Source organism: Pongo pygmaeus, chromosome 4 (genome assembly GCF_028885625.2).
Source record: "Pongo pygmaeus isolate AG05252 chromosome 4, NHGRI_mPonPyg2-v2.0_pri, whole genome shotgun sequence".
Taxonomy (NCBI): domain Eukaryota; kingdom Metazoa; phylum Chordata; class Mammalia; order Primates; family Hominidae; genus Pongo; species Pongo pygmaeus.
Window position 1 is genome coordinate 183,544,517 of NC_072377.2, and position 121,896 is coordinate 183,666,412.

Consider the following 121,896-nt stretch of genomic DNA (forward strand, 5'->3'; position numbering starts at 1 on the left):
AGCCTCCCATGGCTCAAAGGAGCACGGCAAGGGTGAGCAGAATGCCACTGAGGCTGCAGCACGGGAGCAAGCAGAAGGACAAAGCAGGTGTTCAGAGAAACACACCTGCTGAAATGAGCACAGAGATACACTTAGATGAGAGGATTGCATTCCAGTGTTCTATTGCATAGCAGGGTTCATAGGTTCACAATATCCTAGAATAATCTTTAAAATAGTAGGTAGAGAAGACTGAATTTTTTCTCCACAAATAATAACTATACTAGGTAATAGGAATGTTAAATCCCGCTATTTGTTCATTACAATGTGTACACCTATGTCAAAATGTCCCTTGCATCCTCTAGTTGTATACATATACTATACAGCAATTACAACAAAGTTTGAATAAACACTACCAAAATTCCCATGGAATCATAAAATGCCCTGGGTTTCCAAAGCCATCTTTACAAATCCCAACTATGTTGGATGCATCATAGACCTCATTCCTATTTACATCTCAAAGCTATAGTGATGCAACCGATATGTTACAGGTATGCCCACAGAAACACAGGGCAATGGGCAAAATGAGGGAGCCAAATAATAAACCCAAATTCATCTACAGTAAACACATTTAAAAATAATGCCAGGAAACACAATGGGGAAGGGAGAGTCTGTTCAATATATGGTATTGAAAACTGGATATCCATATGCAAAAGAATGAGAGAGGACACCTGTGGTACAAAATACACCATAAACAATTTGAAACGGATGGCAGAATATACGCAAAACTTGAAATCATTAAGCTATTAAAAGAAAACCTGGCCAGGCGCAGTGGCTCATGCCTGTAATCCCAGCACTTTGGGAGGCTGAGGTGGGCGAGTCACCTGAAGTCAGGAGTTTGAGCCCAGCCTGGCCAACATGGTGAAACCCGCTCTCTACTAAAAATACAAAAATTAGCCAGACGCAGTGGCATGCCACCTGTAATCTCAGCTAATCGGGAGGCTGAGGCTGGAGAATCACTTGAATCCAGGAGGTGGAGGTTGAGGTTAGCTGAGATCGCGCCACTGCACTCCATTCTGGCAGTCGAGGTGACGACAAAGCCAGACTCCTTCTAAAAAAAAACAACAACAACAACAACAAAAAAAAAAATGAAAAGAATACCTAACATGTGTGTATACTTAGAACAATGCATATGGATGTTTTGAGTTTGACAACAGAAAACCACAAAAATATGGGAGAAAAATCATTGACAAAAGATTGCCTTAGTAGTGAGTATGTTTTGTCTTGATTAATCACCAACATCACAGGCAACCAGGGAATTATACACATGTGGGACTATATCAAAATGAAGACCTTGTACTCACAAAAGGAAATAAAGAAAACAAAGAGCATGCTGAAGATGAGAAGAAAGGTTTGGGGAAACACACAGCTGATAAGGGGTTGTTTTGGAAAAGGTACAAGGTATAGTACTGACACCACTAACTAGCAAAGAACAAAACAAAAAAACAGAGAAACTGATAACCAAACCATTGCAAATGGGCCAAGAACCTGAATAAACTTTTCTTCAAAGAACACATAAAATTGAAAAGAAGTTTACAAACACTTGGTTAACACCACTAGTTATGAAAAAAATGGAAATCCGAAAAACACTCAGATACCATGTCACTCTAATTGAAATAAAATATTACCAAAAAGCGAACATATATATAAAAGACAAATGCTGGTGTGGGTTTCCAGAGAGGGTAAATCTTATCCACAGCTGGTAGGAATATTTTGGTATACACACTACAGGAATCAGTTGGAGGTTCCTCAAAACATTGAAAAAAAGAACTACCGTTTCATTTAGCCATGCTACTGCTGGGTATACATTCAAAGCAAAAGAAATCAATCCATGGAAAAGGTATCTGCCTTCCCAGGCAGACTGTGGCACTATTCACAAGAGCTAAGATGAGAAATCAACCTACCTATCCATCCACAGATGATGGGATACAGAAACCATAGTGTCCATTCCCAATGGAACACTCTTCAGCCAGACACAGATACTGAAATCATGTCATCGGTAGCCACATGGTTGAACCTGGAGGAAATGATAGTAAATGAAATGAGCTACACTGAGAAAGACAAACATTGCATCACGTCACTCATGAGGCATCTAAAAATCTTTATCTCATAGACGTAGAAAGCACCCTAGTGCTTACCAGGGTTTGAGGGGAAGGTGGGCCCTGGGCAGGGAATCAAAATGGGTACAAAGTTCCACATTTTATGAGAAGAATAAAACCTGCAGTTCTATTCCTCAGCAGGGTGACTAGGGATAATATTATCAGAGGGTAATTTTCAGGACAGCTAACAAGGAGGATTCTGAATGTCCTCCCCTCAAAGAAATAACTCTATGAGGCAAAAGAAATGCTAAGTATCCCGATTCCATCATGACACAATGCATGCATGGACCAAAACGTCCCACTCTACACTCCAGTTGTGCACCTTTACTACGGAGCAAGTTTGTTTTATTTTTTTGTTTTTTGAGATGGAGTCTTACTCTGTCGCCCAGGCTGGAGTGCCGTGGAGTGATCTCTGCTCATTGCAAGCTCCGCCTCCCGGGTTCAGGCCATTCTCCTGCCTCAGCCTCCCGAGTAGCTGGGACTACAGGCACCCGCCACCACACTCAGCTAATTTTTTTTTTGCCTTTTTAGTAGAGACGGCATTTCACTGTGTTAGCCAGGATGGTTTCGATCTCCTGACCTCGTGATCCACCCACCTCGGCCTCCCAAAGTGCTGGGATTACAGGCGTGAGACACCACGCCTGGTTGAAAGTTTGTTTTTAAAGAAATGTAAAGAAACAATGTGAAAATTCTCTTGCAACCACGAAATGCCCTGAAATTCCAAAGCCAGGATGAGAAATCCAAACTATGTCAGATGCAGCACATTCCCCACTTTCCAATTTCATCCCAAAGCTACAGACCCACTTCCACCTAGACAGAGCAGAGAACCCAGAAGTAACCCTGTGCAACGACAATCATCTGGCTTTCAACAAAATCCACAAAAATAAGCAATGGACGAAGGACTCGCTATGCAATGAATGGTGCAAGGATGAGTGGCTATCAGAAGAGTAACACTGGAGCCCTACCTCTCACCATATGCAAAACCTAACTCAAGGTGAATGAAAGATTTCAGAAGAAGACCTTAAACTATGAAAGTCCTATAAGAAAACCTAGGAAATACCTTTCTCAACACAGGCTTTGGTAAACCATTTATACAGCTTAGTCCACAAAAGCAATGGCAAGAAAAACCAAAATGAACTAGTCGGGCCTAAGAAACAAAACCGTCTGCCGCACAGCAAAAGAAATCACCATCACGGTGAATACACAGGCTACAGGATCGATTAATTGTTCCCAAACTATTTCTGATCAAGGTCTACCATGGTCAGACCTTAGTAGCCAGAATCTACCATGACCTTAAATCAAAAAGCAGAAAAGCAAATAATCCAATTTAAAAAATGGGCAAAAAACAGAAACACACACTTGTCAAGGCAGGACAGACAAGTGACTGACAGGCATGAAAAAATGCTCAACATCACTAATCATCAGAGAAACGCAACTCACAAGCACAATGAGATACTATCTGACGCCACTCATAATGGCCCTTCGTCCAAGTCAAAACATAACATGCTGGTGAGGTAGCAGAGGACAAAGAAGGCTGCTATACTCTCAGTGTGAATGCAAACTAGCTCTCACAATGTGGGAAGTGGGCTGGAGATTACTCAGAGTATTTACAAAAGAACTACCCTCTGACCCAGCAATCCCACCACTGGGTATCTACCCAAAGGAAAACAAATGCTTCTAACAAAAGGACACATGCACTCCTACGTTCTCAGAAGTGCTATTCACAAGAACTAAATGCTGAGATGGACCTATGTGCAAATCAACAGAGGATTATTATTATTTTTTTTAAGTTTGGCACATAGACACTGCAAAATTCTACGTAGATTTAAAAAGAAATCATGTACTCAGCAGCAACAAGGATGGACCTGGAGACCACTATGCTAAGCAAGCTAAAACAAGGACAGAAAACCAAATACATCATGTTCTCACTTACAGGTGGAAGCTAGACACTGAACACACCCAAACATAAAGATGAAAAAAAAAAACAGACACTAGGCCAACCAGACAGAAGGAGGAGGAAGACAGGGAGACTTGGCAGTAGAACCACTCGACTGCTGCTGCGCTCACTGCCTGCGTGATGCGGTTCACTGGGAACCCAAGCTTCAGCTCCCTGCTATACACCCACGTGCCCCACCTGCAAACTGCACCGTTTACTCACAATACAAGTAGGTGTCACTTTGAAAATAAATTCTTAAAAAAGGAAAAGAGGAAACCTGTAGTGATCCAAACAATTCGTTACTGGCATAAACAGAGAAAGACACTGAAGGGACAAAACTGGGGAGCCAAATAATCAACCTAAAATTTTACATAGTGAAAACATAGTCTGCAAAAGCTCACCAAAGGCATAACTGTTGAGAAAGCTGGGTATTCATGTGCCAAAGATTGAAACAGTTCCCTTATGTTGCGCAATACATAATCAATGCGGCCGGGCACGGTGGCCCACGCCTGTAATCCCAGGGCTTCGGGAGGCCGAGGCGGGCCAATCACGAGGTCAGGAGATTGAGACCACGGTGAAACCCCGTCTGTACTAAAAATACAAAAAAAAAAAAAAAAAAAAATTAGCCGGGCGTGGTGGCGGGTGCCTGTAGTCCCAGCTATTCAGGAGGCTGAGGCAGGAGAATGGCATGAACCCGGGAGGCGGAGCTTGCAGTGAGCCAAGACTGCGCCACTGCACTCCAGCCTGGGCAACAGAGCAAAACTCTGTCTCAAAAAAAAAAAAAACAATGCAAAACCAATTCAACACCCAAATTCAATCCTGAAACCAAAAAACTCGAAGGGGAAAACACAGGATCAGTGTTTCTTTGTGGGAGAACTTGAATCTGTGTACCCATAGACAATACCATGGCTTCACCATCCCCCTTCTCTCCCCCTCAACAGGACACAGAAATCACTGCTAACAAAAGCAAATATCAGCATTTGAGACTAAAAAACACTTTAGACCTCTCTACATGGGAGAGAAAACAACGAAGCCAAAGAGAAGGCATCCTACCTTGGGGGAAAAGATGACTGGGGAAAATTATGGAAAATCATAAATTTCAAACCTATTCAAGAAAATAAAACTACTAAGTGGGGGGAAAGGATAAAAACAAATACACAAGCGACAAATGTGCAAAGGACTTGCGGTAGCCACTTCTGCAAAGAAAACATGAAATTGACTCACAGCTAAAAGAAGAGTGGCACACCATCACTCCCATTGCCAAACATACACTAAGATACTGTCAAACTCCGCTGAGAATGAGCATTACTCAAAGGACCAATAGAAGTTTTGGAAGGCAGGGGCCTATGTAGATTCATGCAAAGGGAAACTCTTATACGCTATTGGTGGCATTGAAAATTAGTCTATATACTGTGAAAAAAAGTTGGAGCTTCCTCAAAAAATTAAAATTACCACTTCCAGTTCATCTAGTCATTCCCACACTCGGTTCTTCATTTACAGCAAAGGAAACCTGTCCCTTAAGGAGTTACCTGCCTTCCTGTGTTTAATGAAGCACAATTCACCATACCCAACATAGAGAGCCAATCTACCTGGCCATCCACAGGCGAAGGGATGAGGAAACTGTGGGATATCCGCACAACACAATACTCCTCAGCCACATGCAAATCATGTCCTTCTCATTTGGAACAACATGGATGAACCTAGAAAATATTATGTTAAGTAAAATAAGCCAGGCATAGAAAGACAAGCACAGCATCATCTCACTTATATGGAATCCAAAATCTTTACCTTCAAGAAGTAGAAGTACAGTCGTGGTTTGCTGAGCAGGGGGAATGAGGGGTATGTGAAAGATTGATTTTGGAAACACAGTTGCAGTTAGATGACAAAAATACATTCTGGTGTTCTATACCACAGCTGGGTGACTGGTTAACAAAATATTGTGTTGTATTTTTCAAAAAAGCTAGAAGGGAACAATTTGTTCTCTCAACAGAGAAATAATACCTGATCTTTGGAAACAGATATGCTAAGTACCTTGGTTTGATCATTACTCAAAACACACATATATCAATATATCTCAGAGAAACAAAATGTCTCAGTATGCCCTCTAATAATGTACTTTACTATACACAAAATATTTAAGAAATCTGAATACATAATGCTAATATTCACATGAAATCACAAACGGCCCTGAATATCTGAGGTATCCTGAGAAATACAAACTAAGTTGGAGGGCTTACAATCCTTGATATCGAATTACATCCCAAAACTGTAAGTATCCAAAATACGTGTTCGTGTGAGGTGCCACTGGGCTCCAGCCTGGGTGGCAGAGTCATACTCTGTCTCAAAAACAAAAGTGTTTGAAAATTTGAGTGCATTATGAGTGACAACTGGATGTTATCAAACATGTATAAAGAAAACAAAATTCTAAGTATAAAAATACATATCTAAACTAATACTGGGCAAAAAAATCTGAATACACATCTCGGCAAAGATGACATGAAACTGGCCAACAGGTGAGAGAAAAGGTCCTCAGCATCGCTATTCATCAGGAAAAATGTACTTCAAAACCATTGAGATGCCATTTCACTCTTATTGAAATGAATGTTACTAAAAAGATTTAAAACAAAATTTTTTGAGACAGGGACACACTCTGTCCCCAAGGCTGGAGTGCAGCAGCAAGATCTCCGCTCACTGAGCCTTGATGTCCCAGGCTCAAGTGATCCTCCCACCTCAGCCTCCGAAGTAGCTGGGACTACCGGCATGCACCACCACACCTGGCTAGTGTTGTTTTTTTTTTGTAGAAATGGGGTTTTGCCATGTTGCCTAGGCTACTCTCAAATTCCTGGACTTCAGTGATCTGTCTACCTCAGCATCCCAAGGTACTGGTGTAACAGGTGTGACCCACTGTGCCTGGCCATAAAAAAAAAATTTAAAAAGAAGAATGCTAGTATAGATATAGAGAAAACGGAACTCTTACACACTGTTGGTGGGAAAATAAATTAGTATATAAACTATGCTAAAGAGTTGGAGATCTCTCAAAAAACTGAAAACACAACTAGTAGGAGGCCAATGTGGGCATATCACTTGAGCTCAGGAGTTTGAGACCAGCCTTGGCAACATGGCAAAATCTCATCTCTTACAAAAAAAAAAAAAAATTAGCCAGGCATGGTGGGATACGCCTGTAGTCCCAGTTACTGGAGAAGGTGAGGTGAGAACATCACTTGATCCTGGGAGGTCGAGGCTGCAGTGTGCCATTTCACTCTTATTGGAATGAATGTTACTCCAGCCTAGGCAACACAGCAAGACTGTCTCAAAAAAAAGAAAGAAAATGTAACTACCATATGATCAGCAATCCCACTACTGGGTAGACACCTCCATAGCAAATGGAATGAGCATCAGGGATCAGAAAGACACAATGGGGATAAGAGATGTTCTTCATTAAATGGTTTTGAGAAAACCAATATCCTTATTGCAAAAGAATGAAATAGAACCCTCTGTTACACAATGCAAAAAATCAACTCCAAGTGGACCTCAACACAAGACCTGAAACCATGAAAATAATAAAATTCCTGTAAGCAAAGATAGGGGAGGTTACTTTCAGGGCAACTTGAATCCATGTCCACAGGTTGGAAAGAGTTTTTAAAAAGAAAAGAAAATGAAGGCTGGGCGCAGTGGCTCATGCCTGTAATCCCAGCACTTTGGGAGGCCAAGACGGGTGGATCACCTGAGGTTGGGAGTTTGAGACCAGCCTGACCATCATGGAGAAGACTGTCTCTACTAAAAATACAAAATTAGCCCGGCGTGGTGGCGCCTGCCTGTAATCCCAGCTACTAGGGATGCTGAGGCAGGAGAATCGCTTGAACCTGGGAAGTGGAGGTTGTGGTGAGCCAAGATCACGCCACTGCACTCCAGCCTGGGCAATAAGAGCGAAAACCCCGTCTCAAAAAAAAAAAAAAAAAAGAAAAGGAAAAGAAAAAAGGAACACGTAAGAGTAAAATTTCATTGAGAATGGAAATTATATGTGAATGATTTTTTTTTTTTTACTTAGGCACTAAAATCACAAGCAACAAAAGCAAACACAGATATGCAAGAGGCTACGCAGACTGAAAAGCTGCTGCTCGGCAAAGCAAACAACAAACTCAATGAGAAAAGTTTGAAAGAGGGTTTGGGGGACTCACGTAACTGCTAAGGGCTTGTTACGGAAAATACAGAACAGAACATATACACGGTACTCAGAAGCAACAACAACGAGAAAAAAGAACACAAGATCCACCGAAACTTGGGCGGGGACCCTGAAATATATTTCTGCAAAGACAACATTAAACTGCAGTGAAGCTCCCTACCGCCGTCACGTGGCCATGACAGGACGTACAGGAGGCGACACTTGCTGCCGGCGGATGGAGAAACGCGGCCCCTGTGTCCTGACGGCTGGAACGCACGTTTTCAAACCTATGGAAGCCCGGAGGCAGTTAGGATCTTTTTTCCTCCTTCTGAGGCTTGGACGCCTGCATCCAAACCTGGGCCTGGCCCCTTCCCTCAGCCTGGGCTGGGTTTCCCCTTATTCCAGCAGCTGCAGCTTCCCTGTCTATCAACATGGGTGAGTTTCCCTGAGAAAAAATCCTGAACCCCTAAAAATACCACAGCCTGGTACTTTGCCACCCTCAAAAGCCCTTGGTGGGAAAACGAAAAACACTGAAAAATAAAGACTAAAATACTACCAGAGAAAGAACAAAACAACTGAGAACCTGACAAGAAGAAACAGAACACAGAAGAAAATGAAACCCTCTATACTCACCTTGAAGGAAAAAAGCTGGAGCAGTCGCGCTGTGGAGAAGCCCGCACAGAGGGAAGCTCCCTCCTCAGCAGTCAGCACCGGGGACGGGAGCTGTTTCTTCCCCAGGACAGGGGCCCAAGTCATCCGGAAGCTGCCAGCGGCACCCAGTGGGGTCCTGAGGGAACTGGAGCGCCTCTCTTCTCCTCACTGTGGATGCCATGCCAGGTCACACATGCCATGCTGCCTCCATGGCGGGGGTGGGGAGAGAGGGGAACACACATGCGCACCACGTGAGGGCAGAACAGGTGGTCTGGCCCTGCCTGCTGCTCACAGTGCACATCACAGGCAGGCTGATCCCATCTCCAGTATCCATCAGCCCAGGCCATGGCCCCAAGGCTCTGGAACTCCTGCACCTGCTCAGCCTGGGCTGCCACAGCTGCCTCTGCTTTTCTGCAACCGCCAATGCTTCCAGTCTTCTTGGAACTCTAGTGCTGGCAATTTGGGAAGACACAAACAGTCTATAGCAAGGGGGTGGAGGAGTAAGTTTCTCACAAAGTTGAAACTTCAACTACCAGTTCATCTAGCCACCTTTTTTTCTTATAAATTTGTTTAAGTTCAGTTCCTTATAGATGATGGATATTAGACCTTTGTTGGATGCAAGGTTTGCAAAAATATTCTCCTATTCTATAGGTTGCCTCTTTACTGTGCTGATAGTTTCTTCTGCTGTGCAGAAGCTCTTTAGTTTAATTAGATCCCATTTGTCAAATCTGGCTTTTGTTGCAGTTGCTTTTGGTGTCTTTGTCATGAAATCTTTGCCCACGCCTATGTCCTGAATGGTATTGCCTATGCTGCTGTCAGGGGTTTTTATAGTTTTGGGTCTTACATTTAAGTCTGGATAAAGACTATGTGGTAATATACACTGTGGAATACTATGCAGCCATAAAATACAATGAGATCATGTCCTTTGCACGGACATGATGGAGCTGGAGACTCTTATCCTTAGCAAACTAACACAGAAAGAGAAAAACAAATATGGGATATTCCCACTTATAAATGAGAGTCAAATGATGAGAACACATGAACACACAGAGGAGAAAAACACACCTGGGGCCTATCAGAGGACGGAGGGTAGGAGGAGGGAGAGGATCCGGAAAAATAACTAGCGAGTACTAGACAGATTACACAAGTTGGAATCGGCTTTACCACTTACTCTCAAGCAGCACTCAGCCTCTTTAGACCACAGTGTTCTTATCTTCCAAATGGGAATTATACTGATATCTTTCTATGGCAGACTGCTGTTCTGCCCTAGTTACCACTCTCACTTCCAAAGTGACAGAACCCCATTTTTGGACTAGGCATATGGCTCCCCAGGATGGAGATTGCATAACTTAGCCCCTCTGTTAGTTAGATATGGCCCTGTCTCTACCTTCCAGCTGATGATTTGTGAGCAAAGCATCATTTAGCAGTTCCCAAGAGCCTTAAGAGGCATATTGATCATGCTCTTTTTTCTTCTTGACTTTCTCTTCCTCCAGCCTCTGGAAGCTGATGCTATAATCTTGGACCACTAAGATCAAGGCTCAGAATACAATAGCTACAAAATAAAATACAGTCCCTAAAGTGGAGGCTACAAGTCACAGAACCTTAGCTTGTGACACAGGATTAGCTGAAGTGGTCAAGTACTAGGTAGGAATATGCAGATATTGCAGGCTAATGAAAAAGAACAAGATCATGTCCTTTGCACGGACATGGATGGAGCTGGAGACCATTATCCTTAGCAAACTAACACAAAACAGAAAACCAAATACCACATAATCTCATTTATAAATGGGAGATAAATAAGAACACATGGACACAGAGAGGGAAAACAACACACATCTCCCCGCTGGAGATGTTTCCCACCTTCTTTGTATTATTGACTGTGCTCCTCACATTTTAGTTTATTATTTTACATCTCATTTCATTTTTTGAGGGTCTCACTCTGTTGCCCAGGCTGGAATACAGTGGCGTGATCACAGCTCACTGCAGCCTCAAGCTCCTAAGCTCAAGTGATCTGTGTGCCTCAGCCTCCTGAGTAGCTGAAAATGCAGGCATGCACCACCACACTGGGCGCATATATATATACATATTTTGGTAGAGATGGGTCTACGTTGCTCAGGCGGGCCTTGATCTCCTGGGCTCAAGCCATCCTCCCGCCTCACTCCCCAGTGTGTTGGGAGGCACCGTGCCCAGCCTGTTAGGGTTTTTATCATGAGGGGATGTTGCATTTTATCAAAAGTTTTTTCTGCATCTATACAGATGATCATATGGTTTTGACTTTTAATCTGTTCATGTAGTGAATCACATTTGTTACTGCAAATGTTGAACCAACCTTGCATCCCCAGAATAAAGCCTACTTGATCATGGTGAATTAACATTTTCGTGTGCTGCTGGATTCAGCTTGCTAGCATTTTGTTGAAGATTTTTGCTTCTATGTTCATCACAAATACTGGTCTGAGGTTTTCTTTCGTTGTCGCGTTGTCATGTCCCTGCCAGATTTTAGTATTAGGCTGAGGCTGGCTTCAGAGAATGAATTATGGAGGAGCCTCTCTTCTTTGGTTATTTAAAATAGTTTCAGTAGGCGCCGGGCACGGTGGCTCACACCTGTAATCCCAGCACTTTGGGAGGCCGAGGCAGGAGGATCACAAGGTCAGGAGATTGAGACCATCTTGGCTAACACAGTGAAACCCCGCCTCTAGTAAAAATATGAAAAAAAATTAGCTGGGCGTGGTGGCAGGTGCCTGTAGTCCCAGCTACTCGGGAGGCTAAGGCAGGAGAATGGTGTGAACCCGGGAGGTAGAACTTGCAGTGAACCGAGATCGCACCATTGCACTCCAGCCTGGGCAACAGACCAAGACTTTGTCTCCAAAAAAAAAAAAAAAAGTTTCAATAGGATTGCTGCCAATTCATCTTTATGCATCTGGTAGAATTTGGCTGTGAACCCATCTGGTGCAGGGCCTTTTCTTTGAGGTTGTATATTACTGATTCAATCTGAGCTCAATATTGTTCTGTTCAAGGTTTCAAGCTTTTCCTGATTTAATCACGGGAGATTGTGTGTTTCCCAAATGTATCCATTTCCTCTAGATTTTCTAACTTGTGCACGCGTGCAAAGCACTGTTCATAGTATTCTCTGAGGGTTCTTTGTATTTCTGTGGGATCAGCTGTGATACCATCTTTGTCATTTCCAATTATATTTATTTGGATCTTCTTTTTTTTCCTTTAGCTAACAGTCTATCAATCTTGTTTAACTATTTCACAGAAGCTACTCTTGATTTTATTAATCTTTTGTATAGATTTTTGCATCTCAATTTCATTAAGTTCTTCTCCAATTTAAGTTATTTGTTTCTGCAAGCTTTGAGGTTGGTTGTGCTGGTTGGTTTTCTAGTTCCTTTACATACCAAATTAATTGTTAACTTGAGATCTGACTTTTTGATGAATGCGTTTAAGTGATGTACACTTTTTCTTCTTGACACTGTTTCAGCTGCATCCCAGGAATCTTTGGTAAGCTATGTCCCTATTTTCATAAATTTGAAAGATTTTTTAAATTTTCATAAATTTGAAAGATCTTTTAAATTTTCATAAATTCGAAAGATCTTTTAAATTTCTGCCTTCTTTTTTTTTTTTTTTAAGATGGAGTCTTGCTCTTGTCTCCCAGGCTGGAGTACAATGGCACAATCTCGGCTCACTGCAACCTCCAACCTCCACGTCCTGGGTTCAAGCGATTCTCCTGCCTCAGCCTCCCAAGCAGCCTGGATTACAAATGCCTGCCACCATGTCCAGCTAATTTTTTGTATTTTTAGTAGAGACGGGATTTAGCCATGTTGGCCAGGCTGGTCTCAAACTCCTGACCTCGTGATCCGCCCGCCTTGGCCTCCCCAAAGTGTTGGGATTACAGGTGTGAGCCACTGGGCCCGTCCAGGTTTTTTTTTAAATTTATTAAGGCTTGCTTCATGACTGAGCATGTGATTGATCTTAGAGAGTCTTACCTGTGCAGATGAGAAAAAAGTATATTCTGTGGTTGTTGAGTGGAGTGTTCTGTAGAAAACTATTAGAGGTCTAACTGGTCAGGTGTTGAGTTTAAGTCCAGCTTCCTTGTTAATTTTCTGTGTTAATGATCTGTCTAATGCTGTCAGTGGGGAGTTGAAGTCTCCCACTAGTACTGTGTGGTTGTCTAAGTCATGTTGTAGGCCAAGAACTTGTGTTATGAATCTGGTTGTTCCAATGTTGGCTGAATATATATTTAAGGTAGTTAAGTCTTGTTGGATTGTATCCTTTATCATTATGTAACGGCCTTCATTCTCCTACTTAATTTTTATTGCCGTAAAGTTTGTTTTATCTGATATAAGAATAGCAATGCCTGGGCTGGACGCGGTGGCTCATGCTTGTAATCCCAGCACTTTGGAACGCTGAAGCAAGTGGATTGTTTGAGCACAGGAGTTGGAGATCAGCCTGGGCAACATGGCAAAACCCCATCTCTACCACAAAATACAAAAATTAGCCAAGTGTGGTAGTGCATGCCTGTAGTCTCAGCTACTCAGGAGGCTGAGGTGGGAGGATCACTTGAGACTGGGAGGTTAGTGCAGCCAGCCATAAAATCACACCACTGCACTCCAGCTTCAGTGACAGAGCCCATCTCAAAAAAAAGAATAGTAATTTTTGCATGGTAGATATTTCTCCATCCCTTTACTTTGAGCCTGTGGATGTTGTCACACATGAGATGAGTCTCTTGAAGAATGTTGGTCTTGCCACTGGATCAGAGATTTAAGTGTAAGGCCTCAAACCATAAGAACTCTAGAATAAAACCTAGGAAATACCATTTGGGACATCAGCCTTGGGAAAGAATCTATGACTAGGTCCTCAAAAGCAATTGCAACACCAACAAAAGTTGACAAGTGGGACCTAGTTAAATGAAAGCTTCTTCACAGCAAAAGACACTATTAACAGAGTAATATACAACCTATGAAATGAGAGAAAATATTCTTCAACTATGCATCTGACAAAGGTCTAATATCTAGCATCTATAAGGAACTTAAATCAATATGCAAAATATAAATAACCCTATTAAAAAGTGGGCAAAAGATATAAATGGACGTTTCTCAAAAGAAGATATACAAGCAGACACACATGAAAAATTGTTCAGCATCACTAATCATCAGACAAATACAAATCAAAACCACAATGAGATATCACCTTCCTCTTGCAAAAATGGCCATAATTAAAAAGTCAAAAAAACAGTAGATGTTGGCAGGAATGTGGTGAAAAGGGAATATTTTTACTCTTCTAGTGGGGAATGTAAGTTAGCATAACCACTGCGGAAAACAGTATGGAGAGTCCTTAAAGAAATAAAAGTAGAACTACCATTCAATCCAGCAGCCCCACTACTGGGTATCTACACAAAGGAACAGAAGTCATCATGTGAAAAAGGCACATGCATATGCATGTTTGCACAATTCACAATTGCAAAGACGTGGAAGCAACTTAAGTGCCCATCGACCAACAAGCAAACAAAACGTGGTATATATACACCATGGAATACCACTCAGCCATAAAAAAGAACAAATGCCTTTTACAGCAACTTGGAGGGAGCCGGAGGCCATTATTCTAAGTGAAGTAATTCGGAAATGAAAAACCAAATATATGTTCTCACTTAAAAGTGAGAGCTAAGCTACGTGGATAAAAAAGCCTAAGAATGATATAATTGACTTTGGGGACTCGGAAAGGATGGGAGGGGGATGAGGGATAAAAAACTACATATTAGGTACAGCGTATACTGCTAAGGTGATGGGTTCACTAGAATCTCAGAACACATCCATGTAACCGAAAACCACTTTACCCAAAAACTATTGAAATAAAAATAAAATTAAAAAGTAATTACTCCTGGGGATCTGTTTAAAATGCACTCTGTTAACATTCCATGACCCAAGTATTTTAAATTTCCATTCAAAACCCTGCAAATACTCAGAAACAGATTTAAAATCTCAAACCACTGCCAAAATTACAACTTGATTTCTGCAGACAAAGTTGAGATCAATTTCCAAAAACGTAAGTAAGTTCTTAGGTGTCACACATGGTGGCTCATGCCTATAATCCCAACCCTGGGAGGCTGACGGCCAGAGGATTGCTTGAGGACAAGAGTTTGAAACCAGCCTCTGCCACACAGCAAGACCCTCTGTCTCATTAAAAAAAAAGACATGGGCTGGGTGCGGTGGCTCATACTTGTAATCCCAGCACTTTGGGAAGCCGAGGCGGGTGGATCACAAGGTCGGGAGACCGAGACCATCCTGGCTAACATGGTGAAACCTCGTCTCTACTAAAAATACAAAAAAATTAGACAGGTGTGGTGGCAGGCGCCTGTAGTCCCAGCTACTGGGGAGGCTGAGGCAGGAGAATGGCGAGACCCCAGGAGGTGGAGCTTGCAGTGAGCCGAGATCGTGCCACTGTACTCCAGCCTGGGCGACAGAGTGAGACTCCGTCTCAAAAAAAAAGACATGAACCCTTTTAGGAGTTTTCAAAGAGGGTTTTGTTACGGTTCATTTAGAGGCTCACATGAATATTTCTGTTATTGGAGAGCATCCCATGAAGAACTGGCTTCCAGAATCCCTTCTCCTTCCTACTGAGCTGACCTACCTGTGGCTCTGGCCCTCAGGATCTTTGCAGGACACAAGGCTCAGCCTTCTCCATCCTCCATCTCTTATCAGATTCTCCAGCAGAGGCCAGGAAGTCCTCTCGGGTTCCTCCCCAAATACTACTCAGACTCTAGCAAGCAGCAGGGCCCCAAGATCCCAGCCACTTCTCTGGATCCAAAGATGCCTCAACCAATGCAGGGATTCTACACATTTCTGGGCTGCAGCCTGAGGACAGGGCTATTATTATTGTAAAAGGCACAGCAGCTCAAAAATTTACAGGGTGCTCAAGACCCATGGGGAAGTGAGATGCTAATCTACTCTCTACTCTCCTGGCCTAGTGCAGTCACCCCTGGTGGTGACTCTGATCAAGTGTAGCTCAGGGGGTGACTTCGCTTGTCCGATCTTCAACCAGCAACTGATTGTCCTCAGGCAAATAGATTTCACAATGCAATATCACTGTCTTCAGTTTAACTTTTACATTAATTTACTTCTCATTTCTTCTCACTGGGTTCACATTTTTGCAGGCAGAAGTTTCTGGCTTGAAAATAAAAATCTTTAAGTAGTTACAGAAAATCAAACAAATGCTTGGCTGCTTTTTAATTAGGCAGATGAAGTACTTTAATATTGATAAAATAGCTCTAATATTTAAGTGGCACATTTATAACTCTAAAGATGAAAACTTTATCAATAACTCTGCCAGTCTGACAACAAAGCAACAACAATACAACCAGTTTGTGGCTTCCTAGCCAACAAACACAGATAGCCCCACTGAGGACAGGGGGAATGAAAAGAAGAAAAAGCATTGCAGCATTTCCATTAAGCATTTTAATTGTCAAAATGTCACAGACAACAATATTGAAAATCACATCACCGGAAATGATTCAAAGCTGAATGCCACTTTCATAATGGCAAGCAAGATGCGAAAAAATAGAAAAAAAAAATCCCTTCTTTTGCTCTGAATTACGTAAGAATGGTGACCAATCTTATTTAAATTTACAAAATTTATCTACATTACTATGGATTTCTAATATGCCTCCTTAGCTTTCTCTGCAAATATAACAAAGGAGAGAGTCATCCAGGATGATGGGGCAGCACAGAGTCGAGTGCAGGCCTGAGCACCATCCGGAACAATGACAAGCTCTTACTTGCTCAGTTCTTCATTCAAATGGTAAACCACACATTCCAATACTCAGATTCAAACAGAACAGAGCTGTCCATATTCACATGTGGCTCCAGCTTCCTCATCCACAAGAAAAAAGGCTTAGATTCAATCTTAAAAACCTTTCTGGCTCTAACAGCTTTTGATTTTTAGAAATAAAGTTGAAGTCTGTTTCATCTAGAAACACTGATTACAAAAAAAAGTATTATATTCTAGGGCATTTTAAAACTTTTTCTTTATAGGACCTAAATGTTAACAGTTAATGTGTAGAAAATAATATTTGAAATCCCCTACTACATAGCTATTAAAATGTCAAAATTTTGCACCAACTTTTGTTAACCCTGGTGGCATTTACTCTTATATCCATGTTAGGGACATTTACTTGGATTAACAGAAATGTGTTGAGTGCCCTTAATCTACATTTCCACACAATATGTCATTATAATCTTGTGAAACAGTCTGTATTTTCTTCTAAAGAATCTTTTCAGTCAAATGTTTAATCCATTTAGGAACTTGGGTTGAACTAAAGTAATTCAGTCAAAACTACCAATTAACTAGCTGCAAGCAAATACTAGTAAAGTGTGTTTCTGATAATTCACCTCTTAATGATTGGTAAATAAGGAGATGAAAAGCAAAATGGGGATTCTGAGCAATAAAATGTTACCATTGTTCCTTCCACTTTGCCTACTCAACAGAGCAAGATTAATGTCTTATCATTTATTTATCCAAGCCAATCGCTTGTCATTAAACTTCACTAGATCAATGTTAATGCCTTAGTAAGTCAGTTGCACTACTGGAGTGGCCTTGAGTATCTAGTTGCACTTGTATATATTTCTCTTTTGTATACACATTCTCATATAAAAGCTAGTATAATGCAAAACATCCCAGTTTTACCAGAGTAAGTCGATAATTCAAAGGCACAGTAAATTGCAAGAAATGGCAGCACATATACATGTTGGCTTATTCCAGTGTCTGCCATCAATGCAAAAAATGTGACCTGTCTGTGCCTGACACAAGGGATCTCTAGTCCCGGCTCATACCATTGCATAAGAACAGGTTATTACATTTTCAGGAATTTCTGAGAGTTTATTCTTAAATAAAGTCATCATTAAAATGCATTCTATAAACTTCCAACTAAATTATATTACAACAATAATACTTAAGACTCCTCATATTCTAGTTATTTCAGTATATTTTATTATCTATGTTCATGGTGCATCTACTCAATCTGTATGGTAGAATTATCCTAGGATGGTATGCTAGCATCCATCTCATCCCAACTCATCATTCAGTGACATCAGCTTGGTAGCTTAAATCTGGCCATGATATCCCTACCTACAACATAGAAATGTGCAAATACTACAAGCCAAGTTTTGTGTTTTTCAGCGAGTCAGTTGTTAAGCATTTACCAGCACACCACTGGATCTGGACAACCCAGACACATTCCCTGCTCTCTTGTAGTCACCAAAAATGCAAGATGCTATGGAACTAGTTAACAAGACTATGCGATCCGGAAAGAACTACCGGAGAATATGTTACTTAAGTAGAGTCCCAAGGAATGAGTCAAGGTTAAACAGGTGGGCAATGAGGATAAAGAAGTTGTTTTATCAAGCAAGGGGAAAACAGACTGCAGGATGAAGCCTCATCCCAGAAATTCAAAGTCCAGGGTGCTAGTTACGGTGTAGAAAGAGATAAGGCTGAAAATACGCAAGACAAATCTTATATATTTTAAGAAAAGGCACTCAGCCGGGCACGGTGGCTCACGCCTGTAATCCCAGGACTTTGGGAGGTCGAGGCGGGTGGATCACGAGGTCAGGAGATCGAGACCATCCTGGCTAACACGGTGAAACCCTGTCTCTACTAAAAATACAAAAAATCAACCAGGCGTGGTGGCGGGTGCCTGTAGTCCAGCTACGGGAGGCTGAGGCAAGAGAATGGTATGAACCCGGGAGGTGGAGCTTGCAGTGAGCCGAGATGCACTCCAGCCTGAGCAACAGAGTGAGACTGTGTCTCAAAAAAAAAAAAAAAAAAAAAGACAAGACACTCATATTTCATGACTCTATTAAAAACACTGAGAAGCTACTGAAGATTTTTAATCATGCGGTTAGAAGGAAGAGAGATGAGAACTCTCTTGACACTTGACTGAACTGGAAAAGGAACCAAAAGATTGTCCAAGACACGACACAGAGAAAAATGACCACCAAGCTTCCCTGGTAACATAGCTAAAAGCAAAATCTTTCTGAGCATGCAGCCATATTGTACTTTTAATGATCACTTAAATGCTCAAATCCACTAATATAAACATTATTAAACATATACAAAAAATAGGGAATTTTAAAAAGTTAGATAAAATACACTTATGTAAAGTTCTGATCTCTATTTCCACACTTCGATGATTCTGCAGCCAACTTCACAGGCCACTGATGAAGCCAGCTTTGGAAGATGAAACAGGATGCACAGGCAACACGACTTGGTGAGGACTGCATGGAGCTGGGGCCAGATGCCACTGTCAGGGAAGATCTAGCTCATGCTAAGAAACCCAAACTAGCATAAACCTCTTCAGAACTTGACACCATGGCTGTGACCAAACTCCCCCCAGCTTGCCTACTGACGGCATCACAATGGTGGGGAAGTATTTCCTGGCACTCAGTTTCACCCGGGGCAAACAGAAAATGTTAAACAGGAAATGCTAATGTGTGTGAGCGTGTGTGTGCCTGCCTGTATGGGTGTGCATGTACATGTGAGTGTGTATGTGCGCACACGCGTGTGCATGTGAGTACGTGTCTGTGTGCATGTGAATGTATGCGTATCTTGAGTATATGAGCATGTTAGTATCTGTGTGTGCACATGACTGTACACGTGTATGTAAGTGTGTGCATGTGTGTTTGCACTCACCAGTCTGGGTGCCGGTTTGTGAGAGTGGGGCGAGGAGGAGCTGCTGGTGTCACACAAGGCTTGCGATAACAGAGAACATTTTTTCTTCCCAGTAAAAACAAATCCCATCCTTCTAGCGGTGACTCGCACCCTCTGAATCTCTCTCTCCACCTGCTCCTTGTTTCCCCATCTGCCCCTCCTTCTCTCTCCTTCAGAATGTTTTCTGCAGTGCTTTTTCTCATCTTAGTTTGCTCTCTCCTTCGTTCAGCCTTCTAATCATCTTGTCCATTCTTCCTGTTTCTCACTCCTATTTCTGTCCCGTCATCACTCTCCTCTCCTTGGGATTTTTGCTAAACGGCAGAGGAAGGCTAACAGTGTTTAACACAGAAATTCTTTATTCCTCCTGCACGTCCTCATTACAGAAGCATCTACAATAATGTCCACTTGCACACACAGCCCCTAACCCTCCGACTCTCCACGGGGGGCTGGTGTTGGGGATGGGGTGTGGAGTCAGCAGAGGGACATTGAGAAAGGTCCATGGATCCAGGCTCAGCTCAGAGGCTGAGTTCAAAACCTGGCACCATGGCTGTGACCAAACTTCCCCGCGTCTGCCTACTGATGGCATCACAATGGTGGGGCAGTATCATCTGGCACTCGTTTCACCAGGGGCAAACAGAAAACGTTAAACAGGAAATGTTAATGCGTATATGTGAGTGTGTGTGCCTGTATGGGTGTGCATGTATATGTATGTGTGTGCACACACAAGTGTGCAATGTGTGTACACGTGTGAATGTCTATCTTGAGTATATGAGCATGTATCTATATGCGCACATGAACATGTGTGCACATGAATGTAATGTGTGTATATGTGTGCATGTGTGTTTGGACTCACCAGTCTGGGTGCTGTGGTTTGTGAGAGTGGGGCGAAGAGGAGCTGCTGGTGTCACACAAGGCTTGTGATGACAAAGAACCTATTTTCTTCCCAGTAAAAACAAATCCCAGCCTTCCAGAGGTGACTCGCACCCTCTCAATCTCTCTCCCCACCGGCTCCAAAGTTAAGGGGCTGATTATTTTAAAAATACAACACAGTGACGAGTAGTTTCTAACTCAGTTTTTGTTTGTTAAGGCCATTCCTTGGGATAAAGAAACAAAAGGATGATGAGAAACAAGCATAAAAACAAGAAATAGAAGCTGCAGCGTAACAAAATGAAGACGAACATGATGATGATGATGATAAGATTAGACTGGAAGAAAGGAAAAAGAACAGATGCAAGAATTAGAAGGCTCGTTATGATACCTTTTTTCCCCTCCCCGATTCATGAAATTAAAAAAATCCAAGACTATCGGAACAAAAAACAAGCAAAAAAATACACAAATAGTCAACCCCTAAATTTTGTTAAGAATGAGGCAATGCTGCCACACTCACAGCTGGCTCAGGTGCCAGCAGGAGGAGGGCACCCTCCAGAGACTGCAGGAGAAAAGAGAGGACTCCTCCTTGCCCTGGCTATGCCGCCACCTGTCACCGAGGGCTGCGGTACAGAACCGGCAGCTTCCTACCTATACCAGGCCGGGCTAGGCCCCAAAGCGCTCCTACTCCCCACTCCCCCTTCCCAGGCCCTAGATTTGTTGCTGCCGCCACCATTAGTGCCGACGCCAACACAACCAGCGCTGCGCTGTCACCTTCCATCCACCGGCCCACCCTACAAGGCTCCTACCACCTAGCCAACACGGGCGCCCTTCTACCGCTCCTGTCGAGCTGCAGTCTCCATTGCCGTCGCCACCACAACCGCAGAAGGCGAGCCGCAGAACTGTGCCATCTGCAAACTCGTCTCCGGTTCACCATAGATAACCTTCTCCTCCACCTCCTTCTCCAGCCTGGCTCGGAGCGCCTGGGTGGACAAAGCCAAATAACTCTAAAACAGGATGCAGAAAGTGGCAGTGTTAGAGCCTCACCTTGTCATGCTGGCCACTGGGTGGCAAGGGCTGGTTTCAGCGAAGGCACTCACACCCACCCTCTAAGTCCAACCTCCCCTCCTGGCCCAAGCTGGCCTCCTGACCTGGGATGGGGACTGGAGACACCACAGTGCCCGGCGCTCTTTGGGGAGTAGGAACAGCAGAAACTCCGACCCAGCCAGTCCTCCCCACCCAAGTACCGGTTCTCACTGTGACTCCGCCACCCACAGGGCCCTGAGCCCCTGTGGTGCCCACTATTCCATGCTCGGGGGTCCCGGATGGTCTCCGCAACACGAACAAGAGGAAGAGGGCCGGGGAACCACGATGGGTGTGGGGGCCCTGCTGTGCTCAGAGAATTGCCACGAAAACTCTGTGCACCCGCCACGCTCCAACACGAGCAGGAGAAGTTCACCCTCTGGAGCCTTGACTCTAGGAAGAGAAAGACCCCTTCCTCGGAGGCCACTGCTGTACCGGCCACCTCCACAACTTGCTGCCGGCGGCAGAAATGCAGCCCCTCCAATACCACCCCAACCTGGCCCCTAGTGCCAGCAATGTAGCCCTCGGTCTGCGCCCACACCCAGAGCCAGCTGCGGGCAGTGTAACCCTGATAGCACCCCCAAACCACCCCTCTGCCGCTGGCAGTGTAGCACCCGATAGTGTCCACAACCCATCCCCGCCACGGGCATTGCAGCACCGGATAGCGCCCCCAACCTGCTCTTCTCCTGCTCTGGCCATCCTACTGCCGCTCTGGCCACCCTCCTACCTCTCTCTGGCCGCCCTCCTACACTCCGACACGCGCTACATTCTCCCTCGCCACCACCAATGCTGCAGCGAGGCGAGGCGAGCCGCGGTGCTGCAAGGCTCCAGCCTCCAGCGTGCAACAGGCGGCTGAGCTCCCTTCTCCGGGTCCTCCAAGGCAGAAACAAAGCAGGTCCGCAAGCTGATACAGAAGAGCCTAAAATCACAGGAGGCCTCCGCAGCATGCACATGGGCTCACGGCAGGTTTCTAGACTACATGTTCTGATTGGATGAGAGAAATCTCTAGGCCTTCTCTGATTGGACTTTATTTTCACACTCTGATTGGTTGTCCTGAGACTTGCTCTCATTCAATCAGAACATGATAGTAAAGTCCAATCAGAGTAGGCCTCTGGTTTTTCTCATATCCAATCAGAACATGTAGTCTAGGAACCTCATATGCATAACCTCTGTGTATAAATAATGCTGAAGGGGAGTCAGGCCTTTCCAGGCTGTGTATGCTCCTCGAGCTTCTCCGTGCCCAGCTTAGAGGACCAGGACCAGGGATAGCCACCACCGCATGCTTGAGGCTTATAGCTTTCGGCACCGCGGCTCCCCTCGCTGCGGTTGGTGGTGGCAGAGACTGCAGTGAGGGTGGAGCGGTAGGAAGGGGAAAATAGTTTTGGGGTAGATGGAGGGGTAGAGAGAGTGCTTAGTGCCAAAGGGAAAAGAGGATGGCGAGCAGGAGAAGGCACTGCAAAAAGATGGTGAGGAAAAATGGTGGGAAAAAAAATTGGGGGGGTACATGGAGGGGGGAAAAACGGGTAGTGAACAGGAGGGAGAGAAGGTTTTGCGGAAAGACTGGGGAAAACATTTTCGGGTAGATGGAAAAAGAGAGTGGATGAGAGAGGAACGGGGGTGAGCGGGAGGGAGAGAAGGTTTGCAAAAATACGGTTTTTCTCAAATGCTTTATTTTTGTTGAGATGCTCATATATTTGTCTTTTATTCTATTAATGTGGTGTTTGCATCCATTGATTTTTGAAATACTAAATCAATGGTGCATTCCTGGGGTAAAACACATTTGCACGTAGTGCATTATCTATTTTATATGTTGCTGGAGTTCGTTTGGCGGTGTTTTGTTGAATATGTTTGATTTTATAAAACAATGAAAGACACTGGTCTATATTGTTTTGTGATAATTGTTTTGGTGTCAGAGTAATCCTGGCTTTATAAAATGAATTGGGAGGTGTTCTCTCCCCTTTTATTTTCTGCAACAGTTGGTGAACAATTGATATTAATTTCTCAGAGTGTTTGGTAGAATTCACCTGGGAAGCTCCCTGAGATGGGATTTTTATTATAAGTTTTTAAAATTACTATCTGATCTTTTAACCTTCTGTAGATCTATTTATATTTTCTATTTCTCTTTTACTCTAGTTTGTCTCTTTCTAGGACTTCATCCATTATATTTAGGCCATCTTAATTTTTTTGGCATAAGATTTTCATTGCATTCTCTTTTAATCATTTTTGTTTTGTAATACTGGCAGTGATGGTGTTCTCTTTTATTGATGATTTTAGTAATTTGATTCTCTTCTCTTTTTTTTTTCTTCTTTAGCCTAAATAAACGTTTGCCAATTTTGTTATCTTTCCAAACATTTAATTTTGGTTTATTGATGTTCTTTGTTGTTTCATATTCCCTATCTTTCTGTTGGCTTAACTCTTGTGAAGTGTTTCTCTTTGTCTTTAGGAAGATTGAATTTGATTAGTAAAATTTAAGTTGATTTTGGAGTATCAACTTTTATGTGAAAGTAGAAGCATGAATTGGGAAATAATGGGTTCTCAAGTTTTTTTTTGGTGGTGGCGGGGGTGGGTGGGGGAACAAAATGAGTATCCGTGTAGTCCTTGGTTCCCCAAATCATTGAGCTAACTTGGTCAAAATAAGTAGCCTCTCATTCCTTATCTCAAGAGGTTGGTCTTGCCTTTATAGTGAATTTACTTGATGTAGTTTCTTTTAATCATATCAATTTACTTCATGTCCCATTTTCTTTTTTTTTTTTTTTTTTTTTTTTTTGAGACAGAGTCTCTCGCTCTGTTGCCCAGGCTAGAGTGCAGTAGCCCTCTGCCCACTGCAATCTCTGCCTCCTGGGTTCAAGCGATTCTCCTGCCTCAGCCTCCCGAGTAGCTGGATTACAGGCACCCACCACCACGCCCGTCTAATTTTTGTAGTTTTAGTAGAGACAGGATTTCACCATCTTGGCCAGGCTGGTCTTGAACTCCTGACCTCATGATCCACCCACTTCAGCCTCCCAAAGTGCTGGGATTACAGGCGTGACCCACAGTGCCCAGCCCATGTCCAGTTTTCAACCAGTTATTGTACCTGGAATGATTGCTAGAATCACATTCCATCTCTCACAGGTAAATAAGTAAATTCTGTCATTTAATATCTGAACTATATATATTTATTTATATATACGTATATTTTATTTGTAATTCAATGAAGGTAAAGCTGTGTATGCTCTGTGTAAAATATGCTGTCTATATTCTCATGATAGTAAAGAATAAATTGAGTAATTGAATGTATTTGAATTTTACATATATCCTCCATTTAGTAAGAGAAATAAAATCTTAGTACTTGATTTAGTAAATTCCTACATTAAATTCTAATTTAAATTAAGATGTTTCTTAGCAGAAACAAAGTTTATCTTAATGGGATGATAATTCACTAGTTTACCTCTGACGAGCATCAGCTAGTATTTAATCTATTATGAAATTACACAGCAACAAAATAAAATAGAATACAATTATTTAAAACACAAAAAATATTTTATTGATTAGTTTAGACATCAGATGTTTACATTATAAAATCAAAGCATTTTGTGGGTTTTGTTTTTGTTTTTAAGATATTAGCAAATATTAACAAACGTGAACCATAGTAAAAGTTGTACAGTAACACTTGAACATTCCGTTTTCAAATAAACTGAATTTATGTGTCAGATTGAAAAGCTTTTAGATGAGCGATTTATTTTTCTGTCTGTGTCCAAATATTTGTGTATCATGTAGACAGCCCAAGAAAATATGCAGATATGTAAGCTATTGAATAGAATGATAAAGAACACATTGTTAAAAGAAAGAAGAGAGTAAGCATCCAAACCATTTTGCATTCTCACTAGCAATGTAAAAGGATTTCAGTTTCTCCACATATTTATCACTTGTTATTTTACATTTATTTTGATTGTATCCTAGTAGGTGTGAAATAATACCTCGTTGTTTGATTTGTATTTCCGTAATGACTAGTAATGCTGTATACTACGTATGTATATATATATAAAATATATATTTATATATAGTTATGCATATATACATACATAGCTTGTATACCTTGTTTGGAGAAATATCTATTCAAATTATTTGCCCATTTTTAAATTTGTTGTTTGCCTTTTAGTTTTTGAGTCATACGTATTCTTTGTATATTCTGGATACTAGATTATCGTCAGATATATGACTTGACAAATATTTTTTCTCATGCTGTAGGTGGTTGTTTTAGTCTGTCTGGACTACTATAATAAAACCCATAGATTGGGTGGTTTATAAACGACAGGAATTTATTTCTCACAGTTCTAGAGGTTGGGAAGTCCAAGATCAAAGCACTTGCAGATTCAGTGTCTGGTGAGGGTCTGCTCCGTCATAGATGGCTGTGTTCTCATTGTAACCTTGCATGGCAGAAGGGGCAAAGAAGCTCTTTGGGTCCTCTTCTATAAGGGAACTAATCTCATTCATAAGTGCAGAGCCATCATGACTTAATCTCCTTCCCAAAACTCCACCTCTGAATACTATCACATTGGGGGTGAAGATTTCAACAATTTTGGAGAAACATAACCCTTCAGACCATAGTACTTGTCTTTTAACTTTCTTGATAATGTCCTTTGATGCAAAAAAGTTTTTAATTTTGATGAAGTCCAACTTATTTTTTCTTGTGTTACTCTTGCTTTGGATGTGGTATCTAAGAAGACATTGCAAAATGCAAGGTCATGAAGAGTTATATATATACGTGTGTGTGTGTATATATATGTATATTTACACATATGTGTGTGTATATGTATATTCACACGTGTGTGTGTGTATATATATATATACACACACACACACACTTTTTTTTTTTTTTCCTGAGAAGGAGTCTCTCTCACCCAGGCTGGAATGCGGTGGTGCAATCTCGGCACCACTCCCAAGTGGCTAAGATTACGGATTACAGGCGTGCACCACCACACCTGGCTAATGTTTCCTTCCTCTTTTTATTCAGTAAAGACTGAGCTCACATCCTACTGGATACTTTACCACCTACAGAAGTTTGTTATAATTGCAAAAAAAAAGATTAGTAATGACCATATATAGTAAAACAAACAGAAACTACAAAAACAGGACTAGCAAAAGATATGGAAGATGTGGAAAGAATAGAACCAGTCAGGAGCAGTTTACATTTCTGACCGAACTGCATTTTACAGTGGCCAGTGAGAAGTAAGGCCGCCAGCTACCCAGGAGGCTGAGGCAGGAGAATCGCTTGAACCCGGGAGGCGGAGGTTGCAGTGAGCTGAGATTGCGCCACTGAACTCCAGCCTGGGCGACAGAGTCAATTGCTGGGCCGGGCAAAGTGGCTCACACCTGTTGTCCCAGCACTCTGGGAGGCTGAGGTGGGCAGATCACTTGAGGTCAGAAGTTTGACACCAGCCTGGGCAACATGGTGAAACCCCATCTCTACTAAAAATACAAAAAGTTGGCTAGGCATGGTGGCTCATGCCTGTAATCCCAGCACTTTGGGAGGCCGAGGCAGGTGGATCACCTGAGGTCTGGAGTTCAAAACCAGCCTGGCAAACATGGTGAAACCTCATCTCTACTAAAAATACAAAAATTAGCCCCGTGTGGTGGTGAACACCTATAATCCCAGCTACTCAGGAGGCTAGGGAAGGAGAATCACTTGAACCTGGGAGGTGGAGGTTGCAGTTAGCCGAGATCATGCCTTTGCACTCTAGCTGGGTGACAAAAGTGAAACTCTGTCTAAAAATATATATTAAACACACACACACACACACACACATATATATATATATATAAAGTTAGCTGGCCATGGTGGTGGGTACCTGTAATCCCAGCTACTCAGGAGGCTGAGGCTTGAGAATCACTTGAATCACTCCAAACATGACATCCTGGAAAAGGCAAAACTAGGCAGCATGAAGAATTTTTAGGGTAGTGAAACATCCTGTATGACTGTAATCATGGATACACGTCATCATGCATCTGTCAAAATCCATGAAACGTACAACCCAAGGAGTAAACCCTAACATAAAAGATGGACTTTGGTGAATGATAATGTACTGATATTGGCTCAGTAATTTGAATATGTACCATACTGAGAAAGACGTTCATAAAGAGAAAACTGTGAGGGGAGGGGTATGTGGAAACTGTACTTTCAGCTCAGTTTTTCTATAAAATTAAAACTGCTCAAAAAAGGCATATTAATTTTTTTAATATCCTAATAGAGGATCAGAGGATGGGCAAACAAAGCCTGGGCAAAACACGGCAGAAAAAGCACAAAATACAACAACAACAAAAATCTTTTTCCAATAAGTTGTTGCTGCTCTAAGTAACTGGTACAGTGATTCTAGTTGGTGACTGAGATTTACAGGTTGAAGGGGGGGGGGTGTCAGGGGAAGCTGGAGGATGGTCTGAAAGAGGGAGAGGGGTGTTGTTCAGGGAGAAGTGGGTTGGATCCTGACTCTACCACTCATTATGCCACTTGTCAAAGAGAAACAAAATCCGGCTCCAATTACAGGGGTAAGGGAAGATTTTCATCAGTACCAACTGTTGCACTAGGGAAGAGTCCAGCCTGAGCTGGACTGAACTTGGATTTGTAGAGGTGACTGAGTTTCAAAGGGAGAATGAGGGAATAAAGAAGGGGTTGGGGGGGGGCGCTCAGTAGAGTCAGGAAAGTGACAATTGCAAAGGGTTGGTTGAGTGCTGTTGGCCCCGGTGCTGCTCCCCATCTGGAAACTGTCATCCTCCCAGAGGGACGGGAGACAGAGGTCTTGTCACAGCTGCCAGAACAAACAGTACATCCTTTTGGCAGCATCCAGTTTTCTCAGGCAGGCAATTAAGGGGCGCTCGTGTTATCTGAGGGGTGTGGCCTCCAGTGCTGGTAACTGCTAGTGTTTGTTCAAGTCTCCACAGGCCAAGGCTGAGGCCTGATGAGAACGGGGCTCAGAGGGGCCTGGCTGGAGTCCGGTCCAGGAGGTTCTTTGTCAATAGAGCGAGTTAACTGGGCCCTGGGAGCCTCCATTTTCCCTTATGTATCTGTGAGGAGCAAGAGATGACGTGATCCAGGAGCTCCACATCCCACAGATCCTGGCTCCACATCCCACAGATGCCCTTTCTGATAAAGGAGCCGGGCGGGCACCCCGACTGCGCCCACTGGAGGCCCTGAAGTAGCAAGGCTCCTGGAGCGCGTCCTGTGCTGGAGTCCTGGAGGATGCCACAGATCTGGAGGGAGTGGTGGGGTCCTGTCCCAGACTCGCCTTAAACTCTGCGAGGACAATGACCCCCCCAGCCCGCCTCTACCCCCCAGCCTGCCTCAGGCAGGAGGCGCAGTAGTCCCCTCTGCAAGCTGCAGATTCCCCACCCTGGCTCCAACTGACCATAGTTGAAATTGAGCTGGAGGCGACAACAACATCCTAGAAACCTGAGTCTCCGCCTCAGGGTATTGATGCCCTTTACTGATTGAAAAGCTGGTGTGGAACTTTGCAGCCTTGGCTCAGAAACGCAGCTGAGTGTCCTGGAGCAGGTGCGACCAGAGGACATTGGCAGGGGAGCAGTGCCTCCTGGTGGTCAATGCATGCTGGCCTCAGTGACGGGAGAACCTTAAGGCTGGTGACATTCAGTACCCAAGCAGGCAAATCACAGAGGTGGCTGGGGGTGTGCAGGGCTAATGGGCAAACTAGAGCAATGGTGGAATAATGTCTTTCCTCTCAGACAGGGAAATGTTTTAAAAATAGATAATGCTCAGGGCTGGCGGGGGCACACGGAAACTGGCACTGCCATAAACTGCCAGAGGAGAAAGGAAAGTGGGTGCTGGCCTTGGGAGAGGTTTCTTGGTTTGTTTTGTTTTGTTTTTGGGGTTTTTTTTGTTTTTTTGCAGAGGCAGGGTCTCACTATGTTGCTTAGGTTGGTCTCAAACTCCTATCCTCAAGTAATCCTCATGCCTTGAGTTCCCAAAGGGCTGGGTTACAGGCGTGAGCCACCAGGCCCGGTCCCTGAGAGCCTTTGGGAACTAGGAATCAAAAGTCTTTCTCTGGGGTGGGGCGGGGGGTGCGGTGTGCGTGTGCAGGGGTTTGGAAACTTTGTGGCTTGGCCGTGGGTCTCATGGCGTGAGAGCCTCCTCAGTTTCGTGGGCGAGATTGGCCCTTGTGGAGTTCGAGTCCAACCCAGAAGAAACAAGGAAGCCTGGGTCTCCTCCAGGTGTGCAGCAACCCAGCCTGGGGTCCCCCCAAAGGTAGCCAGGGACAAGCCCAGGATCACCCAGTCTGCAGCAGGGTGCAAAGGTTTGGGGTCCCCCACAAAGGCAGCCAGAGCCAAGCCCAGGGTCCCCTGAGCATCAGCAAGATCTATACCTGGAGTCACCTCAAAGACAGCTAGAGTCTAGCTCTGAATCCCCACAATGTCAGCGAAAGCCAAGTGAGGAGGCACCATGGTGTTCTCAGAGCCAGGGAGAACCAGCCTCCGAGTGGGCCCAGAGTCCAGAGGAGCTGACCCCGGGGGTGGGGTGGCATGAGCACCTATACCCAGGCCCAGGATCACCAGAGCCTTACCCCAGTCAGCAAGTGCCGAGTTCAGAGCCATCACGGCCAGTACGGGAGCTGACACCCAAGGCACCTGGCTCCCTGCTGGGATCAGCAGGAGCCAAGCAAGCTGCCTCTGGCTGGGGAGAGGTAACAGGTGGCCATGGGTCAAAGAAGGAAAAAGGTTCTTCAGCCCAGGCTCCAGTATCCAAGAAGTTGAAGGAGGAGGAGGAGTTTCCTGTAATCCAGAAGGGGAGGCCCAAATTGGGGTGGGTGTGGAAGGACCACTGCAAGAAAAAGTTATCCCAGATGGTTCAGGGCAAGCCCCTGCACACATCCTGGCAGTGGAAGATGAAGGAACAGCAGGAAAGGAAGCTTGCCAAGGATTCTGCCCCTAACCTGGAGAAGGAGAAGGAAAGGCACTGCCAGGAGAAGAAACAGCGCTGGGCCAAGAACCTGAAACATCACCTGTAGAACGAGTGGAAGGCGGAGATTGTCCAAGTGATCCAAAGCCCCACCAAGCTTAAGCTGGCGAGGACACAGCAGCTGTGCTCCATGAGAAGCGGGACACCCTGCCCCTGCTGCAGAACCGGCCGTCCCAGCAGCCAGCAGCCAAGGTCTGAGCTCAGGACAGCCCCGAGGCCCTCTATGGCCAGCAACTGTGTCAGACACAGCACCTCAAGCCACTGGCCAGATGCCTCTGCTGGAGGCAGCACTCCAAACCTATGGCTGCAAAATGGTGACCCCCACCCTGGGCAGGGCTCTTGGGCCTTTGATGTCTTTTAGGCAGGTCTGTGTGGGACAGAGGCCCAGAGGGGGTCTGGAATCTGGCAGAGATGGGAGTGAGAAGAGATTCAGCCCCCTCCTTTCTTCCTCTCCTTCTCCAAGTGCCTTCAGACGAAGAACAGTATATTCTTCGGTTCCTCAGTGAGCTGGCGACTAGCAGGTGACTCCCACAGATGTTGTATGTCCTGTCTCGGGGTCCTAGGTCCAACCCAGGCCCAAAGGCTGGCAGTCAGGAATCCAGCTTCCCCTACACTTTTCCAAAGGCTGCTCTGGGCACCTCTGTGCTCCACTGGCTCTGTCACTGAGCAAACTGAATCCAGCTGCTCCCCACTTTTCAACACTGAAAGATGAAAATGGGGAGATTGCAGGGAGCAGTTTCTCCCTAGCACCCTGTTTTCCAAACCAGACTCCTCAGAAGCATCAAAGATCTAACTCATGTCTACCCAGTCTACAACAAAAATATTTATTGAGTGTCTGTTGCATACAAGTATAATTCGAGTCACCAGGGAATACAGACGATAGACAAAAGTCCCTCCCCTCAATGAGCTTTCATTCTGATGGAGAGAAAACATAGTAAACAAGCAAAATGTGTCATGTGTCAAAAAAAAAAGTCTTTCTCCAAATGTATACACTTTGATCTAGCTATTCCACTTGTAAGAATTTATTTGTAAGACTGTATAAAGTATATACAGAGTCTTATAGTATAAGGTGTAGATCTTGCTGATACTCGGGGGACCCTGGGCTTGGCTCTGGCTGCCTTTGTGGGGGACCCCCAAACCTTTGCACCCTGCTGCAGACTGGGTGATCCTGGGCTTGTCTCTGGCTGCCTTTTGGGGGACCCCAGGCCAGCTTGCTGCAACACTTAGAGGAGACCCAGGCTTCCTTGTTTCTTCTGGGTTGGACTCGAACTCCATAAGGGCCAATCTTGCCTGTGGAACAGGAGGCTCTTGGGCCACGAGATCCACGGCCAAGCCACAAAGTTTCCAAACCCCTGCACACGTACACCGCACCCCCTGCCAACCCTGCACACGTACACCACACCCCCCCAACCCCAGAAAAAGACTTGTGATTCTGTATAAAGTGTAAAAAGGAGTAGTAAGTTAAAGAATTAAACAGAAACATTCGTTATCGTAGCAAAATTAAGAAAATACGCAACTGTTGAAACACATTAAGATCCTTATTCAAGTAGTAAAACGACTATTTTGTCATTGAAATGGCTTTACAAAATATTGGTAAATTAAGTAAAATGAGGGTTTGAAACAATATGTGCGTTCTGTGTCACAGGCCAGGTGATCCAGAGCAGGCAGTGGAGGGCCTGAGGCATACAAGGGACCCTACTAGGGATAAACCTATGAAAAAAGCAAGCAGAAACAGGCTTGGACAGAAGTCAAAACGGGTTGCAGGCTCAGCAAAACCTCAGCCAGCCAGCCAGCCAGCCAGGACGCCAGAACAAGCATCGCCCCCTCAGAGTTGGCTGGACCAAGAAGAGGTGGCCAAATCTTTATACCCAGGCCTCAGGCACCTGAGGAGGCTCCCCAGGGAAGGCCCTGAACACTGGGGGTGCCCTCTTTGGCTCAGGCATACCGTGAAGCAGCCAGCCAGGCGCTAAACAAACTCCCACAACTGGACAGCAAGTCCTCCCCAAGGAGGGTCCAGGCAGTACATCTCTGCATCCACCACCTTCTGCTGGTGCTAGTAGTGGTTATTTTCAGAAAATAAATTGCGTCTATCTATACAATAATAAATAAGCATATGGAATCCGTAGGCGTAAATATTTATAAGATAATTAGAAATGTAAGAAAATGGTTGGAGTAAGTAAATACTTAAATTCCTGGGATAGGCTGGGCGCAGTGGCTCACGCCTGTAATCCCAGCACTTTGGGAGGCCAAAGTGAGCAGATCACGAGGTCAGGAGTTTGAGAACAGCCTGGCCAACATAGTGAAACTCCTTCTCTCCTAAAAAAAAAATACAAAAAAATAGCCAGGCATGGTGGCAGGAGCCCGTAATCCCACCTACTCGGGAGGCTGAGGCAGGAGAATCACTTGAATCCGGGAGGCGGAGGTTAACAATTGGTTGAGTTTGTCTAAAGACCTAGGATCTAACAGAAGGAAATGTCTGGGTTAAGATGAGAGGTTGTGGAGACCAAAGTTTTACCATGCAGATGAAGCTTTCAGCCAGCAGGCTTCAGAGAGAAGAGGTTGCAAAATATTTCTTACCAGACTTAATGTCTGTGTTGATGTCAGTGCTGGAGAGGTGTAGAGGCATGTCTTTGACCCCCACTCCCCAAGATGGCCTGAACCAGTCTCTCAGGTTACGTTTTAAGAGCTCTGGCCGAGGGGTCTTAACGATGGTTGAGGGGCCTTAGAATTTTGTTTTTGGTTTATAAGTGGTTCCAAAATGCTGGTACATAAAACCATCTGTGGGACGTGTAAAAAAGCAGGTTTCCGAGTCTTCAGTGACCTCGTTTTTCTAGCCTACTCTATGATACTGTCGCAGCAACTGTCTCCTCTCTTCTGCACCATTGCTCTTTCCCTTCCCACTGATTCTTTCACCTCATTATACAAACATATTAACTCCCATCTTTTTAAAAACAGCCTCAGTTTACCCACTTTTCTCATCAACTACCACCCAATATCTTTTTTTCTTTTACAAAAATCTCAGTGTGTATCCAGCATCCTTCCACCACCTGACTGTTGAACACACTCAAATCAAACTTCTGATCCTTATCCCCAAGAGTTTTAATCTAAAACACCAGTTGCTCCCATGTTGCTAAATCCAATGGTGAATTCTCAGTCCTCATCTGAGTTGATCCTTCCATATCATGTGGCACAGATGATCCCTCCCTCCCTTTGAAACACTCCTGCACTTGCCTTCCAGGACACCACACCCTCCTGATTCCTCTTCTGCCTCACTGGTCACTCTTTCTCCCCTAGATTGTGACTTCCTAATGCTAGAGTTCTCAAAGTCTTGACATTTAAACTGTTAATTTTGTCCTTTGGTTTCTCCTCCTCACTGTCAGCTTCATAGTGACTTCACCCTGTGTCATGGCTTTACTTATTGTTTGTACACTTAGTACTCCCTACTCTGCAGCCCAGCCTTTTACACAGAACCCCAGACTCATAGCTAAATGTCTCCTTGATAGCAATGATCTTCATCTCAAAAGATTCAAACTGAGCTCATTATCTTCCCTGTCAGTCAGTCACATCCTTCCCAGTGCTCAAACACCATGGAGACATCCCTGAATCCTTCTTTCACACATATACATTCAATCCATCATATCCTGTCAACCCGATCTTCAAACATATTCAGAGAAGGAAATTAGGACTCTACCTAATAGTGCATACAACAATTAACTCAAAGTAGATCAGTTATCTAAATATAAGTGATTTAAAACTGTGTAACTCTTAGAATAAAATATAGGGTCAGGAGTTCAAGACCAGCCTGGCCAACATGGTGAAACCCCATCTCTACTAAAGATACAAAAAATTAGCTGGGCGTGGTGTCCCTCCCCTCTATACCAAGAAGGACAAAGGTTGGTCACTGGAGATGACTGTAGACCCTTACCAGCCTGGAGACTGAACCAGAGGAATTTGCATAACACGTTTGACTAACCAGCCTCTATATTCCACTAGGGCCCCATAACTTGCCTCCTTCACACCCTTTTTTCTTTGTTTTAGTTGAAGAATCTAGGCCTAGCACAGTGGCTCATGCCTGTAATCCCAGCACTTTAGGAGGCCAGGGCGGGAGGATCAATTGAGGCCAGGAGTTCAAGATCAGCCTGGGCAACAGAGGAAGGTCCTGTCTCAAAAAAAAAAACAAAAAAACTATATACTGTGCATGGTGGCTCATGGCTATAATCCCAGCACTTCGGGAGGCTGAGGCGGGCAGATCACTTGAGGCCAGGATTTTGAAACCAGCCTGGACAACATGATGAAACACCCTCTCTACTGAAAATATAAAAATTAGCCAGGTGTGGTGGCTCATGCCTGTAATCCCATCTACTTGGGGGGCTGAGGCAGGAGAATCACTTGAGCCAGGTGACAGAGAGACTTTATCTGAAAAAAAAAAAAAAGAAAAGAATAGAAAAAGAAGAATCTACATAAATAAGCTGGGGTCCTAGACCACCTCTTTTGAGAATTACTCATTCCCTGGATATCCCGTGTATATAAGAGGTATACATGTTAGAAAACTTCTGTTTGTTTTTTCTTGTTAATTTGTCTTTTGTTTACAGGGATCCTAGCTAGGAACTAGAAGGTAAAGGGAGAATTATTGTTTACTCCCCTGTACATACAAACCCAATCAAAAAGTTAATGTCACTGTATTTACTTCCGACAAATTAGACTTCAGAACAAGGAAAATAATCAGAGATAAAGAGAGCCATTACAAGTGAAAAGGTGATCAATTCTCCAAAAAGACTTAATAATCCTAAATGTGTACACACCTTCATACACAGAGCTTCAAAATACTTGAGGCAAAACCTTAAAGAACTGAGAAGAAAAATAGACAAATCCACAATCATAGCTGGCATGTTAACATTCTTCTCTCACTAACTGAACGAGAGACTAGCCAGAATTCAGCAAAAATAAAGGCAGCCTGAACAGAGCTTGGCAACCAACTTAACTGGTATTTTTAGAACACTCCACCCAAAAACAGCAGACACACATTATTTTCAAATGTACATGGGGTCAGGCATGGCAGCTCGTGCCTGTAATCCCAGCACTTTGGGAGGCCGAGGTGGTGGATCACCTGAGATCAGGAGTTTGAGACCAACCTGGCCAACATGGTGAAACCTCGTCTGTACTAAAATACAAAAAAAATTAGCCAGGTGTGGTGGTGGTGCACTTCTGTAGTCCCAGCTACTCAGGAGGCTGAGGCAGAAGAATCGCTTGAATCCAGGAGGTGGAGGTTGCAGTGAGCCAAGATTGTGCCACTGCACTCCAGCCTGAGTGACAGAGTGAGACTCCATCTCAAAGAAAAAAAAATGTACATGGAACATTGATCTGGACAGATCATATTCTAAGAAATAATACAAACCTTAGGATTGTCGAATAGTCTATAAACTTAAGCAAAGCAGTAATTACATTCAATCAAGCAATTTTTTTTCTTTAACTTGGAATTAGTACTGTTATAACTGTGAAAAATCTCAAAGACTCTACAAAAAGAAAAAAATTTCTGGAATTGTAATGAATAAGTTTAGCAACCATACATAGTCAATATACCTAAATAAATAATATTCCTTTATACCAGGAATAGGCAACCTTTTTTCTTTTTCTTTTCTTTTTTTTTTTTTGAGATGGAGTTTTGCTCTTGTTGCCCAGGCTGGAATGCAATGGCGTGATCTCAGCTCACTGCAATCTCCACCTTCCAGGTTCAAGTGATTCTCCTGCCTCAGCCTCCCAAGTATCTGGGATTACAGGCGCACACCACCACTCCCAGCTAATTTTTGTATTTTTTGTAGAGATAGTGTTTCACCATGTTGGCCAGGATGGTCTTGATTTCCTGACCTCGTGATCTGCCCGCCTTGGCCTCCCAAAGTGTTGGGATTACAGGCGTGAGCCACTGCACCCAGCTGGCAACTTTTTTTTCTGAAGAGCAAAATAGTAAATATTTTATTTTTGTAAACCATGTGATCCCTGTTGCAACTAACTCTGCTCTTGTAATGGGAAGCACCCATAGACAACACATAAATGATAAGGGAACATGGCTGTGTTCTAGCAACATTTTATTTATGGCCACTAAGATCTGAATTTCATACAGTTTTCTTGGGTCACAAAAATGCTAGTCTTTTGAATTTTTCAACTGTTTAATAATGTGAAAAATGATTCTTAGCCAAAGAAAAGTAGCAGGTGGGGAATCAGATTTGCTTCATGGGTCATTATTTGCAGACCTTTGTTATATAACAACTGGAATTTATTTATTTATGTTTTTTGAGACGGAGTCTCGCTGTGTCGCCCAGGCTGGAGTGCAGTGGCGTGATCTTGGCTCACTGCAAGCTCCGCCTCCCGGGTTCATGCCATTTTCCGGCCTCAGCCTCCTGAGTAGCTGGGACTACAGGCGCCCGCCACCACACCCAGCTAATTTTTTTGTATTTTCAGTAGAGACGGGGTTTCACTGTGTTGGCCAGGTTGGTCTCGATCTCCTGACCTCATGATCTGCCCACCTCGGCCTCCCAAAGTGCTGGGATTACAGGTGTGAGCCACTGCACCCGGCCACAACTGGAATTTTAAATTATAAAAATACCATTTACAATAGCCAAAAAAAAAAAAGACCAAATGAAGTACACAGGTATAAATTTAACAAAATATGGGCAGAATCCATATGCTGAAAACTACAAAACTGATGGAGATCAAATAATACTTAAGCCAACAGCTTTTTATGGATCAGAAGGTTGATATTGCTAAGAATGTCAGTTTCCCCCAACTTGCTCTATAAATGCAAGGCAATCCCAATAAAAATGCCGGCAGGAATTTGTGCAGATATTGAAAAGCTGACATAAAACGTGTAAACCAACACTTTGGTACACTGGCCCTAGGAAAGTAAGGATTGATTGATTGAAGCACAAATTTTACTTTTTTTCAATACCCTTTAGTGAGTTTTTTGCACACTCAGTGAGTACTCCGCAACCACAGAGGGACCTGGGGCGGAGCAGCCCCGCCACCACGCCCAGTTAATTTTTTTTGTATTTTTAGTAGAGACGGGGTTTCACCATGTTGGCCAGGCTGGTCTTGAACTCCTGATCTCAGGTGATCCACCTGCCTTGGCATCCCAAAGTGCTGAGATTACAGGTGTGAGCCACCATGCCTGGCCGTCTAATGCTTCTTGGACAAAGTGGCATAGCGGTGTTAAAAACAGCCTTATTTTGTACCGATGGTTTGGGAGTGGCTCTAGTGTTTGAATGTCAACTGTTTGGGGACTGTTGCTTTGATTTGAATCCCTGTTTGACATGAAATGTTATCCTAGTCTTACTAGTGATGTGTGTAAACTATATACATGAGCATTTATACTTCATGTGGGGAAATGGGTGAGACTTCACCTGTGACTTCCTTTTCTCATTTCACTATGAGAAATACACTGAAGTGCTTGATGTGCGATTGCTTTAGAATTCCTGGTTTTAATGGGATAGTGTGGTTATTTGATTTTTTTTTTCAGTCACTGTATTTTGCAGTTCTCTTCTGGTCCTTTTTATATTCATCAATGATCTTACACTCCTGCTTCCTCTACACGCTTGACCATAGGCAGTCTTAATTGTAATAGCTGTTTTTTCTGGTTGTTTTTTTTTTTTTTTTTTTTTTTTGTGATGGAATCTCGCTCTGTCTCCCAGGCTGGAGTGCAGTGGCGCCATTTCGGCTCACTGCAAGCTCTGCCTGCCAGGTTCACGCCATTCTCCTGCCTCAGCCTCCCAAGTAGCTGGGACTACAGGCGCCCGCCACCACGCCTGGCCAATTTTTTGTATTTTGTTTAGTAGAGACGGGGTTTCACCGTGTTAGCCAGGATGGTCTCGATCTCCTGACCTCGTGATCCACCCTCCTCGTCCTCCCAAAGTGCTGGGACTACAGGTGTGAGCCACCGCACCCGGCCGTAATAGCTGTTTTAAAGCTTTTCTTCACTAATTCCACCATCTGCATCAATCTGAGTCTTTTTTATTCTCTCTGCTAGAGGTGAATTCTAGCTGTTTTGTTGCATGCCTGGTAATTTTAGGTAGAAGACCAGTGTAGGGCCAGAAAGGGGGTTATCCCTTTCCTCACCATTGTAAAGGATCACAGCTGACACAAAACTGGTTAACAAGAGAAAAGCATGGTAAATTTGTTACATGCACACGTGCCCATGGGATCCACACAAAATGTGAACTCAAAGAGGGGCAGATGGTTGAGACTCAAATGTCCACATCATAGGGGAAGGAGAAACGGGAATGAATAGGTCCAGTGCTCATACAATGGTTCACAGGAACGTTGGTTCACAATTGTTGTGACATTGGTTCACACACCAAAGACTGTCATACTATGCAGATAAAGTTTCTTAGGTAACCTCTTGGAGCTGCCCTAAGAAGAATAGAGGAAAAGTCTGTCTGAGTGTGGTGATGACTCCCCATCTTCTCTCTGGTGGTTAATCTTTCTGGTTTTTGAGATCCCTACGGAGGGAGTCTAAAGACCATTGCATTTCTTTTGGAAAGGAGCTTTCTAAATTCTAGCGTCCCTCCCTGCTCTTGGAAGGGGAACAAAATAAGATTAGAAGGGCCTTGATTCTGAGGCTGCTTCTAAGAATTTTCAGCATGTCACAGAACCAGTATTTGAGGTTTCAACTTCTGAGTCCCAATGTCAGTGTTAAAACATTTCCCAATACAGATGAAGTGGACTTTCTGTGGTTAAAATGAGACACACACCCAAAACAGAATCTCATGGCTGGGAGGATGAGTTAGGCACATATTTCTGCGTTAATTGCCATAAGGTTCTTTCCTGTAATTAAGCAGAAACCACTGCTGCTGAAAAGCATTGCCGAAACAACTACAGCTGGAGAATTTCCCAGCTGACCCCAGGAAACTGCCTGACCCCAGGTGACTGAGCCTCCCTTGACGGTCCCAACACAACTCCAACTGGACAGAGGACCGGCCAAAAAAGCATTGTTTACCAGTAAATAGCCCCTAACCTCAGGCCAGTTTCGGCCATTATAGAGACTGTGCACTGTCTCTGTGCACTACAGTTCACTACTTTTTTTTTTTTTTTTTTTTAAACAGAGTCTTGCTCTGTCACACAGGCTGCAGTGCAGTGGCACGATCTCGGCTCACTGCAACCTCTGCCTCCCGGGCTCAAGTGATTCTCCTGCCTCAGCCTCCTGAGTAGCTGGGATTGCAGATGCCTGCCACCATGCCCAGCTAATTTGTGTATTTTTAGTAGAGATGGGGTTTGGCCATGTTGGTCAGGCTGGTCTCAAACTTGTGGCCTCAAGTGATCTGCCCACTTTGGCCTGCTAAAGAGCTGGGATTATAGGCGTGAGCCACCGCACCTGGTTACAGTTCACCTTCTGGCATAAAGAGACAAAGTCCACATAATTTTGATGCTAAAACCCCATCCCAAAGTAAACATGGAATGTTACATATGTTTACCCACTGCACATGCCCCTGGCTTCCCTCATGAATATTCATAGATTTCTCCAACCCTGCTCAATCTGTATGTAAGGTTAACCCTAGAAGACCTAGATACCAACTTCCCCCTCCCTCTGCCAAGCATACCCTTTCAGGTTTCCCTGGAAGCCGTGTTCCCCAATCTGAGAATTGCTTCTTCCTCTGAAGAGAAAGTTTTCTTTCCTTCTTCCATGGATCTCATGTTCTTCGGCTAACACCAGTATTGTGCATTTTATATTTTGGGGGTCTGGGTATTATGTGTTCCTTTAACAAAGGATGGGTTTTGCTCTTTGCTGTTAAGTTACTTGGAAACATTCTTGCTTTAGGGGATTGATTTTGGGGGGCCAAGGTGGGCGGATCACCAGAGGTCAGGAATTCGAGACCAGCCTGACCAATATGGTGAAACCCCATCTCTACTAAAACTACAAAAATTAGCCAGGCATGGTGGTGTGCGCCTGTAATCTCAGCCTGTAATGTCACCATGTTGGCCAGGGTGGTTATGAACTCCTGACCTCAAGTGATCTGCCTGCCTTGGCCTCCCAAAGTGCTGGGATTACAGGCGTGAGCCACTGCGCCCGGCCAGGATGATCTTAAAGTGGAAAGCACGGAGCCCATTTAGGGGGCTTCCTGGCCATATGGGATGTCAACCTAAATAAGAAACAGAGAGAGGCTCTCTAAAGGAAGTGTTTTTTAGGGAATAGGACATTGCAACAGGAAATATTGTAGTTAAAGTACGTCCATATTCAGGGAGGTAAAGGAAGACAAAGGATTTGAAGGGAAAAGTGGGGAGATTACATAATTGTTTTTGAAATAATTATCCGGCCGGGTGTGGTGGCTCACATCTGTAATTCCAGCACTTTGGGATGCCGAGGTGGGCGAATCAGAAGGTCAAGAGGTCAAGACCATCCTGGCCAACATGGTGAAACCCCATCTCTACTAAAAATACAAAAATTAGCTGGGCATGGTGGCACCTGCCTGTAGTCCCAGGTACTTGGGAGGCTGAGGCAGAAGAATCGCTTGAACCCGGGAGGCGGAGGTTGCAGTGAGCTGAGATCGCACCACTGCACTCCATCCTGGCGGCAGAGTGAGACTGCATCTCACAAAACAAAACAAACAAAAAATTATCCTTTGCTACAAAGATCAATAATAAGGGTGATACCAGGCTGTGTTTGGACAGGCAGTTGCTGGGCAGATGTACTTGCAGAAGTGTTTTTTTGTGTAAGGTTGTGATGGCCTTTGTGCAATGTTGTGGTTTTTGTAGAGTCTTTTTCATTCTCAGGCATAAAAGTGTGAGAACCTTCTCTTCATGGCCTTCCTTGGCTTTATTTGTCAGGATTTTCTTAACCTCAGTGACTCCATTTTGATTATGACAATTTTCAAGGGTATTGGGAAGGCGGCCTGAAATTTGACTATGGAAATGAAGAGAATGTGATTTTTTTAGGTGACATGAAAAGAATCAAGGATTGCCAGGTGCGGTGGCTCATGCCTGTAATCCCAGCACTTCGGCAGGCCAAGGTGGGAGGATCACTTGAGGTCAGGAGTTCGAGACCAGCCTGGCCACCATAATGAAACCCCTTCTCTACTAAAAATACAAAAATGAGCTGGGTGTGGTGGCAGGCACCTGTAATCCCAGCTACTCAGGAGGCTGAGGCAGGAGAATTGCTTGAACCTGGGAGGCGGAGGTTGCAGTGAACTGAGATTGTACCATTGCACTCCAGCCTGGGTGACAGAGTGAGATTCCATCTCAAAAAAAAAAAAAAAAAAGAAAGAAAATCAAGGATTACACTTGGGCCAATGACATTCAGTTTAAAGTGACTTAAGGCACACAGTCCCTCGCTGTCTGCTCACTGGTACTCCCCCTTGACATGAAGGTATGATTCTGAAGGATTGAGTGGTATGCAGTGAACGGTGCCTGAGATACCAGTTTCATTCTGAGTGGGGCCATGAGGGCACCCAGGCCTGTATCTGAGATTCTGAAGCCAGAAAACAATCTCAGCAGCATAGTCCCAGCATTCTTGACCACCCTGTGTACAGCCCTGTTCTGCTTTTTCCCACCATCGGTTCTTACATCTATTAACCCAGCACTTTGGGAGGCTGAGGCAGGCGGATCACTTGAGGTTAGGAGTTTGAGGCCAGCCTGGGCAACATAGTGAAACCCTGTCTCTACTAAAAATACAAAAATTAGCTAGTCGTGGTGGTGGGCACCTGTACTCCCAGCTACTTGGGTGGCTGGTAAAGGAAAATCACTTGAACCCAGGAGGCAGAGGTTGGGCAGAGGTTGCAGTGAGCCAAGATCACACCACTGCACTCCAGCCTGGGCAACAGAGCGAGACTCCATCTCAAACAAAAAACAAATGTAATCAGAACACTGATTCAGACAGTCTGACTACATTACATCCAAGGCTTTTGATAGCAGCAGGACTCTTGTGAGCTTCCGAGACTGCCAGAAGAAAAGAGGAGCAAATACATTTCCACACTCAGGAACCCCTTGACTGCATTCCAGCAGCTCAGACTGAGTTCCTGCAGACTCCTCTTCTATTTTCTAAAAGGTATTGTGTTAATTTTGGAGTAAATTTTGCTTTAAACACTTGATAGAATTCTCCACTGAATGCATCCGGCCTAAAAATTTTTTTTTAGTCTTAAAATTATGATTTCAATTTCTTTTCTTTTTGTTTGGAGACAGCGTCTCACTCTGTCACCCAGGCTGGAGTGCAGTGGTGCAATCTCGACTCACTGCAACCTCTGCCTCCCAGGTTCAAGCAATTCTCCTGCCTCAGCCTCCCGAGTAGCTGGGATTACAGGCGCCTGCCACCACGCCTGACTAATTTTTGTATTTTTAGTAGAGACGGGGTTTTGTCATGTTGTCCAGGCTGGTCTTGAATTCTTGACTGGTGATCCACTTGCCTCAGCCTCCAAAACTGCTGGGATTACAGGCATGAGCCACCACTTCTGGCTGATTTCAATTTAATAGTATAGGACTATTCAAATTATTTATTTCATATAGGTGATTTGTGGCAGTCTGGGGTTTTTTTTTTGTTTGTTTCTGAGGAACTGGTATATTTCATTGAAGTTGTCAAATTTTATGTTTATAGAGTATTCTCTTATCTTTTTGATGTCTGCAGGATTTGATTTGTGTAATAGCCCTTGTTTCATTACTGATACTGACAAGTTATGTCATGTTCCTTTTTTCCCCCAAGTCTTGCTTCTCAGCAAGAAGTCCTGTTGGGTTGATTCTCAGCCCTGCTTTAGAGCTGTTCCCCACACATTTCGATATGTTGTATTTTCATCTTCATTCCTTCCGTGCATTTTGATTTCCCTTAAGACTTCCTACAGACCCATGGATTATGTAGAAGTGTGTTATTGATTTTCCAAGTATAAAAGTTTTTTTTATGTTGTCTTTCTGTTATTGTTTCCAGCTTGATTCCATCATGGTCAGAGAACACATTCTGTATGATAAAATTCTTCTAAATGTGTTGAAGTTTGTTTTATGCTCTGGAAATTGGTCTATTGGGTGTATGTTCTCTGGGCACTTGAAAGGAATGTATGCTGTTGTTGGTTGAAGTGTTTGACAGATGTCTGTTAGACCTGTTGGTGGTGTTGAATATCATTCTATTTCCTTGCAGATATCCTGCCTAGTTGTGTCCTGATGTTGAGGGAGGGATGTTGAAACCTCCAACTACAATTGTGCACTTGTCTAATTGTCTGTTTCTCTATTCGTTTTCTTCCACATTTTGTTTCACATATTTTTATAGCTCTGTTTCTTAGTGCATACACATTTAGGATTGCTATGCCTTCTTGGTGGATTAAACTTTTTATCATTATGCCATTTCCTTCTCTGTTTTTTTTTTTCTTTTTCTTTTGTTTTCTTTCTTTTTTTTTTTTTTTTTTTTTTTTGAGGTGGAGTTTTGCTCTTGTTGCCCAGGCTGGAGTGCAATGGCATGATCTTGGCTCGCTGCAACCTCCACATTCTGGGTTCAAGTGATTCTCCTGCCTCAGCCTCCTGAGTAGCTGGGATTACAGGCATGGGCCACCATGCCCGGCTAATTGGGTATTTTTAGTAGAGACGAATCACAGTGGTTTTAAACTCCCTGTCTGATAATTCCAATGTCCCTGCTCTCTGAGTCTGGTTCTGATTTGTGTTCTCTCTCTCTTTAAACTGTTTTTTGCCTTTGAGTATGTCTTGTTATTTTGTTTCTTGAAAATGGGGCATGATATGGCTGGGCAGGGAACTGCAGTGGACAAGCCTTTAGTGATGTGGCGATAAGGTGTGGGGGCAGGCAAGCATGCAACAGCCCTTTGATTAGGTCTCAGTCTTGTAGTGAGCCTGTGCCCCTAGACTGAACTTCGCAATGCTGCTCAGGTTGTTCCCCTCCACCCCACCCAAGTCCTTAGGTGGGAGAGGATGGGATGGCTGCAGGGAACTGAAGGTGGGTGGGTATTTTCCTTCCCTGAAGGCATTAGGCTCTGAAGGGTTAAATTGTTTCTTTTTGCCCAGGTCAGTTAGGCTCTGAGGAAACCTCATTAGGTTAGTCTCTGGTTAAACTGTTTATTTTGGTCAGGGAAGGCTGGGTCTCCCTCTGTTGCCCAGTCTGGAGTGCAGTGGTGCCATCACAGCTTACTGCAGCCTTCAACTCCCAGGCTCAAGCCATCCTCCTACCTCAGCACCCCCAAGTAGCTGGGACTACAGGCATGCAGCACCACACCTGGCTAACTAAAAAAAAAAGTTTTTTGTAGAGATGAGATCTCACTTTGTTGCCCAGGGTGGTCCCGAACTTCTGACCTTAAGCAGTCCTGCCACCTTGGCCTCCCAAAGTGCTGGGATTCTGGCATGAGCCTAACAGTTGCTTCTTGGGGAAGATCTTAAGAGCAGAATGCTTATATTTATTTCAAAATGGCATATTTCAAAATGTTTATTTCTCTTCTCCCTCCCAGACACACAAAAATCTGGGATTTTTTCTCAGATATTTACTGTGAGAACCTGGCTGAACTTCAGCAGGTAAAATTCACGAAAGCGTAGGGAGCCCCCCAGTACTTGGGTCTTCCTGGAGTTTTCATCTCAGACTTGTCCACACTGAGTCTCTGGCAGGTCGTCAATTACAGTTCTGGTTTCCCTGCCTGGCACAGGTTCCCCACGTTTCAGCTCCTAAGTTTCTGTTCCAGTAAATTGTGGCTGTCTGTATTCACCCGTCCTCTCTTCACTTCGGAGAGGGCAGAGAGTGGTCCTGTATCCTCACATCTCTTACAGATCTTTTTCAGAAGAGTTGTTGATCTTAATCTCTCTTTCAGGAGTGGAGATTTCTTTATTTAAAAAAATTATTTTTTGGAGATGGAGTCTCGCTCTGTCACCCGGGATGGAGTGCAGTGGTGCGATCTTGGCTCACTGTGACTTCCGCCTCTCTGGTTCAAGTGATTCTCCTGCCTCAGCCTCCCAAGTAGCTGGGACTACAGGCGCCCGCTGCCATGCCCAGCTAGTTTTTTGTATTTTAGTAGAGACGGGGTTTCACCATGTTTCCCAGGCTAGTCCCGAATTCCTGAGCTCAGGCAATCCACCCACCTGGGCCTCCCAAAGTACTAGGATTACAGGCGTGAGCCACCATACCCGGCCAGGAGTGGAGATTTCTAAGCTTCTTCCATGCCAGACTAGAACCAGAACCCAGAGTGGTATTTCTTATTTTTATTTTTTTCTAGAAAGTCAGTCTCGCTGGGATGCCCAGGCTGGAGTGCAATGGCATGACCTCAGCTTACTGCAACCTCCACCTCCCAGGTTCAAGTGATTCTCCTGCCTCAGACTCCCGAGTAGCTGGTATTACAGGCATACACCACCACACCTGGCTAATTTTTGTATTTTTAGTAGAGACAAGGTTTTACCATGTTGGTCAGTCTGGTCTCAAACTCCTGACCTCAAGTGATCCGCCCACCTCGCCCTCCCAAAGTGCTGGGATTACAGACGTGAGCCACTGCACCCAGCCCCTCTATATGTATTTAGACCCATAGGACAATTATAATTTTTGCCTCCACTATCAAACACAATTTAGAAAACTCACGAGGAGAAGGGAAGCCTATTGCATTTGCCGTCCTTTCTTCCTGGCAAAGATGAAAGTCTAGGCCCTTCTTCCATTTCTGTTGGCATGGTGGGGGTGTGGACATGGTTTTTCTGCAGTTCTGGCTGGAGTAAAGCAGTCACTGTGTACTGTCGTGATAGGCTGTCCCTTTCCTGGTCTTTTGGCTAGAGAGAGGAGACTTTCCGGGGGTGCTTTTTGTGTGCCCATTTGCATTTCGGAGTTGCCAGCTTCCTTGCTTCCAAGACTAGGATATATGAAGTAAACAGAGACCCAGAGAACTCATCACCATGTTGTCACTTGAGTCTGACTGAGTGCCATTGCCAGTGGCTTGCTTCTCTCTACTTTTCAGAGTTTTCTTATGTTTTAGATACAATATTGAAGATTTGTAGTGTGTTTAGTGAAAAGAGTTAGGGAAATACATGTCTGTTTTCCGCAGAGCAGAAGTACAAATTTGGTTTTTTGTTTTTTGTTTTTTCTTTTTGAGACAGGGTCTCACTCTGTTGTCTAGTCTAAAGTGCAATGGCATGATCATGGTTCACTGCAGCCTCAACCTCCTGGGCTCAGGCGATCCTCCCACCTCAGCCTCCCGAGTAGTTCGGCTACAGGCGTGTGCCACCACGCCCAGCTAATTTTGTATTTTTAGTAGAGACGGGTTTTCTCCATATTGGTCAGGCTGGTCTCGAACTCCTGACCTCAAGTAATCCGCCCACCTCAGCCTCCCAAAATGTTGGCATTACCGGCGTGAGCCACTACGCCCGGTTGAGTTTTTAATTTTTTACATCATTGTTGGCTGTTGGCTTTTGAGGGTTGGTGTACATATATATGTATGTGTGTATATATATATATGTATTTGTATGAGACAGATCTGGTCTTGCTCTATTGCCCAGGCGGCTGGAGTGCAGTGGCGCAATCTCAGCTCACTGCAATCTCCTCCTCCCAGGCTCAAGCAACCCTCCTGTCTCAGCCTCCCAAGTAGCTGGGACCACAGGAGTGTGCCATCATGCCCAGCTAATTTTCATATATATATGTGTATATATATACGTATATATACACGTATATACGTATATACGTGTATATATGTATATATGGATATATGTATATATGTGTATATATGGATATATGGATATATGTGTATATATGTATATGTGTATATATATGTATATATGTGTATATATGTGTGTGTGTGTGTGTATATATATATATATTTTTTTTTTTTTTTTTAGAGACAGGATCTCACTATGTTGTCCAAGCTGGTCTCAAACTCCTGGGCTCAAGCAGTTGTCCCACCTCAGCCTCCCAAAGTGCTGGGATTATAGGCATGTGCCACCACGCCTGGCTAATTTTGTATTTTTAGTAGAGATGGGGTTTCACTATGTTGGTCAGCCTGGTCTGACCTCAGGTCAGTCATCCGCCCACTTCGGCCTCCCAAAGTGCTGGGATTACAGGCGTGAGCCACTGTGCCCAGTTGAGAAAGGATTTATTTATTTATTTATTTATTTATTTGAGACAGAGTCTTGCTCTGTTGCCCGGGCTGGAATGCAGTGGCACGATCTCAGCTCACTGAAACCTCTGCCCTCCTGGGTTCAAGAGATTCTCCTGCCTCAGTCTCCCGAGTAGCTGGGATTACAGGTGTGCACCACCACGCCTGGCTAGTTTTTGTATTTTTTGTAGAGACGGGGTTTCACCATGTTGGCCAGGCTGGTCTCAAACCCCTGGCCTCAAGTGATGCACTTGCCTCAGCTTCTCAAAGTGCTGGGATTACAGGTGTGAGCCACCACACCCGACCAGAGGAAGGACTTTTATGAAAGACAGCAACACATTTGGCTTTGTTCTGAGAAGCAGAGTGTAGAAGAAAAACAGTAGATACCGGAAAAGGAGTCAAAAGCCATATGATTTAGGGCCCACAACAAGGATTCTGGCTTTCACTCTAATTGCAAACAGAAGACAATAAAACATCTCATTTTTGTTAAAAAATCTTTTTTGCGCCAGGCGTAGTGGCTCACACCTGTAATCCCAGCACTTTGGGAGGCTGAGGTGGGAGGATCACTTGAGCCTAGGCGTTTGAGACCAGCCTGGGCAACATAGTGAGACCCCGTGTCTCAAAAACAAAAACAAAAAACAACAACAACAAGAAAAACAGAAGCAGCAGCTTGTGAAAGTGTAGAGTAGTGTAGAGAGAGATAACAGGGCCTTGCACTGGGCGAGCAACCATGGAAGGGCACCTGCAGTTCATGGCAACAGGGTGGGCGTGGCTCTACAAGTAAGGGAATGACTCCTTGTGCATCCAGGTGGACAGTTGTGCCATATGGAATTACCTATATGGGAAGATTGGTATTTAACACACAGGGAAATCACCATGCTACGTTCTTCTATGATTTTGACTATTTTAGATTCTACATGTAAATGAAATCATGCAGTATTTGTATTTCTGTGCCTTCTTTATTTCACTTAACATAATGTGTCCTCCAGGTTCATCCATATTGTCACATATGTCAGGATTTCTTTATTTTTTTAAGGCAGAATAATATTCCATTGTGTATATAAACACATTGTGGCCGGGCTCGGTGGCTCACGCCTGTAATCCCAGCACTTTGGGAGGCCGAGGAGGGTGGATCACGAGGTCAGGAGTTCAAGACCAGCCTGGCGAAGATGGTGAAACCCCATCTCTATTAAAACTACAAAAATTAGCCTGGCGTGGTCGCAGGTGCCTGTGTAATCCCAGCTACTCAGGAGGCTGAGGCAGAGAACTGCTTGAACCCGGAAGGTGGAGGTGGCAGTGAGCCAAGATTGTGCCATTGCACTCCAGCCTGGGTGACAGAGCAAGACACTGTCTCAAAGAAAACAAACAAGAAAACATTTCCTTTATCTATTCATCCATGAACGGATACTTAGTTGTTTCCATATCTTGGCCATGGTGAATAATGTTGCAACTCACCTGGGAGTGCAGGTATCTCATGGAGTTTCACTTCCTCTGGATCTATAGCCAGAAGTGGGATTGGTGGATCCTAATGTAGCTCTAGTTATAATTTTTTGAGGAACCTCTATACCGTTTTCTGTAATGATTGTACCAATTTACATCCTTTTGATAGTGGCCATCCTAATCTCCATTAGGATGATTTCTCATTGAGTTTGGGTTTATATTTCTCTTATGCCTAGAGATGTTTACCATCTTTTTATATGCTTGTTGCTCATTGCTCATTTGTATATCTTCATTGGAGAATTGCCTATTCAAGTCCTTTGTCCATTTTAAAATCAGGTTATTTGGTTTTGTTATTGTTGTTGAGTTGGTAAAAGTTCCATATAAATCCAGGATATATTGCAAATCAGATATATGATATGTAAGCATTTTCGTCTATTCTGTAGATTGCCTTTGTTTCGTTTGATTAGCCAAAGTTTTTAAGTTTGATGTAGTCCCATGTCTATTTTTGCTGTTATCTGTGCTTCTGATGTCATATTCAAGAAATCACTGCCATCTCCAACATCCTCAAGTTTTTTCCCTTTTTACTTTAGTAATTTATAAAACAATTTGGTCTCACATTTAGGTGTTTAATCAATTTTGAGTTAATTTTTATGTATGGTGTACGGTCAGGGTACAGGCTCATCTTTCGCATGTGGAAATCCAGCTTTGTCAACATCTTTTGCAGGGGATTATCCTTTCCCGATTGTGTAGTAGTTGTTTTCGTGCCGCCCACGCCATGCTGAAATTCACACACAGAGTTGCAAGTTACTGCCCTCCGGGAACCTCCCCTTCTCTTCCGAAGAACCAGGAACCAGGGGCTCTACAGCTCACTCGGGCCCCCTCATACGTCTGGGCGCCTAACAGCTCAGCCGCGACCCCGCCTCAAACGCGTGGAACTACACTTCCCAGAAAGCCAGCGTCCTCCCGTGGACTCCATTTCCTAGAGGCCTTAGCGGCCGCCCTGCTCCTCTAGGTCCCAGGCGCTCTGCGGAGCTTTCGCTGCCCGGTGAGCGGCGCGGGGCTTGAGGTCGCCCAGACCTCGGAGGAGCCGGGTCACGAGGCTGGAGCCTCCTGCTTGCAGAGTGCGGCGGGGAGGCGCGGCCCGGGAACGCGGGATTCTGTGGAGGTGAGCGGCATGGCTGGCTGCGCCGGGAAGAGGCGGCGCTTGGCGCCAGGACGGCCTGAGGTCGCGGGTGGGCACCCCCGCGTCTGTCACCGGCCCCCGCGCCAGGACTTGGACTCTCGTCCCTCACGGGCCGCTCTGGTGCCGCTTCCGATGTCCCTGCCTCTGGCCCGCGCCGCCCGCCGTGAACGCGGGGCCAGGCGTGTCCTCCCGGGCGCACCCTGCCCGCGCCGTGTGGGCCTCGCGGACTCGGGGCGCCGGGACCCCGAGCGCAGGGCAGAGGCAGCCGGGCCCGGTTTCTGAGTCCGTCCCCAGGACGGCCACCCCTCCTGCCTCGGGACACCCAGCGCTTTCCCCTTCAAAGACGTTTTCTGTGGAGTCAGGAGATGATTCGTTCTCGGGAGGGAGCGGAACCGGCTGGGAAAGGCTTGAGGCGGAGGGAAGTCGTCCCGGGGCCGTCGTGGTGGGAGTCCCGGGCCGCCTCGCAGGGGCGTGAACGGGGCAGGTGCCCCGGCGCTGCCTCAGTTTCCTGAGCGGTGCAGTGGGTGCTGGCAGTGCCAGCCGGCGCCGAGGAACTCGGCGGCGTGGGGCGAGCCTGGCCCTGGTGGGCTCGGCGGGTCGCTGCTGCCACTGCGGGTCCAGTGTCCTCTCTGTAAGCCCCAAGCCTGTGAGGCCTGGGCCTGGCCGGGCGGCCCAGCGCTGCTCTGGTCCGCGGGCTCCTGGCTCCTCCCGAATCCCTCTGAGGGCGCGCGGGGTCCTTCTCAGCGGGAGTCGGGGTTTCAGAGCTGCGGATTCCAGGGCTGGAAAGCAGAAGGGGTTCTTCCTGGCTCCCTTTCTCTTCTCAGATCTGCCTTCTGGAGACTGCACCGTCCTCACGGGAGAGCCAGAAAGAGGACATGGCTGCTGGGCAGCGGGAAGCGAGGCCCCAGGTGAGCTCATTGCCCTCCCAGATCCTAGTGGATGGATTTTCCCCACTAACTGGAGTTCTTCACCCGGGACCATCTTCAGCCAGGATGGAGCCAAGTCCTTTTCCCTTGGAGGAGCTGGTCCGCCCTCATGAGTTGTGGATTCTGTAGGGAGGATCACCACCCTCCCCATCCGTGTCTAGTGGTTCTTTTTCAATTAACACAGGTTGTTCACTAATCTTAATCCATTGTGTGACTAGTTTGACAAGTAAGATACCACGAGTCTATCACTAGGGACAGAACAAACGTACACACCTGGGAAAAATCCCTGCCTCCTTCACTCACTCATGTCTCCCTTCCTATCCTTTGCAGGAATACTTTTTTTCACTCCTGAGAATCCTCATAACACCAACCCTTCCCCAGGCTTCTCCAACACATAGTTTTTATTTTTTTCTGCTTCTTAATTTTGTGAATCATATTCTTTGCTTGTATTACTCTCTTGAAAACTAGTGTAGACCGTTTTCATTTTTGTGTAGTGGGAATGAGGAGGCCACCCTTTCTAGGTGCGACAAGAGTGAACAGAGTTGGAGAGGTCGTTTGACTCGCAGGACACAGAGAGAAGACCCCTCAGGTAGCCGCAGGAAGGGTTTCATGGGATATCAGTAGTGCAGAGGCAGCGTAGGTGGTAGTTAGGAAGTAGGGCTGTCAAGCCAGATGGCAGCGTTTTAACCCATCTCCTCTGTTGCTGTTTGTGGGCCTTGGGCTTCACCTCTCTGTGCCTCAGTTTTCTCACCTGTAAAATGGGAGTAACAACCGTGCCCACCTCCCAGCGTAGATGAGGGGATCACATGAGTTAGTGTGTGGAAAGTGTTTGGATCAGGGCTGGGCACTGAGTAGTTATTGCTCCGTATATGGTGGTTGTGGTTGCTGAGTGACATAATTGTATTAATATATTAATGTTGTTAGATAGAAACTGCTGTACAATGTGTTTAGGACCCAGAAGATGTTATCCTTTATTCATTTTTTGGTCTAACAATAATAATGTCCACTGAGTGTCTAGCATACCAGGGAATGGGCTGAGGGCTTTACATTTGTTCTCTCACTCTCACAGTAGCACAACAATTACAATTCTTGTTTTACACGTGAGGAAACTGAGGCTCAGAAAAGTTAAGTAACCTGAGTACAGTCCAAGTATGTCTGGCTCTGAGTTCCCTCGGACCACCCAGTCCTTCCTGTGGTGCGTCTTTCAGAGTATGGGCAGATCCAGCCAAGTGATACCAGAGTGCTTCTGCAGCGTGGCAGTATCCTTTTTTTTTTTTTTTTTTTTTGAGATGGAGTCTTGCTCTGTCATCCAGGCTGGAGTGCAGTGGCGCGATCTCAGCTCACTGCAACCTCCGTATCCCCGGTTCAAGCAATTCCACTGCCTCAGCCTCCTGAGTAGCTAGGACTACAGGCATGTGCCACCACACCTGGCTAATTTTTTTTTGTATTTTAGTAGAGACGGGGTTTCACCATGTTGGCCGGGATGGCCTCAATCTCCTGACCTGGTGATCCACCAGCCACAGCCTCCCAGAGTGCTGGGATTAAAGGTGTGAGCAACCACGCCTGGCAGCATTATCTTTTAGACCAGCCAACACAGTGGAGTGGGACCTGAGGGTGTGGCCAGAACAGGCTATTGTGCATTTGAGCTGGTATTTGTCCTTCAAGGCATTCCTATTCCATTCCCACAGAGCCAAGCTGCTCTCCTGACTAGAACCTTCTCCATCCGTGTGTGAGTGAGTCTCCGTGGCATCCTTCCTGTCTGTTCTTGCTGCCCATGCATCAGTGATGTGTAGACCTGTGTGTAAAATTCAGTGAAGGGAATTTTAAGATCAGAGAGAGAGTGCAGAGTTCACAATTAGAAAATTGGAGTTAGGATCCTGCTGCTACCTCTAGCAAAGCACATGACCTGGGATCTTGGCTGCCCTGGACCTTGTGTTCTTGTCTCAGGGCCCTGTGCAGATACACAGTTGTTCAAATTATTTCATGCATTTTCTAGTCCGCTAGTCAGATTATACATTCTTTGAGAACAAAGATCATTTCTTGTACTCTTCCCCAATATGCAAATAATTTGATGCTCTTTCACCATAAAAATATTGCAGGGTCATGGTGTAAATTTTAGAGAATAAAACATTTATATACATATGTATATGTGCATATATATGTATGTTTATGGATACATGTGTATATATACATGCATACGTATGTATGTTTCTATAGTTCTGCGTTGCGTAATGACATTTTGGTCAATAAAAGACCATAAATGTGACAATGGTCCCATAAGATTAAAATACAGCTGAAAGAGTCCTGTCTCCTCATGCCTAAGTAGCCATTGTAACATTCTAGTGCAAGGCTTTGCTCGTGTTTTGTGGCGATGCTGGTTTAAACAGACATACCGTGCAGCCTGCCAGTCCTATAAAAGTATACAGCATATGCGATTGTACAGGTAATAGTTGATAATATCTGACTGTGATGCTGGGTTATATATTTATTATAGTATTCTTGGTATTTTACAGTGTCTTCCTTTTGCTTGTTTTTTAAAAAAACTGTAACAGCCTCAGGCAGGTTCTTTGAGAGGTAATCAGAAGAAAGCTTTGTTCTCATAGGAGATGACAGCTGCATGTGTGTCATTGCCCCTGAAGACCTTCCAGTGGGACGGGATGTAGAGGTGGAAGACAGTGGTGTTGATGTTGCTGACCCTGTGTAGGCCTAGACTAATGTGCGTATTTATGTCCTAGTTTTTAACAAAAAATTTTTTAAAGTAAAAATAGAATTAAAAGCTTTTAAAATAGGAGAAAGCTTATAGAATAAGGATATAAAAAAAGAAAATATTTTTGTACAGCTAGACAATGTGTTTTAGATAAGTGTCACTACAAAAGAGTCAAAGTTTGAAAAAATTAAAAAGTTTAGAAAGTAAAAGTTACAGTAAGCTAAGGACAATTTGTTAAAGAAAACTTAAAAAAAATAAATGTAGTGTAGCCTAAGTGTACAGTGTTTAAAATGTCTACAGTCATGCACAGCAGTGTCCTAAGTTTCACATTGACTCACCGCTCACTCAGCCAGGCAACTTCCAGTCCTGCAAGCTCCATTCATGGCAAGAGCCCTGTACAGGCGTACCATTTCTTCTGTTTTATACTGTAGTTTATCATGCCTTTTCTATGTTTAAATATATTTACGTACACAGATACTTAGCATTGTCTTACAGTTCCCTACAGTATTCAGTACGGTAACATGCTGTACAGGTTTGTAGCCTAGGAGTAATAGGCTGTACCATATAGCCCGGGTGTGTGGGAGGCCATACCATCCAGGTTTCTCTCTTATATTCCCATAATGATGAAATGGCTTAACAATGCATTTCTCAGAATGTACCTCCATCGTTAATGCGACACATGAACTGTATACTCTATATATTTCATATATACAACAGAAAATAAAATCACCCTTAAGCCCACCATCTGGAGATAATCACTGTCATTCAGTTTATTGTATGTCTCAATAATTTTTTATGTATGTAGAAATTTTTTTTTTTTTTTTTTTGGAGAGGGAGTCTCACTTTGTCACCCAGGCTGGAGTGCCGTGGTGCAGTCTCGGCTCACTGCAAGTTCCGCCTCCCGGGTTCAAGCAATTCTCCTGCCTCAACCTCCCGAGAAGCTGGGATTACAGGCACATGCCACCATGCCCGGCTAATTTTTTGTATTTTTGTAGAGACAGGGTTTCACCGTGTTGCCCAGGCTGGTCTCGAACTCCTGAGCTCAGGCAGTCCACCTGCCCCAGCCTCGCAAAGTGCTAGGATTACAGGCATGAGCCACCACACCTGGCCAGAAACATTTTTTTGAATGGGGACAAACTCGAAACAGTGATATATAACCTGCTTTGTACTTAACATTTTCATGGAATTTTTTTATGTCAACAAATAGCAATTTATACCATCAGCTCTAATGATTGCCTAGTATTTGTTTGTATTAATGTGATAATAGCTAACATTGGAACCTTTAATGTGAGCCCGATATGGTTTTAAGTGTATTGTGCAGATTAACTTATTTATTTATTAAGTATGTGGTAGATTTTGAGAGGCAGTTTTAGAGTACTTTTGAATGGAGCCCAGGACAGCTGTCTGGATTGGAATCCCAGCTGTACCACTGAACAGCTGTGTGACTTTAGACAAATTTTTTTTTTCCTTTTTTGAGATGGGGTCTCATTCTGTTTCCAGGCTGGAGTGCAGTGGCATGATCTCGGCTCAGTGTAACCTCTGCCTCCCGGGTTCAAGCGATTCTCCTGCCTCAGCCTCCTGAGTAGCTGGGACTACAGGTGCACACCACCATGCCTGGTTAATTTTTGTTATTTTTGGTAGAGATGGGGTTTCACCGTGTTGGCCAGGATGGTCTCGATCTCTTGACCTTGTGATCCACCCACCTCGGCCTCCCAAAGTGCTGGGATTACAGGCGTGAGTCACCACACCCAGCCAACTTTAAACAAATTTCTTAGCCTCTCAGTGACTTTTGCTTTCTGTGATGTAAAATGGAAACAATAACTATTTTCTTCATAAGGTAATTATGAAAGTTAGATAAAGTATATACTAATGATTAATACAAAGCTCTAAATACAGTGTCTGGCCCATGTAAAGCATTCAGTAGAAGAGAGGTGTTCTGATTTTCATCATTATTATTCTCAAGCTCGAATCAGCACACAGGTAGTGCCGTAAGTTATTTAACCCAGCCTCTATCAGTGAGTATTTAGGTTGTTTCCTGGTTTTTTTTTTTGCTACTAACACCATGATAAGTATCCTTGTGCTTATATTTTTGTGCACTGTTTCTTACAGTAACTGGTGAGTTAAAGATTATACACAGTTCTAAGTTTTTATGTATTATAAAATTGCCAACGAAAGATTATTCTAATTAAGGCTCCCACTAATGGCCGTAATTCCTCTACTCATCTCTTACAGTGGCTGCACAAGGCCTGAATCTCACTGTGTGCTGCTCAGTATACATTTGTTACTGGCCAATTGTTCATTAAAGGAATGACCTGGAACCTTCAGAAGCTTGAATAGTATCAGAAGTGTTTCACGGGCAGCCTGTCTTCCCCACTGCCGCCCCCTCCACTCTGTGAGGGTGGTCCTGGGTGAGCTGGAACGACTTGTCCTTACAGGTGTCACTGACGTTCGAGGACGTGGCTGTGCTCTTTACCTGGGATGAGTGGAGAAAGCTGGCTCCTTCTCAGAGGAACTTGTACCGGGATGTGATGCTGGAGAACTATAGGAACCTGGTCTCACTGGGTAAGGAAATTTCCCCTCTAGAAACAGAATTCAAAAATCGGGATATCTCAGCACCTCCTTCCCTGAATAAAAGCAGTTGATCACTGAAAAATTTGAGCTGAGTTTGAGGATTGTACAAATCAGATCTCTATAAATAAATATTGAAAACTTACTTTCTCCTAATAAGTATGGAATTGCCCTATGTCTTGGCGGGTGGGTATTGATAATTATCCCCTTCCTGCTGCACAGTTTCACATTAGAAATTCTCTCGTAGTTCAGGCAGCATTTTCCTGCTTTGGTTGTTCTGTGGTTTGTTTGCTCATCTCTCATCAGAGGGCTTACCTCATTCTTCTTCATCGACCTACCATTGCGTTTCCCACTTCTCCTTTCCAGCCAGATGAATCTTGTAAAATCCATCTTCAAAAGGGAATCATATGATGTTTTCTCATTTTAAAAAAAGTTACTTGATAGATAATTCTATAGATGCCAGTTTATAAGTTTTAATTACATCACACATGCAACGTTCCTTCTGTGGAAAAGCCACCTAGGTACGTAGGGTACCTATTATGTAGGTACCCTAATAATCAAGGGATACTTTGTTGTGTCAAAACGAAGACCGAGACTTTTTTTGTTGTTTATGTGCAGGACTCTCGTTTACCAAACCAAAAGTCATCTCCCTGTTGCAGCAAGGAGAAGATCCCTGGAAGGTGGAGAAAGACAGTTCTGGCAACTCCTCTTTGGGTAAGTGGGTGGCCCGGTTCTAAGAGGTGGAAACTGTCCCATGGAGCACTGGAAATAATTGAAGGATTTGGGCAGGGAATCATATGCTCCTTGGTATCTTAGAAAAGTTGGTCTGAATCAGAAACAGTTGAGTCTCCATCCGTGTAAGAACAGCTAAGGGACCTGTGGCATGTCCTTACTCTGGTGAGCATCACCACCCTGAAAACGAGTCCAGGGACGTGGACAGAGCTCCCAAAAAGTTACAGAGCATTGTTAGGACGCCACCATTTATGTCTAATGAAAATTATGTGTATGTGTAATGTGCATGCACGTAAGCAGAGAGAAAGGTTAGGAGGACACAGCTTAGCTGGTGACATTAGTTACACTTGGAATGGGATTAAGAATGGGTCCATGGAAGGGGATGTTATTTACATGTAACGTTTTAGTTTTTCACAAAGAGAATATATTCATGACGTTGCTATGTGATTCAAATTTAATACAGATGGTCACTTTGGGAGTATTGTGATTGAAAGTGAGGCAGAACTAGAGGCGGGAAGCCTTGCAGAGCGATTGCAGTCATGGAGGGAGGCAGGAGGTGGAAGGGCCTGGATGAAGGCACTTGCCGTGAGTTCGTGAGGGAGGAGGCGGCGCCCGCGTGATCAGGGCACAGGAGCAGTTGGGTGTGGGGTGGATTTCACTTGAGATGTGAGTGAAGTAGTCAGGTGGAGAACCCTGGTGGACAGGTGCGTAAGTGACAGGGCCGAGATTCAAGGGAGGTCAGGGAGCCCGTCAGCATGACGGGCATTAGAAGCTTGGAGCTGGCCGGGTGAGGGGGCCGAGTGGAGGCCCGAATTTCAGGAACAGCATTTGCGAGGTGCTTAAGCAGGAGGAATCTGACAGAGCCCGAGAAGTAATCAGAGGAGAGAAACGGGGAGGGGCCGTCGTGGCAGTGGAGGACTGAGAGCGGTTGAACTGGGGGGGCTCTGGCTCCGGGGGATCCAGGTTGAACCCTCGTCCACAGCTTTTTATAGCATTGGGCAGAAAGGGACGCAGGTCTCGTGCTTCTGGAGTGCACAGTCTAGTGGGGGACAAGGTGAACACACTCATTGCACACAGGGCACAGAAGGACACGTTCCAGTGAGGACCACGTGGGAAAGACACTCGGTGCTGTGAGAGTACAGAGCAGGCAGGTGGCGTCAGCAAAGGCTTCCCTGTGGAAGGGCCTGGGATCAAAGGACTGAAGAATTGCTCAGGCCTAAAGAATGGTGTTTGTGGCCGGGTACAGTGGCTCACGCCTGTAATCCCAGCACTTTGGGAGGCTGAGGCGGTTGGATCACGCGGTCAGGAGATAGAGACCATCCTGGCTAACGCGGTGAAACCCCGTCTCTACTAAAAATACAAAAAGTTAGCCGGACGTAGTGGTGGGCGCCTGTAGTCCCAGCTACTCGGGAGGCTGAGGCAGGAGAATGGCGTGAACCCGGGAGGCAGAGCTTGCAGTGAGCCAAGATCGCACCACTGCACTTCAGCCTGGGCAACAGAGCAAGACGCCGTCTCAAAAAAAAAAAAAGAAACCCTGTCTCTACTAAAAATAGAAAAAAATTAGACGAGCGTGGTGGCGGGCGCCTGTAGTCCCAGCTACTCATGAGGCTGACGCAGGAGAATGGCGTGAACCTGGGAGGTGGAACTTGCACCAAGCCGAGATCATGCCACTGCACTCCAGCCTTAGTGACAGAGCAAGACTCCACCTCAAAAAAAAAAAAAAAGAAGAAGAATGGTGTTCTTGAAGGTCCAAAGAAGTAAAGCCAATGAGGAGAAAGTAGAGCCAGGCACCAAAGAGAGCCGCAGGCCCTGTCACAGAGTTTGGTTGATGCTTGAGAGCTAAGCACAGGCTCTGAGGAGCCATAAGTAGCCCAGGGCAGGCCCAGGCTTCATTCTGCAGGTGCCAGCGCATGTGAGGAATCTGACCGCCACAGTGCAGGGCTTGTCAAGTCCAGAGGGCTCAGTGATGGCCCCTCATGCCATGGGCCCAGCGAGGAGCTGCAGGGCAGGCAGCCTTGGTCCCCATAGTTCCTGTGCTGGGGAGAGCTTTCTCGTGATGATAGCTTGAACTTTTTTTTTTTTTTTAATAGGGGAACCACACTTGTGTTTTTAATCTCCTTTGGTAGAAATGCACTAATTTTATATTAAATTAAAATTTAATGAACTGCCAGAGACCACCACAAAGTAAGCCGAATGCAAGCAGCAGGGAAGCAGGTGAGATTTAAGAGGGGTGTCAGTCTGGCCATTATGTGTGGGCTGAATCTGATGTGGAAGATCAGGAAGAAAGAAAGAATTGTTCCCTTTCCCTTTAACTGGGGAGCATCTGATGACTGAATAAGTTTCCCCTCTAGAGAGAAATATTAACAGGCTGAAAATATGACTGGAGTGCGGAGCTGTCCAGAGGGATGCCGGGCACCTGATAGTGTTGTCAGTCAGTCCCTTTTCAGATTCGGGAGGATGGCCCTGCAGGAAAACCGTGAGCAGCTTATTGAGTAAGGAAGGACGTCAGAGCTGTTTCCTGCCCGATTCCTCTTGGTGGGATGACCTTCCTCCTCCTCTTGTCAGATGGAAGTCAGATGGCATTCCTAGGGTGCTGATGTGCTTGCCTCTCTGCTGCATCCCTGGTGGGGCTCCTGTCTACCTGGACTAAGATTGCCCCAGGACAGCTTCCTTTTCCCATGAGCGCTCACTTCATTGAGAGCGTGGTTGAAGGACTGGGATGTTCCTGGAATTTTCTCAGATTATTAACTCTAGCTCGAACCAAAAACTCAACCTGTAGGCTGGGTGAGGTGAGTCACGGCTGTAATTCCAGCACTTGGGGAGGCCAAGGTGGGAGGATCACTTGAGCCCAGGAGTTTGAGACCAACCTCGGTAACATAGACCCCGTCTGTGTTTATATAACTTTAAAAAAGAAAAAAAATATTTTAGACAAAAACCTACCCTTTGAACAGCCAGTGATAGAAAAACTTATGCTCCCCATGATAGGACTCTCTCGAACCTCCAGTAGCCTCAAAATGTACTTGTACAAAGTTATTTTCTTTTGAGATGGACTCTTGCTCTGTCGCCCAGGCTGGAGTGCATTGGCGTGATTCTCAGCTCACTGCAGTGCCCTCCTCCCAGGTTCAAGCGATTCTTGTGCTTCAGCCTCTCGAGTAGCTGGGATTACAGGCACACGCCACCATGCCGAGCTAATTTTTGGCATTTTTTTAGTAGAGACCGGGTTTTGCCATGTTGGCCAGGCTGGTCTCGAACTTCTGACCTCAAATGATCTGTCCCCCTCAGCCTCCCAGAAGGCTGGGATTACAGGCGTGAGCCACCGCGCCCGGCCTGCTTCGTTTTCTTACTGCAAGAAGCCATCTTGGGTAGGCTGAATTGTGTAGGGTGGTGAGCGGAGGGGTTGTTCAGCAAGGTTTGCTGAAGCTGCGACTGCACACAGGGAGGATTGTCTTTTCCTGATTTGCACAAAATGCTGTGGGGCTTAGCAGCAGCCCTTATGACATGACCTGGAATGGTTTTAAAATGTGACTGCTTACAAGATGGACGTGTGGCCACAATGCTCTGTAGCCCTGTTTCATTTTACTTGTTTTTGTAGAGATGGAGGTCTTGCTATGCTGCCCAGGCTGTTTTTGAACTCTTGACCTCAAGCAGTCCTCCCATGTCAGCCTCCCAAACTGCTGGGATTATAGGCCTGAACCACCACACCTACCCAGTATAGTCCGGTTTAATTTGTATGAGTTAGTCTTTTTCTTGTTTGCCAGCAAAGAGTGCCCTGCCCCTCCCCTCCTACCAACAACATCTCTTCTCTTCATAACTTCCAGAATTATCTATTTAAAGAGTAAATCAACCATATTGCTTCTGTGCTCAAAATCTCCATTGGTTTCCATCCCATACAATATAGCCCAAAGTCCCCATCATGGCCTTCAGAGACCTATGTGGTCTGGCCCTGGCTACCTCTTCACCCTCATCTCCTTCCACTCTGCCCTTCATTCAAGGCCTCTGATCACCCTTGGCTGCCCTGAGGTTTGTCAGGGGGGCCGAGCAGACCCCGCTCAGGGCCTCTGCCCTGCTTTTTTCTGTCTGGAACTGTTCTTCGTGGCGGTCACGTGTCCATGTGCTGCACAGGCTTCGGCTCACGCAGGCACAGAGCATCTGACACGCAGCCCTGCAGCCCCCACGCTATCTCCTCAGCGTGCTTTATTTTCCCTCCCCGTGCTTAGCGCTGTGTAATAGACCTGTTTCTTCATCATCTGTCTCTGCCTCTGCATTGTAAGCTGCTGTAGGAGGGGTTGCCTGTTTCATTCACTCCTGTTTTCCAAGAACCTAAAACAGTCCCTGGCCAGGGTAGGCGTCCAGTTGTATAATGAATGCACGAGTGACTTGGACTAGGTTAGTGGTGTTGGAGACAGAAAGAAGTGAACCAGTCCCAGAGATGTCCAGGAGATACAGCCAGCAGGACTTGGATTCGATGTGGAAGATAAACGAGATAGGGTTATCAGGGATGCTTGTTTTGTTTCTGGTTTGTTCTGGGATGGCCCGTGTCATTCAATGAGATAACTACCACTGGAAGGAGATTAGATTTGGAGGATGGTATGAGTTTGATATTTTTACTTTTCAGGGGAATTTTACTTTTTTTAGAAAATTTTTTATTTTAAGATAATAGTAGATTTATATGCAATTGTGAGAAGTAGTATAGAAAGATTCTATGTCCCTTATACTCATTTCCAAAACCATAGTATAATATCACAACCAAGATACTGACATTGATACAGTGAAGATACAGAAAAATCCCTTCAGTCAGCACAGAGATCCCTCCTGGTATCCCTTTTTACACACACCCGTTTCCCTCTTGTTCACTGCCCCGTTCCCTGCCTCTTTTCCTGAAGTCATGATAATCACTAATGTGTTCTCCATTCTATAATTTTATCATTTCAAGAATGTCATATACATAGAATAATAAAATGTATACAATGTTATGGGATTTTTTTTTTTGACCCACTTAACATAAATCTCTGGAAATTCATCTGTATAGTTGTATACATCAGTACTGCATTTCTTTTAATTGCTGAGTAGTGTTCCATAGAGTATATATCATAGTTTGTATAGCCATTCCCTTGTTGGATATCTGGATTATTTACAGTTTTTGGCATTTAAGTATAATGCTGTTATAAACATTCATGTGCAGGTTTTTGTGCAAAAATTAGTTTTTATTTCTGTGTGATAAATGCCCAAGAGTGGAATTGCTGAGTCATGGGGTAGTTGTATGTTTAGTTTTTGAAGACATAGCCAAGTTGTTTTCCAGAGTAGCTGTGCCATTTTACATTTCACCAGTAGCATGTGAATGATCCAGTGTTGTTGCATCCTTGCCAATATTTTGCCTTGGTACTCCTATTTATTTTAACCATTCTGGTAGGTATATGGTGAAATACATTGTGATTTTAATTTGTGTTCCTAACATCTGTTGATGTTTAACATAGTTCATGTGCTTATTTGCCATTTATATTTCCTTTTTTTTATTTTTTATTTTTTGGAGACAGTCTTGCTCTGTCATCCAGGCTGGAGTACAGTGGTGTGATCTCAGCTCACTGCAATGTCTGACTCCTGGGTTCAAGTGATTCTCATACCTCAGCCTCCCGAGTAGCTGGGATTATAGGTGCATGCCACCACACCCGGCTAATTTTTGGCATTTTTAGTAGAGACAGGGTTTCACCTTATTGGCCAGGCTGGTCTCAAACTCCTGACCTCAAGTGATTCGCCTACCTCGGCCTCCCAGAGTGCTGGGTTACAGGTGTGAGTCACCACACCTGGCCTGTGTTTCTTATTTAATAAAATGTCTGGGTATTTTGTTCATTTTCTAGTTGAGTTACTTTGGAGTTTTTTACTGTTGAGTTTTGAAAGATCTTTATATATGCCGGATAGTAGTTGCCGGATATGTGGTTCACAAATGCTTTTTCTTACTCTGTAGTTTGTCTTTTTATCCTTTTTACTGGTTCTTTTGCAGAACAAAATTTTTAATTTTACTCTGAGGTCCAGTTGATCAGTGTTTCCTTTTATGGATTGTGCTTTTGGTGTCAAATGTAAGAATTTTGCCTGTACTTAGATCATGAAGACTTTCTGCCATGTTCTTCTAGAAGTGCTACAGTTTTACATTTTACATTTATATTCATGACTCTTTTTGAGTTAATTTTTGTGTTAGATGCGAGGTTCATTTTTTTGCATGTGAATGTTTAGTTGCTCCATCATTATTTGTTGAAGCCATCTTTCCTCTACTGAGTTCTTTGGTGCCTTTGTCAAAAGTCACTTGGGCGTGTTTGTTGGGTTGTTTCTGGGTTTTCTTTTCCATTCCATTGTTCTGTGTTTCTGTTCCTCTGCCAATACCACACAGTGTTGATTGCTGTATATATACAGGCTTTAATGTTGGGTAGAGTGATTACTTCTTGTTTTTTAGGAAGTTTTATCTACTGTAGTTCTTTTCTTTGTATGAATTTTAGAATAATCATCAATCTCTACAAAAAGAATCTTGCTGAGATTTTGATAGGAATTGCAGTAAACCTGTATATCAATTTTCTGTGTTTAGTCTTTCAGTCTGTGAACATGGTATGTCGTTCTATTTATTGAGGTCTTTTTTATTTTCTTCCATCAGTGTTTGTAGTTTTCATCATGTGAGTCCTCTATTTTTTTTCTTTTTTTTTTTTTTGAGTTGGAGTCTCACACACTGCTGTCCAGCAGGCTGGAGTGCAGTGGCACAATCTCTGCTCGCTGCAACCTCCACTTCCTGGGCTCAAGCAATTCTCCTGCCTCAGCCTCCTGAGTAGCTGAGATTACAGGTGTGCACCACTATGCCCAGCTGATTTTTGTATTTTTAGCAGAAACAGTATTTCACCATTTTGGCCAGGCTGGTCTCGAACTCCTGGCCTCAAGTGATCCGCCTGCCTCAACCTTTCAAATTGCTGGGATTACAGGCAGGAGCCACCATGCCTGGCCCATTTCCTGCATTTGAATATTGGCCTCTCGAGCAAGGTTGGAGAAGTTTTCATGGACAATAGTATCCTGAAATGTGCTTTCCAAGTTACTTGCCTTCTCCCACTTCTTTCATGGATGCCAGTGAGTTGTAGATTTTGTCTCTTTACATAATCCTGTATTTCTCAGGTTTTGTTCATTGGTTTTTATTCTTTTTTCTTTATTTTTATCTGAGTTCAGAGAGCCAGTCTTTGAGCTCTGAGATTTTTTCCTCAGCTTGGTCTGTTCTGCATTTCAATTGCATTATGAAATTCTTGTAGTGTGTTTTTGAGCTCTATTAGATCAGTTTGGTTCTTTCTTATAATGGCCATTTTGTCTATCACCTCCTCTATTATTTTACTGTAATCCTTACATTCCTTGGATTGGGTTTCAATTTTCTCTTGAATCTTTATGATCTTTGTTCATATCCATGTTCTGAGTTCTATTTCTGTCATTTCAGCCTGCTTAGGAGCCCTTGCTGGGAAACTAGTGCAGTCTTTTGGAGGAAAGAAGACACCCTGGGTTTTTGATTTGCCAGAGTTCTCATGATGGTTCTTTTTCATCTGTGTGAGCTCATGTTTCATTAACTGTGATGTAATTTGAGTATAGTCAGTTGACTTCTTTTTGAATGTTTTCAGAGGGCCAATGTTTTATGCAAGGTGTTTATTTGTAGCTGAATTCTTGTCCTAGTTTCACAGAGGGGTATATTAGCAAAGTAATTTTGGTGTTGAAGTTTGGGCTGTGGTCTGGTAGATGGCGCATTAAGTGTAATGGCCAGTAGGTAGGCTCTTACTCAGCTGTGTGACTCCTTTGTATTTCCTCAAGATTGCAGCCATGCCCCTCAGTGCTCTGAAAATGTGGGCTCCTCTCCCACTCGAGTGCTGGCTGCACATCTCAGCTTGGCACTGCCAGGCTGCCCACCACAGCTCTGGGGTGATCCTGGTTTATGTTCCCTCCCTAGCTTGGAGGCAACAGGGGAAGGGACTTTGGTTGGTGGTGGTTGTGGCAGAGAGCCTTTCACTTGTCTATGGGCCTCTACCCTAAAGAGATGCAGAACCACTATCAATCAGTGCAGTCGGCCCAGGGTGGGTGACTGCCGTGTGCCCAAGATGGGGAAGGAGGCCCTGCCTGGTGAGGAGCAGGAGGAGCTGGCAGGGGAAGGGAGGTCACCAGCGAGACAGACAGACTGCTGCTTATGGCAACTGCAGCTTCCTGGAGGTACAGCTGAAGTGCTCAGGTTTTTTGTTCCTTCCTTTGTCCAAGGGTAGCAAGGGCAATATCACTGCAGTGGCAGCGACAGAGGGACTTTGGATTGCCTCTGTCAGCTCTACCTCAGAAACATGGAGCCACTGCTACTGGGAATCTTCAGCTGAGGGGCGAGGTGGCTACACTGCTGGCCTGAGGTGGGGGATCTTGGTGAAGAGTCAGGGATTGGTTCTCACAGGGAGAAGAGACTGGGCTCCTGTCCATATGGTGACTGTGGCATGCTAGAAGCGCAGATGAAGGCTTCACTGTTTCTTCCGCAGACTGAGGGCAGCAGTGCAGGACTGCTGCTGTGGCAGTGGCATAGGGGCTATCAGTTGCCTCTGGGAGTCCTTCCTCGGGGAAGACAGAGCCACTACCAGTGGGAATGCTCAGCCAGGGGAGGGACGGCTGTTCTGCTGTCCAAAGCCAGGGTCCCTGCCTGGTGAGGAGTTGGGTATGGGAGCTCACGAGGGAGAGAGACTGGGCTCATCTCCATATGGTGGCTGTAGTGTACTAGAGCTACCAGTGTAGCGGCCGGGCCTTGTGTTCCTTCCCAACCCAAGGGTGGATAGTGTGGTACCATTTTAGCTACAGTGGTGGAGGGGCTATGGGTTCTCTCTCAGATTTCCTTCTCAGAGAAATGCAGAGCCACCTCCAACTGAAGCATTCAGGTAGGCTTGATGGTTGTGCTGGAGTCCCAGGTCGGGAGGCCCTGTCCAGTGAGGAGACGTGGAAATGGGGACCCGTGTGGGAAACAGTCTGGCCGCGTTTTTTGGGGCGGCTGTGTACTTCCTGGAGTTCTGTTCCAGTCCCTAATCACTGTGCCCCCTCCAGAGTCTGAGGGCAACAGCAGTGAGGGCTGTGGCACAGCAAAAATAGCAGCCTGCCTCTCCCTTCAGGAGCTCTGACCTAGGGAAGTACAGAGCTGCTACTGGCCCGAGAGCCTAGGCAGGGCTGGTGTGACCATGTGAGGGTCCCAGGACGATGCATATTTAGGCCTGCTTGATGGCATCCTACATGGCCCTTAAGTTCTGTTCACTTTTTAAATATTTTCTTCTTTTTCTTCCTTAGACTCAAGGAATTTTAATTTTCCTATCTTAAAGTTTGTTGATTTTTCCTATGGCCCACTTAAACCTTTTGAATTTCCCTAGTGAAATTTTCATTTCAGTTATTATGCTTTCAACTCCTAGAATTTCCTCTTGGTTTCTTTTTGTTTTCTTTTTATTGCTACTTCGATTTGTTCATTTATTTTCATGAGTCATTCATATTTCCCTCTAGCTCTGAGCATCTTTATGATAGTTGTCTTTGTGTAGCATGCCACCATGTGGTCTTCTCCACAGATGTTTTCTATTTATTTTTTTCCATTGACTGAACCATACTTTTCTATTTTTTATGCCTTGTTTTTTTTTTTTTTGTCATACAGTGTTGCAACTCAGGATCAGGTTTTCCCACTTCCGTAAGATTTGCCGGGTTTTGTTTTGTTTTGGTTTTTGTTTTCTTATTGCTGTAGGGTGGCACTAGTCCAGGAATTAGCCTGAAGTGTAACCTGTAGGTCTTCTCACATTTTTTTCTGAGCCCACGTCTTTCCCTGGCCTTGTGCAGTGACTTTCTAAATTCCCCATGTGTGCAGTTGTTCTTTGTTTTGTTTTGTTTTGTTTGAGATGGAGTCTTATTCTGTCACCCAGGCTGGAGTGCAGGGGTGTGATCTCGGCTCACTGCAACCTCCACCTTTTGGGTTTAAGCGATTCTTCTGCCTCAGCCTCCTGAGTAGCTGGGATTACAGGCACCCACCACCACACCTGGCTAATTTTTATGTTTTTAGTAGAGACAGTTTCCCCATTGGCCAGGCTGGTCTCGGAACTCCTGACCTCAAGTGATCTGCCCACCTCAGCCTTCCAAAGTGCTGGGATTACAGGTGTAAGCCACCATGCCAAATGTCCTTATCCTTACAGTCTGATTCCCCAAAGCAGAAAAAGAGGGGAACAGAAGGGGAAAAAAGTAGGCACTGTTCCTTAAATCCTCTGGAAGCCACATCAGGTCAGTGGGGATTGCAAAAATGGCAGCCTGCATTTGTGTTTGCACCTCCGTGATTCAAAGCAGTAATTTGCAGTCAGAACCCAGATCCCCATTATTTGGAGAACAAGGTCTTTATTGCCACTTTGGCCACCAAAGGCCACTCTAGAGATGCTAGTACGGCTTCAAGCCATGAGATTAGGAGATTGGAGATGGGTAGCTGCTGCCAACTAAAATTAATTTCACGTGACTGGCCAGGCCTTCCCCTAGAAGCTACAAGCCTTCATATAGTTTCCAGAGTTTCAAAATAGTTGTATCAGACAGATTCTGACACCTCAGTTGTCTAGGTGGATAGATAGAACCTTGGTGCTTCCTACTCTACCATCTTCCCTGACATCTACTTTTTCTTTTACCTTACATTTATTTTGCACTTTTGGCATTTTCTGTCTTTAAGTATGTAAGTAGTATGCCACCATCTGGAGTTCTGATGGGGAGGTTCTACTGATGTCTATTGGGTAGTATGCTGAGGGTGAGGTCTTGCATAAAAGTCACAGTTAGGTTGGGCGCGGTGGCTCACGCCTGTAATCCCAGCACTTTGGGAGGCCGAGGCGGGCGGATCATGAGGTCAGGAGATCAAGACCATCCTGGCTAAAACGGTGAAACCCCGTCTCTACTAAAAATACAAAAAATTAGCTGGGTGTGGTGGCGGGCACCTGTAATCCCAGCTACTCGGGAGGCTGAGGCAGGAGAATGACATGAACCCGGGAGGCGGAGCTTGCAGTGAGCCAAGATTGCGCCACTGCACTCCACCCTGGGCGACAGAGCAAGACTCCGTCTCAAAAAAAAAAAAAAAGTCACAGTTATGAAGTTAATTGTTATCATTTGGGGAAGAGATTTTGATAGGTTGCTTGCCACACATCCATCATTATCTTCAGCTACCCAGAAGGCTTTGTTTGATATTTACTCTTTAAATGTACATTTTATGGCACTTAACCTCGGTGCCCATTTAGGTCTCTTCCAAGTATACTTTCCTTTCTTTCCTGTTCTAAAGCCTTTTAAAATAAACTTCCACTCTTGCTCTGAAAAGAAATATATAAACGTACATTTTGTCATTTGATAAATATTTAAATTTTCTACTTGGAAGTTTTTTTGTTTGTTTTGTTTTGTTTTGTTTTTTTGAGATGGAGTTTTGCTCTTGTTACCCAGGCTGGAGTGCAGTGGCACAGTCTCGGCTCACTGCAACCTCTGCCTCTTGGGTTCAAGTGGTTCTCCTGCCTTAGCCTCCCAAGTAGCTGGGATTACAGGCATGCACCACCACACCCGGCTAATTTTGTATTTTTAGTAGAGACGGGGTTTCACCATATTGGTCAGGCTGGTCTCGAACTCCTGACTTCAAATGATGCACCTGCCTTGGCCTCCCAAAGTGCTGGGATTACATATGTTTTTAAAGTATATATTTTTTAGGACCTTGTTTTCTGTGTGTGCTGCTTTTTCTTTTGAGCTGGAGTCTCGCTCTGTTGCCCAGGCTGGAGTGCAGTGGTGCCATCTTTGCTCACTTCAGCCTCTGCCTCCCAGGTTCAAGCGATTCTCCTGCCTCAGCCTCCCGAATAGCTGGGATTACAGGCATGTGCCACCACACCCAGCTAATTTTTGTGTTTAGTAGAGATGGGGTTTCACCATGTTGGCTAGGCTGGTCTCAAACTCCTGACCTTAAGAGATCTCCCTGCCTCGGCCTCCCAAAGTGCTAGGATTACAGACGGGAGCCACTGTGCCCAGCCTGTGTGCTGATTTCTTTGCAGAAACCAGAGTTGTTTTTGTTTTTGTTTTTTGAGATGGAGTCTTGCTCAGCTGCCCAGGCTGGACTGCAGAGGCCCAATCTTGGCTCACTGCAATCAACGTTTCCCGGATTCAAGCCATTCTCCCGTCTCAGCCTCCTGAGTAGCTGGGATTACAGGCACCGGTCATCATGCCCAACTAATTTTTGTATTTTAGAAGAGACGGGGTTTCACCATGTTGATCGAGATGGTCTTGAACTCCTGATCTCCCGTGATCTGCCCGTCTCAGCCTCCCAAAGTGCTAGGATTACAGGCGTGAGCCACCGTGCCTGGCCCAGAAACCAGAGTTTTTAAATTGCAACTTTCTTAGTAGGTATGGGCTATAAAAGGAAAAAGATTAACCCACTCACTTCTGTTACAAGGAAGGACAGAAAGTGGAAGAAAACTTCATTTTTAGTTTTGTTGTGGAAAAGTTCGAGTGTATATAAAAGTAGAGAGAATAGGCTGGGTGCGGTGGCTCACGCCTGTAATCCCAGCACTTTGGGAGGCCAAGGTGGGTGGGTCACGAGGTCAGGAGATTGAGACCATCCTGGCTAACACGGTGAAACCCCGTCTCTACTAAAAATAAAAAATTAGCTGGGTGTGATGGCGGGTGCCTGTAGTCCCAGCTACTTGGGAGGCTGAGGAAGGAGAATGGTGTGAACCCAGGAGGTGGAGATTGCAGTGAGCTGAGATCACATCACTGCACTCCAGCCTGGGCGACAGAGTGAGACTCCGTCTCAAAGTAAATACACAAAAAAGTAGAATAATATAATGACTTCCCATGTATTTGTCATCCAATTTCTTTTTTTCCTTTTCTTTCTTTTTTTTTTTTAGACGGGGTCTCACTCTGTTGCCAGGCTTGAGTGCAGTGGCACGATCTTGGCTCACTGCAACCTCTGCCTCTTGGGTTCAAGTGATTCTCCTGCCTCAGCCTCTTGAATAGCTGGGACTGTAGGGGCACGCCACCACACCCAGCTAACTTTTGTATTTTTAGTAGAGATGGGGTTTCACTATGTTGGCCAGGGTGGTCTTGATCTCCTGACCTTGTGATCTGCCCGCCTTGGCCTCCCAAAGTTTTGGGATTACAGGTGTGAGCCACCGCACCTGGCCTCTTTTTTTTTTTTTTTTAAAAAGACAGGGTCTCTTACTTTGTCACCCAGGTTGGAGTGGAATTACATAATCATGGCTTATTGTAGCCTCCTGGGCTCAAGTGATCCTCCTGCCTCAGCCTTTTATGTAGCTAGGACTGCAGACGAGTGCCACTATGCCCAGCTAATTTATTTTGTTTGTTTATTTTAGAGATGGGATCTTACTGTATTGCCCAGGCTGATCTCGAACTCCTAGGCTCAAGGGATCCTCTTGTCTTGGCCTCCCAAATTGCTGGGATTACGGGGAGGAGCCACTGTACCTAGCCCATCACCCAATTTCAGTAGTTGTCAACTCATGGTAATTTTTTTTTTTTTTTTTTTTTTTTTTTTGAGATGGAGTTTCACTCTTGTTGCCCAGGCTGGACTGCAGTGGGGCCGTGATCTTGGCTCACTGCAGCCTCTGCCCCCGGGGTTCAAGTGATTCTCTTGCCTCAGCCTCCCTAGTCGCTAGCATTACAGGCGCCCGCCACCAAGTCCAGCTAATTTTTGTTATTTTTAATAGAGACGGGGTTTCGCCATGTTGGCCAGGCTGGTCTCAAACTCCTGACCTCAGGTGATCGACCTGCCTCGGCCTCCCAAAGTGCTGGGGTTACAGGCGTGAGCCAGCACGCTCGGCCAATTCATGATCATTTTTGTTTCACCTGTTCCAATGATTATCTACCAGGACTGATTTTGTCATTTGTCAATGTCTTGAAAGATTTTTGCTTGTCTCAAGCCTGGAGGGAGGAATTGTGAGGGGCAGGTGCTACTCATGTCTGTTGGGTGGAGACCAAGTATGCTGCTAAACATTCCACAGTGCACAGGACAGCCCACACTATCCACACAACTGAAAAATCAGCCCAAAATGTCATCTGAGGTTGAGAAATCCTTATCTATATCTTGTCTTAATGCACTGACATTTTTATAATGTTATTACATCCAAGAATAGAAGAGGTGATTATTTGTTCAGATATACTTTAATGTCATTCATCAGATATACTTTAATGTCATTCAAGACTGGTATAAAATTTTCCTTGTATAGGTTTTTCATATTACCTGTAAATTTACTGTGATTCTTAGTATAAATGAAGGCTATTGATTTTAATGTGTCAATTTTATATCCAGCTACTTCACTGAGTGAGTTTTATCATTCATTCTCTGGACTGTTTTTTTGAGATGGAGTCTCGCTCTGTCACCCAGGCATGATCTCAGCTCACTGCAGCCTCCACCTCCCAGGTTCAAGCAATTCTCCTGCCTCCGCCTCCCAAGTAGCTAGGATTACAGGCATGTGCCACAATGCCCAGCTAATTTTTGTATTTTTAGTAGAGACGGGGTTTCACTGTGTTGGCCAGGATGGTCTCAATCCATTCTCTGGACTTTTCAATATTATCTGCAAATAGAGGTAGTTTTACTTTCTCTTTACTCGTATCTAATTGATTTATATTGCCTGATTGCATTGGTTAATATATCTAGTACAGTGTTAAATTGTAGGGAAAATAATGGGTGTCTTTGCCTTGTTCTTGAGCATAGCAGAAATACCTCTAGTGTATTTAATAGATACTAGCTTTAGGACAAAGGTCTATGTATTTTATCATGTTGAGGAAGTATCCCTCAGTTCATTTTTGCTTGAGTGTGTTTATTGTCTGTGGTGCTGAATTTCATTGAACATTTTGTCAGCATCTCTAGATGTGTATTATTCCTTACTTAAATGCATTTAATGTACTATAATAAGTGCTATAATAAGGGGAGTGAGTTGTTGGAACTCAAAGTTAGGAAAAGGTACACAGAGGAGTTAACATTTGAACTGAATCTGAAGGATACAAAGGAGTTTGGAATGTAGGAAAAGGAGGGAAGACATTCAGGAGTATAAATAATTATAGGAATGGGGTAATTTATGAGTCCATCATAGGCTTTGGGTACCAGATTATATTTCCTAAATTCATATGCCGCCTCCTCCTCTGATCCCTCTGCTCCGTTCTCTTGGTCACTCTTACACACTCACCCGCCTTAACTGAGTTTGTTTTATTCATTTGTTCACTTATCAGTTCAGCTGTCATCCATTATTTTATATAGTGTTTTTTAAAATTGTGTCCTCTTTTAGTCATATAGCAAACCCTTATTGAGATACCATTAATCCCTTCTACACATTTAGTCTCAGCCAATCACATGAATCATGGGCTGTTGCTTTCTTTTTTTCTTTTTTCAGGATGTAAGAGCACGCCTAAAATGACAAAGTCAACTCGAACTCAGGATTCATTTCAGGAGCAGATGAGGAAAAGATTGAAAAGGGATGAACCCTGGAACTTTATATCAGAAAGATCCTGCATATATGAAGAGAAATTAAAGAAACAGCAGGACAAAAATGAAAATTTACAAATAATTTCAGTTGCCCATACAAAAATCCTTACTGTAGATATAAGCCATAAAAATGTTGAATTTGGCCAAAACTTCTACCTGAAATCAGTCCTCATTAAGCAACAGAGATTTGCTAAAGAAAAAACTCCATCAAAATGTGAAATACAAAGAAATAGTTTCAAGCAGAATTCAAATTTACTTAACCAATCAAAAATCAAAACAGCAGAGAAACGCTATAAATGCAGTGCATGTGAAAAAGCCTTCATTCACAATTCATCCCTTCGTAAACATGAGAAAAACCACACTGGAGAAAAATTATTTAAATGTAAAGAATGTTCAAAAGCTTTCAGCCAAAGTTCTGCTCTTATTCAACATCAAAGAACTCATACAGGAGAGAAACCCTATATATGTAAAGAATGTGGAAAAGCCTTCAGCCATAGTGCATCCCTTTGTAAGCATTTAAGAACCCATACTGTGGAGAAATGCTATAGATGTAAAGAATGTGGTAAATCCTTCAGTCAAAGGTCTGGGCTTTTTATACATCAAAAAATCCATGCTCAAGAAAATCCCCATAAATATAATCCAGGTAGGAAGGCATCCAGTTACAGCACATGCCTTTCTGGAAGTCAGAAAATTCATCTCAGAAAGAAGTCCTACTTATGTAATGAATGTGGCAACACCTTTAAGTCTAGCTCATCCCTTCGTTATCATCAGAGAATTCACACTGGAGAGAAACCTTTTAAATGTAGTGAATGTGGGAGAGCCTTCAGCCAGAGTGCATCTCTTATTCAACATGAAAGAATTCACACTGGAGAAAAGCCCTATAGATGCAATGAATGTGGGAAAGGCTTTACATCTATTTCACGACTTAATAGACACCGAATGATTCATACTGGAGAAAAATTGTATAATTGTAATGAATGTGGTAAAGCCTTAAGCTCCCACTCAACACTTATTATTCATGAGCGAATTCATACTGGAGAAAAACCATGTAAATGTAAAGTATGTGGAAAAGCCTTCAGACAGAGTTCAGCTCTCATTCAACATCAGAGAATGCATACTGGAGAAAGACCCTATAAGTGTAACGAATGTGACAAAACATTCAGATGTAACTCATCGCTTAGTAATCACCAGAGAATTCATACTGGAGAGAAACCATATCGATGTTTAGAATGTGGGATGTCTTTTGGCCAAAGTGCAGCTCTTATACAACATCAGAGGATTCACACAGGAGAAAAACCCTTTAAATGTAATACATGTGGAAAAACTTTTAGACAAAGCTCATCACTTATTGCACATCAAAGAATTCATACTGGAGAGAAACCCTATGAATGTAATGCATGTGGGAAACTCTTTAGCCAGAGGTCATCCCTTACTAATCATTATAAAATTCACATTGAAGAGGACTCCTTAAAAGCCGATTTGCATGTGTGAAAGCCTTAAACCAAAACTCATCAGAGAATACATGCTTGAGAGTGATTTATTAAATATAATGAATATGAGAAAACTCTTAGTTCTTATCAGATACTAAGTTTTAAGAATAAACTTTAGCTGTGTAATAACTATGGGGAAAGCTTTTATAGTTGTCACTCACTTTTTAAAATACCTGAGACAGTTCACTGTTGCAGACATTGAAATTGGCCATTTGTAAGATAAAAGGTATGTTTATAAAATCTCTCTTTATATAATATATGCTATCTATGACATGCAAAAAAGAAAAATCTGGGTGCTGAGGTGCTGAATTTTTCATTAGAAAAACATTTGTATAAGCTACTATTATATAAATATAAGCATATTTATTACAGCAAACATTTTAATAGCAAACAAAATGATCTTAAAAATATATGCAATATATACTTACCTGGCAGGGGAGATTACCATGATCACGAAGGTGGTTTTCCCAGGGCAAGCCTTATCCATTGCACTCCAGATGTGCTGACCCCTTCGGTTTCCCAAAATGTGGAAAACTCGACTGCATCATTTATGGTAGTGGGGGACTACATTCGCGCTTTCTCCTAAAATATATATATATATATATGCAGTATTAGAGCAAAGGACCAAATAAGAGAGAAAAACTAACTGAACTACCTCTTAGTGTCTGGAATTTACCTTTTCCTGACTTATTGTTAAACTTCGTGCATGGCTTTTATTAAAAAAGAAAAAATCTGTTCTCTCCTTTGTTCCAGTCATTCCCAAACAACATCTAATAGTCTCCCATATTTTCTACACATTTCCTAGTTTTGTTTTCAGAATTTTTTCTTTATTGTCTTGAAGTCATATTTATTATGAAAACATACTTGCTATGCTCTGAACAGTAATGTTAGATAGTTTAGGTTGAAGCATTGTGTTTGTTTAGGCAATCACTTCAAGGTTAAAGCTATTAATATTTTTTTAGTTGGCTGCAGATGAAATCCTAATTGTTTAAAGAGCCTATCACTTGTGACAGTCTTCAGAAGGAATCAGTTTATGAAATAAAAGTTTGTTTTCCTCGTGGGGTTTTAAAAGTTTTAGACTGCAAAGGAAATTCTTTAAAAATAATTGTAAATTTCAAAACTGATTTACTTAGAAATGTTTGTTTAAGCCTGAGTTTGGGCCAGATATTATCCTGAGCTCTAGAAATTGTATAGAAGAAAGAAACAGAACTTAAAGAAGTCAAGAATTGAGTGGGTGGAGAAGAGGAGGTTAAAGGGAGTAAGCAAATCATAATGTGTTGGGGTTTTCACAGATAAATAGTTAAGCTGTGATGCTGTGTTGCAGAATACAAATGGAGAGATTTGCATGGGATGCAGAAATATGGAAGACTAACCAAGCAAACCAGGAGAGACCAGCAATAGTGTCCCAGAGACCATGATGTCTGAGCCCAGTTTTGGAAGAATAGTAGGTATTCTTCAAAAGTGAGATTCTAAATAGAGGGAGCCACATAAGCAGAGGTGTAGGGTGGGTGGGTGACAGCATATTACATTTGCAGAGAATCTATAGGAAGTAATGAAAAAGATAAGCTTGAGAAGAAGGCAGTGGCTAGGTAACAAAAGGTCTTACTTGCCAAACTAAGGAATTTAAATTTTATTCTGAAATTTAGGGTACTAAGTAACTATTTTAAGTGATGGAAACTGTATTGCATGAATGCGTAGAGGATGAATTTAGGAGATTGAAGACTGCTGAACAGACTGAAGCCTAGAATTCAGCCTCCAGTGATGGGTGAAGGAGGCTCTAAGCTCAAGCAAGGATAGTCAGTGAAGAATATGTTGCATATGCTAATGTAGTAAGAATAGATAAGGCATAGTTTTTGCAGTCAAATAATTGGGGAAGGTGATTGACACACAGGGTAGATTAACTGCTGGGTTTCTGCCTTAGTTACCTGGATGGATGGTGGTGTGATATGCCTTGTAGGCAATATAGGGGTAAACAGTTTGATTTTATACATGTTAAATGAGTCATCCAAACCCAAAAGGTCAATTTGAGCTGGATGGCTTGAGTTAGGAGTAATTAAGATATAGTTAGTGAAAAGCTTGGCACATGTAAATTGGCCATGAGAATGTATAGATTAGAATGAGAAAGGGATCATGGATACAACCCAGGAAAACATCAATATACAAGAAGTAGATGAAGGAATTGTGCAAAGATGAAAAGGAATGGCCCTTTATGTAGGAGAAAAGGCAGAAGAGTGATGTCACTGAGCCCAAGGGATAAATGAATCTCAGATGGGCAGTAGTGTCAGGTGCTATAAATGAAGTAATAAGGAGAGTAAATTCGTAAATGAGATAATTGTAGACTTTGGCAAGAGAAATTTCACTGAGGGAGGGTGAACAAGTAGGCTGTTGAAGACTGTATTTCAAATATAATTGAAGGGAAGAATGACTTAGGGACCATTTCTAGTTTAATAATGTATACACTTGTTGAGGGTGGATTAAAGAAGACATTGCTGGGAGGAACAACTTTTCTGAAATAAATTCGAGTCATAGCATAGGTGGAGGAATTAACCTTAACTTCAGGGAGGAAAAAGCCCACATAAAGAAGGGAATACAGATAAGTGATTTGGAGGTGAAGGAATTTTCTGCTTGCTGACTCATTTTCTCTAAGATAGGAGAAAGACTTCATTTTTTTAAGAGTCTCAATTTGGATATTTGGGTGCTTAATGATATTAAATTAATGAGTTTCAATCCTTGCCCTGGGTGCTTAATGATATTAAATTAATGAGTTTCAATCCTTGCCCTGGAGGTTTTTTGGGAAGTCAAGGCTCTTGAGTTTTATTTCCTACCCTTGTTTCAATAAGAAAGCTCCATGTTTGTCAGTTTCATGTATTTGATAGTTGTTATTTTTAATTATAAGGAAAAAATTTGCTGGTGAATTAAAGTTTGAAAACTACTCAGGGAGGGAGAGAAAATGCTTTTTAAAAAGTGGTAAATCTGAAGAGACTGGAAAGAAATGTTAGAGTTCAATGTCCACAGGCATGTGGAGGTAGATGGAAAGGCATTCCAAATTGGGGAAAAAAGCTTATGCAATGACAAGGAGGCATGAAGTGTTCATGGTATTATTGCAAATTGTATTTTAAAACTTCATTCCTGTTTGTTCCTAGTATATAGAAATATAATTGGTTTTTGTATATTGACCTTGTATCCAGCAACCTAGCTAAATTCACTTATTTCTAATAGCTTCCTTGTAGGTTTTTTTGGATATTTTGCACATAACGATCATCTAAATAATTTCCATTCTGTTTCTCTTTTCCAATCATAATGTATTTTATTTATTTTTCTTACCTTATAGCACTAGTACAGGCCAGTACATTGTTGAATAAAAATGATAAGTATATTTCTCTATTTAATATTATGTTAGCTTTCTTTCCAGGCTGGGCATGGTGGCTCACACCTGTAATCCCAGCACTTTGGGAGGCCAAGACAAGAGGATTGCTTGAGCCCAGGAGTTCGAGACCAGCCTGAGCAACAACAACAACAACAAAATTAGCCAGGCATAGTGGTGCACATCTGTAGTCCCAGCTACTTGGGAGGCTGAGGTAAGAGAATTGCTTCAGCTCAGGAGGTTGAGGCTGCAGTGAGCTGTGATCCCACCACTGCACTCCAGCTTGGGGAGAGAGCAAGACTCTGCCTCCTCCACATGCGCCCCCCACCCCTGCCCCTGCCAAAAAATTGTTTGTGGATCCCTGTTATCAGAATAAGGACATTCCCTCATATTCCTAGTGTGATGTGAGTTTTTATCATAAAAGGGAGTAGTATTTTGTCATGTCCATTTTCTGCATTGGTTGAAATGATCATTTTGTTTTTCTCTTCATTCTTTTAATAGATAATTGTTTGAATTTTGGTGTTAACCAGTGTTTCATTCCTGAAGTAAATTCTACTTGGTCATGACATATCATCATGTATGTGTACTAGTGCCCAGTGTTGTGTTCTAAGAACTTAGATCAAAAAGAAATTATCCAAGTATCAAGGAAAGATGTAATAATACATGGAAATGAGGTACTCTTGGAAGGCAAGGCCAAGAGTAAGGCCAGGAGCAAAAGGCTCAGAGGAAGAGTAAATCTAGCATTTGTAGGGACCTGTAGGGAGACTGGCTTTGCTGGTGTAGAGGGCTCCTGGTAGGATAAAATAAAAATATTTGAAATGAAAGCTACAGTTATCCTGTCAGAGACTTTGAATGCTGTCTAAGACTGTAGGAGTTTGGATATGATGATGGACATATTAATTTACTATATTTCTGAGGAGCAAATGACCAACTTGAGACTATTTTAGGAAGAATTATCTGATAGAATAGATGATGCAAAGATGATTTGATCATTTCTGATTATGATCAAATGATTCAAAGATTATTTGATCATTGAGAAACTGAAGGACTGATTGTTGGGAGTAGGTCTTTGAGAGAGTCTGTGAGAAGAGTTCTTAATGAGAACTAAAAAGGTTATTTCTGTTCTTGGTGTCCGAAACTGTTCTGGTATTTTGCCAAATACTACAGATGGTAAAATTCTTAATTAAAGCTGACATGGTTATATTTTTAAAAATTTAGGTGCAATTAGTCTTTCAAGATCAGAAGATATTTAGTTAGTATCATAGTTCAGTCTGTTCCAAGCTGTAAAGTCAGTTATTTCAGTAATGTAATTTCTAAGATCTATAAAAAATGAAAATATTTTATTTTCTTATATAACTTTCTGTGAGAGCATTGAACAGTCAAGAAACTTGTATGTTTTCCAGCCCCCATTCTGCTTCAAGTTACATGGTGTCTAGCCTTTTCAGCTCTAGAAATTCCACATTATTATGTAATATCCTGCTTTATGGTTCTTAGTGGTGTATGGTATAGATCAACTCAAAATTTTAAATTTTCATCATATGAATTTTTGTGTAGAGATTTCAAGATGAGTTGATCTGAGAACAAAAAGAACTACAAAGAAATCTTACTATTTTCCTGTTGGTATATATTGTTCAATAAAACACTATATTGGTATATATTGTTTAATAAAACACTATATTGGTATATATTGTTCAATAAAATAATTATGTATTACGAATTAAATTTTCAACCTAAAAATCAGATTGTTCCAGGAAGATGGAATAGACAGATGTACCTTTCCTTATTTATCCCATACATCTGAAACCTCGTATATTATAAACAAACATAAGACTCTGGTGATTCTTTTTTTTTTTTTTCCTTCAAGACGGTCTTGTTCTGTTCCCAGGCTGGAATGCAATGATGTGATCACGGCTCACTGCAGTCTTGACCTCCCAGGCCCAAGTGATCCTCCCACTCCAGCCTCCAAAATAGCTGGGACCACAGTCCTGTACCATGCACCACTGTGCCTGGCTATTTTTTTTTGTAGGGGTGGGTTTCCCTATGTTTCCCAGGCTCCAACTCCTAGGCTCAAGTGATCCTTCTGCCTTGGCCTCCCAAAGTGCTGGGATACAGGTGTGAGCTACCATGCCTGGCCAGTGGTGATTCTTTTGGCCTCATATATCCCAGACTTGGAGCTGAAGAAGATGGAAAACCCAGAAATACAAACAGAGACCCACCAAAAAAGGAAGCTCTAAGAAAAGTCTACTATCTCTACCCAAAGGACCAGGAATTGGGCAGTCTAGCAAGACAGAAAACTTTAGACAGCCACTCTACTTTAGTCACACAACCAGATAAAGCTGCTCCCATGACTATACACACCAGCAAAAGCCAAGTGGGAAGTCTAAACTTCTACCCTTGTAAGGATGAAAAGAAGGCTCATAAAACCCCTGCTGGGTGGTGTCAGAGAGTGCGAAGAGCTAGGTTATTCATCCACACTGGCTGGTAATGAGCACCTGCCCCATGCTAGCAATAATAGTGGGGGCCATGTGCAGAAAGGGCTTCTATCCCCACCCAGTAGGAAGAAGGCATCATTCCCCTTTTCTGGTCGCTTGGTGTAAGTGGAGGCCTAGTGCAGAGTAAGACCATTTACCCCTGCCCAGCAGTAATCAGACCACATTCCAACCCCACAGTGTCATTGGAGGCTACATAGGGAACAGGAATAAGTCACACTTAATACCTCCCAACCATGGTTATATCAGTGTAGGCCTAGTGAGCTCCCAGAAATTTCACCTACAGAAAGAAGTAAAATGGAGACCCTTATGTGGTATCTAGAGATGTCAAATGAGGAACATGAGCTTCTAGTCCCCCTGGTCAAATAAGATTCTGAGTTTCATAACATAATACTAAAAATATTCAAGTTTCAACAACAAATCATGTCAAGAGCCAGGAAGACCACTTGAATGAAAAATGACACTCTCTAGACACTAACAAGTTAGTGATAGACATGTTAGAATTATCTGACAAAGATTTTTAAGTAGCCATCATAAACATGTTTCAATGAGCAATTATGAAAATGTTTGAAATAAAAAGACTCAGCAAAGAAGTGAGAAAGAAAAAATGGAAATTTTAGGCTGGGCGTGGTGGATCACGCTTGTAATCCCAGCACTTTGGGAAGCTGAGGCAGGCAGACCATGGGGTCAGGAGTTCGAGACCAGCCTGGCCAATATGGTGAAACTCCGTCTCTACTAAAAATACAAAAATTAGCTGGGCGTGGTGGTGCGCGCCTGTAGTCCCAGCTACTCAGGAGGCTGATGCAGAAGAATTGCTTGAACTCAGGAGGCAGAGGTTGCAGTGAGCCAAGATCGTGCCACTGCACTCCAGCCTGGGCAACAGAGCCAGACTGTCTCAAAAAAAAAAAAAAAAAGGAAAAAAAATGGAAATTTTAGAACTAAAATACGGTAACCAAAAATTTAAAAATTCACTGCATAGGCACAGCAGCAGAACTGAGAGGACAGAGGAAAGTATCAGTGGATTTAAAGATACAATAGAATTTACTCAGTCTTAAATACAGAGAGAAAACAGACTGGAAGAAAAGCAGAGACTCAGGAATCTGTAGAACTGTAATAAAAGATCTAACAATATAATCAGAGTTCAGGAGAGAGAGAAGAAAAAGTGGGCCTGGAAAATCTTTGAAGTATTAATGACTGGAAATTCCCAAGTTTAGAAATAGGTATGAACCTATGCATTCAAGAAGCTGAGCAAACCCCCAAAAGCATGAAACCAAGGAATCCACACCAAAACACATCGCAGTTCAACTTCAGAAAACTAAAAGAAAATCTGGAGGCTAGGCCGGGCTTGGTGGCTCACGCCTGTAATCCCAGCACTTTGGGAGGCCGAGGCGGGTGGATTAACGAGGTCAGGAGATCGAGACCATCCTGGCTAACACGGTGAAACCCTGTCTACTAAAAATACAAAAAATTAGCCGGGCGTGGTAGTGGGCGCCTGTAGTCCCAGCTACTTGGGAGGCTGAGGCAGGAGAATGGCATGAACCCGGGAGGTGGAGCTTGCAGTGGGCCGAGATTGCACCACTGCACTCCAGCCTGGGGGACAGAGTGAGACTCCATCTCAAAAAAAAAAAAAAAAAAAAAAAATCTGGAGGCTAGAGAGAAAAATCACGGTTTACCTATAGAGATAAAAATCAAATGAAAACAGATTTTTCACTAGAAACCACAGAGGCACAACATTTTTCAAGTACTGAAATAAAATAATTTTTAACCCAGAGAAATGACATCGGCAGAATAGGAAGCCCTACTCCCTTGTTCTCCCACAGAGACGTCAACTAAACATCCAACTACAAATTGCTTTTGTGAGAATTCCAGACACTAAGAGGTTGTAGCATGCCAGGTAAGTGCAAAGACAAGAAGAGACACATCAAAATGGTAGAAAATTTTTGACATTTTACCCACCCTAGCCACTCCCACTGCCTAGCATGGCAAGGTGTGATCAGGAAAAAACACTCAGCTGTCAGTTTTTCCCTCAGGAGGGAAGAGTGGGCTGTGCATCCAGTGTTTTAGCTTTTCATGGCGCTTTCCAAGGGCATGGTTTCTGTCTCATGAGACTCAGAGTACTGACTGGAATTAGTAGTTTGGATGCTAGATTGGGGGCTGCTGAGAACAAAGGTGAGCACTGGAGCTTGTTACATACCAGAGAGACTGTAATACTTCAAACAGCAAGGGGAACAAGAGGTTACAATCTCTAAAGAAGAAGCAGGCAAAAACCTCATTCTATGCACAAGCCCAGAGAAGTAGCATCCCCTGAAGAAGTTTGAGACAATCCCAGAATCTCTAGTTGTGCTAAATGATCACAAGGCTATAAAGAAAGAGTGAAACACATCCCAATAAAAAGAAACTAACCTCCAGAAACCAACCCTAAAGAAATGGAAATCTGGCCGGGTGAGGTGGCTCATGCCTATAATCCCAGCACTTTGGAAGGCTGAGGCGGGGGGATCACTTGAGGTCAGCAGTTTGAGACCAGCCTGGCCAACATGGTGAAACCCCGTCTCTACTAAAAATATATAAATTATCCACGTGTAGTGGTGGGCGTCTGTAATCCCAGCTAGGTGGGAGGCTGAGGCACAAGAATCCCTTGAACCTGGGAAGTGGAGGTTGCAGTGAGGTAAGATCACAGCACCGCACTGTAGCCTGGGTGACAGAGACTTGTCTCAAAAAGATGCTAAAGGCAATTCTTTAAATTGAAAGGTAATAACAACATGAAACTATGAAAATACAAAGAGCTCTGGTAAAGGTAAATACATAGACACAGAATCCCTTACTTAGTATTGTAATGTTGGAACATAAACCATTTTTAAGCCTGCTGTAGAATTTGAAAGAAAAAAGCAAAGCTAGGCCAGGCGCAGTGGCTCACGCCTGTAATCCCAACACTTTGGGAAGCTGAGGCAAGGGGATCACTTGAGGTCAGGAGTTCGAGACCAGCCTGACCAACATGGTGAAACCCCGTCTCTACTAAAAATACAAAAATTATCTGAGCATAGTGGCTGGTGCCTGTAATCCCAGCTACTCAGGTGAGGTAGGAGAATCGCTTGAACTTGGGAGGCGGAGGTTGCAGTGAGCCGAGATTGTGTCCAGCCTGGACAACAAAGCAAGAGACTGTCTCAAAAAAAAAAAACAAACCAAAAAAACAAAGCTGGGCATGGTGGCATGTGCCTGTAATCCCAGCACTTTCGGAGGCTGAGGTGGGAGGATCACTTGAGGCCAGGAGTTCGATACCAGTCTGGGCAACATAGGTAGATCCTGTCTCTACAAAACATTTAAAAAAATTAAAAACTGATTGCTATAAATTTTGGTAGATTAATTTTCCTCTCTGTCTCAATTTTCTTTGTCTACAAAGTCCACATTATCTGATATTAATACAGTAGACCACTTCAGTGCCTTTGACATTGAACTCATGGGATTCTGGGTGACCAGGGTCATTGTCCAATATCAAAAGAACATTCAAGGGCAGTCCCTTACTGGCAAGATACTTCGTGATTTCATGGACAAAAGCATTAGTGGAACCAGTCCAGAAAAAGTTTCTCATTGTCCAGGCCTTTTGGTTGTGTGCCCAAGAACGGAAAGTTCATACTTAACCTTTTCCCTCCAAGGCTTGGAGGTTAGCAGCATTATACATAACAGCAGTTCTGATCATAAACCCGACTACGTTTGCACAAAACAGTAGAGATACTCCATTCCTTCCTGCCTTTATTTTTTGTAAAGACAGCATCTCGCCATGTTGCCCAGGCTGTCCTGGAAATTGCGGTCTCGAGTGATCCCCCGACTTCGGCCTCCCAGGGTGCTGGGATTACAGGCATGAGCCACTGTACCCAGCCTGGCCTTTACCTTTCTTACAGCTCTCTGGGATTTGGCATTATTTCAGGTTTGCCAACAAAATAACATCCATCTGTTTACAAGATTTAAAATGTGGCTGGTGTGTCCTTACTTGTTCCTCCTGACCTTGTGAATTAACAAGTTTTCAAACAATCTTTACATTTGCTTTTAGTGGTACAAAGGAGGCAAAATACATTTTTCTTGCACATCCTATGTGGCTGAGGCCCCTAAGACAAAAGACAAATTAACGAGCAAAACATACAAGTTTCTTTAATACAAGTTTTACATGACACAGCAGCCTACACATAAGGAAATGAAGTCCCAAAGAAACAGTTTGTGTATTTTTATGCTAAATTTGATGAAGAGTCACAGAGAAATATAAATGGACAAAGAGGATATGATCTAATGGTAATACACTGGGGGCAACTTAGCAAGGCCTGTTTGTTCAAGAGTTTTCTCTGTGACCATGTGTTTTTAGCAATAAAGATGTTACTTTCCTCCACGTTTAGGGAGGGCAAATCTCACATGAGAATCTTATGACCTGCTTCAGGGGACGTTAGGAAATTCTTCCTAGGTTTTACAACCTGCTTCGGGGGAGACGTGTGGAAAAGTCCTTCCTGTTTCTTCTGTTTTCTCAAATGATGAGGTGCCATATTTTGGCAGTGTGTGTGTCCTGAACTACATCAGTACGTATTAGGAGGGAACAAAATTAGATGTGTTCTACCCAATCTGCCTTCTTTTCTTCTTTACTGTATGCTTTGAAGGCTGCAAAATTTCCTCTAAATATTCCCTTTACCTAAATCTTTTCTAAAAAGTTTCTAGTCTTTTAAAAAATGTTTAGCTTAATTACATTGTCAAAGAATATGGTCTTGTATGATACTAATTGCTTGAAATGTGTTGAGGCTACTTTACAGACTAGTATGAGATCATTTCTTAAATAAATATATGCTTTTCCATGTGTTTTCTTCAGTTTTGGGATGGAGTAGTCTACATGTCTATTCATTAATATAAAACTAATTTTGCTTTTCATATATTTCATATCTATAGTGACCTTTTTGTCAGCTTTTCTATTAGTTACTGAGAAGGTAGGTTAAAAACTCTTGAGGCCAGGGTGGTGGCTGATGCCTATAATCCCAGCATTTTGGGAGGCCAAGGCAAGAGCATTGCTTGAGCCCAGAAGTTTGAGACCAGCCTGGGCAACAGAGTAAGATCCCATCTGTACAAAAAAGAACACAAAACTAAAAATGGGTTCTGCCCATGTTTGCTTTATGTATTTTGTCTCTTATGTTATTAAATACATAAAAGTTTAAAATATTTTATTTCCTGGTAAATTAATGCCTTTTTTTTTTTTTTTTTTTTTTAAGACAGAGTCTCGCTCTTGTCACTCAGCCTGGAGTGTGGTGGGGCGGTATCAGCTCACTGCAACCTTTGCCTCTTAGGTTCAAGTGATTTTCCTGCCTCAGCCTCCCTAGTCGCTTGGGACTACAGGTGCCCGCCACCACGCCTGGCTAATTTTTTTTGTATTTTTAGTAGAGACAGGGTTTCACCATGTTGGCCAGGCTGGTCTTGAATTCCTGATCTCAGGTGATTCACCCGCCCGCCTCCCAAAGCGCTGGGATTGCAGGCCTGGCCAGAGAGACTTCTTTAACCGGGATAAGGGGCCGCCTGGGAACCCCGCATCCCGCCCGGACACACCGATGACCTGCAGCGGCCACACCGTGGGCCCCCTCCGCTGGCCACTGGCACAACCTTGCCCTTTGGGGCCCTGCTCTTGCACACGCCGACGGCCTGGCCGCGCTGCAGCCCCGCAGCCCCGCAGCCTTGTGGGAAATGTAGTCTGGCGCTCCGGGCTGTAATCGCCGGTCGCGGCTGCGTCGGTCGCCGCTGCTCCCGCTCCTGCTGGGAGAGGGTGAGTGCGGGGCCGGGGGCGCGCGCTATCCGTGAGTCTTGTAGGCTCCCGCAGGAGGAGCTCAGGACTGCGGGCGAGGCCCCTGCTTCCTGACGGCTGAGGGGCGGGCCTGCCGCAGATGGGCCGGGGGTGCGGCCTCTGCTCCTGTGGAGCGCCGGGCCTCCGGCTCCAGGTGCGCTCCCTCTTCCCCAGAGCTGGCGGCGGGAGCACACTGGCAGCCGAGTGTCCTGCGGCGCTGTCCTGGGCAGGCGCCGAGGTGGAATCACAGCCCCGGAGCAGCGGGGATAGGGGCTCGAACAAGGGCCCCACCGGCCGCCACGGGTCAGGGAGGGGCCCAAGGTTCCAGGAGTCGCTCGGGCCCGGGTTCCTCCCTGGCTGTCCCGGGACACGCTGCGACCGTGGAGCGAACCTAACCCGCGGACATCCCGGGGATTCTGGGCCAGAGGCTGGGTCTCTCTCTGCAGCCTCTGCCCTTTGTGTAAACCGGGTTCTCGGGACCCGCCCTCTGGTTCTCATTCCGAGGGCGCTGGCGTGGGCTCCCCTCCCATCTTTCCATAAGAATGGGGAGGCCAACCTGGTGCAGGCTTCTACCTCAGGGAATCTTTTTTTTTTTTTCCTTAAGCGATTTCACTGTAGCACAACTAGAAAATTCAGATTAAAACAGTCATTCAAAATCTATCTCAGTCTGTATGGCAGCGTGGATATGTGTATAAGCATAGAAACACTTTGTACTTTGTTTTTAAACAGAAATATGAATATTAGCAGCTTTTTCTCCGTCTTTTAAAATTGAGTCATGAGATGCATTTGGTAAGGGGTGTGAAGTGCACAAATCTTAAGCCTTATAATTTTTTACTGGCCTAAACACCCAATGAAGATAGAAAATACACCTGAAAAAAACGTTGGAATATGTTGACACTATCTACTTATACCAGATTTTAAATACGGCTACGTCGTCATTTTAATGAGTGTGAGGGAAAGTATGGATGTGTCGTATTTAATCCTCTCCTCAGGTTTTTGTGTTAGGGTGGTTTTTTTTTCAATATTATAAACAGTATAGGCCCTCTGGCTGCATACATCTTTGCATTTTGTCTTATTCTATAAATCTCTTAAAAAGTGAAATTTCTAGGTCAAGGGTACAGTAAGGATTTTGATACCTCCTGTCTTATTCCCTCCAGAAAAGTTGCAGTTTGTATAAACACTTGCAGTGTAAGAGTGCCAGATTTACCCACACCAACTGTGAATGTTAGTATTCTCTTGAACTTCTGAGAGGTGCAAAAGACAGGATTGTTTACATTTGCATTTTGAACACTAATGAATATTTTCATGCAGTTTGCAGTTTGTATTTTAATTTTGTATCTGATACATAAGCATGTTTCCTGACTATGCAGAAACGTCACAGGTTCTTATGGTCACACATGAAAACCTTTTCTTCACGTTTGGGTGTTTGACATTGGCAGAGAAGCTGTCTGTCCCACGAGATCACAAAAATGTTTGTAGTTTCTCTTAGTACTTCCATTTTTTGTTTACATTTTTATTTGTTTCCAAATGGTAAGCCTTTGTTACAAGTTACTAATTTTTTCTTTCCTGATATGAAATGTTACTTATTTCATATCTTGAATGAAATATATATATACACACACATATATAAATACATATGTATTTGAACCATTTAGGTTGGTAGAATTTTAATTTGTTCCATTGATGCTTTTCCCTGTTTGGCTATAACATCCATGATGGTGGAGAGTTTATCTGTTTTATTTACAGCTGTATCCACCCCTACCCCATGCAGTGGTGCCTGGTATACAGTAGGTGGTCAACAATATATCTGGTAAATAAGTCAGTAATACTGTATTCCAATTCTCGTAGCTTTATGAATACTGGTGGGCAAGTTGTCTCTCATCAGTATTCTTTTTAAAAAAAATCTTAGTTGTAACACACAACTTAAAATAAAATAAAATAAAGAAGTTCATTAATTATGCTCTGTCACCCAGGGTAGAGTGCAGTGGTGTGATCTCGACACTGCAACCTCTACCTCCCCGGTTCAAGTGATTCTCCTGCCTCAGACTCCTGAGTAGCTGGGATTACAGGTGCTCACCACCACTCTCTAATTTTTTTATTTTTAGTAGAGAGGGTTTTGCCATTTTGGCCAGGCTGGTCTCGAACTCCTGACCTCAAGTGATCCACCCACCTTGGCCTCCCAGAGTGCTGGGATTACAGGCGTGAGCCACTGCTCTTGGCCCATATTAACTGTAAAATATTGTTACTTAGGCATAACTTGGTTGGGAATGCCTTAAGTTTATGAATTAAAGAAATGACATCCCAGTATATTGAGACATCTTGTACAAGAATATGTCATGTCTCTTTGTCTTTTGTCTTTATGTAGCTAAATAGGCATAATGAAGTGAACTTAATTCATGAAAATCATTTTCTTTATGTAGCTACTATCCAGGTCTTATTTAGTTTATTTATAGGTATTTTCATTGTTGCTGTTGCAGGAGTCTTGTTTCTCATGGCTTCTTTCCCTTCCCTCAGCTCTGCCTCCTTTGGCTTCTGTCCCTCCCCAAGGAAGAACCCCAGAGGAAGGAAGGAGAAAGCAATGGCTGCTTGGCCTCTGCCATTGGGAGCTCGGGTGAGCTCATTTTTCTCTCTCAAACCTCCCCCTTACTCCTGTACTGCATGTGGGCCTCACTTCTGAGGACAGGGTTATTGAAATAGCAGAATGCTGGATATTTTTCACAAAGCCCCCTCTGTGTTCCTGACCTCTGTTCCTAGCTGCTACTTACTCAGCTGGATACCCTGGCCTGCTGTGTTCTTGGTGCTGTTCAAGGGTCAGAAAGGGAAAACAGTTATATGCAAGCTGGTCCTGGTGCTTATAGGGCTTATGGGCTCTCAGGGATCATAAAAGAGGGCACATCTGCATGGGATACAGTCATAATTGCACCTGAATGTGGTAATAAGAACACGTGTGATTAGGGGCCCAGTTTATCGGTATTCCAAGCTTGAGTGAAGGGCAGGATCAGGGTGTTGGCCAGGAGAAGTAGGTAGGGTTTGCCCATCTCAGGGGTTGGGAAGGGGTAACTGGAAAGGATTTGTTATAATGGAGTCAGTGTGTCCAGAGTTTAAATCCCAACTCTACTATTTAATAGCTACATTGTCTTGGCAAGAGGCTTGACTTTCCTGAAACATTATTTCCTCATGGTCATAATAGGAATTACAGCATTAACTGTCTGCCGTGGCTTTTTTTGCTCAATGTAATGTTTTTCAGATCTATCCATGATATTATATGTAGTAATAGTTTGTTCCTTTTTGTCTTAAGTAGTGCACAGTTGAATATACCACCTTTTGTTCATTCACTTGTGACAGACATTTCAAGTTGTTTCCTGTTTTTAGCTATTATGAATAAAACTGCTCTGTACGTTCATGTATGAGTCTTTTTGTGGATATATACTTTCATTTCTCTTGGGTAAATACCTAGGAGTGAAATTGCTAGATCAAGTGTACATTTGACTTTGTAACAAACAGCTAAACTGTTTTCCAAAGTATATGTACCATTGTACATTCCCTCCTGCAGTATTTGAGAATTCCAGTCGCTCTACATGCTCTTCCATACTTGGTGTATCCGTTTCCAAGAGCTGCTGTAATAAAGTGCCACAAATTGAGTGGCTCGAAACAATAGAAATTCATTGTCTCACAGTTTTGGAGGCCAGAAGTGTGAAATGAAGGCATTTGCAGGGCCTTGCTCTCTGAAACTTGTGGGGGAATCCTTCCTTTCCTCTTCCTAGCTTCTAGTTTCTGGTGGTTTGCTGGCATTCTTTGGTGTTCCTTGGTTCATGGCTGCATCGCTCTAATCCTTATCTCCTTTGTCATCTGATGTTATCCATATGTGTTGATGTCTTCAAATAGCTGTTTTTCTTATAAGGATACCAGTCATATTTGAGACAACCCTATTTTCAGATGAGGTCACATTGCAAGGTACTAGAAGCTGGGACTTCAACGTATCTTTTTTGGGGGACACAGTTCATAACACTAGGTATTACAAGCTTTTTAAATTTTAGTTATTTTCAAGGGTGGAAAATGCTATCTTGTGGTTGTTTGTTTTTTTTAACTTTTATTATGAAATAATTTCAGACTTTAAAAACTGCTGCAAGGCCGGGCACGGTGGCTCATGCCTGTAATCCCAGCACTTTGGGAGGCCGCGGCAGGTAGATCACTTGAGGTCAGGAGTTCGAGACCAGCCTGGCCAACATGGTGAAACCCCGTCTCTAATAAAAATAAAAAAAAAAATGAACTGGGCGTGGTGGCACACACCTGTAATCCCAGCTACTCAGGAGGCTGAGGTGGGAGAATCGTTGGAACCCAGGAGGCGGAGGTTGCAGTGAGCCGAGATCACTCCACTGCACTCCAGCCTGGGAGACAGAGTGAGACTCCATCTAAAACAACAACAACAACAAATGCTGCAAAAATAATTTCTGTATAGTCTTCATCTGAATTAACATTTTGCCATTTTTCTCTTCCTGTATACACACACATGTTTATGTATGTGTATATATGTTTCTGAACCATTTGAGAATAAATTGCAGACATGCCCATTTCACTCGAAGTGTCCGTGTGTGCTTCCTATTATCATACATAACAAAAATACAGTTATCAAAATGAGAAAACTTACATCAATACAATACTATTAGCCAATCTACAAACCTTACTTGGATTTTGCCACCTGTCCTACAACTGTCTTTTATCTGGTGCAGAATCCAATCCAGATCACACATTGTATTTAGCTGTTGTATCTCCTTGGTCTCCTTTTATCTAGAATAGTTCAGTATTGATCTTCAGTGACTTGGATACTTTTGAAGAGTACAGGCCAATTATTTCATAGAATGCTCCTCAATGTGGGTTTGATGTTTGCTGATAATTTTATTCAGATTGTGATTAATTAAAATTTGCATGGCTGATATAGTCACGGTGTTCAGAATTCAAAAATAAACATTCACGTAAAATAAGTCGTCTTCTTACTCTTGTCTCCAAGCTTCCTATTATCTCTCCCCATAAAAAGGTAATGATTCTCGTTTCTTATGTAGCTTTCCAGAGATGACTACAAAAGCCCATAAATGTATGTATTTCCCAATTTTTAATCCAGTTGGTAACAGATAATATTTACTCAGGAGTCTGCACCTGTTCTTTTTTTAGCTATTTTGCATTTCACAATATATCTTGGAGACCTGTCCATATCAGTACATCAGGGGCTTCTTTCTTTGATTATGTGGGTATATCATAGTTCAGTTAACTAGTCTGCCTTAAGGGACGTTAGTCTAGACACTTGATAGCAGCTGATGACAGGCATTTCTTCACTTTTGTTGCTGCTTCTCTGAATTACTGATCAGTCACTTGGAACTGTACAGTAGATGAGAAATGAGTAGCTCAGATGTTGAGAAATAAAGTGTAATTGTCAACTAGATGTGTTTATAACCTGTAAATGGAATGCAATTATGAAGTACAGTAATAGACTTGGGACATATCAGTGCAACATCAGAGTTGTTTTCCTTTTTTCATCTTTCTCCATAGTTTCATCTTTCTCATATTGGCCAGTGACGTGAGTATGAATTGTCTAGGTATTACTTTTATTTGCCTTTAAATGTAATCTTTTTTTGAATATAAATATTGGGCATATAGACTATCATATCTACTATCCCTTTTAAAAAATTTAAAGGCTATGAGAGAGAATTCCGGGTTTCCAACCCTCAGAAACAACTATGATGTACATTCTTCCAGCCTTTTAAAATACCTATCTACACCCTTGCCCATTTTTATATTGGGTTATTTACGTATAAAAGAGGTCTTTTCTATAAAGTGGATAGTATTCCTTTGCTGTACGTTGCCAATATTCTATCATTTTTCTTTTAAATTTGTTTATAATATCTTTTGCTACAAATAAGTTTTGAAGTTTTATGCAGTTAAATTTCCTTTCTCTTTGCTTGGCTTTGGGGTCATGCTATGAAAAGGAGCCTGGCGCGGTGGCTCATGCCTGTAATCCCAACACTTTGGGAGGCCGAGGTGGGTGGATGATGAGGTCAAGAGATTGAGACCATCCTGGCCAATATGGTGAAACTCCGTCTCTACTAAAGATACAAAATTACAAAAATAAAATACAAAAATACAAAAATTAGCTGGGCATGGTGGCACGTGCCTGTAGTCCCAGCTACTCGGGAGGCTGAGGCAGGAGAATCGGTTGAAACTAGGAGGTGAAGGTTGCCGTGAGCCAAGATTGCGCCACTGCGCTCCAGCTTGGCAACAGAGCGAGACTGTCTCCAAAAATAAAAAGAATTCTGTACCCCAAGATAATATAAATATTTTTCTGTGTTGTCTATTAGTTTTATAATTTTAAATTTACATCCTTGAGCTATCTGGAATTTATTGTCTGTGATGTGAAGTAGGGATCTAACTTCATTTAACATGATGTGGTGAAGCATTTCATCCATCCATCCACTCGTTAAACATATTTAGCATCTCTCTGCCATGTGGTGTGCCGTGTTCTGGATACTGGGAATATTGCAGTGAATAAGAGAGGCAAGGTCTCCTTCTCTGAGCTCTTATTTTCCACAGGGGATGCAGACAATAAAGAGGAAATATTGTTGAGGATAGTGTTAGGTGCTGTGATGAGGACACAGCAGGATGACATGGTAGAGTGTCACTCAGGGCTGTTTTAGCTCAGCAGAGGAGTGGCCCCTCTCAAGAGATGGCATTGGAGCTGATGTTATCTACTGAAATAATCTGCTCACTCTCCATGGACTTGAAATGGAACCTTTACAATATGCCTAATTGTCACATATATATGAAATATATATGAGAGTTTATATTATAATATAGTTTACATATATTTCTATGAGTTTATTTTTAAAATTTGTATATATGTTTATTTTTCTGGATTCTATTCCATTGTTCTATTTCTGTTGTAGTACCACACTATTTTATTTTATTTGTTGTCTCAGAATTCATTTTGCTTTTTTTTTTTTTTTTTTTTGAGACAGAGTCTTGCTCTCTCGCCCAGGCTGGAGTGGAATGGCGCGATCTTGGCTCACTGCAACTTCTGCCTGCCGGGTTCAAGGAATTCTCTTGCCTCAGCCTCCTCAGTAGCTGGGACTACAGGCACGTGCCACCACACCTGGCTAATTTTTTGTATTTTTAGTAGAGACAGGGTTTCACCATGCTGCCAGGCTGGTCTCGAACTCCTGACCTCGTGATCTGCCTGCCTCGGCCTCCCAAAGTGCTGGGATTACAGGTGTGAGCCACCATGCCTGGCCCATTTTGGTATTTCATAAAGCAAGTCTCCCCTCATTTTTCTTTTCAAAAGTTTCATTACTGTTCTCATATATTTATCCTTATAGTCGAATTTTATTATCAAGTTTCAACAGTAATAGTAAAAAAGTAAAATTAGGCAGTTCTGATTTGAATTTCAAAGTGTGTAAGTCAATTTGAGGAAGACTGGCATCTTTATGTTTATTCTTCATATTAAGTAAAAAAAAAAAAATGATGCTTTATTCTATTCAGATCTTTCATTATGGCCTATGGCCTTTGTTAACGCTTTACAGACTAGTCATGAAGATCTTGCATATTTCTCTTAAATGTATTCTTAGATGTTTCATTTTTGTTGCTGTTGTAATTGGAGTTTAAATGTGATTGTGATTTTGTAAAGAAAAAAATTTGGATGGCTAAGTATTGTATCTGAAGACATTTTGCTGCTGTGGTGCCTAAAACTTCATCACTATCATATTTTCTTTTTTTTTTTTGAGACGGAGTCTCGCTCTGTCACCCAGGCTTGGAGTGCAGTGGTGTGATCTCGGCTCACTGCAAGCTCTGCCTCCCAGGTTCATGCCACTCTCCTGCCTCAGCCTCCCGAGTAGCTGGGACTACAGGCGCCCGCCACCACGCCTGGCTAATTCTTTGTATTTTTAGTAGAGATGGGGTTTCACCGTGTTAGCCAGGATGGTCTTGATCTCCTGACCTCCTGATCTCTGCCCGCCTTGGCCTCCCAAAGTGCTGGGATTACAGGCGTGAGCCACCGCACCCGGCCCATATTTTCTTTATAAATTATACTTTCATCATTTACAATGTCCTTATTCTATTGGATATGCAGTTTTTTCAAACAATAACTGTATCAAAAAGCCTTTGTTTTTAGGTTTAAGAAAACCTCCGTATGAGTAAGATAAACCCATGAAGCTCCTTAAACACTGTGAGGTATCCTGTACTGAATGTAGTGCTAGGGGAAAATGACTCATTCTAAATGGAAAGGAGGAAAGGAACAAAACATCTTAAGGAACTGATGACAAATGTATGATATTACTAAGTTTCATGTTCATTTTTTTTTCTTTTTTCTTTTTTTTTTTTTGGAGACAAGGCCTGGGCCCAGACTGGACTACAGTGGTGTGATCTCAGCCCGCTGCAACCTCTGCCTCCTGAGCTCAAGCCATGTTCCCACCTCAGCCTCCCGAATAGCTGGGACCACAGGTGCACACTACCACGCCCAGCCAATTTTTGTCTTTTTTGTAGAGACAAGGTTTCGTCATGTTACCCAGGCTGGTCTCGAACTCCTGAGCTCAAGCCATCCGCCACCTGCCTTGGCCTCCCAAAGTGCTGCTATTACAGGCGTGAGTCACCATGTCTGGCCATGTTCACCTTTTAGGAGGCCTTTTGTAGTTCCCTAAATCAGCACTTTACCAGCCCACAGCTGGCACGGGGATCTGCAGTGCATTTCACAATAGAAGCTCTGTGCATGCTGAGCACAGAGCCAGCACTTAAGGTGGTGAGAGTTTAGGGAAGCAAGGAAGACCAGCACATAGCAACCTGGATTTGGGCTTTTATTTTGCCTACTGTATTCAGCTAACAAGGTAATTTGTTGAAAAAAGTAGATTATTTTTGGAAGGGGAATCTTGTATTTCTGATTTGATACCTTCTTCCACCAAAAAGAGGCTTATTTTTGTTTTCACATATATTTTCCCTTATCTGATATATGTTATTCTCACTGCTTTCTTTATATTTGCATTTGCCTGCCATATCCTGTGTCTGCCCTCCTCTTTTGAAATTTTAAACTTTTTGGTTTCTGTTTTACGTATATCTTTTGTAGGTACCATACAGCTGGATTTTAAATCAATTTTAGAGTTTTTGTCTTTATTTTTTTTTTTTGAGACAGACTCTCACTCTGTTGCCCAGGCTAGAGTGCAGTAGCGTGATCTCGGCTCACTGCAACCTCCGCCTCCCGGGTTCAAGTGATTTTCCAGCCTCAGCCTCCCAAATAGCTGAGACTACAGGTACACACCGCTGTGTCGGGCTAATTTTTTTGTATTTTTAGTAGAGACGGGGTTTCACCATGTTGGCCAAGCTGGTCTTGAACTCATGACCTCAAGCAATCTGCCCACCTCAGCCTCCCAAAGTGCTGGGATTATAGGCATGCACCACCATGCCCGGCTGAGTTTTTGTCTTTTTTTTTAAATAAGTTTTTATTTAAAAGATTAGCTTTTTAATCTGTTCCAAAGTGTTGGAAGCTGAACTATACAAGTTCCTGCCACCCATCCTTCCAGTAAAGTTTTCTGAGGACATACTTTTTAAATGGAAAAATAACAGGAGGACCCTCTAACTGAAACCAGGTAGGACCAGAGTCAGCTCCTCAAGCCCCTGAGGCAGTCTGGCCAAAGCTGGCCTTACGGAGCGAGCATGTGGAGAAGTCTGGGGAACTGGACCCTCTTGTGAGGAAAGGGCTGAACAAGCTCATGTTCACTTTAGTGGAAGTGGTCCAAATTCAGACCCAAAAGCCTCCATTATGGCATTCCCTGGCACTCTTCCTATACTTTATGCGTTGAAGGCAGCTCCCTCTTTTATGGCCAGTATAAGCAGGCAAAGAAACAAAGGAATATAGGTACATATATGTGTACATATATATATTTATATAGTTAATATATATACATATTTTATATATGTATATGTACGTATTTTATATATGTATATGTACGTATTTTATATATGTATACGTATTTTATATATGTACATGTACGTATTTTATATATGTATATGTACGTATTTTATATATGTATATGTACGTATTTTATATATGTATATGTACGTATTTTATATATGTATATGTACGTATTTTATATATGTATATGTACGTATTTTATATATGTATATGTACATATAAAATGTGTATGTATATATACATATTTTATGTGTATGTATATATACATATTTGGGGGTAGGGAAAGGAGAGGAGGGTCATATAAACCTAAACAGTCATCACATGACCCCAAATGAGCCTGACTTTAACAAAAAGATAACTCCTGGGGGTTAAGTGACAACATGGGTGCAGCAAGAAGAGAAAGGGCACAAATTTAACTATTAAATGTACTTTGATATTTGTTTGGCAGGGTTCAGGCCAACTCCAGGCTTCTGCCCTTGCCAGACAAGTAAGCTGATGATATTCAGAGAGAAAAATAAATAAATAAATAACAATTCAAGCAGAGCTCCATACCACAGTCTTCCTTAAAGTCAGTTGGCCGGCAGGCAGTTTCCCGACCACCAGGAACAGAAACTTTGGCTCCAAGGCAAATGAAACAAACAAAATTATTTCCACTTACAACATGAAAATACAGAAACTTCATCAAAGAAAGAAAACTATCAAAGAAGTAGACTTCCAGCAAAACTGAGGTAGCACTGCTTTCTCTGCATTCAGTGCTTAAGTGGTTCTCAGTACAACATGTTCTTAAAAAATGCTCACTTGACTGACAGGTGCAGCATGTTGATGGATAAACTCAACATGAAATGCAATAGGTCAAAGAAGGAATGAGCAAGAAGTGAGGGAAATCAGAGTTCTGGATAAATTAGCTTAAAAGGGGGTTGTCACCAGACTACAAATGCTCTTGGCTGGCCTTGGCTCTCCAAGAGCTCTAAATCACCTGGAAATTAATGCAATGTGATTAACAGTTAACACTCCTATTCAAATGTGTGTAAATCTTTAAAAATAATTATTATTGGCTGGGCGCAGTGGCTCACATCTGTAATCCCAGCACTTTGGGAGGCTGAGGTGGGCAGATCGTGAGGTCAGGAGATCGAGACAATCCTGGCTAACACGGTAAAACGCCGTCTCTACTAAAAATACAAAAAATTAGCTGATGTGGTGGCGGGCGCCTGTAGTCCCAGCTACTCGGGAGGCCGAGGCAGGAGAATGGCGTGAACCTGGCAGGTGGAGCTTGTAGTGAGCTGAGATCGCACCACTGCACTCCAGCCTGGGCGACAGAGTAAGACTCCATCTCAAAAAAAAAAAAATTATTACAACCTAATTTCAACCATGTAACTAGCGCTACACACAGTACAGACCTGCCCTTAGAAACAATATGCAAAACAGATCTGGCACTGTATCATTTTATTATGTGAATTCACCCTAACCATCCCATCCCCCTTCCCTGCTCTGTGTCTTCCCTACCAAAAAACATCTAATTTGTGCAAAAAATGGGAGCCTTATTCTATATGAAGGCTACAAAAAAAGATAACATGTAGCCAGGTTCACATATTTTGGGAGATTCCCCCCAAACAAGAAATAACCAAAATAACCAAAAAAATGAAGAAGGTGCCTAAAACATGATACAGCATTTTAGAGCCCTTTCAGATACAAAGCAGAGAAAGGTGTGTTGGGAGAAAAACTGACTGTTGGGAAAAAAACCTGAGGCAGGGCTTGCATGTCTGCCATAGTGTAAAAGAGTCTTGGAACACGTCCGGGGTCTGTGGTCTAAAACCCCTCATGGCCTTTGGAACACCAAGTTTAGTGCTAAAGGGTGGAAGGCTGCCCTGCCGCACCATAATCTAAGCCCAGGGCGTAAAACCCCTCGTGGCTTGGATGGAATCCAGGGCTCAGGGCGTAAAACCCCTCGTGGCCTCTGGAATGTGTCTAGACTTGCTGGCTCCCAAGCTATGCCAGCACTCCCAGGCTCATAGTTCAATTGTATGGTAAACTAGAAGAACATGTTTCCCATTATCTCAAGCAGCAGAATGTGTTCCATATGCTTCAAAGAAAATACTAAACCATCACAGCTGTAGATCATGTGCTTGATAAATGGCTTTCTTTCAACCCCCACATCCTCACCACCTGCTTCTTTGTTTGATCACCAGTAAATAGTGCTTGCTTCCAGAGATTGGGGCCTTTGCAGCCTCCATACTAGCATTGGCCCCCTGGTCCCACTTTCACTCTTGACTTCTCTTTGCTTATTCCTTTGACTCCACCGGACTTCGTAGCCCCCATGGCCTGGTGTTGAGTCTGATCACCCCAACAAAGGTGTGAAGTAGAAACTATCCTGATCTTCAGTAATTTCCCAAAAGGTCCAATTCTTCAGTTGGCTGCAGGGCAGCAGGCAGATCCTTGCTGCTGCTCCTGGGACAGAGCCACTAATTCTGCTCCTCAGGACACAAGCCCTCGGGCCCTGAGCTGAGTGCACCTCTCCCTTCCTCTTCTCTTTTCTTTTGCTCCATTTCCCACTCTACAAAGGTGTCAAAGAGATTTGGCGAGGCCTCATCTTCACTGTGGTTGCTGAGGTCAGGGCCAATCACCTGAGTGAAGTTAAGGAACATGTTCCAAGAGTCCCGGGAGATGCCCTTGATCCTCAAGGGGTTCTCTGTTAGGAAGTTCAGCCATTGGTCCAATACCAGAGAATTGTTCTGGGTAGAGACTAGTTTCCACAGGGTGATGGCTATTTGCGAATGCAGTGACCGCTGCCCTTCTTCAGAGTCCAGGCCAAACTGAAATGTAAACCGGTAGAGATCCTTGAATTTATCCTCTTGTTTGGCTTCTGTTTAGAGGCTAGGGAACTGTGCACAGATTCTGTCACTGCTGTCTGCATTTAATGCTTTGCAGTCATCATAAATCTTTCTGGTGAATTTGCACATGGTTGCAGCCTGGAACTTCCAAGCAAAGAGCAGCACTCGGAATTCTGTGGGGTCGACACATAGGTCACTGCAAAAGTGCTGCATGCCTTCCTTCAAAATTGCCTCTTCTCACTCATGCTTGTAGCACCTGAACAGTTCTTCCAACCCCTGCAAGGAAGACTCCTCGGCACTGGAGTTGGACTCCCTCCCAGCATCTCCTGAGGATGTCGGCAGCTGGCAGGCCTCAGTGACAGCCTCGGCCTTCTTGGTCCCATTGACAAGGCTATCTCTGCTTGGCATGCCACAGGGTAGTACTTGCTCCTCACAGTGGCCTGCACCCTGCCTGCTGTGTGACTTGTTGCTGGGGTCATGGTCTGCATTCTTGCTGCCCAGGGTCACACTGGCCCATGGTACTGGTGACACACTGGCCCATGGTACTGGTGGCCTGGCCTCTAGAGTGGCCCCCTCTGAATCAGATGCCCTCGCTGCCGCTGGCCCATGTACCTCAACATGCTATCAGTCAGAGGAGCCAGCCAACAGCTGCTGCAGAGGTTCCTCCAGTTGAACCCTTTCTGGAAACGATGGCAGCCTGGTGGGTCCAACCACCTACCATCCCCGCTGGGGTTTCCAGGCTCCCTACTCCTGCCGCTGCCACCTCTTCTTCCACCACTGCCACCGCCTCCTTTACCTGCCAAGTTTTTGCCTTTTAATAGGGAAAGCGAACCATTGATGTTTGTCACTATATGTGTGTTAAGTATTTTTCTGGTTATTATGCAGTCTTATTTCCTTTATTCTCCTTTCTTTACATTTGTTGAACATCTGATGATTTTCTTAATTCCCTTTCTCCTTGGATAAAATGGAAATTCTGCACTTTTCCTGAAAATATTTGTCAGTGATTTTTAATATATTTTTGTAACTTTGAAATACTGATTAAATAAAAATTAGGGAGAAAATAATGATGTAGAAAGAAAGATAGACAATGAACTCTGTGCCTGAGTGTTGACACTTTTTCTGGAGTTCCTAGTCTTGGATGTGAAGTACACAAATTTCTTGGAAATCGATTTTGCCCTCTCTCTCTCGTATTCAGTCCTTCTTTCTCCACTACAGTTGACCCTTAAATAACACAAATTTGAACTACACAGGCCCACTTTGATGTGGATTTTTTCCAGTAAAAGTTACACAGAGTGTGCCTGCCTCTCCTGCCACCTGCTCTGCCTTCGCCACCCCTGAGACAGCAAGACCAACCTCTCCTCTCCTTCCTCCTCCTCTGCTCTCTGTATGTGAAGATGAGGAGAAAGACCTTTATGATGATCCACTTCCATTTAATGAGTATATGTGAAATAACTGTTACGTTATTAGTAAGGCTTCCAGTCAACACTAGGCTATTAGGAGTTAAGTTTTGGGGGAGTCAAAAGTTATACGTGGATTTTAGACTGTGAGGGAGGTTGGTGTCCCTAACCCCCATGTATTCAAGGGTCAGTTGTACTTTCTCCCTTTTCCTTATTTACATATCAAAATGCTCTGTGTCCTTAAATGATGAAAACCTTTTCTATTGCTTTATTTCTATTATCTATTCTTACTTCCATAGTCTTACTCGCATCTTCTTCACAAAAAGTTTTAAGTAATTTATCTGGCCGGACACGGTGGCTCACTCTTGTAATCCCAGCTCTTTGGGAGGTAGAGGCGGGCGGATCACTTGAGGTCAGGAGTTTGAGACCAGCCTGGCCAACATGGTGAAACTCCATCTCTACTAAAATTACAAAAATTAGCCAGGTGTGGTAGGCACCTGTAATCCCAGCTACTTGGGAAGCTGAGGCAGAAGAATTTCTTGAACCCAGGAAGTGGAGGTTGCAGTAAGCCGAGAATGTGCCACTGCACTCCAGCCTGGGCGACAGAGCAAGACTTGGTCTCAAAAAAATAAGAAAGATAGAGAAAGAAAAGAAAAGAACGAGGGCTGGGCTATGACTGTATGTGGCTGATAAATTGCTATCGACCTCATCTGTTGAGTGTCAAGTGTCCTGTGTTTGGTCATCATGTACCATTTAGGGCAGGGATTCCCTCCTTCACCAATGGGGTGAATAGGAGGTGATCACAACACCACTCCCTCCTCTCCCACGGGAATCTAGAGCCACCTTTAGTGCCTTTCCCTGTTTCTCACTTATACCTACTCTTCCTGTCCTTACCTCCCAAAACACTTTTTATATTATGTCTCTGGTTATTTCATGATTGGTGGCAGACATTTTCTTCCATCTGGAGGGCAGCATGTTTTCTCAGGCAGATCTTTGTCCTTTTAGTGCTGCTGGGATTTTAACTCCCCTCAGAGGGTTTGGTTGGCATAATCCCTTATTGAGGAATTTTTAGTTTCAGGAGTCAGTGACCTTCAAGGATGTGTCCATAGATTTCTCTTGGGAAGAGTGGATTCAAGCAGATTCTGCTCAGAGGATGACCGTGTATGAGGAGGTGATGCTGGAGAACTACAGGAACCTGGTCTCACTGGGTAAGGACTTCTTATAACTCAGAACCCACCTCTTGACACCTTTCCCCCTCAATCCTGTGTGACCTCTGAAATTTATGAATTTGGACTAAAAATCCCTGATCATAAGGCATTGTTTTAGGGTGTTTGCTTGGTGTCCTCTCTTTCAAGGCAGAAGATTGAAATTTTCTGTAGAGAATGGAAAATGGGAAACTTCATAAGCCACACCTTCCTTGTTTCAGAAGCCCTGAAGGAGAAACAATCAGAACTCTGCTAGGATCGGTTTTTAGACTCAGTTCAGAACCAAACTTTAATGTCTTTCCTCTCAAGCAGGAAATCACCTTTCCAAACCCAGTGGGACTTCCCAGCTGGAACGAGAAGAACTGAGTCTGACGCAAAAAGAACCACCTGAGGGTGGCTTTCGAGGTAAGTGCCAGGCTGCGCCGACTTGTTACCTGAGTGTGTCTCTGGGGAAAATCACTTCAGAGATTGTTGGGTCTGTGGAGAGACTAGGGCCACTGGATGTGTGTTCTCAGATGACACCTCCGCATTACTGATGGGCCTCATTTCTCTAGGGCTCGCTTATGTCATCTTGCAGGGAGGTGGTGGATTATGAGGAGTAAATGAATTGTTACATTTATGGCACCCACTGCCTGGAACATACTGAGCATTTGGTAAATGTTAGCAACCACTATATCCTCTTCTGTCTTCCTCCACATTCTGAATTGAATCCCTGTCTTTACGCATCTTCTTTGGGCTTTTACTGTCTTTCATGAGTGTTTCCTCTTAACCATAACGTATATCCATAGCTTCCTTTCCGTCATTCATGTAAATATTTGTAAGCTTTTTCTCCTTCAAAGGAAACTAACATTTCTCTTCCTCTGCATTGTGTGAGAGAGTTTTAGACAGTCTTCATTTAAAAACATGAAAAGTGATTAGTTTTGTTTTCATTTCTAGCAGCCTTACATTGTATATATTTTCTTTCTCATTCCCAAAATTCTACTCTGCATTACTACCCATTCAGTGCCATTTACTTCAAAATGTTGAATGCTCCTTTATCTTTGTTATCTGGTTTCTAATCCTTATCACAACTGAGATTTCTGTTTTTGGTGTTATTACTGACTTTTCTCTGCAAAAAAAAAAAAAAAAAAAATGGATTTTACATCTTCATCTTCTCTACCATGTGCAAAAGTACCAATCATTTCTTTTTTTTTTTTTTTTTTTTTGAGATGGAGTCTTGCTCTGTTGCCCAGGCTGGAGTGCAGTGGCACGATCTCAGCTCACTGCAAGCTCCACCTCCCAGGTTCACGCCATTCTCCTGCCTCAGCCTCCCAAGTAGCTGGGACTACAAGTGCCCGCCACCACACCCAGCTAATTTTTTGTACTTTTAGTAGAGGTGGGGTTTCACTGTTAGCCAGGATGGTCTCGATCTCCTGACCTCGTGATCCGCCTGCCTTGGCCTCCCAAAGTGCTGAGATTACAGGCGTGAGCCACCGTGCCTGGCCCTAATCATTTGTTTATATATATTTTTTAATTGAAGAGATAGGCAAATATTTAATCTCTAGATAATATAAAGCTATCTAAGATAAAACAATGAAAGAAATCATTAAAGGAACACAATTATAGGAAAAACATTGCCTGTAACCATCACTGCTGGTTTCCCACAAGTTTTTTAAAGAATGGGCTTCTAGGAGAGGAATCACTGGGTCAAAGGATATATCCATTTTTTATGGTCTTGCTACATATGCACCGCTTTAGATACTATTTTGTGTTTAATGATAATTTCTTTGGTATAAAATGAAAGGTAGTGTTAATTACTTTTATTATAGATTTCTGTGGATTGTATTACTATTGACTTTGTATTTATTCTTACTTAAATAACCTATTTATTCAACAAATATCTATTGAGTACTATTCTTAGCACTGGGACTACAGCAATAAGCACAGCAGGCAAAGTGTTTTTGAGGAGCTTATATTCTAATAGGGGAGACAATAAATTAATAAAGGAAGAAGGGAGGGAGGGACAGAAGGGAAAGGAAAGGAGGTAGGAAGGGAGGAAATGAATATAACACAGTGATAGGTGCAGTGTGGAAAAATAAAGCAGCATAAGGGAATGACATTAGTTAACAGGAGTGTGATTTTACAGGGTGGCCAGGGAGGGCCTCTCCTTTAATGAGACTTTTGAACAAATACTCAAAGTGGTGGGCCACATGGGAGAACATTGAGGACATAGGAAACAGCAGGTGCGAAGGCCCTGAGGTAGCAGATTGTGTGGCACTGTTTGAAGGGGAGAGTGCTAGCAGATACGAAGATTTCTGTAAAGCTTACGTTTCAGTCCTTCTGTAAAAAGATCTATTTGTACTATCATTTTTTAAATTTCTGTGAGCCACTCTCTCATTCTCTGAGTGTTGTTCTTAAATAGCAGTCTTTCTAATGCATTACACTAACTTCACTCATCTGTTTGAGAGTATTTCATCGTTTTTGTTTCTGGTATGTATGTGCAGCAGTTTTTTCCTTGCTCCCTAGATTATTTTATTTATGCCATTTTCATTGCTTATTGTCATTCTAGTAGGTTTTCTGGAAGCAGCAGAGGCAAACACATATATTTTGATATTGTGTTTTATCTCTCACTTCTTTACCCCGTTCATGCTTCCCTACTGGGTTAGAACCTAAAGGATTTTCTTTTCTTTTTCTTTTTTTTTTTTTTGAGATGGAGTCAGGCTGGAGTGCAGTGGTGCAATCTTGGCTCACTGCAACCTCTGCCTCCTGGGTTCAAGCAATTCTCCTGTCTCAGCCTCCCTAGTAGCTGGGACTACAGGTGCACACTGCCGTGCCTGGCTAATTTTTTGCATTTTAGTAGAGATGGGGTTTCTGTGTTGTCCAGGCTGGTCTCGAACCCCTGAGCTCAGGCAGTCTGCCCGCCTCGGCCTCCCAAAGTGCTAGGATTACAGGCGTGAGCCACCAAACCCAGCCCACTTGTTTTTTTTATTGCATGTGACTCTGTATTTTACTCATCATTTTCAATGTCTGTCTTTCTTCAGCCGGGCATGGTTGCATGCACCTGTAATCCCAGCTACTCGGGAGGCTGAGGTGCAAGAATCACTTCAACTCGGGAGGCAGAGGTTGCGGTAAGCCGAGATCGTGCCACTGCACTCCAGCCTGGGCAACAGAGCAATACCCACTAATATGTAGGCTCACTGAATTGTCATTGAACATGTTTTTCTTTACATTCCCTGCCTACGACATTGCCTGCTGGAGTAAGTAGTTAAATATTTGTTGAGTGAATATTGAATGACATCAAGTAGAATTTTCATAAATTGGTGAAAATATAAATTTGAATTTGTGAAATTCATATCAATACAGATTGGATAATTATTGGGATGAATGAATTAGTGGGCAGGGCAAAACAGCAAAGGTGGGACCCTCAGGACAATAACGTATTGAGGGGACCAAGGATGCCCTGGTGAAGGTGAGTGGTCCAAGGAGGAGAGGGCCCAGCAGAGAACAGGGTCAAAGGGAGAGAGGAGAGCCAAGGTCGAGTGTGACAGTGCCAAGTAGGGAATGAAAATGCCTGTTGGACTTGGTGATGAGGGAGTGGCCTGGGACCCAGGGAAGAGCCCATTTAGTGCTGAGAGAAATATGCTGTGGGGAGAAAAGTGAAGAGGAAGCAAGCAAGTGAAGACTTTTAAGTACAGACTGTCGTTTCAACAAGGTCAGCTTCTAAGGAAAAGGAAGAAAGAGTAAGAACTCAGAAGAAGTCTGTGGTTTGTTTTTTAACAAGGAAAAGACTTGAGTGTATCTAAAAGAGCAGAGAGGTGTCCGTTGCAGTGGGAGAAACTACAGACAGGCGAAAGTTGAATGGAAAGGAGCCCATAGAACATGATGGTTTGCAAACTCCAGATCTTGTTCTTTCCAGATTTTCTTGGATATTGCTGCCAGATTAATCTGACATTTAGTCCTCTCATTATCCTGTCCCAGTCAAGAGGAGAAAGTATTGACTGAGTGCTGTGCTCAGCTCTTCCGCAGCCAGCATCTCACTTACTTGACACAAAACGTCTATAGGTAAGTACTGTTACTCCTCTTACGGTGGAAGAAATTGGCTCTGAAAGGTGAAATAACATGTCAGAATTTGAACACATATCTTTTGTTTTGTTGGTTTTTTACTTTGAGTTTAATGGTAATTCTCACTTTCTTCCCTTGCCCAGCTGTGTTCTTATTTCCTAGTATATTTAGTAAAACTAGAAACTTCCGTATCCTGGCCTAATTTTCTTTTCAGCATCATTTCTTTTCTCTGTACTAAAGCCTTGTACAGTTGAAAGTATTGTTAGATTTTTGCTTCAGTTTTACAAAAGATGAATAGAAACTGCAAATCCAGAAGTGCTGTCCCTGGTGCCAGTATTATCATTGTAAACTGACTAATTTTGAGAAAAGATAGAAATTTTTAGTAATGTGGAAAGCAGTGTCTTTTAGCTTCTCATCAATGGCAATTAGATTTAAATAATTTAATGATGTTCAGTTATGAAGGAAACAAAAATTAAGAACATGCATAAAGTATTAGAAACCTACTATCCAAGATTATGTGTAAAAATACAATTGGGGATTCTATAATCTTTTTAGCTCTCCAGGAAGCCACCCTAACCATCCCTAAACATAGGAGCCTGCTGTCTGTGTTTCACACATGATTTTTAAAAATGTGGCTGGGTGTGGTGGCTCACACCTCTAATCCCAGCATTTTGGGAGGCTGAGGCAGGCAGATCTCTTGAGGTCAAGAGTTCAAGACCAGTCTGGCCAACATGGTGAAACCCCGTCTCTACAAAAAGTAACAAAAATTAGCCGGGTATGGTGGCACGTACCTATAATTCCAGCTACTCAGGAGGCTGAAGCGCAAGAATCACTTCAACCCGGGAGGTGGAGGTTGCGGTAAGCCAAGATCACACCACTGCACTCCAGCCTGGGCAACAGAGCAAGACTCCGTCTCAAAAAAAAAAAAAATTTTTTTCAGAGATGTACTGGGTAAATACCTCTGCGTATATGTATATCTGTCCGTGTAAATATATGTATACACATGTATAGAAACATACACAGAATTTATGTAGTTAAGAGGATCTACCTGCATGCTCACATGAGCCTCACTGATGTTTAATACATACACATATCTTTGCTTCCATTACTAGGAAAACTGATCTAAAATACTATAATGAATGTAGAAGTATTCAAAAAGTTCATTCTTCCTTAAATAAGACAGGCGGCCCACTGCTGCCCCAGGGCCTTAGCACTGGCTGTTACCCTGTCTGGGAAGCTCTCCCTTAGATAGTCCTATGACTTCCTCTCTCAGTCCCTTAAAGTCTTGGTTTAAATGTCACATTTTCAGTGAGGCCTTTCCTTATGACCCAGCTTAAAATTGCAGACCTTTCCTCTCACCCATCATGTTCCCTATATCCATTTAAAAGCTTTTATTGTTTTTCTATAAGGTATACCACTTAAATACTAAGGATTTTACTTATTGTCTTCCTTTCTCTTGCTAAAATATGTTTCATAAGGGCAGACATTTTTTCTGTTTATTGCTATATCCTGAGCACCTAGAACAGTACCTGGCTTGATAAGTATTTATTGAATGAATGATTTATCGTGTGCATAAAACCAGTTTGACTGCTATATGGAGAGAATGCCTTGTAGGGTAGTGAGAGTTTAAACAGAAAATCCAGACAGATGGGTATAGAAATAGTCTAGTTGGGTGTTAGGAGTAGCTTAACTGTTACCCAGAGGATGGAAGAAATATAAAAGGAGAAAAGAAATAAATCAACTTGCCCTTTTCAGGAAGCATGGGACCTGCTTGCTGCCCAGTCCCATCTCACACACCCATACTGTGCAAGCTCCCAGCCTCTGCTATGGCTTGTGCCAGCCATATGTACTAAGGGATCTGTGACAGACCAGACACCTTGGTCTGGAGACTCTAGTTCGTGTCCTGATGAGTATCAAAGTTATATAAATCCTATAAGTTAATGAGTGAAGGCAGAAAAAGCATTCCAAGCCATTAAGGGAGTATGGAGTATTTCCAGTATTATTACTCAAAAGTCTTGTTTAGGAAAAAAGGAAAGGCAGAGAGAACTGTATGTTGCTTAATGTAAAATAGTAATAATGGTAATGATAACAGCTAACAATCACTGGATCCTTATTACATCCAAGCATAATGCTATGTGCTTTATGAAGTCCTTATTTAATGAAATAGTAAAATATCAAGGATCTGAAACATTATTTAATCCCGGAAGAGCTACACTTTCTGACCTATAATGCTCAGGTTCCAAGCCCACAATACTTCATCAATTCTAAGTAAAGCCACCTAACAGTTTTTCATTTTGTAGGTAGACAGTTATATAATCTGGAAAAATTAAAAATTTCCCCCCATCTCAGTTGCCATATTGGTCACACTCTTGGAATAACATTAAATAGTAGTAGTAATAGTAAGCACCTTTTCCTTGGTTCTGTTATTAGAGAGAATTCTTCTAGGGTTTTATTTGTATTCTTGGTGCAATGCAAGTATTTTTGTTTTTGAATCAGGAATGGATGAAGGATACCAGTTGAATACTTCTGAAGCATCTATCAGGTTGATCATATGACCTATGACCTATTAATATGATAGTAATAGATTCTTAATAGTGAACCATTCTTTATTTCCTGGATAAATCCTTCTTCGTCCTAGTTATACTCTTGATGTCTAAGTAACCAGCATTGTTTAAAAACATTAAGAGTTCTGGCTCTGATATTACAATGACTTAACAGGGTGGGTCTGCTGGTGACAAATTCTCTTAGTTTTCTTTCATATGAGAATGTCTTTATTTCACCTTCATTCCTGAAAGATTTTTGCTAATATAGAACTCTAGGTTTATGGTTATTTCTTTCAGCACTTTGAAATAATTAATTCACTTCCTCCTGGCATCCATGGTTTCTGATGAGAAATTCAGTTATTCAGATTTTTGCCCCGCCACCAAGTAGTGTATCAATTTTCCCTGGTTGCTTTCAAGATTGTTTTTTACTTCCATTTTTAGAATTTAATTATGGCTGGGCATAGTGGTTCAAACCTGTAATCTCAGCACTTTGGGATGTGAAGGCAGGCGGATCACTTGAGGCCAGGAGTTTGAGACTGGCCTGGGCAAAACATGGCGAAACCCTTTCTCTGCGCAAAATACAAAACTACCTGGGTGTGGTAGTGCATGCCTGTAGTCCCAGCTACTTGGGAGGCTGAGGAGGCACGGGAATCGCTTGAACCCAGGAGGTGAAGGTTGCAGTGAGCCAAGGTTGTACCACTGCACTTCAGCCTGGGCGACAGAGTGGACTCTGTCTCAAAAGAAAAAAAAAATTTGATTATGATGCATTTGGGCGTGGATTTCTTTGGGTTTACCCTGTTCCTATAGATTGAAATCTTTTGTCAAATATAAGCTTTTAGCCATGATTTCTTCAAATACATTTTCAGCACCAAACATTTTCTCCTTCTCTGGGACTCCAGTGAGACAAATATTAGACCTTTTATTGTTGTCCCATACATCCCTGAGGTGCTCTTCATCTTTATTTTTTCTCAATCTTTTCTCTCTGTGTTGTTCAGATTGAATAATTTCTTTTAATCTGTCTTCAAGTTAATTCTTTCCTGTTTTCACCCTTCTGCTGTTGGACCTATTTAGCAAGATTTCTATTTTCTCTATCAATAAATAAGTATTTGTATATTAAAAATACTGTAGGGCCAGGTGCGGTGGCTTACACCTGTAATCCCAGCACTTTGAGAGGCCAAGGCTGTTGGGTCGCGAGGTTAGGATTTCAAGACCAGCCTGGCCAACATAGTGAAACCCCGTCTCTACTAAAAATACAAAAATTAGCCAGGCATGGTGGCACATACCTGTAGTCCCAGCTACTCAGGAGGCTGAGGCAGGAGAATCGCTTGAACCCGGGAGGTGGAGGTTGCAGTGAGTCGAGATCGCACCACTGCACTCCAGCTTGGGCAATAGAATGAGACTTCGTCTCAAAAAAAAAAATTGTATATTTTTCACTTCCAGAATTTCCACTTAGTTCTTTTTTATATGCTCATTTTCTTGGTGAGATTTTATTTCCATTTCTTTAGAGTGTATTCACTCTGACTTGTTGGAACAAGTAAGGCAGATGCTTTAAAGTCCTTATAAGATAATTGTATCATCTCACTTGATGTCTGTTGGTTATCTTTTCCCATGTAAGTTGAAATGTTCCTGGGTCTTTATATTCTCAGTAACTTCAAAAGGTGTCATGGGCATTTAGAATATTATGTTATAAAACTCTGTGTCTTCTTGAAATCCAACAGAAAATGTTGATATTTCTGTATTAGCGGGCAGTCAACCTGGTTGAGCTTAGACTACAAAGTCCAACCAGCTTTCTGTGGGTTGTGGTTTCCATGTCAGTTTGGTTGTCAGAGACTTCACACTGTTGCTTGACTCTTGCTCACATGTGTGTCACTCTGCGGCCAGTATGGAATTTAAGCAGCGGTCTCTCTTATTCTCAGAGTCCATGTGTGCTGCTTCGGGGGTCAGATTCATGCATACGTATCTCGCAGGTGAGCCCAGGAGTTCTTAAATAACTTCCAAGGTCATTTTCCCAAATTCTCCCCTGTCTATGTCTGCAGTAGTTTCAGGTTCCCTGTGCTGTCCTTTTTACTCTTCTGGCTACAGTGCAGGCGTCTGTAGTTGCCCCGCTCTGCTGTGACTTCCAGTGACTGTCCTTATGCAGAGCCAAGCAGCAGGAGGACAAAGAAAAGAAGATGAAGTGGGGCTTCTTGCTACCCTTCTTGGGACCGCAGATCCCTTGCTTGGGGAAGAAGGACCCTCTCCTCATGTTTTTGAGCTCCTGTCAGCTCGCAGTGGCACTGCTGTTGTAGCAGCCACCAGAGGATTGCTTAAGTGCTGGGGTGCAATAGAATGGAGAAAGGGGAAAAAATAGGCAATTCCCCCTGCTCTCTCTAAGCATTAGAAGTCCTTTTACTGCTCCTTGAACTGGCCCTAGAGCTTTTCCTGGAGAACCTCCTCTGCCTTCTCCTGCCTCAGTGCCTGTTTTCAGATTGCTGTATAAGTTTAGTACAGAAGACAGCTGAGGAAAAAAAGGTAAGCTCACCACTGGTTCAGTGGTACTTTGGATTTTGGTCTTCCTCCCCAATTCACCTGCTACTGTTTACTTCTCAGGGCCTTCAAATAATTGCTTCATGCTTTCTGTTCAGGTTTATCAGTGGAAGAGACATGGTGGAATAGGCCTACTCCACCTTATCAGGAAGAGGATCCTCTACTTTGGTTTTAATTTGATCTTTGTCTAACTTCTTAAGGTGGAAACATAGGTCACAGATTATGGGCCATTCTTATTTACTGTAAAAACATTTAAAGCTCCTTCCGCAGGCAGGAGAGTCAGCTAGCCACCCAAGAAAACATCATGAAAGATACCGATATCAAGACACTACTGTATACCCATCTTTTATGCATATTTTCAGTTATCCTAAGTGTCTTCATTCCATCACTCTTCTTGGAGAACTTCTCAATATTGGAAACACACTTGACATGGTTGTGCATCTGTTCTGGTTTTGTAACTGCTGTCAGTCTAGTACTGTATTTAGTAGTGAAACCAAGTACATCCTCTAAAAGAAGTTCATTATCACACAAGGTAACCAGATTTTTGAAATGCTGTATCTACTTTCTTATGTCTTGTTTCTCCTTTCATGTAATTTTTGTTCTATATGGAGCACCACTAATAGAGTTGGCATTGGAAACATTTTTATTTGCAGTTATTTTGTCTACTTTTACTATCGTGCCTTAGTTATGTTTGTTAGGACCAAACCTCAAAACATGGCTAAGAGTTTTCAGTAGAAATGGAGTTACATCCTAGACTCCACATCACTACAATTTCTAGTTTTGTAGGAGCATGGCTTGGAGTACTTCCTATTCCTTGACTGGGAAAGACCATGGCAGGTATGGCCTGTACACTTGGAGGAACCTTTGGCTATGTGGCTGGCCTTGTTATTTCACCACTCTGGATATACTGGAATAGAAAGCAACTTACATACAAGAACAATTAACTGGAGCAAAGGGAGATATTTCTTTGTGCAGATTCTGTAAGGGCTGTGCAGAAATGTGTATGGTCAAAGCCAAGCAGTTCCATTTACAGCACTGTTTTTTATGTAGTTACAACATGATGTGATTGTAGCTTTTTAAACTATGAAACCCCTGAGAGATTGTACCTTCTAGTTGAAATAAAGTATTTATAATAGAAAAAAAATATTTAAAGCTGTATAATTTCCTCTAAGCATTGCTTTGGCTGTAACACATAAAATACTATCTCATTCCATTGTGATTTCCTCTTTGACTTCTCAGACCTTACAAATTCACTGCTTAATTTTCAAACATGAGGATTTCCCAAATAGTTGAAATGTAATTCTTTAGTTGTCTTTTTTTAATTGTAACGTTTTGTGTTTGTTTGTATATGTGTACAATATACGTAACATAAAATTTGCCATTTTAGCCATTTTTAGTGTATAATTTGGAGGCATTTAAATACATTCACATCGTTGTGGAACCAGCACCACCATCCATCTCCGGAACTTTTTCGTCTTTCCTAATGAAAACTCTATACCCTTTAAGCAATAGCATCCCATTCTCCGCTTCTGCCAGCCCCTGGTAACCTCTGCTTTCTGCCTCTATGAATTTGACTACTCTAGATACCTCATATGAGTTGAATCATGCATTATTTGTCTTTTTGTGACTGGCTTATTTCACTTAGCATAATGTCTTCAAGCTTCATCCTTGAAGTGGATTCAGCATGTCACTGCCAGTCTTTTTATACCCAAACTAACTTCCCCATTCGTGTTTATTTTTTATTCAAATTTAATATTTAAATAATAGCAGAAATGGTTTAGGAGTACCGTTATTACTGAGTCTTTCATATTTAAGACTGTGTTTTGCCTTTCTCTGCACATGTGTGGAGTGCTGACCATGTGGAGTTCTTGAGTCACATCAGTCTGCCATCAGTTCTTGCAGGCATGGCCCCATTGTCTTTCGGCATCCCGTGTTCCTGAGAAAATCTCTTCTGCCAGTTTTTTAAAAATTTGTAGGTAATCTTTTTTTTTTTTTTTTTCATAAGCATCAACTCAGAACTAACTTTTAAGTCTAAATTCCATGAAGGTATACCGAATCCTACTATTAAGTTTTCTGTAGTACAAAAATATGTTTGAACTTAAAATGATTAATATTTTCCAGAATAGCAAATACTTTGTTCTTTTTCTAATTTGATTTTTGAAATACATACACAGAAGAATGTGTAAAATCTGTACTGTTCAACAAAAACCTACATACTCTTCTAAGCCCTTTATAAATATTAACTAACTTTTGTTCTTATGTCAGCACTATAAGATTAGGTACCATTTAACAAATTTGGACAATAGAGCGCAGAGAGGTTAAGAAACCTACGCAAGGTGTGGCGGCTCACGCCTGTAATCCCAGCACTTTTTGAGGCCGAGGCGGACGGATCACAAGGTCAGGAGATCGAGACCATCTTGGCTAACACGGTGAAACCCCGTCTCTACTAAAAACACAAAAAATTAGCCGGGCATGGTGGCCGGCACCCATAGTCCCAGCTACTCGGGAGGCTGAGGCAGGAGAATGGCATGAACCCAGGAGGTGGAGCTTGCAGTGAGCCGAGATCGCGCCAGTGCACTCCAGCCTGGATGACAGAGAGAGACTCTTGTCTCACAAAAAAAAAAAGAAAGAAAAGAAACCTGCCCAAGGTCACACAGCTAATAGTGGTGGAGCTCCAGAGTTCATTTTGAGTTCATTAACTCAAAAGTCCGAAGTTTCATCTTAGTGTTATCGTAACCACTGTGCCCTTCTGCTTCTCTTTTTAGTTAATAATGATAAAGACAAATGAAGAAAAAAGAAAGCAGGCCAGGCATGGGGGCTCGCACCAGTAATCCCAGCACTTTGGGAGGCCAAGGTGGGTGGATCACCTGAGGTCAGGAGTTCAAGATCAGCCTGGCCAACATGGTGAAACCCCATCTCTACTAAAAAGACAAAATTAGCCAGGCATGGTGGTACATGCCTGTAGTCCCTGTAGTCCCAGCTACTTGGGAGACTGAGGCAGGAGAATCACCTGAACCCAGGAGGCAGAGGTAGCAGTGAGCCGAGATTGCGCCATTGCACTACAGCCTGGGTGACGAGCGAAACTCCATCTCAAAATAATAATAATATAATAATAATAATAAAGCAGATATCCAGTTACCAGAGCCCAGATCAAGAAACAGAACATTGCTAGTGCCATGGAAATGCTTTGTGTGCATCTCCTCATTCACATCCTCTTACCTCTCTCTACCAAGATATAACCAGTATTCTGACTTCTGTGATACCTCCTTTCCCTCTCTTTATACTATTGCCATTTATCATTGAATTTCTAAACAATATATCTGTTTTGGTCTGTTTTAAAACTTTAAATTGAATCTTTATATATATATATACACACACACACACACACACACATACACATATACATATATATTATGTGCCTTTGCTTATTCATTCATATTGATATGTGTAGCTTTAGTTTATTAATGTTCACTGTTAGTTATTCCATTGTATAAACACTTGACAATCTTGTTATCCACTTTTTGATGATGGGCATTTGTGATGTTTCCAGTTTTTGCTGTTGTACACAATGCTATGTGAAGAATCATGAATTCTCATACTGTTGCAAGGTGGAGTTACTAAGTGCATGTACCTAGTGGTAGACTTGCTATATCAGCTAATGTGCTTGCTCTAGGCTGTACTAAACTATTTTTCGAATGCTTGAATCAGATTGGATTTCCACCAGGAGTATGTGGAAGTTCCCACTATTGCATCTTTCCAAAATCTGAAGCTGTCAGTTTGAATTTTTACGTTTTGTTACTTGGGCGGATGTGGTAATGGCATCTTGTTGCAGCTTTAATCGGCTTTCCCTTGGTTACTGTTGAGATTGGGCATCTTTGCTTACATTTGCAGACCATTCAGGCTTCCTTTCCTTAAGTGCTTATTCAAGTCTTTTGCCCATTTTTCTAGTGGGCTTGGTGTTTCATAAGCATTATTTTCCAAGTCTCCATTCTAGTTTTTTGTGGGTCATGTGTTGCAAATATCTTCTCCCAGTAGGTAGTTTCTATTTTTTTAGCTTTTATTTTTATTTTTATATTTTGAGACAGGATCTTGCTCTGCCTCCCAGGCTGGAGTGCAGTGGCATGATCACGGCTCACTGCAGACTTGAACTCCTGGGCTCAAGCGATCCTCCCACCTCAGCCTCCAAGTAGCTGAGACCACATGTGTGCACCACCATGATCTGGTAGTTTTTAAATTATTTGTAGAGATGGGCTCTCACTATGTTGCCCTAGGTGATTTAAAATTCCTGGTCTCAAGAAATCCTCCCACATCAACCTCTTGAAGTGCTGGGATTACAGGTGCGAGCCACTGCACTCAGCTTTTTATCTTTTTTTATAATGTCGTTTGATGACTAGAAGCACTTAATTATTCTCCCAACATTTTTCTTCTTTTGTTCTTTATACTTCTTTTTTCTTCTCATTTTTTGTTTTTATTATTTTTAAAATTTATTTCCTGAACCTCTTCATAGTTTCCAAACTTAATATTTTCTGTGTATAATTTATCTTTGAATAGAAGCAGTTCTGTCTGGACTTTGTATTTCTCTAATAGTGTAAATGGATTCTCTTTTGCTTGTTATGTTGTTTAATACATAGCACCTTAAATGTTCCCAAAGAACTTGAGTTGGCTGGCTGACCCCCATGCAGAGGTGGGGCAACAGGGAGCTACCAATTCACATGTCACCTGCTGGTATTTTCTTTTCTTTTTTTTTTTTTTTTTTTGAGACGGAGTCTCTCTCTGTCACCCAGGCTGGAGTGCAGTGGCGCGATCTCGACTCACTGCAAGCTCCGCCTCCCAGGTTCACGCCATTCTCTTGCCTCAGCCTCCTGACTAGCTGGGACTACAGGCATGTGCCACCATGCCTAGCTAATTTTTTTTGTATTTTTTAGTAGAGACAGGGTTTCACCGTGTTAGCCAGGATAGTCTAGATCTCCTGACCTTGTGATCTGCCCACCTCGGCCTCCCAGGGTGGTGGGATTACAGGTGTCAGCCACTGCACCCAGCCACCTGCTGGTATTTTCATACTCAGTTTGACAGGTCCTCTTATTTGGGGTTACTTGGTTGTGTGTGTTTTGGAGGTGGAGCCTGCTTGTCTTTCCACTTTTTCTCTCTTTTCACGTAAGCACATCAGGTTGGAAGAAAGAGGCCTGGTTAATGCTTATTTCTTGCTTCACAGGAAAGCCTGTGCCCATAGGCCTTTGGTTTGTTTGTTCAGTGTTGATCTCTCTCTGTTGACGTTGATCAGCAATCAAAAAGCTGATTCTCAGGTTGCAGTTCCAGTCCTCTACCCCTTATTTTGTCTGGGATAAGAAATAGGATCTAAGGAAATGGAAGTCTGAGTAGCTACAAGGTCCTTTTCCAGCCTCCTCTCAAACAGTTCAGCAGATCCCCTTGCCTGTCCCTACCACCAGTTCTCATCTTTAAGGAATGGATATTTAGGAAATGGTGGGATCCTTTAGGACTGTCTTACCCCTGCTTACCCCTGAATAAATTACAGCCTGCTTAAAGTTTAAGGGGAAGAAACCTCTAGATTGTGTCATCCTCCTTTAAGAGTTTAAGTTTCATATATGTTCTGGTACTTTATGTTCCAGAGGAGTATATTCTCAAAGGGTAGTTTACATACTGTATTAGCCTGTTCTCACATTGCTGTAAAGAAACACCTGAGACTAGGTAATTTATTCATTTATTTATTTTTTGGGTTTTTTTTGTTTTTTTTTTTTTTGAGACAGAGTTTCACTCTTGTCACCCAGGCTGGAGTGCGATGGCTCAATCTCGGCTTGCTGCAACCTCCACCTCCCGGGTTCAAGTGATTCTCCTGCCTCAGCCTCCTCAGTAGCTGGGATTACAGGTGCACACCATCACACCCGGCTAATCTGTGTGTGTGTGTTTTTAGTAGAGATGGGGTTTCGCTATGTTGGCCAGGCTGGTCTCAAACTCCTGACCTTGGGTGATCTGCCCACCTCAGCCTCCCAAAGTGCTGAGATTACAGCCATGAGCCACCATGCCTGGCTGAGACTGGGTAATTTATAAGAAAAGTTTAATTGGCTTATGGTTCTACAGGCTATACAGGAAGCATTAGTGCCAGCATCTGCTTCTAGGGAAGCCTCAGGAGGCTTACAGTCATAGTGGAGGGCAAAAGGGGAACAGGCACATCAAATGATAAAACCAGGAGCAAGAGAGAGTGACAGGGGGAGGTGCTACACACTTTTAAGTGGCCAGATCTCACGAGGACTCACTCACGATAGGGAGGACAGTACCAAGAGGGATGGTGCTAAACCATCATAAGAAACCACTCCCATGATCCAGTCACCTCCCATAAGGCCCCACCTCCAACACTGGGGATTACATTTCAATATGAGATTTAGGTGGGGACACACATCCAAACGATATCATTCTGCCCCTGGCCCCTCCTAATCTTATGTCTTTCTCACATTTCAAAATACAATCCTGCCTTTCCACTAATCCCTAAAGTCTTAACTTGTTCCAACATTAACTCAAAAGTCCACAGTCTCTTCTTAGACAAGGCAAGTCCCTTCCACCTATGAGCCTATAAAGTAAAAAACAAGTCAGTTACCTCCAAGATATACTGGGGGTATAGGCATTGGGTAAACACTTCTGTTCCAAAAGGGAGAAATCTGCCAAAAGAAAGGGGCTATAGGCCCCATGCAAGTCCAGAAACCATCAGGGCAGTCATTAAATCTTAAAGCTTCAAAATTATTTTCTTTGACTGTGTATCTCACATCCAGGGCACTCTGCTGCGAGGGGTGGACTCCCTAGGCGTTGGGCAGATCTGCCCACATGGCTTTGCAGTGTTCAGTCCCTGCAGTGCTCTCATGGGTTGTAGTTGAATGTCTTTGGCTTTTCCACATGCAGGGTGCAAATTGCCAGTGCATCTTACATTCTGGAGTCTGGAGGGCAGTGGCCCTCTTCTCACAGGTGCACTAGGCAGTGCCCCAGTAGGGATTTTACATGGGGGCTCCAATGCCACATTTCTCCTCTGCACTGCCCTAGTATAGGTTCTCTGTGTGGCCTCTGCCCCTGCAGCAGGCTTCTACCTGGACACCTAGGCTTTTCTATACATCCTCTGAAATCTAGATAGAGGTTCCCAAGCCTTAACTGTTGAACTGTCTATACCCACAGGCTTTATATACCATATCAAAGCTGCCAGGGCTTACAGCTTGCACCCTCTAAAGCAGCAGCCTGAGCTGTAACCTGGCCCCTTTCAGCCATGGGTGGATCTGGAGTAGCTGGGATGCAGGGAGCAGTGTCCCAAGGCTGTGCAGGGCACCGGGCCCTGGGCCTGGCCCAGGAAACCATTCAGTCATCCTAGGCCTCTGGTGGGAGGGGTTGCTGTGAAGGTCTCTGAAATGCCTTTGAGGCCTTTTCCCCATTGTCTTGGCTTATTAGTACTTGGGTCCTTTTTACTCATGCAAATTTCTGCAGCCTGCTTGAATTCCTTCCCTGAAAATGGGCTTTTCTTTTCTACCACGTGGCCAGGCTGCAAATTTTCCACTTATTCCCTTTTAAATATCAGTTCCGGTTTTAAGTCATTTCTTTGTTCTCACATCTGAGCATAGATTGTTAGCAGCCAACCCACCTCTTGTGTGCTTTGCTGCTTAGAAATTTCATCCACCAGATGCCCTAAATCACCACTCTCTCAAGTTCAAAGTTCCACAGATCCCTAGGGCAGGGGCACAGTGCAGCCAAGTTCTTTGCTAAAGCATAGCAAAAGTGACCTTTGCTCCAATTCCCAGTAAGTTCCTCATTTCCATCTGAGACCTTAACCAAGACTTCACTGTCCATACCACTATCAGCATTTTGATCACAACCATTTAACCAGTTTCTAAGATGTTCCAAACTCTCCCTTATCTTCCTGTCTTCTTCTGGGTCCTCCAAACTCTTTCAACCTTTGCCTGTTACCCAGTTATTCCAAAGTCACCTCCACATTTTCAGGTATCTTTATAGAAATTCTTCACTTCACTGTACCAATTTTCTGTATTAGTCAATTCTCACATTGTTATGAAGAAATACCTCAGACTGGGTGATTTATAAGAAAAGAGGTGTAATTGGCTCACAGTTCCTGTACAAGAGGCATAGTGCCAGCATCTGCTTTTGGGGAGGCCTCAGGAGGCTTACAATCATGGCAGTAGGTGAGAGGGGAGCAGGCACATCAAATGGCAAAAGCAAAAGCAAGAATGAGGAGGGAGGCGTTACACACTTGTATACAACCATATCTCACAAGAACTCACTCATGATAGGACAGTACCAAGGGAGATGGTGCTATACCATTCATAAGAAACCACTCCCATGATCCATCACCTCCCATAAGGCCCCACCTCCAACACTGGGGATTACATTTCAATATGAAATTTGGGTGGGGACACACATCCAAACTATACCACCTAGATTATGTTATTTATTTCCTATCATATTTCATTTTATTTACTTCCTATATCATATTTCTTTCTTTTTTTTCTTTCCTTTTTTTTTCTTTTTTTTTTTTTGAGACAGAGTCTCACTCTGTCACCCAGGCTGGAGTGCAGTGATACTACCTCAGCTCACTGCAGCCTCCACCTCCTGGGTTCAAGCAACTCTCCCATCTCAGCCTCCCAAGGTAGCTAAGACTACAGGCGCCTGCCACCATGCCCAGCTAATTTTTGTATTTTTAGTAGAGATGGGATTCCACCATTTTGGCCAGGCTGGTCTTGAACTCCCGATCTCAAGTGATCCGCCTGCCTTGGCCTCTCAAAGTGCTGGGATTACGGCCATGAGCCACCACGCCCAGCCTTGACTGTATTTCTTAATCCTCATTTTATATCTGTGACCCTCAGACCCAGTGAGACAAGTAACTAGTTAAGATGGTATTAAGAGCCAGGGTTTGAATCCAAGCTTGTCTGACTTTGGGCCAGCAATCTTTACACTGTATCACACTGTGACATTTTAGGAAGATTAATTTGGTGTAGGATTCTAGGTGGCCTCGTAGGAGGAAAGAAACTTCTGGTAGGAATACCAGGTACAGTGTGCAGGGTTTCCTGATCTGCCTTTCCCAGTCCCAGCTCTTCTGCATATGTTTCCTTAGTTCCATCTTCATTATGTAGCCTACTCCAGTGGTCAGTGCCTTCACTGTCCATCCCTCCTGAATGGGCTCACTCTTTTCTCTGCTTACCCAGTACATCTGCCATCCCATGCTTTCAGTTCCCCTATTATCTTTAGACCAGTTAACTGTTGTTTCTCTCCCTTCCTATTTCTCTACCTAATTTTGGATACATCTTTGAAAGGTCTCAAATGTGCTCAACAGTTATTTTAGTTGATAGCTAGTTTAATTCTCTCATTCCTACCTTATGCAGTTTCCAGTCTCCTAGCACAGAAACCAATGAGAATTTGAATTTTTTTTTTTCAGATTGGGAGACAAGACTTGAAACCAAAGAGCCAACTCCAAAGCCCACAATATTACTGAAGATTTATGCGATGGGTTAACAATGGAAAAGGAAGGTATCTGGCATTCTACTCTAGGGGAAACCTGGGAACCTAATAATTGGTTAGAGGGACAACAGGATAGTCATCTGAGCCAAGTGGCAGTTACCCATAAGGAGACCTTCACTGAGATGAGAGTATGTGGAGGTAATGAATTTGAAAGATGTTCCAGCCAAGATTCAATCCTTGATACACAACAAAGCATTCCTATGGTAAAAAGGCACCATAACTGTAATTCACATGGAGAAGATGCCACACAAAATTCTGAGTTAATTAAAACTCAAAGAATGTTTGTAGGAAAGAAGATCTATGAATGTAATCAGTGCAACAAAACCTTCAGCCAGAGCTCATCCCTTCTTAAGCACCAGAGGATTCATACTGGGGAGAAACCCTATAAGTGTAATGTATGTGGGAAACACTTCATTGAACGCTCCTCCCTTACTGTACATCAAAGAATTCATACTGGAGAGAAACCCTATAAATGTAATGAATGTGGGAAAGCCTTTAGTCAGAGCATGAACCTTACTGTCCATCGGCGAACTCACACTGGAGAGAAACCCTATCAGTGTAAAGAGTGTGGCAAAGCCTTCCATAAGAATTCGTCTCTTATTCAGCATGAAAGGATTCATACTGGAGAGAAACCCTACAAATGTAATGAATGTGGGAAAGCTTTTACCCAAAGCATGAATTTGACAGTCCATCAGAGAACTCATACAGGAGAAAAACCCTATGAATGTAATGAATGTGGAAAAGCCTTCAGTCAAAGCATGCATCTTATTGTACATCAGAGAAGCCATACTGGAGAAAAACCCTATGAGTGTAGTCAATGTGGAAAAGCCTTTAGTAAGAGCTCAACTCTTACCCTACATCAGCGAAATCACACTGGAGAAAAACCCTACAAATGTAACAAATGTGGGAAATCCTTTAGCCAAAGTACATATCTTATAGAACATCAGAGACTTCATTCTGGAGTAAAACCTTTTGAATGTAATCAGTGTGGAAAAGCTTTCAGTAAGAATTCATCTCTAACTCAACATCGGAGAATTCACACTGGAGAGAAACCTTACGAGTGTATGGTATGTGGAAAACATTTCACTGGACGATCATCCCTTACCGTGCATCAGGTTATTCACACTGGAGAGAAACCTTATGAGTGCAATGAATGTGGAAAGGCATTCAGCCAGAGTGCTTACCTTATTGAACATCAAAGAATTCATACTGGTGAGAAACCCTATGAATGTGATCAGTGTGGAAAAGCCTTCATTAAGAATTCATCCCTTACAGTGCATCAGAGAACTCATACAGGAGAGAAACCCTATCAGTGTAATGAATGCGGAAAAGCCTTCAGCCGGAGTACAAACCTTACACGACATCAAAGAACTCATACGTGAGTTCTTTGGCCCTTATCTCATGATTAACTTTTCAGTAATAATCATATGAGACATCATACAATGTAGAAATCTAATAAATGTAATGATTGTGGGAATCTTTCAGTGAAAGTACAATATATCAGATCAGATAATACCACTGCAGAGAATCCATCTAAAAGTAGAGAAATCTTGATTCGGAAGGTATAACTTACTTTGTATCAGAAGGTTTAAGCAGCTAATAGAAACAATGAAGACTCATGCTGAAGATAAGTTCTGTTTATATCATACTGCACATTCTCCTTTGGCCATCAGAGACTTTACACTGGAGAGAAAAATGTGAGCGTGTTTAACTGGACAGCCCAGAGACCTGGTATGTAGTCCTAATCTGCCACTGCCTTGGACAAGTTGCCTACTTCCATCAGGTTATGGTTCTTTATTTGGTAAATGAATGATTTTGGAGTTAGAAATCTTGTAGGAGCTCTGTTAGCTCTAAAATGCTACAGCCCTATAAATATAATGAATGCTGGGAAATCTTTGTTCTTTTACGGTCTTATGTGGTCTGTATGCTGTCTAGATGCTCTTGTTCCACAATCTGGTTTCCTTGGATGCTTTTAGTCAAAATTATTTACCTTTACCAATTCCTAGTACCCTTCCATGCCCCTAATCTTTCCCTGCATTGTTATTTTGTCCCCTAACTACAGGCTGGTTTCCATAAATTAATGGAATAAGTATGCAAATTTTTTCATTTATTTATTTATTTATTTATTTATTTTGAGATGGAGTTTCGCTCTGTTGCCCAGGCTGGAGTGCAGTGGCGCAATCTCAGCTCACTGCAAGCTCC

The 121,896-nt window shown here is 43.2% G+C and overlaps 2 protein-coding genes, 1 non-coding gene and 3 pseudogenes across 34 annotated transcripts; 4 read left to right on the forward strand and 2 right to left on the reverse strand.

Annotated features, from left to right (window-relative positions):
* Window positions 1-18,741: 18,741 nt before the first annotated feature.
* On the reverse strand, window positions 18,742-22,513 carry LOC129036461 (uncharacterized). 5 transcript variants are annotated; one of them, XM_054487620.1, is made up of 4 exons: window positions 22,257-22,513; window positions 21,694-21,922; window positions 21,284-21,429; window positions 18,908-20,784 (listed from the first exon to the last, which is right to left on the reverse strand). In XM_054487620.1, exons 1-4 carry the CDS (start codon window positions 22,480-22,482, stop codon window positions 20,780-20,782), a joined length of 606 nt encoding a protein of 201 aa, XP_054343595.1. In that variant the 5' UTR covers window positions 22,483-22,513; the 3' UTR covers window positions 18,908-20,779. The 5 variants fall into 5 exon arrangements, 2 of the variants coding, with proteins under 2 accessions (XP_054343595.1, XP_054343594.1); XR_008502567.1 differs by lacking the exon at window positions 21,694-21,922 and having other exon boundaries at window positions 18,742-20,784; window positions 21,256-21,429; window positions 22,257-22,479; XR_008502566.1 differs by having other exon boundaries at window positions 21,256-21,922; window positions 22,257-22,501.
* A 224-nt stretch (window positions 22,514-22,737) lies between these two features.
* Window positions 22,738-121,590, forward strand: ZFP2 (ZFP2 zinc finger protein). Of its 28 annotated transcripts, XM_054487622.2 has the most exons (12): window positions 49,949-50,099; window positions 50,942-51,025; window positions 56,186-56,312; window positions 56,937-57,032; window positions 72,455-74,262; window positions 75,361-75,480; window positions 77,437-77,614; window positions 100,933-101,068; window positions 101,378-101,470; window positions 104,086-104,301; window positions 104,961-105,106; window positions 119,612-121,590. In XM_054487622.2, the coding sequence occupies exons 2-5, from the start codon at window positions 50,993-50,995 to the stop codon at window positions 74,035-74,037; spliced, it is 1,839 nt and encodes a 612-aa protein (XP_054343597.1). In that variant the 5' UTR covers window positions 49,949-50,099; window positions 50,942-50,992; the 3' UTR covers window positions 74,038-74,262; window positions 75,361-75,480; window positions 77,437-77,614; window positions 100,933-101,068; window positions 101,378-101,470; window positions 104,086-104,301; window positions 104,961-105,106; window positions 119,612-121,590. The 28 variants fall into 28 exon arrangements, with proteins under 28 accessions (XP_054343600.1, XP_054343597.1, XP_063521723.1 ...); XM_063665653.1 differs by lacking the exons at window positions 49,949-50,099; window positions 50,942-51,025; window positions 56,186-56,312; window positions 56,937-57,032; window positions 72,455-74,262 and adding exons at window positions 88,204-88,300; window positions 92,697-94,313 and having other exon boundaries at window positions 74,657-75,480; window positions 101,375-101,470; window positions 104,086-104,172; XM_054487632.2 differs by lacking the exons at window positions 49,949-50,099; window positions 50,942-51,025; window positions 56,186-56,312; window positions 56,937-57,032; window positions 72,455-74,262 and adding an exon at window positions 88,204-88,300 and having other exon boundaries at window positions 74,657-75,480; window positions 101,375-101,470; window positions 104,086-104,172.
* Window positions 30,358-30,671, forward strand: LOC129036464 (coiled-coil domain-containing protein 86-like; annotated as a pseudogene).
* On the forward strand, window positions 74,457-74,621 carry LOC129037754 (U1 spliceosomal RNA). The gene has a single exon (XR_008502977.1). It is a non-coding gene; the product is annotated as a U1 spliceosomal RNA (small nuclear RNA).
* On the reverse strand, window positions 98,018-99,004 carry LOC129037109 (DCN1-like protein 3; annotated as a pseudogene).
* Window positions 109,197-111,319, forward strand: LOC129036463 (phosphatidylinositol-glycan biosynthesis class F protein-like; annotated as a pseudogene).
* Window positions 121,591-121,896: the final 306 nt, after the last annotated feature.

Coding starts and splice junctions, on each gene's coding strand:
- LOC129036461 (XM_054487619.1), bottom strand. CDS start 22,482: ATGTGCATGCTGCGGAGGCCTCCTGTGATTTTAGGCTCTTCTGTATCA. Junction 21,923..22,256: donor AGGAGGGCGGCCAGAGAGAG/GTAGGAGGGTGG, acceptor TTCTCTTCCTAG/AGTCAAGGCTCCAGAGGGTG. Junction 21,454..21,597: donor GTCTCCAGTCCCCATCCCAG/GTCAGGAGGCCA, acceptor ATCCTGTTTTAG/AGTTATTTGGCTTTGTCCAC.
- ZFP2 (XM_054487625.2), top strand. CDS start 50,993: ATGGCTGCTGGGCAGCGGGAAGCGAGGCCCCAG. Junction 51,026..56,185: donor AGCGGGAAGCGAGGCCCCAG/GTGAGCTCATTG, acceptor TTGTCCTTACAG/GTGTCACTGACGTTCGAGGA. Junction 56,313..56,936: donor TAGGAACCTGGTCTCACTGG/GTAAGGAAATTT, acceptor GTTTATGTGCAG/GACTCTCGTTTACCAAACCA.